The sequence below is a fragment of the Lygodium microphyllum genome, chromosome 18 (assembly GCF_053477565.2).
Source record: "Lygodium microphyllum isolate KBCC chromosome 18, Lygodium_microphyllum_v1.1.10, whole genome shotgun sequence".
Lineage (NCBI taxonomy): Eukaryota > Viridiplantae > Streptophyta > Polypodiopsida > Schizaeales > Lygodiaceae > Lygodium > Lygodium microphyllum.
The window spans coordinates 128281217-128425395 of NC_141152.1; the positions used below are offsets into that span (position 1 = coordinate 128281217).

Consider the following 144179-nt stretch of genomic DNA (forward strand, 5'->3'; position numbering starts at 1 on the left):
CCTCTCTTTCTCTCCCTCTCTCTCCCTCTCCCTCTCTTTCTCTCTCATGTCCTCTCCTAAACAAGCCAAAAAGAAAGTAATTCAAACATTAAACAAGCAAAAGGGAGAGGGAGAGAGAGAATGCACTCTCCCTCCCTCTCCCTCTCCCTCTCCCTCTCCCTCTCTCATTTCCTTCTCCTCCCTCTCCCTCTCCCTCTCTTTCTCTCTTTCTCTCTCATTTTCTCTCCTAAACAAGCAAAAAATAAAGTGATTTAAACATTAAACAAGCAAAAGGGAGAGGGAGAGAGAGAATGCACTCTCCCTCCCTCTCCCTCTCCCTCTCCCTCTCCCTCTCTCATTTCCTCCCCCTCCCCCTCCCTCTCTTTCTCTTTCTCTCCCTCTCCCTCTCTCTCCCTCTCCCTCTCTTTCTCTCTCATTTCCTCTCCTAAACAAGCAAAAGAGAAAGTGATTTAAACCTTAAACAAGCAAAAGAAAGAGAGAGGGAGACTCACCGATGAGATATGGCGAGTGTGGGGCAGCTCCTCTTTGCGATGAAGGCTCCTCCTCTCCTTTGCGAACAACGGCGGGCGGCGGCGGCAAGTCTTCTTCCTCTCCTTCTCTCACGACAGTCGCTCTCTCCCTCGCTCTCACTCACAAAACACACAAGCAGCAAACGCGAAATGAAAACCACGCTCGGTTTCGGCCCGCTTTTTTTCCTTGTGGAGCGACGATATTTGCGACGCAAATAGCGACGCCGCTATCCGCCGTCGCTAATCAGCATCGCTACCAGCTCAAATCCTTGTAGTGTCTTCCAGTTGCTTCCGAATGTCATAAGTAGAATCTAACCTTTCAACGTTAAACAGCAAGGCATTAGAAATCGATAGTTCAATGGTCGAGTGTGCAAGCTCATTCAGCTCATAGCAATCATCCTGCTCTACATTAGCTAGTTTTGTTCCCTTTGCTTTAATCGACTTTGCATGCTTCTTCTGCAACAAGATATTATAGCATTGCTTTTGCCAAATTGCAAAGTTGTGTGCTCCTTCAAGCTTCTTGATATGTATAAGATGATTGCTAGCCATGATTCACAACCAAATAACTATATGACACTAAATGATAGCTAATGCCAAGCAATGAAAGCTCCAAAATCCACTTAGTAGTATGTTAGGAATATCCCCAAGTATGTACATCAAGAACATACATCAATTCATTGCCCAAAATGCCTCAAAAGCATTCAATGACATTAAACATACCAATTTCTTGACAAAAACAAAGTGCAGTCCTGAAATTCCTGATAATATAGGTGGTTGTCCTGCAATTCAAGAGTGCAGTCCAGAAATTCCTGACAATACAAGTGAATGTCCTACAATTTAGGAGTGTAGTCAAGAAATTCCTAATAATATAGGTGGTTGTCCTATAATTCAGGAAACTATCCTAAATGTACAACAGTAGACCTGTAAGTAAAGCTGATCCAAAAAATGAGCTTTAATCACTACTCAAATGCAATACGGAATCAAATCCAACGATATAACATCAACCATAACATGAATCCATGGTATAGAATACCTGAGACCAAGTCTAGAAGCAAGACATAATGCATATACATTCAAAATTTCATTTAGCCAATTATTCCAGCAGCCAAATCTTTGTCAAAACTGAGTGAAATCTCAGTCAAAATCAGCCCAAATGCACTTCAATACATAGGCATATCATTCCTCAGTGTCTTAACATCACTTGAGCATGTATACACATCAACATGTATGTCCAAGAACCAATGCCATTAATGCACAGAGAGCTACCTATAAATTGCAAGCAATGGACTATGTGTTCCAATCACAAGTACGTCTGCAAACTGATCCAAATCCTTGCCAAGATTAGCTCAAAATGGCCTCAAGACAATGCCACATGATTCCCAAAGCATACATCATCAAGATATCCAATAGCCATCAAATGAGCACACATGATTTGTATGCACCAAACACACAAAAATATGTGCTACCTTGTTTATTTCAGATTTGAATACTACGTATTTCAAACTTGAAGATGAATGTACATCAGCCCCAAGTGTAATATTACACTTCAATGTGCAATGCTCAATGCTAAGCATTAGATGCAAAGTCTAGAGCACAACCATGATGCCAAATGAAGAGGACCAATTGCTATAGGTCCTGAGCATGCTGAAACCCAGATCTGCATACCCATGCTAATGGTGCCTTCAACTGTGAAGAGATTAGAATGCTGGTCCAAGTGTTGGAGATGATGGGGAGGGTCTCCAAGTGGCCAATGATGGTTGCCAACAAGCTCGAATGAAGAGGGAACCTTCAAGCTTTAAGAAGAAGCTTCAAACCTTATTGCCTTGCCTGCAGACTCTTCACAGTGAACTCTTCTTCAATGTCAAGCTCTTGCACCTAAAGAAATGCCAAGCTCCTAATTGCCTGAACCAAGCTCTGATACCAGTTTGCTTAATTAGCTAAAATGGAGCTTCTGTCTAGAGATGCAGGTTGAGAGAGAGAGAAGAGATAGAGACACATGATTTGTGGTACTAAAGAGTGTATCTCAATAATGGTTTTAGATAGGTATACGTCCTATGTACAACCTGGCCCTTACGGGCGAACACAGGCACTACCCTTTATCCCAATACTTCATCACTTAAGCTTGGGCTCTAAAAACAATTTTTTGAAATTGTCTTACGATACAATTTCTAATGTTGACCTTATCATATAATGTAGTTATTTGTGAGCATGCCCAAAAGGGCCTATGTTAGTACAATGATATGGTGGCATGGTGGATCTTCATTAGAACTTTTTTCTCTCCATTCACGTGAGTTAAGAGCTTTATAGTTGGAATTCTAGTTAACTTGCCAATTAAGAGCCTAAAAGTTATTCAAGAATTGCCACAAAAAACCTTTTCCCAGATTCAAGCAATTGTTAATCAATTCATTAGTTGCACTAAGATTATTGTGGTTGTAAAAACCCTTGTATATTTTGTGTTTCCCTATTTGCATTTGGCTCATAGTTCATTCCATTTCATACTTTTAGCAAGTATGTGCAAGTTTTTTGTGGTAGGCGCATCATGCATCCTTGTTAATTTTCAAAATGTTTTTTTTTTTGCTAATGGTTTTGCTATTTTATAAAAACCATGTACTATTAACCTCTCACTGTCTTACACACATAACATTTTTTTTCTAAGAGTCTTGAAAATGGCCAAAGCATCCTTTGAGCAAGCACTAAAAATTGCATCAATGGACCATCTCTTCTCCTTTTGCATCATCGCACTATTCATATCCTAACACAACTATTTGAGCACAATTGTCCTAATCAATTTCTATAGCTCAATGTTTTCATCAACCAAAGCTCCTAGTTGCTAGATAAGTTGGTTTTCAAGTGACGCTAGCATTAGATCTAGCTATCTAGCTACATGTATCTGCTTTATGATTCTTCATTAGAGATTCATAAATCTATTCACATGTCATTGATTGCATCCATACGATGTTGTATACATTATATATATATATAACAAATATATTATTTTTACAATATCCCAAGCAATTTTTTTTTGTGTCTTGTTACTTCAAAAATATATTTTTTCACCATTCAAAAAGCTATTGGCCAAAATTCTTTAACCCCACCATTAACTAATGCTAATGCCCAAAAAGTCACTTATTTATCTTAATCTTAAAAATAAGATATAGAGTCCCTCCTCACCCACACTGACATCTATTCACTTCACATGTCTATGGGGAGTCCCAAAAATTTATATTCCCTTTTCTTTTGTACCCTCTAAATCATTTGCATTCAGCTTTGCTCAAGCAGTAAGTTGACTAGTTTGGATTGGTGCATAATGGAGATTATCCTATGTTTCTAGATGTTTTCTTTTACTATACTAGACTTTACTTTGTGGAGTTCTTAAAAAAAAAATCAATGCTTATGCACTAATTGCTATTTTGATGGACACAAAGAACATAGATTTATGCTTTGACAATCTAATATTATGTGCACTCATGCAACTCAAAAAAATATTGCATGTACTTTGTTCCTCTACTACTTAGGTATATGGGTATTTGATAGTTTGTGGATCTGTATTTCCTTCAATGGTTTTTAGATGTCTACTCCTATGTTTGGGTACTATCACACTTCTGTAACTTAGTTACAATTGCAGGAGCAATTTATATCCTTTATGCCAGATGTCATCATGTGTAGGACCCTTGTTTAATCATAGTTGAGCACCTCCTTGGACTCACATATTTGGATGCTTTAGCTCTTGCTTATGTAGAGGTGTAGTATGGGACATACATCCACTACTTTCATATATTGTTCCCTTTGGGTGCATGTGTGATTTGAACATCATATTTTTCATGCATTTCCAACTTTCAAGAGCATCATTAGTTCTTTGATTTTTCATGCTTAGTTAGGGTGCATCAATTGCCCCTTAACATTATCATTAAAATATCAACTTTGAATTTAGGTGAGCATTGATATTAAATTTTCTTACCATTGGTTACTCATCACATTGGGACTGGTATTAATGTGTGTTTTGTATGTCTTTTTAGATAGACTAAAGGTTTTGAAGACCAATGCAACCTTTAGTAAAGGTGGCGACCATTCATTACACATGGTCATTTATGCATTGGTGCTAAGCAATAAAGCCCATCCATGAAATAGAAGGCAATTCTAAATGGCCTCAAAAAAATTCAAACATTTGCTATGTTATATTTATTGTACTTTGCTCGCGCTTGTTTTATGTTGTTGCATTTAGTTTGGACATTTGCCTTTTAATAATTGCACTTCAATTATTTTATCATGTGTACAATTCTTTCACATAAGTTACTTTGTGAATCCTCAAAAGGTGTGTTCCTGTCATTGAAAGGAAATATTTCATATCCATTGAGATAATAGAAGGATGGTTGTTGGCCTCTTGTGATTGCACATCATTGCATGTTTATCCTATGTACACTTCTCTCTCTACATTTCATGATAAAACCCTAGAAAGCCATGCTTTTTATTTTGATGAAAAAGAATCGTTTTTGTGAAAATCGATTTTGAGATATTGAAACAAAGCTAATTGCCCCTTAATTCATGATCTTGAGAGGAAAGTGTCATTTGCTATGATTAAGCATAACATTTGGGGTCTATTGCAAGCAAACTAGCAGATTTGTGTAAAAAAGCGAGTGAGATGAAGCCTTGCAAGTTTTGCGATGATGCCCGGCCAGGCCAGCTCAGCTTTTAGCAATGTACTCATCAAATTCTTGAAGGAACAATAGAGGAGCAACATTAGCGACCCTTTTATGAGAATCTAGCTATCGTACATATCAATTCATTAGGGGGCAAAAGTTCTAAGCATATCAATTCATTATGAGAATCTAGCTATCGTACAATTCATTAGGGGGCAAGAGTTCTAAGCATGTTGTGCCTGTAAAAACCTTTATTTTTTGTGCGCCCGTCTGCACTTGGCTCATAGTTCATTCCATTTATCCAGTTTTGTTGCAGGGAATGATGGCGAGCCTTAAGCTGTTTGCGTGCCAGCAGTCATTTGTCAGCTTTCCATCTCAGGTTCTCCCTAATCGCCTCATCAAGGAGAACCCGAGCCTTCCTTCCCGAGCTGTCTCATCCTCCTTTGAGGCCGTTGCCACTAGCAACACTGCTGCACTGAAGATGGTTCCCATAATGGTAAAGAGAGAGAGAGAGAGAGAGAGAGAGAGAGAGAGAGAGAGAGAATGTGGCGTACGAGACAAGACCAAAGTACATCTGGGTCTAATGTCTCTGAGAGAGAGAGAGAGAGAGAGAGAGAGAGAGAGAGAGAGAGAAATTTCATGTTTTTCGAATGAAAGGGAGAGATAAGCGAATACTACCTAGCTCTGAAGTACTTACTACATTGCCTCGGTCCATACTTAAGATGCACACTCTAGCCTCTATCTGGTTGGTTTCTGTTTGACTCTAGATCTACTTCTCCCACACTAGTGGTATGTAGTACATCGTGGACTTATTATGCCTATAGAAGTCTTTAGGGCAATTTCATCACAGTTTGTCCAACCTTCGTGTTCGTCAACTGTTTTTAGCCATCTCAATGCTGATTTTAAAAGACTCGATCAGCACGGACAACTGTCAAGGGAAGTTCAATTTGTCATTCAAGGAGATGTTACAGTTGTGCATCTACTATCATCTAGCTCTTCATCCTCATCCAAATATCTTAAATGAACTAGTCACATATCTGTGGTAATTGCATTTTAGTTGCATCATCAAATTTGTGTGCCATTTAGGTTACACCTGCATACTCATGCTCAAAGGAGAAGAACGAGAGGAATTAGTATAATGAAACATTAAGTGATGGTGTGGGAGACTGGCGACTGAGATAAAGGTGGATCAATCTCAGTATGCACTCAATGCAATATTTGGCATCCTGTGGGAGCAATGTAAGATGTTGCTTGCCTAGTTGACATGGTTTATAGACATAGACAGCAGCAGAGGGAGCGGAATGTAGCCCTTAGGACCTGTTAATGAAACAGCACCAGCACCCAAGGTAAAGCAATAACCTATCGTGGATCTCTGATGATTCACATCACCAGCCCAATATGAATCACTCCATCTTGTAAGTACCAAGTTCGTAGCACCTGTACCAATAGGATAATAGATCCCAAGATCAGGATTCCCCGTAGGAACTGCAAAATCCTCTGAGCAGCCTGCCAATACACCATCTTGGGTTTACTCATGAACCCAACCAACACACCTATAGCATAACATAAGTGAACATGAGTACTAAGAAGTGAGATCAAGGAGCCAACCAACTGTCTATAACGGGTAGCTTCTACTAAAGGAGAATCGGAATGAGCTATAGCCTTTCAATTCAGATTCATAGGAGTTGTAAGAGACTTAGATCCCTCCATCTCACACATAGTCAAGAGCTCTTGTACATACCGCTGCTAGAAAATAAAGATCCCCTTCGGAGTTTGATATATCTCATGACCTAGAAAGAAGTGAAAAAGTCCCATATCCGTCATATCAAACTTCTCATGAAGTGCTGCCTTCGTCTGCTTGACCATTTGAGTATGGTCACCTGTCACAATCAAGTCGTCCACATAAAGGGCAAACAACACACGACCTCCATCGAAGATGTGTACAGAAACCTTGGGGTTGGCTTTGGAACACGGATATCCCAATTTCTCCTAGAAAAATGAGTCAGTCTTCTCATTCCAAGCACATGGAGTTTGCTTAAGGCCATAGAGAGCCTTTCTCAACCTATACACCTTATCATTAGAAGAACCGAAGCCTGGAGGTTGCTCAACATAGATCTCCTCCTTTAACTCCCCATTCAAGAAGTTGGTCGATTGATCGGCCATCTCCCATGGCTAGCCAAGGCAAGAACGACACGAATAGTAGCCGTGGGTGTTTTGCAAAATCTTTAGCAATAAGGTGGACCTTGTATTTGTCCAATGTGCCCTCACTGTGGTACTTGGGTCTTGAAAACCCATTTGATTCCAATGATCTTCTTATTAGGAGGCTTCGGCACATGATACCAAGTGCCATTCCTCTCAATGGACTCCAGCTCTTGCTCCATCGCTTTCCTCCAATGATCATGGTGTAAAGCCTTCTTCACACAGGTGGGCTCCTAATCTTGCATGACATAGAGTCATCAAACTGTGATTAGTGTAAACAAGCTCGGTGTGGTGTGCTTGCTTCCTTCGAGAACGCCGCGGGCCATCCTGCAACTACTCCTCAGTGACCCCCTCAATCCTTGCATTACGAAGAGTGTCATGAGCCCAACGAGGAGGAGGCCGGATCTCACCTCATCGCTCTTCATCTACTGAAGTTTTGAGAGGGTCCATTGACGACGGGGGAGCAATTGGTGGATCCGGTGATTGAGAACTAAGATTCTCATCAGAAGAAGAATCCTCAAGAGGTACAAGTTCTAGAGGAACAATTGTTGGCTCCTAGCTATCACCGGGATCTCCAAGAATAGGGTGTCCCTCACTCCCCTCTGAGGCTAGAACTTCCATGAACCTAACATCACGACTTGTGTAGACATTCAACTTAACGGGATCATACAATCGGTAGCCTTGAGACTATGAACTATAGCCCACAAACACACGTCTTTTGGAAGCCACTTCAAATTTGTCACGCTGTGTCTTCGAGACGTGAACATAGGCATCAACCCCAAAAACCCTGAAATAAGACACATCGGGCTTAGACCCAAAGTATGCCTCATATGGAGTCATACCAACAACAGCGGAAGTAGGGGAACGATTAAGATTGTGAACTATGGTAGCCACAGCCTCAGCCCATAGACACTGAGGTGTTTGATGATGCCCCATCATGGTACGGGCCATCTCGATCACACTGCGATTCTTCTGCTCCAAGATGCCATTCTTCATAGGGGTGTTTGTATTGGCAAGCTCCTGGTGAATACCACGATCTGCTAAAAAACGAGCAAGCTCATTAGAAACAAATTCTCCATCATGGTACGGGCTATCTCGATCACACTGCAATTCTTTCGCTCCAAGATGCCATTCTCCTGAGGGGTGTTTGTATTGTCAAGCTCCTGGTGAATACCATGATCTACACAAAAACGAGCAAGCTCATTAGAAACAAATTCTCCGGCCTTATTCGATCGTAAGGTCTTTAGTTTTCGGCCCGATTGTTTCTCCTCAAGAAGCAACCAATCCTTAAAGTTGGAGAAAGTCTCCGACTTCAGCTTCAAGAAATAAGCCCATGTCATCCTGTTGTAATCATCCATAATTAGCATGAAATACAAGCTTCCTCTAAGGGACTCCGCACTTATCAGCCCACAAAGATTGGGAGAAACAAGCTCCAAGGGTGTTGAAGACCGCCTCAAAGCCTTACTGGGAACATCATCACGAGTGTACTTTCAACAGGTGTAGGATAGACAAGGCTACTGGCTCACCACAATATTTGGCAAACCTTGAACAAGCTGTCCCTTGGACGCCCCTCGAAGGTAATCATAATTGAGGTGGCCAAAGCAAGCATGCCAAAGCTTAGACTGAGTTTGTGAGGTAAGAAGAAGAGAAGTCAAGGCAGAAGAAGACCGCAACTTGAAGACTCCATTCTCCTCATAACCCGAAGAAAAAGCCTGTCTCGATCCATGAACAAGAATTCGAAAAGAATCCACATTAAATTTGACCAAAAGGCCGAGGGCACAAATCTTGTGCACTGAAAGGAGATGGCACCCAAGACCGGCACATAAGGCATCTTGGATGTATGAGCACCACCTCGTCCATCTGGAATAAGATGCATATCTCCTTGTCCCTGTATAGGAATAAACAAATTGTTACCAATGAGAATTTGGCCATGCAAAGGCAGCAAATGAGCAACACTTGTTGAAGGAGGAGTCATGTGCCGTGAGGCACCACTGTCAACAATCCACTTCGGAGCATATAGGGCCGCCAATGCAGCATTATAAGCTGTTAGGGCCGAATCCTCAACCACCTCCAAGTAGAGGAAAGTAGTTGACGAGGGAGCAGCTATGCTTTCTCCTTCTCCTTCTTCTCCTTGTCGAGGCAATCCTTCTTCCAGTGACTCGTTTTGCCACAGATGTGACAAGTAGACTCCTTTTCTTTGTTCTTCTTAGATTTGTTCTCCTTCTTTTGGTCCTTCCCCTTCTTCTAAGAGGATTGACCAACGAAGGCCTCATATTTAGAAGCATTGGTCCCTTTCAATTGTTTCTCTTGGTCCAAGACCATAGGAACCAACTCTTCCCACGGAAGAGTCTCAAACTGCCTTGAAGCAATCAAGGCAGAATAAGAGCCACTGAAATGGGGCGGTAACTATGAAAGAAGAGATATTCTCGTGTGTTCAGAAGTGATCACCTTCCTTGCATTTTGAACCTGCATCCAAAGTTACCTCAACTTGTTAATATGCTCCCCCATAGAAGATGACTCGTTGACACCCATGGTCCACATCTGCACTTCCAAAGAAACTTGCTTCATGACGGTCATACGATTGTACATTTGATGAAGCTCCAGCCTTATCTCCCAGGCCACCATCAAATGCTCAATATGAGATATAACAACGAGAGTACATGAGAGAAATAAAAACGAATGGATGCGAGCATTGAGTTTATCCCAATGTGCTTGAGCCTTTGCCAACTCGACCTTATTATTGGAAGAGAGTTTGGACTTGTCTCGCGAAGAAGGACGATGAATAGCCTCCGTAACAAGCTCTGCCTAATCATAGGACTCTAGAATGGCAAGCATCTGACGTGCCAGATGCAGTAATTCTCACCATCGAGCTTTTGATTTGATGGAAGAGTTGGTAAGACGGGCACCTTCCGGTCCATGATCTCTTGAAACTCTATCTTGGCCTTAGAAGACATCTTCACCTACAATGCTTGCACAAAACACAAAAAACACCACCCTTTGACTGTGAGAATATAGCTTGCTAGGGCGCTTGTCCGCTCGTCCCACTCCTTCACCTGCCGGAGGCGATGAACATGTAAAATCTGCACTTGAAGGCCCAAAACACAGCCTTCTTCCTTCTCTAATAGCAAAAAACTGTAGTAGCTTCAGCAAATCTCCTCCTTTTGTTGCACGCCCAAGCTCGCCTCAGCCTTGTTCTGATGCGCAACCCTCCTACTTGCACTTGAATGCTGAAAACATAGCCTTGTGTCGCGCTGAAATCTCCTCTTCAGATGGGCCTACCCTAGGTGAGTCCTTCAATCCTTTGATACCATGTCAGAGTGAAGCAATGCAAAAGGTAATGACCAAGACAAAGAGTAAACAGAGAGAGAAAAGAGAGAGAGAAAGAGATAGTGAAACGCAGAATATCTGAAGTGCAGAATGTTGTATAAGGATGTAGAAATATACACGGGTGCAGAGTGAATGTCTACGTATGTCTCCACCTCAAAGATCTTAGTCTCTGTCAGCGCTGAGGGCAATCTCCATGGTATGCGGCCTGAAATCTGTATGTACAACTGTGAAAGACTGTTGAAACCATGGCCAATAAATAGGCCAGTAGGAAGTAATGGAAAAGACCAAGTTGGCTGCATTAAATGCAGCTGATTGATAGCACTGTTGTTGGACTACGCTGGCATGTGTCAGTTGCTCCTGTCCGACTTGCCACGTCATCTGCACTTGCTGCTTTTGCCATGTGTCATCTGCACCGATTGCTCCTGCTGCTCCTACTATTCTTGCCGGCGGTCCAGGGAACGACCAGCTATCCAACTCTAACACTATGGTCAATGTCTCTAGCCCAACCTCGAAGCACCAAGGCTGTATTTTTTTGCACTTCATGGATAGAAAAGACCTAGGTTAGGGGTCCCCCTTAGGAATTGCAATATTCTCAAAGTAACATGCCAATGAATGAGCTTGGGTTCACTCGTGAAGCTTGCAAGCAAATCAACAAGGAATCAACAAATCAATATGAGTATTCAAGAGCCATATCAATGACCCAATCAATGCTTGTAACGGGTAGCGTTTGTTGTCGATGAATCTGCATGGGCCATAGCCTTTTAGTTTGGATCCATAGGAGTGGAAATGTATTGACATGCCTTCATCTCAAAGGTTGTCAAGAGCTCCTATACATAACCTTGTTGAGAGAGAAAAATCCCTCTCTTAGTCTACCATATTTGGTGACCTAAAAAGATTGAGGTGGCTTATAATGATGAAAATATGATAATGAAGGGTTTTAGTTAGAGGAAGGGTGGTAATAAGAATGAAGGATATAAACTTTACCTCAGAGGATGATAATGATGAAAGAATGATGGAGTATTCTTGAAAGGATAAGTCAAAGGCAGTCAAAGTTCAAGTGCTAGAAGTTTTTTTGAAAGATGCATAAAGTTTTGAACTTCATGAAGATTATCTTTTGGACACTCCTATATTTTCAAAAGGATATCATGTTTAAAATTGTATTATTTTGAGCACCGGGCAATTTTTGGCATGCTTCCCAAGGCTGATGCGAAACCCTAATTTGTGCTATGTAGATTAGGGTTTATAGCAGAGAAATTTGAAATCTCTCAGCCTCTGGTAATCTCAATGTTGTAATCTTTGGAGCAGGCTGTAGAAAGGCTGGGAGATGAGAGAGAATGTTGAGGAGAGAGAAAATTCAGACTTTCTTCGCGAAGAACTGAAGAAAACCAGTCATTTGTTGTTGCTGCCTTGTTTCCATAGCCTGTAGATGTTGTCACTTGTTGTGATTGGTCTTCTCCTGCCCCTGGCTACTTTAGAAGGTTCTCCAATGGTTGCAAATCAGACCAATAGTATCTTCTCCCTCTCTCTTGCAAGCTGAATACACTAAAAATGCCTCTCTTCAACCTCTAAAGATGTTTTTCAGTCTTGTATGGGCATTTTTGACAAGTGGCAGCCTTCACAAATGGTTGTTCCAGCATTATCCATAATTAAATATTAATTTTCAGTCTTTAAATACTAAAAATTAATCTAATAATTATTTTAGTGCCCTGTAAAATAATCTGACTAGCCAATAATCAAATTGGCCAGGCAACTTCCATTCCTGAGTGTCTCTACGCCATCTTTGACCATCAGATTGGCGCTATGTAGCATTAAACACCACTTCCCTAGTGTCACCAACTGACACTTATGGCCAAATGAATAACCTAGGCCAACAACTGGTACGAGATACCACCAAGTACCTGTGCAGAATAACTTATAGCAACTTTTGTCTTTGACATCCCGTGATTTCCTCAGGTCTTGGGCTCGTAAATTTACTCTAACCCCAATTACACCTCACATGTGCAACATTTACTTAACTATGTGATTAAAAATTAATCCATATGTTAAGTGAGGTTTCAAAAATACATGTCCTCATGACAAATAGCCTTGTCACACATTTGTGCCATCATTTCTTTAACATTTTCCACATCATGATCTTGCATTGTTCAAATCTCGAAGGGCCTCCATGTCCTTCTATGTATGAGAGACAAGAATGAACGCAGAGAAGGAAGAAATAGGATATTGAATGCTGAATACAAGGCTGGTCTGATCAGCCCCTACACACAACTGGTATATGTTAGTGAGGGCACCAGAATGAGAAAAGAGAATATGGACAGCAGGCTGCAAATTGAGGGAGTGCTGGCGACTGAAGTGGATGTGCGCAGGCCGGTCAAAGCAGCAGCTATAGATAGCCGAAGGTGTCAGAATTGGCTGACCAGCAGTCAGAGAGGGTGAAAATTCTGTCCAACTTGCTGCTGCTGGCTATAAAAACTGGCTGACCTGCTCGAAATATATGCTGCCTAGCTTGCCATGGGTCAGAATTGCAATGCACTCAGCCCCAGAGGTGCTAACACTGCTACAAACTGACTGAAAAAGCCGGGAATAGAAATACAAATGCTTTGAAGTTATCAGAGCTCCTCTATCTTCATGACACAACTAGGAGACAACTAGCATGATTACAAATAGTGCTAATACCCACTCTCCGATCATGGAGTAGTTGAAGGCCTAAAATGTGTATATGATGAAGCATGGAAGGCTAAGACAAAGGCTTCGTGAAGATATCCACTAATGTCCATCGTAGGATATTAGACCACCTCTAACTCGGACTCAATCCGCTCTTAAAACATAGTGGTCGTGAACCTCCATATGCTTTCACAAGCATGAAACACTAGGTTCTTCATGAGAGCAAGAGCACTCTCGTTGTCAACTGGTAGCAAGGTAGGTCATGCCTGAGAGAAACCAATCTCCATAAGCATGTGGTGGAGCCACATTGCCTCTTATGAGGTTGAATACAATGCTCCAGCGTCGATACTTAGCCTTTATCAATGAAAGAGCCACAATAGGGTGCTTCATATTGCTCCAAGTATCACGAGGATATGGAGTTTAACTTATTGCCTTGGCATCATAAAGTTGTATATGTGTTGAGTGCAAGCTAAATTTGTGCATGGTGACAATCAAAGCCCAGGTTGGACATAGGCATAGTGATAATCAAACCTTAGTTTGGGTAGTGGGAGGCATCGGCAAAAGTTGTGAAGGATGGGGGGCATTGGTAGAAGTTGTGGTTTTCGTGGCAAGTCTTGGCTCTAGGCATTAAATCTGCCCTTGATAATGGCTTGGGTGTCATTGGGCTAGAAAAATTAAGCATTTAATTCCAAGGACAAAGGCTAATGAAAGTTTGAATACTTTCAAGTCTATAGGCCTTAGCATTTGAAATTGTGGATAGGCAATGATCAATTTATGGGCATGACCAAGTTGTTTTTGATTTTTCCCAAGTAGTAACATCTGGAAATTCATTTCTAGAGGATAAGTTATGCATGAGCAAGCTTGCCACTTGGCATACAAGAAGAATTCATGTATGATGCCATGCAAGGTTGGGATAGTTGGGAGAAGCCATTTTCAATAGGCTCGGCTGAGGAGAGTGTGTGTGTGAACAGGGCAGTTGCTGTTTGGGACTAGTAGATAGCTTAGCAAAAATTTACAGCAGGTGACTGACATCTCAAACCATCTAGAGGAGGCAACAACAATCTTGTGTTTGTTGGTTGCAGGTGATTACTCCTTGGCCAAAGATGACCTGCTGGGGTGCTCAGTTGGCATTATATAATTGGTGTTTTTGATGTTTGGAGACTTGAAAATGTAGATCTCTCTTTCATCTGAAAGTGTTTGGTTGTGAGGCTTTTGTGCACATTCGTAAAGAAAAACGCAACAAACTTGAGCCAAAGTCATGTAAATGCATTTTCCTAGGATATGGTGACGAGACCATTGGGTTAGGAGATTGTCTAGGGCTATTAGACAACCTGACAGGTTTATTCCTGGTGCAATTAATGTGGCTGATTATGTCATATTGACAGACTGTAATGAACCGTCTTGCTTCAAGGAAGCAATGGACAGACAGGACAGCTTGGAAAAAATGGCACTTGGGACTTGGTGCAGTTGCCTAAAGGGTAGAAAACCCTTCCATGCAAATGGGTTTACAAGATGAAGGTCACTTCTGGTTCCTCACCAAAGTACAAAGCAAGATTGGTTGCAAAAGGGTACAAGCAAGAGCATGGAATTGACTTTGATGAGATTTTCTCTCCTATAGTCAAGATGACTACATTGAGAACCATTTTGGGCTTGGTTGCAGTTGCGGATATGGAGCTCATATAGATGGATGTAAAGACTGCGTTTTTACATAGTGATCTGCATGAAGACATATATATACAGCAGCCTGAAGGGTTTGTTGAACAAGGGAAGGAAAAAATCGTATGTAAACTCAAAAGGAGTTTGTATGGGCTGAAACAAGCACCAAGAGAATGGTATCATAAGTTTGATACATTCATGCAGTCCCAAGGCTTTCATAGAAGTTAAGTGGATCACTGCTTGTACACCAAGAAGGCAACAGATGGCAGCCTGATTATCTTGGTTTTGTATGTTGATGACATGTTGATTGCTGGCAGGGATACTCATGCCTTGGATTCATTGAAGCAAAGTCTTCATGGCAGCTTTGACACGAAGGATCTTGGTGACGCAAATCACATTCTTGGCATGCGAATACTTAGAGATAGTTTAAAGGCTTACTCTATCTTCTCAGTAGGAGTATATCTCCAAAGTTTTGCAACGTTTCAATATGGAAGGGGGGAAAACAATTGGGGTTCCATTGCCTCCATATGTGAAACAGTGTGCAGAGGACAGCCCTACATCTGATGATGAGAAGGCTGAAATGGTCAAGATACCATATGCTTCAGTTGTTGGCAGTTTGATGTATGCTATGGTTGCTACACGTCCTGACATTGCCTTTGCAGTGGGAGTGGTTAGCAGATACATGGCAACCCCTGGCAAGAAGCATTGGGATGCAGTGAAAGGTATTATGAGATACCTCAAAGGCACAAAGAAGTTGTGCATCTGCTTTGCAAAGCAGAAGGCATCTGTTGTTGGCTTTACGGATGCAGACTATGCTAGTCATGCGGACTGCAAGAAGTCCACTTCTGGGTATGTGCGTAAATGTGCTCGGGTGTGAACACACCCTTAGCACTTGTACTTACACATATATATCTATCTAAAAACCTAAAGGTACACACTCCTCACTGTACCTACAAACGTGCTCACTCTCTACTCTGCTCTCCCTCACTCTCTTTGTCTCTCATTGCACGTAACGACAGTTTGTCTTGTTCGCCGTGCCTAACCGGTCCCTACAATTTGCAATGCTATCTTGTCTTTATGTTTTATGTAAGTAATAGAACCATGCATGGGGTAGATTCATGTACAAACAGTAGGAGAAGGGGGTGTTGCAAACGTTGCCAAGAGAATGTGAGGACTGGCTAGACTTGGAGGAGGAGTAATGCATGTATGAGGATCACTGGATTGAGCAACAACGAGACTAGGAGGTGTACAAGAGTTGGCCTATTTTCCTGCCCTAAAGGTGAAATCTCTTTCTGTGGGATGGAATTAAACCTAAAATACTCAAAGAGAAGATAAGTGAAAGAGACATAAGTATCAAAATTCCTGGTAAGTATTTTCACATGTACTCTTTAGGGTATGTCGCTCTTTTATGTCTCCTTCTAACTCCTAGCATCACAAAAGGATTGGGCCTTTGAGATTCAGCCTGTGAGGAAGAAGATCCATTTGTAGGGTGGAAGGTAAAACTTGGATACTTGCGATCCCATGGAGTGATGACGCGACCAATAGCATCAAAGGCTCGTGTGTTTGTCTAGTCCTGGGGTGCCTCTTGCACACTTGTTCTTTTTTGTTTGTTGAATCCATTGTATCTGGTTTATGTATAATGGCCTAGAGCCACCTTGCACTTTGTAATCTCGTTATCTTGTACCTTTTTTTTGGTAATTAATATAAATTACCCATTATGCAAAAAAGATAGAAACATACAAAAATTTATTTGCAAAGTGGGTGTTCATATGGGAAAACCCTTGTCCTATGCAACAGGGTAAAAGGTGCCTTGTGATAAAGTGCATTCACACGAGAATGACTCTTAGGAATACAACTTATCCAAAAAAGCCCTTGGGGTTAAGGTGTGAAGCCCTAAACTTGCCTAAATACTTTGAACTTTTCTCTAGATAGAGCTTTTGGCTTTTCTCTAGATAGAGAATGTGGGTGTCTGTCTACAATGTTCTCTTGTGTGATATAGACCAAATCAATGTCCCTTGCATGGAGTCTTTCCGTGACATAATGACTTAACTGTGTGTGGCCATGAATGCAAACAACAAGAATGTAGCGGATCAATCCCCAAATGGTAATAAGGCCAAAGCCTTGCAAAAGGCTTTGAATTTTTCTCTAGATAGAGATTTTTTGTCTATTATGTTTCTTGTGTAGGCATATAGACCAAATCAATGTCCTTTTGGAGTATTTTTGTGACACGATGACAAACTTTGCGCAAGCATGAAAGGTGAGATTTCTTGCAACTGGCAATGTTATTTAGTCGATGATCAATGAGGATGTCTGCAATACAGGGCAGTGTGTGCTCAGCCAGTGCACTATGGAGTGTGCTCACTGCTGAGTGCTCAGCCTCATCCTCTCCCTCTCTCTTGTGCTGCTGTCCTGAGTCCTCTGCAGCTTACAGGAGTTCTCTCAAAATTCATACAGTCCCTTTGTCGAATTTCACTGTCTTTTATGCTTGTTTTTCAAAGTGTAAGCTTTGTTGAAACTTGAAATGTTTACAATGCCTACTAAGATTCGACTTATCATTCTTATATTTTCCCGGTTTTTAAAGAAAAAATTAGGGCAATGGATGATTCAGCCCAGGGGTTCTGAATGATACTTCAATCATACTTTCATACCCGTACACGAATGGAAGTATGAAATGTATGTTATCAACTATGATACCTCTAAATAAGCCAAAGTCATCATGGCTAACTTTGATTAAGAGTTAGATGTTTATGTGGCATTATTTGATTGGCTGAGATTTAAGTATCAAGAACAAGAATCTCTAGCCTACTGTTTTCTGAATTTATTTCAAAGAACTGTTCTGAATCATTTAGCTGTATGTCAGATTGTTCCACCAACTCTGTCTACCTCACATGTAGAGGTGGTATTTTTTCGTTACGTTCACATCCTCATTCGTTTAGTGCTTTTTACTATATTTTCTTCATTTACTTACACCTGTATGTATCATTCCTTATTTTCATATTCTAATGACTCTGTTCACATGAGATTTACACTTTTTATCTCTCTTAACATTTGGCAGGACAATATCATTCTTTTGGCTCTTGTTCTCCACATTTCCAGTCACTTTTGAGTTGGATAACTTTTGCTTATTCTATCCTTGAAAAGTTATCCATCTTTCTTGGTCTACAAGATCAGTGTTGGTACTAAAGAAAATTATCCAATATGTAATCTGTGCATTAGATAATGGGCAGATTACAAGCTTGCCTGATTATTGATATTTATGGACTGTTCTGTCAAATGGGCAATCTATACTACAGTTGCTGATTCCAATGAATATCTGGCAGGTGAATGATTGTACGGGCAAGATGGGTCGTGCAGTAGCAGAGGCTGCAGTCCAAGCTGGACTTGAGCTTGTGCCATTTTGTCTTACTCGTCCTGGTGCTGGTGGACATGTTTATAACATAAAACATGTTCAGGTCAATGTATATGACACCTCAGAAAAAGAATCTGTTCTCGACAAAGTGTTAGAGCGCTACCCTGATGTTATTATTGCAGACTATACACTCCCTTCAACTGTAAATGGTGAGCATGAAAGCTATCTGTTCTTCTTATTTCTGAATTCCCAACTCAGTTCTTGACAATGTGTTTTTTGTGTCCATGTGTCCACACAAGGCCCTAAACCATCCTATGTACATGGAGCTTTCTTTTTCCTTCTGCATGTTGCCTTGTATCTTCAGCCCATGTCTTTAATTGGAATTGAGTGCTATAGCTGGTTTGCTTGTTGTAATTTGATTTAGGTTTTAAGGTCAAAGAGTGCAGATCTGCCCACTGCAAGCTCAAAGTCTATATGGGTTTACTTGTCTCTGTGTTTGGCTAATCCAAGGGAAAGCTAGAAACATAGTTAATCATAGCTGAGTATTATTTATGTGTATGCAAAGTTGAAGTTGGCATTTTGGAGTAGGTGAAGTGGAGATCAGTTCATAGTGGAAAAATGAAGGCCCCTGATTTGTGCACTTTTACTTCACAAAGTTTGTTATGCAAAACTTTCGCCATTCAACCATCTCAAACTGACTGGTAACCTTCCAAAGTGTGCTTTCCTTCTAGGCTCGTCTTAGCAGTAACTCTATGTGATATGCAGTATTGAGCATGACTCGATACAGGTCTGACCTTTGTTTTATGAGAATTCAGGTGGATAAGTTGGCTTCCAAATCTACTGAAAGTCTGTCACGCTTTATCTACTGTATTGACAATGAACATGGAACTATGAAAAATGCAATTCTCTGAAAGTCTTACCTCCATAGTGCTTTTACACATACTAGCTTCATGCAATAGGGAGAGAGGAAAGAGCTTGCTCTGTATGGGGCCAGTGGAATCTGCACCTGCTCTCACCAAATCTTCCACCCCTTTCTCTGACTGCAAGGGAAGATCCTTGTCTTACAGCTCTCTATGAAAAACGGTGATGCGTCTTCCTATAAGAATCAGCAGACAAATAGGCTAATGCTAATCTATAATGCCTAAAAGTTATTAGAAAAAGCTTGTCAGACTTAGAACTTTTGACACTTATGAAACTGATCTTAGTGACTAGTCTCTTCTGACTAAGTCAAATTAAGCTTCTCTTTGTTTTGATTGTTGGAACTTCGGTGCGGATACACTTGCATGGATTACAGTTGACGGCGGGCAATGTTGGAATTCTTGGGGAGTTGGAAAGCAATCCAGTGGTCACGTTTTAACTTTTGAGTTGTAACGGGAACTCAAAGAACGACAGAGAATGGCTTATGAGTTGTAACGGGAACCCAAAGAATGACAGAGAATGGCTTATGTGCTCAATGGAAGTGTAAAAAAGGCAGTTGGTCCTCCTCCTCCTTTGGGATCTACTTGAGGGTGGCAGGGAGTGCTTCCCCTCTTTGTACATTTGGGATTTGTCCAGTCTTCTATCATCTTGGCATTGACATTGTTCCCATTTATCTGTGCATACTTTTTGCAAAAGGATGCTTTAGTAAGTGAAAACCCTGTTGCTCAGTGAAAATCTGCTGCATGCATGCCCGAATTTGCATTTCCCTGTGCATAGCATTGTGTCTTCTGATTTGGGCACTTGGGTCAAATACCTGATTGGGTGGCCTTCCAAGTGAAGACCCTTGTATATGGAATTTGACCAATTTATTAGCTCTTGCACAGCCCAATAAAGCAAACCTCAAAACTTTATCGGTGCCCAGCTCTGTTTAAAAGGAGCCAGGAGGAGCCACTCTTCATCGCACCATCCCCACCTTAGTTGGTTTTCTTGCTAGTGTCCTTGTTGCCCTCATCTTCTTTAGACTTGCCACGTTGCTTTTCCAACCCAAAGACAGTTATGGTAGCTTGCTTTTGTTAGTTTGGTATGTATTATGGGTTTTAGGCACTATTTTTAGCCTTTAGTTGGGCACCATTTAGAAGCATCTGGATTTTGAGTGGCTCATTTTGTTAGTACAGTTAGTGTGTCATGTTGTTTCCTCTTGGTTGTAATCTCCATCATAGTCTGATGGAGACATGGGACCTGTGACATGTTCTAGGCATGTGCATGAATTTAGGGCAGCAGTTCAGTCTTTTTCAGCCTGTTTCACACTGGTTCTACAGCCTGATTTAGGTGCATTTGCTGGGAGCCACTTATGGCTTATGGGTGAACTGTAATGTAGATGGGTGGCCATATATGTGGCAGCAGGGTGGACAGTGTTCAGACTTTCATGTACGCTATCACATGATATCTTTTTGCAATCTGTTGGCAATGATTTTAGAGAAGATTGTATACAAAGAACCCATAACATAAATGGATCTCCATTGTGTCAAAGAGGTCCAAGAGGGAACCTTAGATGATAACCGAATGACAGCAATCTTCCAGTCTGAAGGCATCCCCATCCTACCAAAGTTCCATACTTGCTGACACATGCAAGTTAATGGGTCCTTAAGTTGCTCAACATGGGCTGAAAACAACTCATTAGGAAGCCCATCCCAACCAAGGCTTTTCCTTCTGGTAAATGGGTCAGCACATTCTCCACTTCATCCTTTGACATATCAACCTCCATAAAATCAACCCATTCTTGCTTAACCTAATTACTAACCAAATCGCAAATGTATCGATGAGCAGAGTGAACAACATCAGAAAGAATCTCTTGTGGACCCAACAAAGATTTATAAAAATCCACGCACATTTGAATGATGGAAGCAACATCAGTCACCATAACACCTTGCTTATCCAACAAACGCACAATATTTTCCCGAGTGTATTTCTAGTGTAAACAAGAAAAAAACTAATGAGATTGATAGTTATTATCATACAAAGCTTCCGCTCGGGTCAACAGTTTGTATTTAGCATATTCCTCCTCTTGAAGAGATTGAACTCTACATTTCAACCATTCAATGTATGTGAGCAATTCATCAATAGTATCCCCTGACTCATACAGAAACAACGAGTGGGCCAACAAAGATTGCGCATACTGCAATTCAGCTCGTAAAGAGAAAGCATGCTGAATACCATACTCTCGGGACAATGCTCGTGCATTATCCCTAAAAATAGCCCATGCTTCCATCCCTCCAAATAGGACCCTCAAGCTAAAAGAAGCAATCAATTGCTGAATACATTCTAAAAACTGATTTTTGCAGCAAAAAAGATTGGTTGAAAAGTAGAGGCAAACGAGCAAGGAGAGCCTTAAAGGCATGAACAGGTATGTGGGTCAAATCCAAAACCAAAGGATAGTGATCTGACAAGACATGTTGTCGCTCCACCCACATATCAATGACTACAGGAAAAAAAGAATCACTCTGACAAATGTGGATCCTATCAAGTCTAGCCCAGGTGTTTGGATGTTGAAGAGAATGATAAGTATATCCAAACTATGAAGGATGCATCCAAGACCACATGTCATGTTTCAAAGACACAGCTGCCAGAGCATCCCAAGCTTTCCACTCAAGAGCATCCATGACCGAGTGCAGTGAAGTCGCCCGATCCGTAGATACATATGTATTAAAATAGCCCATAACAAAGCCGTGACTAGCCATGGCAAGGCAGTGCAAGTCATCCCAAAGCTGACGACGTTTCCGAGCAGTAGAAGGAGCATACATGCCCACCAACCACAAAACCTCTCCCTCATATAGGATTTCTAGCATCAAAAATCTGCCACGAGGGTCCTAAGAAACCAAGGATGGTTGCAAGGAAGATCTAAAGGCCAACATAACTCCAAATTTATGTGGAACCCAACCACTAAAAAAATTTGTATAATCCTTATATACATAAGAAAATCCTGCCAAAGCATGCTATTTGTACTCCACAGCACTCTACAAGAAGAAGAAGACGTAAACTCATGGAGCAAGCCCAATAAAGAGCACGAGCATGGCCACAATAGCTTCTTGACAAGCCCGTGCCACTACGCGAGGATCACCATCCTATCAACTAGCCGCAAGAGCTAACTATTTGGCAATAGCAAGAGCTCCAATCCTGACCCTTCCAAGTTCTCCTTTCTCTACCCACGAGCCTTGGATCCAGTCTTACCCCTAGAGAGGTAGTGGAAAGGATCATTTGTTTGGGAAATACTTTGTCAAACTGATGGGTCGAGGAGTGGAGCATCATAATTACACAATGGAGGTATTCCTGCACTTGGTTTATCCATGTCAATATGGGTTCATTTAGGGTTGGAATGTAATGCATAACATTTTGAATGTTCAATTGAGGATTGATTATACCAAAGCCTTAGGCTAGTAGGTTGTTATGCTTCAGCTTGATCTTGAAAAGGCATTTGATCATGTTAGTTGGTCTTTCTTGCGGCAGCTAGTGTCCACCATGGGATTTGGTCCTCGCATGATTTCTCTTGTTGATACCATTAGTTAGGGTGCTATGGCTCCTATTGCACTTAATGGAGGGATCACAGATAAAATTGCGTTGTCTTGGTCTCTTCGGCAAGTTGCCCTCTCAGCCCTTTGCTATTTGCTTTGGTCACTCACCCGATGCTCGTAGTGTTGGATAAGTTAGCTGATCAAGGTGAGATTGTTGGTTTGTCTCTTTCCAGTGGTGCCCAACTTTTAGGTCAATCTTTGGTTGATGATTCCTTTATGTTTTTTAAGGCTGATCGCTCTAATGTTAATTGGGCAATGGTTGCGTGGAATCTTTTGCTTTAGCATCGGGACTTCATATTAATGCTCAGAAATCTACACTGCTATCTTGTATGGAGAATGATTTGTAGGCTTTGGGTTGGCATGGAGTTGTGATTCCTAAAGGAGATATAACCCGATGCTTGGGTTATCCTATTGGTGTGGATGTAACTCCTTGTGCCTTGCTTGATTGGATGTCGTCCCATATTCATGATCGGTTCATTTTTGGGGAAATCGCAAGATTGGCCTTTTCATGTGGGACCTAAAGTTACTCAATGCATCATAATCAATATGATCTCGTTTTTTCTGCCATTGCTTCCTTGGACTAAGAAGTCTCTTTTGGAATTGGTTCAGCCTATCCGATTCATGTTGTGGAAAAAGAAAGGGAATCATTTGGGCTGGGTGTGGATTTCGTGGTAGCATGTGACTACTCCTAAAAGGATGGGGGGAGCAACTTTATTCGATGTTAATTTGCATATGGCTGCTTTGAGACTAGCACTTTTGCAGGCACTATGTAAAGAGAGTCGTCCCTGGTTAGATATTGCAAAATTTTTCATAGAAAAGATTGGCATCTCTCATGGTAGCATGATTATTCAAGTTTCTTGGTGGCATCTTGGCAGGAGAAGCTATGTTTTGTAGTTTGGCGCCCTCTTGATTTTTGTAAAGAGGAGAATTCGTTGCAAGGGGAAGTGTTGGCTATCTCCAAGTCGTCGGATTGATGTGATAAAGATTTGCAGCAAGACAAGTTTTATCGGATGGCTTGTTTGGGGTTGCAGACAGGTCATGATGGGGTCATTCTTGGGCAGCCCTGTCTTTATTCTTCCCGGTGTATTCGTTTGCACTTTCGGGTGCCTCGAGGATATCATGACATTTGGTCATCCATTCAGGACATGCTTTGAGGTTGTCTCTTTTGCTTGCTTTACAGCCATCGTCTCCTTGGCGAGATTGGATGCTTGTGCTTCTTGATGATTTTGAGAAAAGGTTAGCTAATCAGATATATCATCAAATGGTTGAGGCCACGAGATGGGTCATTGGAAAGGCTAATAAATTATGGCATATTTGGGATAGCAAAAAGAAGTGGTAGGAAAGATTCATCCAACTATGGAAGTCTAAGGTTTCTTATCAGGGCAAAGTGTTCATGTGGAGGTTGCGTATTGGGGGTCTTCCAACTGGGGACGTGTTACGTGCTCATAAGATCTCCGGTGGTCGCTATGTATTTTGCATTGCATGTGATGGGACATTGCTTCATCTCTTTGTCTCTTGCCTTGTTGCTCAATAGATTTGGAGTTTTGTTTCCCGTGTGTGGTCCTCGGCGACTCAACGGATATCAGCTTGTTCGTGGATTATGGGAAGGATGACTTTTATGTCTACTTTGCATTCAGATTATTCTTGCCTCTTCCATTTCCTTAGATGGACAGCTTTGTGATATATTTAACATACTTGGAATGCCTTTATTTTTGACTCAGTCTTGGGCATCCATGGTCATGTGGCCCGTGTTTGTGGTTTAGTGTTATGGAAGATCTCCTCTATGGTTTCAGCTGATCTGGTTCTTCTTGACATTGTTGCTCCTGACTGGATATTTGTGTGTTAAGAGTCTTGGTAGCCTTTCATTTGTGTCTATTTTTCTTAGCTGACCTGATGGTCTGATGTAAATATTTCTACTTAATTCAATTATCTTCACAAAGAGAGAGAGAGAGAGAGAGAGAGAGAGAGAGAGAGAGAGAGAGAGAGAGAGAGTGCGTGTGTGTTGCATTAGCATCTACAAAAGGTCAAATGAGCCTATGAGACAAAAATAGAAACATTTGGAATTTCAAGGAACTATCATCTTTTCCAAGTAGAATAAAGGAACCTTAATCTAAAGAGGAAACATCTAGCTAAAAAATAATAAACAACTAAAAAAACTAAAAACACTAAGGATTGGGTATGGTGTTGAGCTGATATGAGTATTTGTATCATCTTGATATATCTCTCATGGGTCTATCCAACATGGATAAACTTAAGTGTTGAGGTAAGGCTGCTCACTTACAAAATATCTCCAACACACACACACACACACACACACACACACACACACACACACACAGAGTGTGTGTGTTGCATTAGCGTCTACAAAAGGCCAAACGAGCCTATGAGACAAAAATAGAAACATTTGGAATTTCAAGGAATTATTATATTTTCCAAGTAGAATAAAGGAACCTTAATCTAAGAGGAAACATCTAGTTAGGAAATAATAACTAACTAAAAAGACTAAAAAGGATTGGGTATGATGTTGAACTAATACGAGTGTCTGTATCATCCTGACATATCTCTCATGGGTCTATCCAACATGGATAAACTTAAGTGTTGAGGTAAGGCTGCTCACTTACAAAATATGTCCAATTAACAGTATTTAGTATGAGGAAGAAAAGATGTGTATACATGTAGAAGGGTGTACATTAGTGGATACTTCTTTTCGTTTGGAGAGAAAGATTATCCTTTTGTAGGTACTATTGTTGTTTGTGGTTATTCTTATGTGGATACTACTATTATGTTTAGTGATGGAAATGAGGAACGAGGATCTCATAAGCCCCCTTAATCTTGTGGTAATACAATACTTGCACATTCTTTATTTGATCATGATTTGGGGATTTCAACATCAACATTGAATCTCGCACCAATTTCAATCGACAATTTAGGTCTTTTTTGGGCATGTATGATGAGATATGTGCTGGTTGCAAAGCAATTGTGGTATTATGTATCAGGCATTGAGGTTAGGCCAGCAGGCCTAGTGGCTCAAAGAAATGCAAAAGCATCTAGTTCATCCATTATGGTTAGTGGATCATCAAGTCTAGCTTCTCCTTGTACCCCCACAATTGATCAACTAGGATGCTTAGGCACATGCCTTAATTGCATTGTCATGCAAGAAACATATTATCTCACACATACACAATGGCCAAACAAGCACGAGAGAAGCTTGCTTCTTTCTAATTGGTGTGTAATAAGGCATGTGCAGCCTATTTAGGTAAGGAACTTGAGATTGAGCACAGGATTGAGGGTGAACTTGTTGATGCATACATCACTTGCATCAAGGATCTCAAAGAACAACTTGCAAATATCAATGATATTATTCCTGATGCATCAGTTGTGTTTTATGTATTGGTTGGTTTGGCAAAGTCCTATTAAAGCTTTGCTACAACTCTTCATTTTTGGCAAGATATAATGCTGATTTTGATGAGTTGGTCTCTTTGCTCTTACAAGAAGAGTAGTCCTATCAAAGCTTTGCTACCACTCTTCGTTTTTTGGCAATATATAATAGTGGTTTATAGTCTTTTGATGAGTTGGTCTCTTTGCTATTACCAGAAGAGTAGTTTGGGCTAACCACTTGATCATGGCCATGAACAATTAGATGTTTGGAGCCAACCATAAAGGCAAGGAAAAAATATGGCAACTGTCTCTTAGGGAAAGGGCGTGGGGACCCCTTCTTTTGACTCCTGGAACAATAAGAATGAACCAAGAAGAAGAAACAATATAACTACTTTAGACAAAAGGGACTTGTTATTGAGGAATGTAGGAAGCACATGGCTAGTGAAAAGAGGAATCAATTAAGTATGACCATGTTTGAAAATTCAGCCAATGTGAAGGTTGCAACAACACACATGGCTTGCTTGGATGTATGTCCATCTTATGGGTTTATTATGTGATGCACTAATGATCTTTCTTCACATGCACAATATTTATCTATGGTAGAAGCCAAGGTGCATGATACTTTGACAATGATGCCTCTAAGTGTGAAGAAAATTGCTAGGGTTTGCACCAAGGACACGCCGAGTGTACGACCATGACAGAAACACAAAGAGACAGACACAGACACAGACACAGACACAAAGGGCAAAAACTCAAACCCTAAACGCGGAACTTAAAAACTCAAACCCTAAACGTAAAACTCAAAACTCAAATGCAGAAACTCAAACACAAACATAAGAAGGGAGAGAGAGAACACAACTTTGAAGTGAATGAATGCTGTAAATGAATGTAAGAGTGTACAGTGTGCTCAAGGGCAGAGCAATGTTGGAGTGTGACGTCCACCGGAGACGGATCCCAAGTCAGTGACCACCAGTCGAAGTGTTGGAGTGCTGAATATTGAATGGTAGTAGGCTGATCACCCAAACATTGCAGTCTGGAGGTTGGAAATTGGTAAACGCAGCAGTGTAGCACCGATCGGAGGCTGAAAACTGTACACAGTTTGTTGTAAACAACAGGTTGAAATTGTTTCTGATGTGGCTGGTGATTACTGGATGATCAGATCCTTGTAGATGATGATGTTACCAGCAACTGATGTCAGTATGGATGAAGGCGCTAGCAGCAGTTGTAGGAATCGATTAGGCACGAAGATCGAGGCAGATTGTCGTATGCACAGTGAGAGACAGAGAGAGAGAGCGAAAGCAAGTAGTGTAGAGTGTGAGCACCTTTTTTTTTTGGTACAATGACGAGTGTACCATTTTAGGTTTTTAGATAGATATATATATATGCAAGTACAATGTGCTAAGGGTGTGTTCACACTCGTGCACATATAAAAGGCACGATGGCCCTTTATTCCCAACAACCTCCCACCTAAAGGCAATGTGCCTTAAGAGGAGAAAAGAATCAGCTAAGTCTAGGTATGTACAAAGCTGAAATAAATATATCTATCCAGCTCCCATCATCTGTCGACAATGAGCAAACTGCTCTGTTGGAAGACCCTTTGTGAGAAGGTCTGCAGTATTATCATCTGTATGCACTTTGACAAGCTCAATGCTCTTGCTGTCAAGTACATCTCTAACGAAGTGGTACTTCACCTGTGGCTTTGTCTTTGCATGAAAGACAGGATTCTGTGCTAGCATGATAGCACTCTGACTATCACAATGGAGAACAGGTAACTTTGTGATGCCAAGCTCTGCCACTAGACGTGAAAGCCATAAAGCCTCCTTGCATGCCTTAGTGGTAGCCACATACTCTGCCTTTGTAGTAGACAATGCAACACACTTTTGTAGCCTGGAGATCCAAGAGACTACTCCTCCTGTGAAAGTAAACATATACCTAGAAGTGGACTTTCTATAGTCCGCATGACCAGCATAGTCTGCATCTGTAAAGTCAACAACAGATGCCTTCTGCTTTCCAAAGCAGACGCACAACTCCTTTGTACCTTTGAGGTATCTCACAATACCTGTCACTGCATCCCAATGCTTCTTGCCAGGGGTTGCCATGTATCTGCTAACCACTCCCACTGCAAAGGCAATGTTAGGACATGTAGCAACCATAGCATACATCAAACTGCCAACAGCTGAAGCATATGGTATCTTGGCCATTTCAGCCTTCTCATCATCAGATGTAGGGCTGTCCTCTACACATTGTTTCACATATGGAGGCAATGGAACCCCAATTGTTTTCCCCCCTCCATATTGAAACGCTGCAAAACTTTGGAGATATACTCCTGCTGAGATAGATAGAGTAAGCCTTTCGATCTATCTCTGAGTATTCGCATGCCAAGAATGTGATTTGTATCACCAAGATCCTTCGTGTCAAAGCTGCCATGAAGACTTTGCTTCAATGAATCCAAGGCATGAGTATCCCTGCCAGCAATCAGCATGTCATCAACATACAAAACCAAGATAATCAAGCTGCCATCTGTTGCCTTCTTAGTGTACAAGCAGTGATCCACTTGACTTCTATGAAAGCCTTGGGACTGCATGAATGTATCAAACTTATGATACCATTCTCTTGGTGCTTGTTTCAGCCCATACAAACTCCTTTTGAGTTTACATACGACTTTTTCCTTCCTTTGTTCTACAAACCCTTCAGGCTGCTGCATATATATGTCTTCATGCAGATCACCATGTAAAAACACAGTCTTTACATGCATCTGTATGAGCTCCATATCTGCAACTGCAACCAAGCCCAAGATGGTTCTCAATGTAGTCATCTTGACTACAGGAGAGAAAATCTCATCAAAGTCAATTCCATGCTCCTGCTTGTACCCTTTTGCAACCAATCTTGCTTTGTACTTTGGCGAGGAACCAGAAGTGACCTTCATCTTGTAAACCCATTTGCATGGAAGGGTTTTCTGCCCTTTAGGCAACTGCACCAAGTCCCAAGTGCCATTTTTTTCAAGCTGTCCTGTCTGTTTATTGCTTCCTTGAAGCAAGACGGTTCATTAGAGTCTTTCAATATGACATAATCAGCCACATTAATTGCACCAAGAATAAACCTGTCAGGTTGTCTAGTAGCCCTAGACGATCTCCTAACCCAATGGTCATTGTTTGCTGGCTGTTCCTGCAAATTTCCATTTTCAGTATGCTGTCTTGGCATTTCAGCTTACAAATCAGCATTGATAGCTTGCTGTCCTGGCTGTTCCTGCACATGTAATGGCTCATTTTCATGGGCAATAGCTGGCTGATCATTTCCAGCATTTACAGGTTCATTTACAGCAGGTATTTGCTGTTGTACAACGGGCACATTTTGCTGTCCAAAAGGTATTTCTTCCCGGAATACAACCCTACGGACCTCCTCAGTCTTTTCGGGTTGTTTGTGCATGCGATCTTCTCGGAAGATAACGTCATTGTTGCGTACTACTTTTCTTTTCTCGGGATTCCACAATTTATACTCCATTTCACCCTCATCACCATATCCTAGGAAAATGCATTTATAGGACTTTGGCTCAAGTTTGCTGTGTTTTCTTTACGAATGTGCACAAAAGCCTTGCAGCCAAACACTTTCAAATGAGCATATGAAGGTGGCTTGCCCGACCACGCTTCTTGGGGAACTTCCCCCTTCCAAAGACTTGTTTGGTGAGCGATTAATCAAGTGAACGGCTGTTATAACGGCTGTCATAACAGCCTCTGCCCAAAAACCATGGGGTAATGCAGCATGAGACAACATCGTACGAACCTTATCTTGTATGGTCTGTTTTATACGCTCTGCAACTCCATTTTGGGGCGGATTATGAGGAGCAATGAGCTCCCTCTTTATCCCTTTGCTGTCACAAAATGCCTGAAAGGCCTTGGACATATATTCCCCACCATTGTCAGAGCGAAGACACTTAAGTGTCTTATTTGTTTGATTTTCAGCCAATGCCAGGAATTTTTTAAACTTATCAAGCACTTCATCCTTGCTACGAATAGGGTAAACCCATACTTTCTATGTAGCATCATCGACAAAGGTGACAAAATATTTCTTTCCCCCTAAAGATAATCCTGGCATTTGACATACATTCGAATGTACTAACTCTAGAGGAGAAGATTTCAAAGAAAGAGATTTTTTATGTGACGTCTGTGCATGTTCGCCATAAATGCAATGATCTTAATGCTCAAAATTAGCATAACGAAGACCAGGCAAGTAACCTAAACGAGAAAGCACTTTCATTTCTGTTTGACTCATGTGTCCTAACCGGCCATGCCACAAAGAAACGCTTGGCTGCTCGGTCCCGGCAACAACATGGTCACACACACTAGATACATGAAGTGGATACAAAGTATCACTCTTGCAACCTCTGGCAATAACCCTAGATCCCTTACAGATCTTCCATTTTCCATCACCAAAGGTGGTATGAAAACCATCATCATCTAGTTGCCCTGTGCTAATCAAGCTCTTCTTGAGCTGAGGTACATGCCGTACATGTTGAAGTGGAAAGACAGAGCCATGCTGAAACTGTAACTGCACACTGGCAATACCTGCAATCTCACATGCATAGTTGTCTCCAAGATGGACAACACCATGTCGACCCCCTTTATAGGCGGAAAACCACTCACGATGAGGGGTGACATGAAAGGAAGCACCTGAATCAAGATTCCAGGTATGCATGTCATCATCTGTATCTACAAGTAAAGCATGTGCACCAAAATGTGAAGAGACAAAGAGTACGTCACTCCCACTGTCACTGTCATGAGGGACTACATTCACCTCTTCAATTTTTACACTGCTCTTCTTAGGCTGACTGTCCTTCTTCTCTTCCTTGCTATCATCTGTCTTCTTGCCTTTTCCTTTCTCTTTCTTCCATTTGTATGAGTCACGTTTAAAGTGACCCTTCTTGCCATAATGATGTTATTCAACATCTTTGCCACGTGATTTACTGCGTCCCTTGCCACCATATTTGTCCTTTTGCTGTGATCTGCCCCTAGTATGCAAAGCACTAGAAGACTTACTAGATGCATTGTTCTACCGATTCATCTCTTCCATAAGTAGAGCACTCTCTACATCAGCATACAAAAGGATCACATTAGAATTGCACATAGCAGTCCTGAATGTATCCTAACTCTCTGGTAGAGTGCAAAGCAAGAAAGTAGCCTTAAATTCCTCATCAATCATGAACTTCAAGGCAACCAGCTGGCTGAAAATGGAGTTATACTCACTCAAGTGAGTAGACATTACTGTACCTTCTTTCATACGCAAATCCATAAGCTTTTTCAGCCAATACACTTTGCTTGCAGCACTCTTCTGCGTATACTGTTCTTCCAGTCTAGTACATATAGCATATGCAAAATCCAAACCTTCAATGTTGAAGAGCAAGGCATTAGAAATCGATAGCTCTTTGGTTGAGCGTGCAAGCTCATTCAACTCATCCCAATCGTCTTGATCCATGTTCGCAGGCTTTGCCCCTTTGGTTTTGATCGCCTTTGCCTGCTTCTTTTGTAACAGGATATTGTAGCACTGTTTTTGCCACAGTGCAAAATTATGTGCGCCTTCAAGCTTCTTTATGTGCATCAGATTACTGCTGTCATTGCTGCCAGCCATGATTTTCAGCCCAAATGTGACAAAAAAACCAGCAAATGCAGGCCCAAATTTTCACCCAAGTGACCAAGGTACAAACAAGTACCAATCAACAATAAATGACCACGCAGAAGTACAGATTTCAGATCTGTAATTAAATTTTGAGAATCACTAAACCATGTGCTACAGCATTATTCAAGTGATTACAGCTGTTCCAAGGGCATGTGCATCACATTACATGAGAAATCCCAAAATTTCAGCTGCAATTTCTGTTGTACATGTACCCATGGGCATAAAATTTGACACGAACGGTCAAAAGCCCCAAAATTTTGTGCTTAAAGCGTCAAACACGCATCTGCATTTCCTCTGTCATGCATAGGACTGTCCAACAAAATAAAGCAATTTCAGCAAAACCCCCAAATTTTACCAAGTGTTGATGTCCAAATTGCGCGGAATTCAACCTGCATGTACATAAAATGACCAAATGTTGCACAAATTTTGCCCAAACTGCAAAAACCCCAAGTTGCACGGGGTCCAATGTGCATCAATGTTGAGAAATTGGATAAATTTCAGCCCAATTTGCACATGTATATTAAAAGCCCCAAATGTCGGGGACAAAATGCCACAAAGTCCTGCAATTTTTGAGATAGATTTGCTTGTCATGCATCAAATTTCCCAAATCTGGGAAAAGCCCCAAATTTTGTGGGTCAAATGTTAAGAAATTTTACTCAGATGAGCAAAATTTCAACAATTTTGACGAAATCCCCAATTCAAATGTGCACAATGTTTGCAATTTCGAAGCAGATGCCTCAAATTTTCACGAACAGTGCTCAGTCTAGCAAAGCCCCAACTTTCTGGGCCAAAAATTGCACAAATTTGATGTTTTATGCTTGCACGCGCGAACCTCGGTTAGAGGAAGGAGTTTGAAAAAATGATTTTTTTGAAAAAAAAGATTTTGGATGACGGGTCTGTTGACCCGTCAGGCCTGTCTCCTGTCTTCTCGGTTGCGCACTCGCCCCGTTGGTCTCGTCACCGTCGTGTGCTCGCCCCACTGTCGCTTGGTCGTCGTGCAGTGCGCCGACTGCTCCCCTTGTCGCTCGTTATGCGGTAGTTACTCTCCATTGCCTATCCGCTCGCCATCCTGCCATGAGCCTTATTGCACAGTTGGAGCTTGGCCCTCGCCGTCCTGCCGCGAGCCTTATTGCGCAGCTGGAGCCTGGCCCTGTCACACTTTCCTCAGCTTGTCTGCTTTTCGCAGCTCACGACTATGATTCTCCTGCTCGCCTTTGAGCTGTTTCTTGCCAGCTCTGGTCTTCTACCTCAGCCTGACAATCGTCTGCAGCACCTACAGCACCTTATGCTTTGATACCAGTTTGTAGGAATCGATTAGGCATGAAAATTGAGGCAGACTGTTGTATGCACAGTGAGAGAAAGAGAGAGAGAGAGCGAAAGCAAGTAGTGTAGAGTGTGAGTACGTTTTTTTTTTGTACAATGACAAGTGTACCACTTTAGGTTTTTAGATAGATATATATATGCAAGTACAATGTGCTAAGGGTGTGTTCACACCCGTGTACATATAAAAGGCACGATGGCCCTTTATTCCCAACAACAGCAACAAACATGGATGGAGTGGTAGCATTCTCGAGGGTTGACAACCATGTGGGAGGAGGCTGATGGTTGAAATCTGCACGTGGAGTGAGAAATCTGCACAGACAGAGTAAGGCTGAATGGGGGCAGCCTGTCTTTTATTAGATGTGGAAGGATGCCTCAAAAATTAGGGTTTCAATTGAACTCTCTCGAACCGCTCCTCGTTTTAGGGTTTTTACTCTAAAAGAAGATTTTTTAGTGTGTTTTGGGGCTGTTTAAGAGGCTAATTACCAAATAATGTATATTTTAGAGCTCAACACCACATCTCATGTCCAAAACTGAGCCGAAAGGTTAGGCCAACCACTGTGATGTTTATTTACTCCAAGGCGTCCCACCCCAAAGTAGTCAGGGCATCGGAAAAAGGGTGCACGTTGGCTAACCACTAGTCTACCAAGACTATAGGGGCGATGATTATTGTACCAAGGGAATCCAAGTAGTCACCCCAGAGAGAACAGGGCATAGGACAAAGGGTGCATGTCGACTGGCCAGTGGCCTACCAAGCCCTACAAAGGCGGATGGAACTACATGGATTTTTTTTTTTTTTGGAAATAAGTGAGGTAAATTTTATGAGATGCGGCCAATTGAGTAATAGTGACCCAGAAGACGGGAGTAGGGAGGGTATACCCAACACATCACAAAACAGTACAAGCTAACCCATCCATGCAGGGTGTTGATGATGAGGAAAAATAGGTGATGAGGTATCCATGTGATGGAGGATGGTGGTGTGGTAACAACAGCTGGCGGTGGAAACTGCTTAGGATCTACTGAAGGGGTGCTTTGCACAATGAGATGCAAGGTATGCTACATGCTGAAGAATGCTCATGTAGCAGGTGCCACTTGGACAATGTCCCTCATGGGGAGATTGTTCACTTGCCCAAGCACCCTAGTACAAAGATGATGAAATCATGCAATGCAAAGGGTAGGGTACAACAGGGGGGGAAAGCCAATGTCGAAGAAAAATTGTTGAAGCCTGTAGAATACCAAGAAGGGTAGGAACCCCCTCTCAACGTGGATGTAGATCATCTATTTCAATGAGTTTTTTGTCTTTCGATTGTTTCAGTGAATGGATCCATGATTATGCTTAGAGATGTATTATATATGTTTGGCATTAAACAAATGTGCTCTCAATTTCAAGTTTCCACCATCACATGTGTTGGATTCATGGTCAAAGACTGATTGTATTCATGGGGAAAGATCTTGTGGTCATAGGCACATCGTACAATGGTCTCTATCAGATTAACATGTATGAGAGGAGAGCATTGGAGGATGATGCATTAGACGTGGATGGTAAGGTCATGGATGAGTGCAAGTTGTGGCATGCTCATTTTGGTAATCTTAATTATGGTTATTTGCTTTGTGATAGAGGCAAGGATATGGTGCTAGATCTTGCCCCATTGAAGGCATGATGACTTAATGGTGTATGTGAGATTTGTAGTAGTATTTTGGGAAAAATGCATCACGTCTCTTTTTCTAAAAAAGAATCTATGGGTACTAATAAAAAAGTACAGTTTGTGCATAGTGATATGTGTTGTTCCATCACTCCTATGTGCATCAGAGTCATTGAAGGATACTTGTATTTTGTCACTTTCATCAATGACATGATGTGTGATTACTAGTCATATGCATTGAAGCATAAGCTAGAGGTGTTTGCATGCTTCAAAAATTTCGTGGCTATAGGGAAAAATGCGAGTGGATGCAAGTTGGTCACTCTCTACATTGATCGAGGGGTTAATATGTAAGGACTGTTTGTAGTGTCATTGTATTGGCTGTTCACTTTGATTGACAAGTGCATTGGTTGGATGTAAAGGCCACCTTTCTTAATGGTGATCTACATGAGGAGGTTTATGTCACTCAATCTCTTGGCTTTATTCAGAAAGGGTCAGAGGGCAAGGTGTGCTGGTTGCATAAGGCCTTGCATGGTTTGAAATAGGCATTTAGGGCATGGTACGAAAAGATTAATGCCCATTTGAGTGCTCTTGGTTTTAGTAACTCACACATTGAGAGCATGCTCTATGTTTGCAGAAATGGAGATAGCGAGTTGATTCTCATTCTGTATGTGGAGGATATGCTATTGACTAGGCCCCATGAAACATAGATTGCAACTTTGATGGCTGAAATACAACATAATTGAATTTTACAAATCTTGGTCATTTCACTACTATCGTTGCATAGAATCCACTTTAGTTGAGGGGGGCATTGTTTTGTGATAGTCTAAGTACATTGGACAGCTCCTTGAGTGTTTTCAAATGCAAGATTGCAAGCCTGGCTCCACTCTAGTTGAGACAAGCCACAAGTTTACTCTTGAGGATGTAGGAGGTTTGTTTGGACCATAAATGGAGACATTGACACCTTAGATCTGTCCATGACTTGCCTAGACCTGCTCATTGTTAGAGATTTATTCATGCCCTAGATAGGCATTGGCAATTTAGTGTTGTATAGTTAGTACTCTCAGGCATAGTTACACATTTCCTATTTTTAGGCCAAACAGTTCTATGTAGTCTACAAGTTATTTCCTGCATTTCTGGGTAGTTTGGCAGGCCAGACAGGTATTGCAAGATGTGAATGGCAGCCACATTTATTGTGCAGCATTTTATGCATTATTTTATTCAGCGATTGTTTTTTGGGCAATAGTCCTAACTTGATTATTTTGTGTGTAATTTTTGGCCTATTTATTGCTTAGTGTGCTCCAGTCATCATTCACTTGTTTTTCATGTGGTGAGAGAGATCGGCTTGTAGAGATACATATGACAGCCGTGTACACATTTGCCTTCTTCATTTCAGCATTCATCCATGTTCTGCATTCTACTGCCTCTTTTCTCTCTCCCTCTTCTCTCATATTCACTTTCTTTCAATTCGGTCATATGCTTCTGCATTTGTTGCACTTTGATATGGTATCAAAGCAACGCTGAAAATTGATTGATCGTGAGCATGTCAAAAAGTTTGCATTTTCGGCGTTTGAAGGCTGAGGTGAACAGGTGAAGTGTGGGAAAATAGTGAAGTTGCTGTTTTTTTGCAGGTTTTACTGTTCATGAAGGAGAAAAGGCTGCATTTTCAGCCTTTTGGAGCAGATTTTGAGTTTTCATCGCCTGTGGCGGTTGAAATAGGTTTGGGATGAGTGGAGGAAGCCCTAACAAGCACCGTTTGTAAAGTCCGGGGGGGGGGGGGGGGGGGGGATTGCCATTGTTTTTGTGTAGGTTATTCAGGTGATAGTGTCTTCCGAGATCAACATGGAGTTTTAGGTTGTTATGGATTGTAAGGTCCCTGTGTTACCAACTCTTCCTTTTGATCAGAAACTTGATGGGGAGAATTACCGCATCTAGCAGGTAATGATGCTTGCCATCCTAGATTTGATGGAGCTCATGACCGAGCCCATAGACCATCCTATTGCTCGTGATGCCTCCAAGATTTCTATTGATGAGAAAGCCGAGTTGGCTAAGATACATGCACGCCGGGATAAATTGAATGCCCTCATTTGCTCTTTCCTATTTCTCTCTTGCACTCTAGCCATTATAGTTCACATTGAGTATGTGATATTTGCTTGGGAGATATGGCTAAAATTAGACTAGTTGTACAATCCAATGACCGTTATGAAACAAGTGTTTTTGGAGATATAGATGCAGATGTTATACCCATCCAAGTTTGCTTCCATGTGGAAGTATGTCAATAAGCTTTGGCAATTGTAGATGCAGGTCTGAAACACAGGAAAGGTTCCCAACAGAAGGAGAAGAGCAACAAGAAGAAGAAGGATGAGAAGACCAAGCAAGACTAAGCCAAGGAGTCCACTTGTCACATTTTTGGCAAGATAGGTCATTGGAAGAAGGATTGCCTCAACAAAGACAAGGACACTAAGAAGGAGAAAACTATGAAGGACTAAGGAGAGGTGGTTACTCATTCATTGGCTGCCTTTCTCCATTTGGAGGTGATTGAGGATGCTCCTCCGACAATCTATGATGTAGTGATGTTGACCCCTTAGAGAAAACTATGAAGGACTAAGGAGAGGTGGTTACTCATTCATTGGCTGCCTTTCTCCATTTGGAGGTGATTGAGGATGCTCCTCCGACGATCTATGATGTAGTGATGTTGACCCCTTAGTCCCAAGAGTGGATTGTGGATAGTGGCGCTTCCTGCCACACGACTCCTCCTATAGATAGCATTGCTCGTTTGCCTCTAATTCATGGGAAAATTCTAAGTGACAACTCTTCGATCCCTATCAAAAGCAAAGGTGATATATAGTTGTTTCTGGATGTGCTGGGTTTGGGATATCATCTTCTTTTAGTGAGCAAGATTTGTGGTCTTGGTCTCACGATCGAGTTTGATAAGGATTTTTTTTGAGTTCTTGATTGAGATTCTTGATAGTTTCTTTGTGCAAGCCATGAGGAGAATAGTCTACAAGGTGTGGACTTCGTTAGCCTTTACTTCTCTTCTTCTCTCTTCTCAGATTTAGACTGAGCTATAGCATGCTCGATTCATAGTCGCACTTGTATGTCGTATGGTACTGATTGCACCATACGACTTCTCTTGTACAGTACCGTACATATCCCTATAGTCTCATACAAAAAAATCGGCCTTGCTTGGCCAGCGTTTCTGTTGCCTCTCCTCGTGTTCCACTTGTGCGTTCCGCATGCGCATATCTCTTGCATGGCACATTTGGGGGGGTGAAACCAGCCTTCCTTCTTGGAATGGGTGGTGATAACTTGATTTAAGAGTTAATTACAACAATAAATAAATGCATATAAAATGAAACACACACTTTACCATAACATTCTTGGACAGTAGACACCTTGTTGGCCCCAAAATTGGCGCCCCTTGTGGTATTTCTTTAGCTTTCATTCAATTGGAAGGGGAGTACAGCTCAAGATTCTTCAATCTCCTTTTGCTAACCAATTGCTCTTGCTGTCATAAATGACCAGCAAGCCTTTTGGGTCATTTGCTCCTTGATTCACCGAGGATTTCTTCTCCAATTTGACCCTTGGTTGGCCAAATGCTGCCCCAAATCAATTCGGGATGGGCTGGCTCCTGAAATCCCTTGATAATCTTCAATTATCAGCTGCTGATTTCAGTTCCTTGAGCCTTCAATCTTTGGCACGGATCCCAAGGTGGATGCTAAACCCTAATTTCTGCCCTAAATTAGGGTCTACTGCAGAAATTACAGATCAGCCCACCAAAAATGACTGAGATCTCCTCCGAATGGCTAAGAATTGCTGAGAATGGCTGAGCATAGGCTGAAGGAGATGACAGAATGCTGTAGAGAGAGAAAATTCTGAGATTTGTCATGAAGAACTGATTAAAAATCAGCTGCTGCCCTGCTGTACCAGCCCCAAACGGATGTACCAACAACAATAGGAGCATCGGAGATTGTGATCTTCAAGAGAAAGTGCATCAGCAGTAATTGTTAGCTTCCCAATGTCAAGAATATGAAACCTCCATCACCAAAATGGTCTCCAATGGTTGGGAAATGGCCCCAAAAGTTGGTAGCAACAGTCCAACACCTCTTTCCAAGAGCTCCAAAATGAAAAAACGGGATTTCCCTTTTCCTTCAGCCCTATTTAGCCTTTCCCCCACTTGCATGGTAAAGTTTTGCGAAGTGGCAGCTTTATTAGTTCATTTTCAGCAATTTTCAGCTATTTAATTAAATTTCAAAATTAATTAATTTTGAAAATTAATTCAGCCCTTAATCCATGCCCAAAAAATTGACCTTGCCCATCTAAAAATTAATTGGCTAGGCCATTTGCAACCCAAAGTGGTCCCATGTATTAATTGACCCTTGGACAAGCATTAATCCATTAATTAATGCCTAGTCTCTAGTGTCACCATTGACACTTAAATGGCCAATTAATGGTCCTAGGGACAAGCTGACACCAAAATTCACCTAGAATCTAACAAGTGTAACTTGTTACAACTTTTGCCTTTGACACCTATCTTTTTCACAGGGTCCTTCGGCCTTCAACTGTGAAAAAGTAGCTTGCACCTCACATGTGCAACTTTTAATTGCGCATTTGATTAATCATTTGATGAAATGTCAATTAAACATAAGCAAAGCATCAAATTTTCACGTCCTCGTGATAGGGGGGGTGGGAAGCCTTGGGTAGCTTAGCCCACCCCCTTTTTTAGCTACATATTCCTTCCCCAATCCCCCTTGGATTCCATCCAACTAGTAGCCATGTTTGACTCTTGACCTCTCTTTAACTGTTTGACCCTTCTCTCATTTACAAAAGATGCTCCTCTTCTCCATGCTTCACACCAATTCAGCAAGCATTTTCCATTATCATCTCTCTCTCTTGGATCGTGAATTGATTTGTGATTTGTGAAGCTCTATCCTCTCACTCTCTTCTCTTTCTTGCACCCTATGAAGGCTCAAGGCTTAAGGCTCAAGTCTCTCCCATCCCCTCTCTCTCACTCTTGCTCTTTCAACTTAAAGGATTACCCCAACCCTCTCCCTCTCTTTCAAGACTCAAGACTCAAGACTCAAGACTCAAGCATCTCTCTCTCTCTCTCTCTCCTCCCCCCTCCCCCCGCTGGGAGTCTCTCCATCCGTCATCAGCACCATGACTAGTGAGAAGCATGAGGCCTTCAATTTGCACGTTATCCATGTGGAGAGGGACACAAAGAAGTCCAACTCCCACCATTGCATGTGCAAGTATTGCAGGAAGTGCTATACAAGTGGTGCAACCCGGCTTCTTCAACATGTTTCCAAGATGGGGAGGCAAGTTGCTCCATGCAAGGAAATCCCTTAAAACATCACATATGAGATTCTCAGCAAGATGAGAGGAGGATCCAGAAGAGGGGGATGTGGCGTATCGACACCAACTTCTATGCCTACTAATGAGGAAGCATCGAATGTGGGCGTATCTTCAACCAATACGGGAGAGGCCTCTACCATTGGTGGTTGGGGCTCCATGTCCACATTTGGCTCCGACAAAACACAAAGAATGGAGGCTCATGCATCACCAGAGAAACAATCCTCTCTCTCAAGCTCTCGTTCGTGTGTGGATCAGTTGCCTTTCTTAGAGAAAGACAACGACTTGCAGACATTGAAATTGCAAGCACGGTGATTGAGTGTAATCTTGCATTCGATGTTCTAAAGTAAGGGCAATGGAAGAAGATGATAAAAGCCATTGCCAATGTGGGTCCATATGAAGGATGGACTAGTGTCACATACAATGACATGACGAAAAAGATTGATGAAGAGGAGAGGATTGGTAGGGCCCTCAATCCTATTTGGGCCGCATGGATAAGATATGGTTGCTTTATTCTCACTGACAAATGGAGTGATCGTAAGAAATGGGACATCATCAACATACTCGTCTCATATCCACTTAGCACTTACTTTTAGCGGGCCGTAGATATCGACAAGATGGGGCGGAAAAGGACGGGTGCATTTATCTACCACCAGATTCGGCAAACTATCATTGAGGTGTACATTGCCTTTTAAATTTGTTTCACTTTCTTTCATTACAATTTATGCATAACTATCTATCTCCTTATTCTCTCTAATATCTATCTCGATTCTCTCTTTTCCCCCAACCCCCATCTCTCTTCATTCTTGAGTCGTGAAAGTTGAAACAGGCTCAACTCTCTCTTTCTGTCTCTAATCTCCAAGTATTGTTACTTGTAATTTGTGTTTGTAGGTTGGCCCCTCGAATGTGGTGCAAGTTGTTACTGACAATGCATTGAATTATTGGCACATGGGCCGTTTGGTTGAGGTTGAGTTTCCCATGATTGTGTGGTCTTCATGTGCAAGTTATTGTTTGGACTTGCTCATGGAGGACATTGGGAAACTCAAGTGAGTGAAGAGGATGGTCCGAAAAGCTACATTAGTTGTCACCTTCTTCATAGTAAAGGTAAAGGTGTTTGCGATGTGAGCATAGCACACTCAAGTTGAAGAAACCTTCTTTGACTCGGTTTGCTTACATGTGGTTGTTGCTCGAGCGCCTTTATGAGGTGCCATTCACCTTGCGCCAGACAGTGGTGTCTACTGCATGGAATGAGTGGGATGAGCATGAAACAGAGGAGGCCAAAGCCATGCAACGCTTGTGGCTTAATGAGCAGTTTTGGTAGAAAGTCCGTGTTGTTGTCATTGTGGTGACTTCCTTTTGCAGGGTGTTATGTATGAGTGATTGTGAGGGGTCCACCATGGGCCTTCTCGTTCACTTATTTAGAGTAGCATTGGTGGAGGCATATACTTGCTCGGTGATTAGAGACAATGTGTGCACATGTTCTAGAGATAATAGAGAGGAGATGGACATGGATGCATAAGCTCATTCATGGTTTTGTTGCATTGGTATATCTGGTCTACAAGTCGCCGGCGGTTATGGATGATATAGAGCTTGGTACGGACCACCTTGCTTATTTGACTCGTGTGGTCCCTGTGAATGACCACAATGTAGTGCTAGAGGAGCAAGGATGCTATGCGGATTAGAGAGGAGATGTGGCTTTTGCTTCTTCCACTCGTTGGAGGAGAGAGTCATTTTTTGTGGGAGATCAACTTACCACCACTATCACTCTTATGCAACCAATACAACGATCTGTCTAGTTATGAATTAGCAATACTACCCAAGCAAAGAAATATATGAAAGCATCAGACTTATGCTTGAGGAAGTACACCCACATGTATTTGCAATGATCATCCATTATAAAAAAGAAGTACGTCTCTCCGTTCAAGGTAGCGGTTGATGTGGACCCACAAAGATCAAGGTGAATCAATCCAAGAGGTGCCTCTACTCTATGTTTAGATTGCTGAGGAAATGGGGTATGGTACTGCTTTCCATGTTGAGATGCTCTGCACACATCTCAAGCTAGCTTCAAGCAAGGAAGGCCCTTAACCATCTCATGGTAAGACAACTCATAAAGAGAGTTAGAGCCAATATGCTCTAGGTGGAAATGCCAAAGATCCTCATTGTTCGTAGGCTCGCAAGATGTGGCTAATGCCTGGAAGCTATGGAAAACAGAGCCCTCGACTGTCAACTCCGTAAGAAAATGGGTCATGTGCTATAGGCCATCAGGTTGTGTCTCACTGCCAGCAATCACTAAACTAGCTTGAGAATCAAGGACTTGGATTGTGGTCGCACTAAAGAATACTGCTCACCCCAACCGACAAAGCTGCTGAATTGATAACAAGTTTACCCTAAGTTGAGAGACATGGTATACATTGTCCAGTGAAGCGAGATCCAGATCTTTATCAGTGGCAAAACTGACGCAACCTTGAGTCTAGTTCTTGACCGAGGAGTTGTTTCCTACACGACCCGCTCGGTTGTAGGGGCTCGGGTACGGAAGATGTCCTCTATAAGAGTCATGTGATGTGTAGCTCCACTGTTGACAATCCAAACAGGTTTCAATGTGCTCGACTGTGATGAGTGGGCCTCGGCGGTAACATCGTCGGGAGGCAACTCACAGATGTGGACGAGACTCGCATCGGATGTCTCTATGGAGATGTTGTAGGCCTCAACAGACTAGTAAGACAAGCCCTTTGGAGTTGAGAATGTTGTCGCGACTGAGATGGCTGATCGGTGGTAGTGTGAGTTTGACCTTTTCACTGTCCCTTGCGGTCACCTTGGCTTTCCTGATGGGGTTGTCCGACTGAGGGGCGGGGGCCTATGACTTGGGTGTTGGTGCCGTGCCTCTTGCCTTTGATTGACCCTCATTATCAAAATGACGAGCCTTTTGACAACGTTGACAATACCTATTTTTCTTAGGTACATTTTGCCACTCGAGTTTGAGTTGAGACTGGGAGTTTCCGTGTGACTTCCTTGCTTGATTTTCATTTTGATTTGAAGTTTGATTTGGTTTATCCTTCCCTTGCTACCCCTTCTAAGAACGAGCAACAAGAGCCCCCTCTGAGAGATTATCCATATAAAACTGATCAAACAGCCGTCATAATGCAATAGCCGGCATTCAAATTCAAAGAGTGTGGGTAAATTGGGCAGAGAAACCACTTGCTACACAAAATTGAAGTATTTACGTGGGAGCTTGTTAAGAAACAATATGACTTGATCGTTAGAGGACTTAGGAGTCCTTGTAGTGGAGAATTCTGTAAGGAGACACCAATACTTAGGCAACTTGACTTTCAAGTCATCCTAGTCAGAGATTTTGAAGTTCTGAAGCTCATGGTCAAGATTTATTCGATAGGTCCTATCGAGCCGCATAGTGGTCAGTCAAGTGTGCCCATCGCTATGACGCTGAGTCAAAATGCTGAAGCTGAGAATGAAACTCAGGCAATAAGCCTTGCATGAGCTCGACAATAGTGGAGACATTTCTAGTCTTCCATGAGCGGAGGAGCTCGTATGGGACAATTACGGGATTGGGTTGGGGTTCCAACCTTTGCACAAGATCCCATAGGTTCTGTGAGTCAAGGACATGTCTCATTAAGTTTGACCAAGTTGTAAGGTTTGACCTGTTATAATGTGTCTTGTCATTGATTACATGCTTGGCGGAAGATGAGGTAGAATCATGAGGTGCCAGGAATGTGGGGTAAGATGGATCTGGAGGATAAGATGGTGGTGGTGGTGGAGGTGTTTGATAAGGAAGAGGAGGGGGAAGAGGTGGGTAGGCAGAAATAGACTGTGAGTGTCCAATGAGTATCGATTGATGCATTGGCACTGGAATATAAATGTTTCCATAAGGTGCCGGTGGAGGTGGAGACATTGGGACATGTAAGCCCTATCCGAATGTCGGCTGGGACACAACATAATGACCAGAGGGTGTACCAAGTAATGCCATGGAGGCAAACTATGGCACCAACAAATCCACATTCGCGAGAGACTAGGGGGAATACCCAGGCTGCAATGATCTCGAAAGTGTGTGAGGAAAAGGTGGAACACCACCTGATTGAGGAGGAAATGAGGTGCTTACGGTTGTGCGTAAGTTTGAAGAAACCCTCAGTGTGGTGAATGAAAACACATGTGATCCTACATGAGAGGCAGCATGCAATGCACTTAACGGAGGTTGAAAGGATGTGGCAGTAGAATAAGAGGGTGGGATGGAAGGGAGATTAAATGGATTTGTGATAGATGTAGATGTGGGAAATAATGTGGGTTCCTTTTGTCCATTAAATGCATTAAATTGAAATAATGATGATGAAGATGCACCTACTAAACAAAATTGTTTGAAGGCAAAGAAGAGGAAGGAGTACTCACAGTTTCTTGTTTCAAGTGCTTACCTAGTCTTGAGTTCATAAAGAAAAATCTGTCTTCCTCATTACTCATGTTTGGCATGCGTTTTTTATCATGAAAATCATCCATACCAATAGGAGAAGGGGAATCATTATTAATAGAATCTGAAATGATAGACATACTTGGCACCAGAGAGTATAAGTATGTAGGCAATGGAGTGTACTCTATCCTAGTTTCCACTTGTGGATGACTAGTCCTAAGTGGAGATTTTGCCCTTCCTGCATGGTCAGTAGATAGGTGCGCTGAATCTAAAGGGTGAAATTCAGACTTACCTTCTATCTGCTGCTGGGCTCTATGCAAATGAGATCGTATTCAGCTGTACTGATCTCGTAAGGTCGTGGAATTCCATGGTAGTCCAATGTCTGTTTGGCCATGTCGGGAGCTTGTGAAGCAAGTTGAGGCCCACTCCGACTTGTTCCTCGATGGATTTAGCTCGGATGTGAGAAGTGGTGCGGAAGTAGTGTTTAAAGTTATTTGCCCTTTTGTTGTTCTTGCTTCTTGTGTAGAGCTTTCAGTTCAAGGCCTAAGTTTCTCTTAGAGAACTTGGATCTGATACCATGTGAAGAAATATTCTAAGATAGAAACATAAATAACGCCATACGACAAAGCCTAGATTGATAGAAGAACACTGTTAGGGTTAGAGTAACTCAGAGATAATGAACACAAAGAATGAATGAAGTGATATGACTATTGAATATACAATGCTCATGCAGCAAACACACCATGTAGTGAATGAATACTGTACCTCGAACTCCTGTATCTTAAGGATTAGGGGAGGGATAATGAGCGAGAGAGTGTGTCGTACTCTAAACAGATCTTGAATTGCAGCAAGGCAGCCTCCGGATTTCAAATACGAGCAAATGCAGCCAAGGAATGCTGAATCTAATGCAGACGGCAGTGCATGAGAGAGAAAGACTAAAAACGTAGGTGAGGAGAGTAAAAGACTAAAAACGCAGGTGAGGAGAGAGATACAACAAACACAGACTGCAGGAGAGAGATACTAAAACGCAGAAAAAATCAGCAACAGCAGTGAGTATACCCAAAATCAGCTCTGAGCAGTGTGTGGTAGCCTGGAAACATGCGCCAGACTACTGTAGACAGCAATGGCCAGCTTGGACTGTGATGTGCTCTGCGTATGGGGTGTGGGCAGCAAGTTGAAATGCCTGAAATTTGGAAAACGAGATTAAGGCTGAATGGAGAATAGCATACCTATTTATAGAAAGTTTGGGCCCTCCCAAGTGGGTCTGTGCTTATGGGATACAAACACTCTCTAGAAATGCATTTCTTTTTAAATAAATGAGGTTTCTTCCTTAATTAAGCATGTTTTAGGGTTGTTTAAGTGAAGCTAATGTATTTTTAGCTCAACATTGCACCTTATAAAATCACAAGGTACTATTTATTAGCGTATTTTATCGTACCATATTGTACCGTATTGCACATTTCATACCTGATAACTATGGCTCGGTTTGGCCATCTCAACTAGAAGTACTTTTGGAAGGCCGCTCGTTGTGAGCTTGTGTGTGGATTGCCAAAGATTGGGGTGAGCCATCTGCCATGTGTACCGTGTATTCGTGGCAAGCAGCATCGAGATGCGATTCTAGCAAGACTTTGGATAGGGCTAAGCAGCCCTTGGAACTTGTTTTTACGGACTGATGCAAGCAGCATCGAGATGCGATTCTAGCAAGACTTTGGATAGGGCTAAGCAGCCCTTGGAACTTGTTTTTACGGACTGATGTGGATAGAGTTCCTTAAGGGGAGTTTATACCTTAGGCGAATTAGTGATGATTTTAGTAGGATGACATGGGCTGCTGGGCGTATTTCTTGGAGCTGAAGTGTGAAGCATTCACATACTTTATGGATTGGTTAATCTTTAAAAAGAAACAGGTTCGGCATGAAACTCAAGACGCGTTTTGACAAAGGAGGGGATTTTGTCTCCAATGAGCTAGCCGAGTTTTGTGCAAATCGTGGCATTCACGAGGAGTTTTTCAATACGAATACACCTTAGGAGAATGGCATATTGGAGTGGAAGAATCGCAATGTGATCAAGATGGTGCAGACTATGATGGATCATGGGTAGATACCTTAGTGTCTCTAGGCCGAAGCAATGGCCACTGCTGTTCACATCCTTAATCGATCCCCTACATTGGTCGTGGATAGGAAGCCCACCTTTGTGAGGAAGGCTTTGTAGTCACAACATTGAAAGAAGGATAGGGTGTAGGAGTTGGATTCGATTGAGTAGAATGGACTTGGGATCTTGTGCCCCGGCCCTGCTCATAGGAAGGTGATTGGAGTCAAAAGGCTCTTTAAAACCAAGTACCATAGTGATGGCATTTTGGATAAGCACAAGGCACAGCTTGTTGCAAAAGGATTTTCACAACAGCAAGGAGTGGATTGTCCTTTCTTTTTTGTGCCAATTTATCATGTGCATTACTTGGCTTTTGCTTATATGTCACTTTCATTTGCTCATTGCAACATTTTTTCTCTCTAGTGTCATCCTCTCTCCTCTCTCTCATCGTAGATCTTCTCTCTCCTTTGTCCGATGTCACTTTCATACGGTTCTTAGATTGACTCTTGTGCAAGAGCCAAGCTTGTCGTCATCATCTTCATCTTTGTCTATAGTCAATTTCATTAGTGTTCAAGTTTTACCTTCTTTTGCATTCATTCTTTGTGTGTTCAATCTTTCTCTCATATGCATTGTTGCTTTCACATGGACGCCTACATGAGAAAGGAGGAAGAGCGTTGGTGGGATGACCGTGCACAACTGGGAGGGAGGCTTGTCTCTTGAAGGAAAGTGCACCTCCTCTTGTAAGGATAGAGAAGAGAGGATCCAAGGTCAATTGTCATTGAAGCCCAGTAGAATGAGATGTCTTGGCTAGTTTCTAATGAGGTGGGGATGAATTATAGGGTGGAATTATGCGAAGAAATACATGCTCTACAGGAGTATCTGATGGAGCAATAAAACACTCCTTACATCCATGGCCACACACCCCACCTCAAGCGTCATGTCCATGATAGATCATAGGACCCTTTATGCGACTTAGAATATTCAATATGGATAATCAACATGTGAACACCTTCCATGGAATCTTCAATAGTGAAGATAGACTTGGTTGATCCAAACTACTTGGAACTCACACATGGGTAAAATGGTATTTGGACATGATATTGATTCACAAAATGGGTGTCCACATATGAAATTGGACACTAACTCTCAAAATTTGCCACCGAAGGGGGTGGCCTTCTATTGTAGAGGAACCATTACTAGATAAAGGGGAGGTTTACAATGGGTCGTAACAAATGCACCCTAGTGATGATGATCCCTTGGATGATTAGGAGTAAATTATCAATGCTACATGAGATAGTTGGAACCGAAATAGAAGGCACCACCTATTGTTGTTGAGGCCCTTTTCAAGATAGTGACTTCTATACATACGTTTTGAGCCTCTCAAGATAGAGATACTCTAGACTTACTCTAGACTCATGACTCATCCATATGACTAGCATTGTAGAATAATGCCAAGTGCTGGTATAATTAGATGAGTACATGGTTGCAATTACATGGGATATGTCGGGTGTAAAGCCCCTTCGGGTGTAAACTCTTGCGTGTTTAAACTTACGGGTGTGAACACGCCCTGTACTTGTACTCTAACATATAAATACATTTTTATTCTTTGTGTACCGGGCAACACACTGGTACACTCTAACACGATTCTCTAAGCTCTCTGCTCTATCTCTACTCACTCCGAGCTCGCATTCTGGTCATCACTCAAGTGCAACAAACTGGTATCAGAGCTGACGGTGCAAGGCCATAGCCACTGCAAACAGTGCTCTCTCTTCATCATTGGGATCAATAGTCAACAGCTGAGGTAACGCCTGCTGCAGGCATAACAATCTGGCGGGCTGTTGAAGAGCAGGTGACACGGCTGTAGGTCAATCGAGGTCTGCACGACAAGACAAGCACGTGGGGCTGGGCTGACAACCAGTGCGGGCGAGAGCAGATCGACGTGAGGCAGGCAGTCGATGTGGACGAGCGTAACAGGCGCCAAGCGTAACTGGCCAAGCGATGGGACTGCTGCGTGACGGGCGATGGGTGGCTGGACAAGTGACAGGCCATCACGCGGGGTGACTGCACGGATGACGGGCAGGTCAACGGCCCAATACCTTTTTTTTAAAATCAGAAATTTTCAGTCTGTTTTATTTCCTCTCATGCGGGTGTTCATGCGAGCAAGCATAGAGCACAAATTTGTGCCAATTTGCTCCATAAAATTTGGGGCTTTTCCCAGATTTGGTGCCCGACACATATTTAAGTGATTCCTGATCTACAAATTGCAGACATTGAGTGCACAGGCCGAAATTTTGGGAATTTTCAGATGCAAGTGAAATTTTTGCTTGATTGAGCCAATTTCTTGGAAATTTGTGCACTCCTGGACCCCGAAATTTGGGGCTTTTGCAGCATTTGTGAAATTTCTGCAACATTTGCCCGCACTTGATGCTCAGGATGATGTACTGATGCAATCGGTTCAGATTTGTTAGTAAAACTTTGGGGGTTTTGCTGAAATTTTAGAATTTAGGCAAAAATGATGTCTGAAATGTACATTGGAAACACTGTTGATGCAATCTTGGTGCTGTAAGCAGTGAGATTCATTCCCACTTATGAAACATTGAAGAAATCGCAGAGCATATTGCAGAGAATCTTGGTTTCTTTTGTGTATTAGAAGTACTTGGTTACATATGTATGCAGTACATATGTTGGGCAGGTTCCATTGAGCTGATGTATTACTGAACAGCCATTTTGCAGCAGTCTTAGTGAGCATTTGCAGATCTGGGATTATTGCAGATGTACTTTTGGTGATACCGCTGAAGTGGGAGTCACCTAGCAATGATGTATGCTTTGAGTACGTGCTGAAATTTCAGTTATACAGCTGAAAGTCATCAGTCCTACTGCTGTACATGTACTTGGACTAAACCTTGCACTCATTTTCTGAAAATCTGGGCTGAAATTAGTTGAACATTCAGCTCATTGTTTGCTGTCATAAATTGTAGTATCGATTTTTGGTGCATTGCTGAAAAATGGCTGCAAATCTACTAGCAACAGTGACACTAAATCCCTCTTTGAAATCAAGAAGTTTGATGGCACTAGCTTTGATTTGTGGAAGCACAGGATGCAGGGCATTTTGTCTCTCAAGGATTGTGAAGATACTCTCTGGAAAACTAAGCCTGCAACTATGACAGATGTGGATTGGGCTAGACTCAACAAGAAGGCCATTGCATACATTAAGATGACTGTGTTTAATGATGTACTAATAGACATTAAGCGTCTAGATACGGGTTATGCTATATGGAAAAAGTTAGAGGACACTTATGAAAATACAACTCTAGTAAATCAAGTGCATCTTATGCACGAGCTTGTGAACATGGAGTTGGATGAGTGTAAGCCAACAACTGAGCATTTGAGTACTTTCACAGGGATTTTGAGTCAGTTTTAGGACTCTAGTTTGCCGGCCTTCGATGATAAATTAAAGGCTATTTTCTTGTTGATGACTTTGCGTGATAGCTAGGAGCCTTTGATTGTTTCACTTAGCAACAATGTTGCTTTAACCTTTGATAGTGTTAGGGGCTCTATTCTCAATGAGGAGATTAGAAGAAAATCCAATGGTGAAAGTAGTGGCTTAGCCTATCACTTTAGAGGTAGGTTAGAAAAGAGGGGTAATGCAATAAATAAAGGCAAAAGTAGGAGTAAAAGCAAGGGCAAACAACAGGATGTTACTTACTATCAGTGTGGGCGTAAAAGGCATAAAAAGCCCAATTGCTGGTACTTCAAGAAAGAGGAAGAAAGAAAGAAACAACAGGATAAGAAAAAGAAGGATGACAGCTCTTCCTCAAAAGTAGCAAAGGCAAATGTTGCGTCAAGTGTGGTAATTGAAGAGCTTCTTGACATTGAAGAGATACTTGTTGTAGCCTCATGTAATGATGCAGATATTATGGCAGTAGCAAGTGATATGCACGTCACGAAAAAGGAGGTAGTTGATGCCTTACTTTTAGCTAATGATGGGTTGTCATAATTATGGATAGTGGACAATGGTGCCGCTTTTCATGTTACTCCCTCTACTGTCAGTTGGGCAGCTTGATGCAAGAGGGTATTTTACTACCTTTGGTGGTGGATCTTGGAAGGTCCTTAAAGGTTGTATGCTGATTGTTAAAGGCAGCAAAAGGGGGACTTTGTATTATTTGCATTGTAAAGCATTACCTGGCAAGTTCTTGGCTGTGGTCGAAGTCCACTCTCAGATGGAACTTTGGCACAAAAGACTTGACTATATGAGCCAAAAAGGCCTTCAGGTTCTCTCCTCTTTAGGGAGATTTGATGTAAAAGGCTCTGGTCTCAAATTTTGTAATGATTGCATATATGGAAAACATGTGAAGTCTCCTTATTACTCTGGTGTTGTTAAGAAGTCCAATGCTCTTGATTTAGTACACTCTGATGTGTGCACTATGCTTGTTAATTCATATGGGGATGCATGGTACTTTGTTACTTTTATTGATGATTTCAGTAGAAAGTCATGGATGTATGTGTTAAAGAGCAAAAAGGAAGTATTGGATGCTTTTAAAGGGTTTTATGCTTTTGTTACTACACAGAAAGGGCTTAAGTTGAAAGCTATAAGAATGGATAATGGGGGTGGATAATAGGGGTGAGTATGTCTCTAATGAGTTCAAAAAGTTTTGTGAGATGCATGGTATTAAGAGGGAGTTAACAACCCCTTATAATCTTGCATCAAATGGTGTGACTGAAAGACTTAATCGTACACTTTGTGAGAGAATTAGATGCATGCTGTCCACAGCTAATCTCCCACAACAGTTTTGGGGAGCGGCTCTTAAAACTGCAATTCATGTATGCAATCACTTTCCCAATCGTGCATTGGAAAATGACATTCTTGAAGAGGTTTGGTCTGGTAAATCTGTTTCATATGACCATTTGCCTGTCTTTGGTTGTGATGCCTTTGTGCATGTACTTGTAGATCAAAGGACCAAACTAGACATGAAATCCATCAAGGGTATCTTCATGGGATATGGAGATGAGGGAGAGATGGGTTATAGAGTTTAGCTTTCCTAGGGTAGGAAGATAGTACGCAGCCGAGACGTAGTATTTAATGAGGCAAAGTTGTTGAAAAATGCTACCTTTTGATGCTGAAAATGAGCAACAACCTATTGTGCTACAACCAATGTTGATAATGGATAGCAAATAGATGCACAGGATGGAATAGGACAGCAAGAACAACATGCTGAAAATAGCTAACTGCAGCAATGAAATGCTGAAAATCAGCCACCAGGTGATGGTGTGCACATACTTGAGGATGTAGGCCCAGTGCCTGACAATACAGATCATTGGGTAAGAAGGTCTACACGTGTCAGAAGGCAGCCACAGAGGTTTCAGCCATCTTTAGACTGCATTTTGTTGACTGATGAGGGTGAGCCCCTAACATTTAGAGAGGCACAGTCATGTGAAAACAAGAGAAAGTGGGAGCTTGCTATGCAAGAAGAGATGAAGTCTCTGTAGGCAAATAACACATGGGAGCTTGTATCTTTGCCCAAGGATAGGAAAGCTATCCCTAATAAATGGGTTTACAAGGTGAAATGTATTGATGGGAAGCTCAAGTACAAGACACGGTTCGTTGCTAAGGGCTATACACAGAAGGAAGGCATAGATTTCCAGGAGGTCTTTTCACCAGTGGTGAAGATGACTATGCTTCGTGTTTTGTTTGCTCTCATTGCATTCTTGGATTTAGAGTTGGATCAGATGGATGTGAAGATTGCTTTTCTTCATGGTGACGTGGATGAAGAGCTGTACATGAAACAGCCCGAAGGTTTTGAAATTCCAAGCAAAGAGCATTTGGTTTGTAAGTTGAAACGCAGCTTATATGGGCTGAAACAAGCCCCTAGACAGCGGTACAAAAAGTTTGATACCTTCATGCTCAGCCATGGTTTTAAACGTAGTCATGCAAATCACTGCTTATACACTAAAAAGGCTGATGATGGACAGCCTTATTGTGCTAGTCTTATATGTGGATGACATACTGATTGCAGGAAAGCATAAGAGTACTTTGAATGCTCTTAAAAAGCAGTTGGGTTCAGCCTTCTCAATGAAAGATTTGGGGGCAGCTGAACACATTTTGGGCATGCGCATTAAAAGAGATGGAGGGCAGCACTTGTTGTTTCTCTCACAGGACAAGTACATTAGCAAAGTACTTGACATGTTTCATATGGCTGATGGTTTTAAACGTAGTCATGCAAATCACTGCTTATACACTAAAAAGGCTGATGATGGAAGCCTTATTGTGCTAGTCTTATATGTGGATGACATACTGATTGCAGGAAAGCATAAGAGTACTTTGAATGCTCTTAAAAAGCAGTTGGGTTCAGCCTTCTCAATGAAAGATTTGGGGGCAGCTAAACACATTTTGGGCATGCGCATTAAAAGAGATAGAGGGCAGCACTTGTTGTTTCTCTCACAGGACAAGTACATTAGCAAAGTACTTGACATGTTTCATATGGCTGATGGTAAGCCTCTTGGTGTGCCTTTATCACCATATACAAAGCTTAGCAAAGCTGATTGCCCAAAAGATGATGCAATTGCTAGTGCGATGAAAGGCATACCTTATGCATCAGCTTGTGGTTCTTTGATGCATGCCATGGTTGCGACTCATCTAGACATTGCCTATGCAGTGGGAGTTGTTAGTAGATTCATGTCTAACCCTGGTAAACCACATTGGGAAGCAGTGAAATGTATCTTTAGATACTTCAAAGGTATACAAGATAAATGTATATGCTATGGAAAGGGCACACTAGAGCTTCAGGGGTTTTGTGATTCGGACATGGCAGGAGAACTTGACACTAGAAAGTCTACTAGTGGGTATGTATTTACTTTGGCTGGTGGAGCTATTTCTTGGTGTTCAAGTTTGTAGAAAATTGTAGCACTGAGTACTATAAAGGCTGAATATATTTCAGCCATAGAAGCGTCTAAGGAAGCTATTTGGCTTGGCCGTTTGGTCAAGGATTTTGGTCTTTCTTCTCGTGCTCAAGTGCTTGGTTGTGATAGCCAGAGTGCAGTATGTCTGGCTAAAAATGCCATGTTTCATGCTCGTACCAAACACATAGATGTTCGGTATCATTTCATTCAACATGTCTTGGATGATGGCCTTGTCACACTGACTAAGGTCAAAACCCAAGACAACCCTACAGATGTTCTCACTAAAAGTCTTGCAAAGGCTCACAGCATGAGCATTGCATTCGACTAGTGGGAGTTGGATAGTTTACTGGCACCACTTTGGGCCTTTAAGTGGGAGGTTGTGGGGTGTAAAGCCCCTTCGGGTGCAAACTCCCACGTGTATAAACTTACGGGTGTGAACACATCCTTTACTTGTATCCTAACATATAAATACATTTTTATTCTGTGTACTGGGCAACACACTAGTATACTCTTAACACGATTCTCTAAGCTCTTTGCTCTATCTCTACTCACTTCGAGCTCACATTCTGGTTAGCACTCAAGTGCAATAGGCTACACATATAGCTCACATTTTGGTTAGCACTCAAGTGCAACAGGCTACACATATATCATCTCTTAGCTCCATTATAGAGCATCAACTCCTCTTACTTTGAGCTCCTCTTGAGGAGCTCAATAAAGTGATTAGGTTGAATATCATTTAGTTACACATGGAAGGACATGGGTCTCTACTAAGCCATGAGAGACAAATATGTCATTCTCCCAAGATCATCTTCTCCAATTGGCTATTAATGGTTTTTGGTATTCGTTTGCCTTGGATTAGAATGCACTAAATGAGGCCGATAACTGGGAGAGAGGAGTTATTGCCATGTCCTTTGAGATAATTGACTTCCTTGTGTTTTGGATCCACATCTACAATTGTGAAAACTTATTGACATGCTTTTGCATGAAAGTAGATTTGGACGGGTGCAACGCGCGCATCTATACCTCTAGAGACACCCACTTTATCATAGTCATCTGATTGTACAACTGTCTCTTGAGCAGGGGCCAAATGCTCTATGTGGGCTATCATAGCTGGGGCGCATGATAGAAATAGGAACAATCGGATGCAGACATTCATTTTGTCCCCATGTGCGTGTACCTTCGCCAACTCAGCTTTCTCATTAGAAGAAAGCTTGGATAAATCATGGGTTGTAGGGTGGTCTATGGCCTTGATTAGCGAGGTTTGGGATTGATGGAGATTTGACATAAGTTTTGCTGTCAAGTCACGAGAGAATGGAGTCTACGAGATGCGGAATTTATTGGCCTTACCTCTCTTCTTCTTTCTTCCTAGACATAGATTGAGCTATGGTATGCTTAGTTTGGCTCCCTCAAGTATAAGTACCTTAGGAAGGCAGCTCGTGGTCAACTTATTTGTGGATTGTTGGAGATTGGGGTGAGCCATTCCCCATGTGTATCTTGTATTCGTAGCAAGTGGCATAGAGATGTGATTCCCAACAAGGCTTTGTGAAGGGCAAAGGATCCCTTCGAGCTTGTTTTGACAAACTTATGTGGATTGATGAGGATCGAATCTCTTAAGGGGAGTTTGTACTTAATGCTGATTGTTGATAACTTTAGTAGGATGACATGGACGTACTTCTTGGATCTTAAAGCATTCTCACAGGATTGGTTGATCTTCGAGGAGAACAGGTTTGGCAGGGAACTCAAGACTTTGCCATTTGTCTAAGGAGGAGAGTTTGTCTCCAATCAACTTGCCAGGTTTTGTGTAGATCGTGGCATTCACTAGGAGTTTGCCAACATTAATATACCTTAGGAGAATGCCATATTGGAGTGGAGGAATCAGAGCATAATTGAGATGGGGTGGATTATCACACTTTAAGGATTGGTTGGTCTTTGAGGAGAACAGGTTTGGTAGGAAACTTAAGATTGTGGCATTTGTCTAAGGAGGAGAGTTTGTCTCCAACCAACTTGCTAGGTTTTGTGTAGATTGAGGCATTCACCATGAGTTTGCCAACACGAATACACCTTAGGCGAATGCCATATTGGAGTGGAGGAATCGGAGCATAATTGAGATGGCATAGACTATGAGGGAGCATTGGCAAACACCTTTGTGTCTATGAGCTAAGGGAGTGGCCATGGCTATCCACATCCTTAATCAATGACCTACATCAGTCGTGGTTGGTATGCCACCTTTTGAGGCTTACTTTACCTAAAATGAGATGTGTCTTATTTTAAGGTGTTTGGGTGTGTGATCTATGTTCACATCCCGAAGAAATAGAGAGATAAGTTCGAGCCAGCTTCCAAAAGAAAGGTGTTGGTGTGATATGGCTCGCAATCACATGGGTACAAACTTTATGGTTCTGTTTCACAAGAGGTTTATATGAGTCAAGAGGTTGGGTTTGTGGAGTTTTTAGCTATAGAGAGGGGGGCTCAACATCCTATACTTCGAGATTTGGGTGATAGCTGGGTACTTGAGCCAGTGCCTTTGGAGCCTATGCCTCTCGAGGCTCCACCATGAGAGGAGGAGGAGATTGCTTCATCATTGGAGTCACCTATTGAGTTGGCACTGGGGGATGTTTTAGAGCCTTCATCAAAGGTAGAGCGATGAGGGGAGTACCGGCCTCCTCCTGGTTAGGCACATAATATACTCTGTGATGTAGGGATTGAGGGAGTTTTTGAGGAATGGCAGGTGTAAGATGGCTTGCAGCGATCTTGGAGGACTAGACACATTCCACCAAGCTTGTTTGTACTAACTACTATTTGATGACTATTGCCATACAATATAGGGATCCCACTTCCGTAAAGGATGCTTTGTAGTCATAGCATTGGCGGAAGGCTATGGAGTAAGAGTTGGAGGCTATTGAACCGAATGGCACTTGGAACCTTGTGCGGCGGCTCGTTCATAAGAAGGTGATTGAAGTCAAGTGGGTCTTCAAGGATAAATACCATAGTCATGGCACTTTGTATAAGCACAAGGCATGGCTTATCACTAAAGGGTTCCTGCAGCAACCACGAGTGGATTTTCATGATATCTTTGTATCTATAGCTTTGATGGCTAGCATTATGGCTGTTCTTGCCTTGGTCAGTCCCATCATAGGCGATGATTGGTTTATCAGCTAGATGTGAAGTGTGCCTTTCTTAATGCCAATACCAATGTTACGAAGCGGAACACGTAGCAAATCTAGCAAATCAAATCTCAATCATAAACAACTTTATGACACACATAATAAAACTTAGTGGAAAAATCTAACAAATCAAACATCTCAACTATTAAATACAAACAACATTATAATACATAAGAGGATTTGAATAACTCAATAGATTGAGAAATACAAGAGAAAAACACACGATTGTGGGCCCAACCTCCCCCATGGCAAAAGCCATAGTTTGCCATCATAGTTTTACATGCATATTTGCATTCATATCTTACATATAATTACAAAGAAAGTACAAATATTAATTGAAATACAGAGTTTTAAGAGTCAAGAGATATCCTGTAACATGATGCAGTTGTTGCAGAAAATTCTATGCTCTGAATCTTGATGTTTTGACATCACCATCGCGTCCGGAAACGACTCTTGAAGCTCTAAATTCCAATTCCGCATGAGGGATAAACGAAAAGACTCAAATTTCACTATGTTTTCCTGTTTTTGCATGCGATCTTGTTGCTTTTATAAAGAAAGCTAGAAAAGCCTTCTAAAACTTAACCACATTAGGAAAATAGCAAGGTATTCCATAAAGAAAGCTTATTTCAGTAAAAGCATATCTTAAATCTCATATTCTAAAATAATCTATATTAAAAATAAATAAATTAATAGTACTAAGGGCAATGAACTAATTATTACTAAAGAAGTTTAAACTTATAACTTACAAATAGTGTAATAATTTTAATAATAAAATACCATATAAACAATAATATTATATATTATACTTAAGATAACTAATTATAATTATGAAATTTACGCTTGGACTTACGCTAACGCCCAGTGCTACTCAAAGCGACTGCTACCTGCTTTACACATCAACTGAAGCATTCACAATTGTTTATAAATAAAATAAACAAACAATAGTGAATATCGAGTAGTCTTCAGCTACAAATAATTAAAACAGGTTGGGACACTGTCCTAACTTTAATTTATTTCGAGTGCGTACTCTAAGTTCGTAAAAGCTTAATTAATTAATATTAATTTTGCAGAATCACCCACGTGCACATTAATTAATAAAACGCTCGAGAAGGACATGTATTCTCGTCAACTTCTCGCACAAGGAATCGACCTTATGTACGAGTCCCGGTCAACAAATAAATTTTACAGAATCCATCGTAAAATCTCACTGAATCCACTATGACTATGCCTCTTGGAATCATACCTCTGGTTCTTCTTCTCCTTCTTCTTCTCCTTCTCCTTCTCCTTCTCTTGCTCCTTTCTCTTCTCCTTCTTGTTCTTGTTGTTTTTTTTCTTCTCCTTCTTCTTCTCCTTCTCCTTCTTTTTCTTCTCCTGCTATTGCCTTCTTCTTCTTCTTCTTCTTCTTCTTCTTCTTCTTCTGTTGCTTCTCCTTCTTCTGCTTTTGTTTTTTTTTTTTTTTTTTCCCCCCCTCCTCCAGCTCCAGCTCCCTCTTCTTCTTCTTTAATCCATTACCTAGGTTCTAAAGTCTAATCATCATATCATGGCGTCGGACCCGTATTGGAGGTACGTCACTCCAATCAAGGGATACAAGGGCTCTAGCGGATCAAAGAAGTGGCGGTGTAACTATTGTGGATTGGAGAAATCAGGGAGTGTAACGCGTGTGAAAGACCACTTGGGATGCGTTCCCAACAAAGATATCAGGCCTTGTGCAAATGTGTCAGCAGAAGTAACGTAAGTCTCCATCTTTGGCGTCGAAAGCGTGTGGGTATTGAGCTAGAAGAGAATGAATCCTCTCATCTAATACCACATCGGACTAATGAAGCACAAGTGGAACAAAGAGAGGCTAGTGGGCCTAGTGGCGCTAGCCAAATTGAAGGTGCTAGTGCCCCATTAAAAAAAAGTGCATCCATATCCGTATCGGGTTGAAGTGCAAAAAGAACTGCGTTGCCATATTCTAGTGGTGGTGGACAACAGGACTGCTTGCATGGTGCAAGTGTCCATGTAGGACTTTAGAGGCAGGCAATTGTGGAGGCAACTAGGGAACTCATGCTTATTTATTCGGTGTGCTATCCCTTTTAATGTGGCCACTATATATCTATGAAAGAAGACAATTAGGGCAGAAAGCCAGATGGGGTGTGAGTGGGAAGGCCCATCCACAGATGCATTATGCATACGAGAGCTTCGAAAGGAGAAAGTATCCATAGAGGCTCAATTGGAGCCCTTGAAGGAGACATGGGTGAAATATGGATGCACAATATTATGCGATGGATGGTCAGATATGCGCTGAAGGAATATTTACAATGTTTTGGTGTCTTCATGTAAAGACACCATGTTCATTAAGGCCATCGATACCTTTGCCTCAGGTCTTACCATCACAGGAGCTTTCATTTGGAAGCACATGCAGCATGTCATTATGGACGTAGGAGTCCAAAATGTGATGTAAGCGGTGATAGATAATGGAAGCAATTGTGTGTTTATGGGACGTATGCTTGAGGAGGAGTTTCCTGGCATAGTATGGACTCCATGTGCATCCCATTGTCTTGACTTGCTTATTGAAGATGTTGGGTAAATATCTTGGATGGATGACATTTTCAAGACGGTAAGAAGCATTGTAAGTTTTGTAAAAAAGAGGCAATCCATCACAAGCATGTTTCGAGCCAATAGCACACTTGAGATATTGAAGCCCTCCACCACTAGATTTGCTTATATGTTTATTGTATTGAAGAGGTTGATACATGTTCGTCCAAATTTGATACGGACCATTGGATACCAAGAATGACTCACTTGTATTGAGAGAGAATCTCCAAAGGCTCTTGCTTTTAGATGCAATATTTTAAATGAGAGTTGGTGGGTTGAGGCTGAGGCATTGGTGAAAAGTCTCACTCCTATTTACACTGTATTGCGCATCACTAATATAGAAGGGAGTACTTTGGGGCTTCTATATGAATATATGAATAAAATTGGCGAGGCCTTGGTTCGCAAGAGCTTTTTGTCCTAAGACAAGTAAGTTTTTGTTTAACTTTACATATGTAATTATTTGATATTAACGATTCCTTCATGATTGATCATTATTTCAACTTTTAAGTTTTTAACTTATTTTATCTATAGGATCGGTGAGATTCGTGCAATGTGGAATGCACGATGGGATTGGTTCCATAAACCAATCAATGTTGTCGCATATATCTTGCATCCCCTTTGGCATAGCGAGGAGCAATACATTAGTGAGGAGTTAGAGGAGGGCTTCATGGAGTACGAGGCGCCTCATAGGGGATGATATAGATATGATGAGAAGAGTGGAGGATGATTTGCTAGCATTCTACAATTATTCTCTTCATTTTTCCGATCCATAGCTAGGTTTTGAGAGACACAACTTTAGCTTGTCTCTTGGTGGGAGAAATACGACAATTGTGCTCCTACTTTGGCATGTGACTGGTGACTTTTATATTTTGAATCTTGATTATCTAATGCATTATGCAATCTAGATAACGAGTTCTATAATCTATTACCCACTCAAATGTTGATTTTGCGGCTTGCATATTAGCAATTGTCAATTACTCAACCTCAATCTCTTAAATTTGAATAGAAACGCATTGCTATTCATGTCCTCTTGCAAGATTGTAGTTCAGGGCCTATTAAGAGGAATTTGAGCACATAGGTCCTCTTCCAAACCAAAAAGAGAAACAAGTTCACAATTGCTCAGCTGGAGCGTTTAGTGTTTTGCCATTGCAATCTCTAGCTTCTTGAGAGGACTGCTCTGTTCCCTGAGCCTTCACAGGTAAATTGGTAATGATTAGTATTGTGTATAATTAACTTTTTAACCTTAGAGTCCTTGACACTTGACATTGCTAATTTGCTTGGAAGTTGGATTGTAAATTGTGATATGTATTAACATTGAACATATTGAACCTCCTCTCATATGATATATCTTTGTGTCGTTCACCTTTACAGGTGAATGTTGACAAGATTGATATAGAGAAGGTGCGCGACATTCTGCAGATACCACAGGAGGAGCGGGATATCTACTCTATGCTCTATGAGGAGCTATCGACACCAGTGTATGAGACTCGTGCACAGAGGAGGGTTAGAGTGAGGTCCACATGTGGTCGTGCATCACAGGCAAAGTCAAAGCCAGAGTTTGAGGATGAGGCTGAGGCTGCTTCATTAACTTCTCGATCAGGGTCCTCGGAGTGGAACGAGGAGATGGTGCATAGATCCTCAGAGTCCGGATGAGTCATGAGTCATGAGTCATGACTCGTGATATACAGGAGTCAGTTTAGCAGTTCAGAGTCAAGACTAGAGTTGCTAGTTGTTCATTGATGTTGATACTTATAGCCTCACTGGACTTTGGAGTTTTGACAGATTATTCACATGACATAGTTACATGTATCATTGTATCTTGATCCCACTTATTATGCATCTTGATTTTTGTTTCATTGTTCTTGATGTCAGTCTTCAGTGCTCTTTAGATCATGGATTATTCATTAGTCATAAATTCTAATTCATTTTGTTGTCTTAAGTTTTGAAAATTGAGTCTTAATTGTGTTAAGCTGTCTTAAGTTTCAACCATTGAGTCCTCAGTCTTGACTCCTTGAACTTCACTCGTGAGTCGTGAGTTGAAATGTGTAATGAATCATGAATTAAATCATATGACATAAGACTCAAAGTTTTGTATGAAATTTGGATACATGTTATTGTAGACATTGATATATTTACATACCTACATAATACTGTATTTTTTTTAGTGTACAATCCGAACGCCGTTTCCCCGTTTCCAAAATTTGGTCGAAACTCCGAAACTCCAGTTTTTCCCATTTCCGTTTCCCTTGTTTTCGAAACTCCCCCATACTATGTTTGGTAGACTCCGAGGGGGATTCTCATCTCTTAGCAGTGGTATGTGCAAGAGATTTTGACCACCTTTGAGATGGAGGGGGGTTGATCTATTTCTACTTCCATGGATTGGAATGGGAAGGCTATGGCCCATGTAGATTCATTGGCTGCACATCCTATCCGCTACAGGTAGTTGATTGGGTTATTGATATGGTTCCTAAATAGTTGAATTGATTTGTGCTTTGTTACTTGTTTGCCTGCAAGGTTCATGAGTGAACCTAAGCTGGTTCATTCATAGGCTTTTATGAGGATTTTGTGGTTCTAGAGGGGGACCCCCAACCTAGCTATTTCTTCTCTAGCAGGTATAGGAGATGCAGCCTTTGTACTATAGGGCTAGACGGCTTCAGATTGGGGCTGGAGATGTTGACCACAGGGGGGCAATGACGGGTTATTGCTTTACTTTAGATATAGATGCTATCTCTTGGAGTAGTAAGTGTTGAGCTAAAATATGCATTACTTGCTGATTAGTCTCTTAAATAGCCCCAAAACACACTAAAATGCTCTTTTAGAGTAAAACCCTAAAACGGAGAGCAATCCGAGAATGTTTAGTGGAAATCCTAAAACGGGGAGTGGTTCGAGAAAGTTTAGTGGAAACCCTAATTTTTGGGGCGCCCTTCCACATCTATAAATAGATAGGCTATCCCCATTTAGCCATCATCCTTGTTTGCAGGTTACACCAGCCCACACACCCTCTACTACTGTTGGCGCCCAGTTTCCAGCCTGCAGCCCGTCTCCATATGCTGTCTAGCCATCATCGACTGCAGCCACATCATCTTCCACCTGTCCATTGCTGTAGGCGAAAGCTCTCAGCTGCTGGCGATTGCTCGAAACTATCCCAGACTGCTGTTCAGGCTGCTGTCCATAATCTTCAAGGTCAGCCAGCCTGCGTTTTCAGCATTGCAGGCCGTGACATTCTCAGACACTGTTTCAACGTGCTGTCTACAGCAAATTGTGCACAGTTTCCAGCCCCCGATCGGTGGTACACTGCTTCGTTTACTAGTTTCCAGCCTCCACACTACTGCGTTTTGGTGACCAGCCTGCTGCCATTCACTATTCAGCACTACTACATTCCGACTGGTGGTCACAGACTTGGGATCCATCTTCGGTGGACGTCACACTTTGACATTGCTCTACCCTTGAGCACACTGTACACTCTTACATTCATTTACAACATTCATTCACTTCAGAGTTGTGTTCTCTCTCTCCCTTCTTCTGTTTATGTTTGAGTTTTTGTGTTTGAGTTTTGAGTTTTGCGTTTAGGGTTTGAGTTTTGAGTTTTGCACTCTGTGTTTGTGTCTGTGTCTTTGTGTTTCTGTCGTGGTCGTACACTCTATGTGTCCTCAGTGCAAAACCTAGCACTCTTCTTAACAGTAAAAAGCATCCCAGAGTTGCCCTATCATCTATAGAGGTGGAGTAGAGAGCGGCGTCTTCTGCCACTTCTGAGATAGTGTGGCTTTGGAGGTTGTAAGAAGAGTTGCTTGTCCTCTGACAGGTTCTACTACAGTTCATTGCGACAATGAGAGTTGCATTGCCTTGGCATGAAATCCTGTGTTCCATGCTAGGTCGAAGCACATTGAGATATAGTACCATTTCATTTGGGAGAAAATCTTGGATGAGACTATTGATGTGGTGTATTGCAAGGTGGAGGCTAACTTGGCAAGCTTGTTTACAAAGGCTTTTCCTCAGGTCATTCTTTGACAACGCTTCAGATCCTTGAGCCTTATGCTGTGTCCAAGACTTGAAGGTGGGGGGGGGGGGTGTGTTAGAGATTTGGTAATCCCTTGGGCGGGCACAAGCAGAGTATAGTCAGTTTAGTGCAGATTTATGCATTTCGGGGTTAGTCAGACAGATTTATGCAGTTGCTTGCTGATCCCAACATTTTTGGGCAGTGCGGGTAGTGTGGCATATGGCAGGCAACATTTTTGCTGCAGTATTTTATGGTTATTTTATTCTTTATACTGCAATCGGCTAGTTTGCTGTAGCTGGCCTACATTTTACTGGCCAGCTTGCATTATTTTGTTCATTTTTCCAGCCCATTTAGTGGCTGGCTGCCCAAAGTCACATCTTTAAGTATAGATCTTATAAAGCTTATGCTAAAAGGCTCTCAACTTTTTGACTGATGTGTTTAAGATCAATCCAGTATGGATGATGTAAACATCTTTATTTACTTGTGAATATACCTATCGCATTACCAAAAAAAGAAGATGGGAATATGGCTGACCAGCAAACTGGCCAACCTGTATTTACTGCAGTTTGGATTGACAAAAGACAGCCACTTGGCCAAAACAGGGCCATCCAGTAGTGCCCACCCACGATCTATGTGTTTGTTTGCCATGTGACTAAATTAGGCTTCCCAATGCTGCTGGTCATGAATGCTATGCACATGGGCTGAGGAAATGTCATTTACTGAAATGACCTCCACCTCTAGTGTCTTGGCGGGGGAAATTGATAGACAAAGATTGTGCCAAAGCTCCTTATGTCCTCGTTTGGCTTAGACTAAGGACCGTAGGCAGGTGATGACCATACAAGACACATGTTTGCTAACACCACCTTTGGAGATGAAACATATTTAAGGGTGGTAGGAAGAATGTAACTACTAATGAGGTTTGTTGGTGATGAACGCTTGAGAGAGAGAGAGAGAGAGAGAGAGAGAGAGAGAGAGAGAGATGTGAAGTGCTTGGTGGTTCTCTGCTCTTTCATTGTCTTTGCATCCTTCTCATGATGGTGACTCGAGGCTTGTGGTAGTGCACACATTTGGATCGAGAGCTTGCAGAACAAGGTGGTTGAACAAGGATCATGCTTGCAAGAGACTACAATGACGAGTGAGCTCGAGGTTTGTGAGGATAGCCGATAGTAGTATGACCCCTTCTTGAGATGAAAGCATAATACAATAGGTCACCACATGCCAATGGGAGTGGAGAGGCCTCGAATGGATCACTCCAATGATGTCTAGTGGGGAATGGGTGAACCAAGCCTCTTAACCCAATTGAGGATGATAGTGAGCTGCTATTGCCCAAAAGAATATAAGAGACTAGGGGCCCATCCCACAATCAGCAATGGTGGCTTGATGACAAAGGAAAGAGGCGGCTGCATGAAAGAAAGACCTGATGTAGATTGTAATTGAAAGACCTGAAGTAGATTGTAATCTCTGAAGAAGCTCTTCACAATCATAGGAATCCCCCTCTAGCACAACAAAAGGTAGGGAATCCATAGCTGCATCTTCAAGATCATCCCTCTTTGAAAGGGATAGGGGTTACCAATGAAACGTTTGGAACATGGAGGATTCCCAATATGGAGCATTGAGTTGGACGGTTGGAAAACAAAGACAAAGTGCAGCACCACAAGTAGGCACCAATGAAATGTCATGTATAGTGGCTCTATCCTCATGTCTATGGAGATTCTTGAGCCAATCTCCTTGATGAGTTATGTGATTGACAGCACCGCTATTGATGAGCCAAGGCCTCTCTTAAGATGAGATAATGGAGAGTCTTCCATTTGATGAATGTGAAGGAAGATTGAGTTTATCATAATGGTAGAAGTAGAGGTAGATGTAGATGGAGGCTCCGTCACTCCTTCCTTTGCACCAAGGCAAAGGTGGGGATACTTCTTTTGACATTTCTCCTCGGGATGTGAGGTCTTCCCACAATGTGGACACTCACAATATCCTTTATGCTCCCTCTCTCTGTCTGAATGAGAGGAAAAGGTGACTTTGATTTCTTTGTCTTTTTCTTTCTTTTCTTTTTCTTACAGAGTCCTTTACCGATGAAGATGCAGCAAAAGCACAAACTATGTGTACTAGCTCCATGAGAATTTGTCTCTTTGTGATATGTATCTTGCTCAAGCACTAGAGGGACTAACTCTTTCCATGTGATGGAATCCCGTGTATGAGAGGTGAGAAGACTTGTATAGAAGACATCATACTTCACTGATGGGAGATGTGATAGAAGTATCACAGCTAGGTCCACTGAAGCCACAATCTTCCCTAGCCATGCAAGCTCATCTTGAATCTCCTCTATTTGGGTAGATGTTAATACAACATTCTTTGTGTGTATGTGTGTGCATGCGCAAGTGCATGTGTGTTGGTTTTAGATTTTCCCTTGAAACATGAAGTAAGAGGTGTTTACAAAGAAAGTGTCAGCTTTTTATGACCTAGCACCTTTGGTTTGTTAACAGGCATCCTTGAAATTGTGTGTTATGATTATGTTTTAGTGAGGTTTCAGGGAAGTGAGCATAATGGAGGTGACTGGGTGGTGTTATATTGTAGGCCTGTAAGGGAGTAAAGACTCCTCTAAACGCATGTAGGAGGATTCAAACATACAGAAGTATAGTATAATCTGATGATCTATACGGTCTATCACATATGTTTGAAATAGCCTCTTTGTGTATCCTGTGATTTCCAGATAATGCGGAGTTCTACTGCAGACGTGCTTTGCCTTTTGTAATGGGAACTACAGGAGGGGACAGAACCAGACTACTGGAATGTGTGCATGATTCTGGGGTTTATGCTGTGATTGCACCACAGATGGGAAAGCAGGCATGTATGCTTGACCTTTTAATGTCCTACTTGTTCAGTAAAATGCATAATTATGCAAACAATTGATATTCTCTCAGGCAGTGGATGTGGTGTCTTGACTAGTATGTGGAGAATTCATTTGTGTGTGTTTGTTGGGTTACCTCTATCAATTGGTGATACCTTTTCTATTTCACTGTCTTAACTGTTGTTTGCTACACATCAACAGGTTGTGGCATTCCAAGCGACAATGGAGATTATGGCAGAACAATTCCCAGGGGCCTTCTCGGGTTATGAACTTGAGGTTCAGGAACTTGATCAATGTGACAAGCATCTTGTGCTGGATCTGGAATCAAATTTGCTTGATTTGTTGCCCCAATCTAGCGGCATGATTCTGTTCAATGGTTCAATCAAAGCTCTTTTATATTTGTGCTTTTGTTTTTGAAGGTGCATGCATGCTGTGTTGTGTGAAGGTCTTGTGTGCGCTCCAGCCTGACCTTAAAATGATTGTTTTGCTTTGAAAAGGCTTTTGGTGCAGTGAACTCTGTCATAGTCAAATTGTGAATGCTGGCGATTGTCAAGATATCTTCTATATGCTAGTGGACTTACATACAGCCATTCTCTGGGTTTGAGTAACTCCATGGAAAATTCCAAACTGCTTAGCTGATTCACCTTTTAGCATTTCAGCTTGGTTAAGATTTGGGCCATCAGAAATTTACAATGTTATCCATTTTTCATGCCAAGTCAGCTAAAATTAAGAAATTTGGTCTGTTTTCCATTGGGGAGGGACATCTGATGTTCTCAAACTGCCATTCATGCTACATATAGCACTTGCACTTTCCATGAGGATTCCTATCACATTGCTTCATTTCCTTGCCTGTGACATATGTCTTGTGCAATTGAAGAATTCCTGTCGCATTCACTCCATCTCATCACTGTGTTGCTTTATGAGCAGCTCTCAGTTACCTTGAGGATTCCTATTGCATTTGCTCTTTTCTTGAGGCTTGCATTGTTGTTTTGCAAGCAGTTCTTAGATCATAAATCTTTCATTCGTATGGCAATTATTGAGGACATTGTTCATGTAAGCTGGTGGGCAGTGGAGATTGGATGGAGGAGCTTCAGTCATGACATTATAAGCATAAGAATGTATAGCATGAGAGTATGCTGAAACATAAATTTGGAGATATATTTCGGAACAGACAATGAGGAGTCTTTTTTCCTAGGACAAGAGAATTTCATCACATGGCACTTTACTGAAGATTATCACCAAGGCAACAACATGAAGTACAATTTCATACTTGTTTGGGGGTTGGCTGAAGTAGGACCAGCATAAGAAGAGGTGTCTGAATGCATGGATTGGAGGCACTGGACAAGTGTACCTGTGGCTATGATCTACAGCCTGCTGCAGCACTGTGATATTACCAACCACAATCCACAACTGAATAAGTAGCTTCTTAATGCTGACATGTGCAACCCACACATTTGGTATCCCTGTAGTAGTCACCACTTTTGCTAAGGATGTGAGTAGCATAGTGCCAAAGAGGTGTTTGAAGCTGTCCACCAAGTGGCTATACTTCACTGCAAGGCCTGAAACGAGGAGAGTGCGCTGGAGGAATGTATGGCCCAAACGGAAGCTGGAAACTTTAAAGCCACTGGATTGTGGGACCATATAGATGACACCTTGTGCATAGACAAAATGAGAGCTGTTGACTAGCTCTTGTGCTACCTGTAGTGGTGAGATGAACATGAAAATACCCTGCACTATCAGCATGGCGCTGGTGTCAGGTGATCAGGGTAGGGTAAGCCAGTTATGGGGGTATACCAGTGAAGGACAATGTGTGATGACATGGCTGAAGACTGCTGTCTCCTCATAAATTATAATATTCTCTGGCCCTGTCTGTGTGGAGCTGCTCCTTGGATAGGACAATGTGCAAGGTGTGAGACTTGGGTGCATCCAAATGTTCTGCCTGCAGCAGACCAGTGGTTTTAGGGGCCTGTAGGAGCTGTGAGCCAACCAAAACTGGGGGGAATGCTGCTAAGGCTGGCAAGGATATGTGTGTGTGTGAGAGAGAGAGAGAGAGAGAGAGAGAGAGAGAGAGAGAGAGAGGCGGATCGTGGTCGTGGGCGTCTGTCCTTCGTCGGGTGAGCTCGTCCGTCGCCTTTCCGTCACGTGGCCCTGCGCCTCTGCCGTCTCGCCCCTGCGCGTCGCCCTATTTCGTCCCGCCTTCCGTCCCGCCCTGTCGGCTGCCTGTCATGCCACCACGTCTGCAGCCGCCCCGTCGCCCTGTCGTCGCCTGTAACCGCCCCCATGTCGTCCCCCGCAGGCTCGTCGCCTGCCTCTGGCGGCCCCTGCGCCTCCAGCCCTTCTGTCGCCCACTTGACCTGCGGGCTCTGCGCCTGGTTCACGCCCGTCCGCCTTGTGCGTCAGGGCTTCTGCCCACGCCTGATTTCTGCCCACGCCTGATGTCCGCCCTTGCCTGTCGGTCGCCCCCCTCGCCTGTCGGACGCTGCCCTTGCCAGTCAGCCACCGTGGTGGTCGCCCCAGACTTTTAACGCCTGCAACCTGTTCGTGTGACGTCCTGAGGGTCGTCCTCCGCCGTGTGTGAAACCAGCTTACAGGGGTGTAGATTTCTAACTCGGCCGACAGTGATCTGCACTGTGCGTCAGTCCTCCTTCGAGATCAGCTCGTCATACAAGATGGCTGGTTTGGATCTGGATTTCATAGACCAAACGGTGGCAGCACTTGGCCCGGATTCTGATGCTGAGGAACCGGAGGATATGGTTCCGTGCACCGAAGAGATGCCCCCGGGTCCTGACATCCAGCCTGCGGGTAAACGTACCAAGCATACCTCGGAAGAGATAGGTGTTCTTCAGGATCGTTCCTATGCGCAGGTTGCTTCGGATTCTGTGGACTCTCAGGATGTGGACTGGGAGCATTTGCTGGAATTTGCCAACACTCTGCTTGGCAAATATGTTCAGCATAATCAGGAAGCCTTTTCTGACTCTGCACCTGACGATGTTCTGGAAGCTACCGTTGACCCAAAAACTGTCCTACGCTCCTTTTCGGTGTTTTATGATCGCGCTGTGATACTCTTCTTCACTGGTCGAATCCCGCTGCTTTCCCATATTCGCCAATGGCTGCAGAGTCTGCTACAAGGGGAATGTGTTGAAGAGTTTTTGTTGGGTCCCGGGGTTTTTTTTGAGGTCCTCTTGAAAACTGAGACGCACCGTGCTGCTCTCCTGTCTAAACTGCCTTTGTTTTTTGATCGTCGGTTGGTTCATGTGGTTCCATGGCGCCCGATGGCCGATTTTCAGCGCCTGCTGCAACGTGAATGCCCTGTGTGGGTAGAAGTGGAAAATTGTCTGGCTGTTTATTGGCCGCTATTGAAGGATGCTATGGCCGCTGTGGGCACGGTTTTGGTCCCTCCCAGTCTCAGGGCTGTGAATCGTAACCGCTTGTGCATGTTATGGGACACTGCAAGGAAAATGCCTGCTTGGTTACGCCTCAATTGCTCTGGCATGCATCCGTTACACTTTCGTTTGAAATGGGGCAATTTTGCAGGCCATTGCTTTTCCTGTGGACAGTTGGGGCATTTTATGGCCGAATGCCCAGAGCAGCAACACATTTCAGATGCGGGCCATGTTGCGCCCCCCATGGAAGATATGGTGTGTGATGCTCCGTCGCTGGATACTATCCACCCGCCCCAAGTTCTGACCAAAGGTAAACAACAGGTTTCGGGTCTGGATTCCCGTGCCACTGATTGGGTTGAAGTACGTGCAAAAAAAGGCAATAGGATTGTTGCTGGCATGGAAAGTACTGTGCCTACTACCTCACAAGATTCCATGCGTACATATATGCGCAGGAAGGAAATGTTGTCTTCTGAGCGCTCTGCTCCTCCTATGGTTTCCTCAGCCCCCCGTCCTCAGCCCGCAAGGAAAATGTATTCGAATCGTCTAAAGGGTCCACCTGCAAAGTTGGCTTTTGATACCAGAGGCAACGTCATTACCCCGTGGGACTGTCGTTATCCACGTTCCAACCCCAAGCCAGCAGATATGCCGTCTACTTCCAAATCTGGTCCTCAGAACGCTTTTGCGGTGTTGGCGGATTTCTTGGATGAGGGAATCCTGGACATTCTCGCCGACAAAGTCAAATCGAGGCAAGCTGTGCCTCGTACCTGATTTTGTTTTGCATACACATGAAAATAGCCACGTGGAATGTGCGAGGAATTTGTTCTCGACACAAGCAACATGCCATGTGGACTGCATTGTATGAGAATCAGTGGGATGTCCTGTGCGCTGTTGAGCACAAGAGTCACGGTGACGCCGGAAAAGTTGTGGATTGCCATGGCTTTCGTTTGTTCTATGCAGGAACACAGGCCATGCATTATTCGGGTGTGCTCATGATTGTACATGCCAAATATCAGCCTGTTCTTATTAAAAATGATGTTCATGGCCGCTTTTTGGTGGTTGAAATTTTATTCGAAGGGGAAATCTTATGGTTACTTGGCCTCTATGCTCCGAATGATTCGTTATCTTGCCGGGAGCTTTGGCAGACTTTGCAGACTTCCTTGTCACTTGGCAGACGGGGCTTCTTCATGGGGGATTTCAATATGTGTGTTGATTCTTCCCAGTCCACATCGGAGTACTCGGTAATGGATGCGCCGGAAAGTCGTATGTGGCATGAGTTGGCTCTTGCTGTTCTTAAGCAAGATCTTTGGTCCTGGCTACAGCCGTCTTCTACAGGGTTTACTTTCCATTCGGCTCAGTATGCAACAACATGGTCGCGGTTGGACCATATATATATCATGCAGAAGGATGATTTTCTTCCTGAGATGCTCGAAATAAAAGTGTTGCAGCAATATGCCTTGTCGGACCATTTCCCTCTGCAGTTCTAGTTGCTTGCACAACCCATTGCACCTTTCAAGCAATTTCTGGAGAGACTCCCTTTGCGATTCAACTCGTCCTACTTGAAGCATGCAATTTTTCAGGGCTATATGCAGCAATTGCTTGACAGATTCTTCTTGGACTTTTCCTCTCAGGGCACTGCGTCATTTGAAAGATTGCTCTCTAATGTGCAGCGGGTTGCTCGGCAGTATGGGATCTATCATGCCTCTCTTTGTCAGCGCCGTCGACAGGCAGCGGAGGACCTGCTGGTTTTGGTTCGCTCTCTGCTGGTGGACACTCCGGATGATGCATTTCTGCTTGCACTGGCCATGCGGGTGGCCGATCTTATTAAAGAATTCCAGTTAAAATCGTATCAGCAGGCCAAATTGCAACATCTGACAGAGACTTTGCAAGATAGTGCATGTCAGACCCATAAGTTCTTTCGAGCTCTCCACGCCTCTCCTGCTCGAGAGAATATGACCAGACTCGAGGATGCAGAAGGCCACCTTATCCTGGATCCACAGACTATTGTGTATATGTGCAGGAATTCTTTCCGTGACCTTCTCGGTTCCGCTTCTCCACCTTCAGCCCAAATTACTCAGGCCCATTTGGTTTTTTATGACCTGGTCCGCAATCAGCTTCCGCAGGACATGCAAGCTACTATGGAGTTAGATATTGGTGAGGCAGAGGTTATGGATGTCTTGTTACACTTGCCCAAGGATAAAAGCCCGGGTTGGGATGGTCTCACCAATGAGTTTTTTGAAGCTTTCGCTACCCAACTGGCGAAACCATTGCAGGCTTTGTTTCAGCAGGTGTGGGAAACTGGGATCATGCCTTCCTCATGGAAACAAGGACTTATTAAAGTGCTTCCAAAAGTTCCTTTGCCATCTAAGTTGACACAGTGGCGCCCAATTTCTTTGATGGGTTCAATGTACAAAATCTTTTCCAAAGTAATGGCGAATCGGCTCCATAAGCATCTCCCTGCCCTTGTGCACCCTCTCCAGTATGGTTTCATTAAGGGCCGAAATATTCTGCACAATGTTTTGAATGCTCAATTGGCAATTGATTATGCCAGGCATTCTAATCAAGAGGTAGTACTGATTCAACTGGACCTGGAAAAGGCTTTTGACTATCTGGACTGGTCTTTCGTTTGCTGAACTTATGTCTGCTATGGGCTTTGGTGCTCGGATGTCTCGTCTAATCTACACCATTAGTGTTGCGGCGTCTTCGCGAGTCATGCTGAACGGAGGTGTTACTGAGCCATTTGTCCTTGCCCGTTCTGTCAGACAGGGGTGCCCTTTGAGCCCTCTATTCTTTGCCCTTGTGACACATCCAGTCCTTTCCATGTTATCTCATATGGCCGCCTCTTCTCAGTTGGCCGGACTGTCGCTTCCTACAGGACAACACTTCATTAGCCAATCCCTGGCGGATGATACCTTTATGATTTTGCGTGCAGACAAGGATAACCTTCGAAAAGCATTGGATGTTTGGGGTCTCTTTGGTCAGGCGTCAGGCCTTCGTATAAATGCGCTCAAATCAGCCATTCTAAGCTGCATGGAGTCGGATTTGCAGTCCTTGGACTGGCAAGGTCTGGTTGTTCCTCGTGGCTCCATTGTCAGGCATCTTGGATACCCTTTGGGTGTTGATGTTTCCCCAAAGCAGCTTCTGCAGTGGATTTCTCAGAAAATGGTGGCTAAGTTTATGTATTGGAAGTCTCAGGCCTGGCCCTTCCATGTTCGTCTCAAAGTAGCCCAGATAATTATGTTGCCAATGCTCACATATTTCTTGCCATTGTTGCCCTGGACTACTACGACTCTGAATGCTCTTACTGAGTCTATTCGCTTCATGCTATGGAAGAAGGACTCATTGCATGTAGGTATTTCCTGGATCTTGTGGTCGCATGCGTGCATCCCCAAATGCATAGGTGGCGGAGCTATTTTAGATGCCCAAACTCACATGCAGGCACTCCGTTGGTCTCTTTTCCGCGCCATGTGCTCGGATCATCATCCGTGGGTCGCTATAGCCCGTTATTTCCTTGAGGGCCATGGGCTTTTGCATGGCAATACTTGGTGGCATGTTCTTAATGCTGATTCGTGGTTCTCCAGTTCTTCTTCATCGCTGCTTACTCATTTGGTATATTCCTGGAAACACGTCCTTCAAAAGGCTCAGTGGCATCCAATGGAGGATCGCTTAGCTACTAACTCTTTTCAATTGGAATTACTGGCAGTCTCGCGTTTACTTTCGTGGGAAGGTAAACATGAGCTTAGACCACAATTCAACCGGATGGCACGTTTGGGCTTGTCTTCGGTTGCGGATGCCACCCTTGCCAGTCGCAATGTGCTTATATCGTTTCGTACAACTAGGAGGCTTTTCAGGATCCCTCGTGGATATAGGCCTTTATGGGAACAGCTTTTGACGGTGCTCCAGAGCAGACAACCCTTTCCTGCCCTTGCTTCGGATCATCCCTGGCAGGATTGGGACCTACAAGGCCGGCTGAATTTGAGCAAAGCTTCTGCTAACCAAGTGTATCATCTTCTGATTAAAGATCATCAATGGCTAGTTACTAAAGCGAATGCTTTATGGGGATTGCGTAAATCCCGGTCATGGTGGAGGGCAACTGTGATGGAGGGTTGGTTGAACAAGACACCCTTTAAATATAAAGTCTTTCTTTGGAGAGTGATGATTGGTGGTCTTCCGCTTGCTTTGGCTCTTTTCAAGCGACGAATCTCCAATGGCACCTGTTTCTTTTGCACCACTACTATGGAATCCGCCCGTCACCGATTTATTTCTTGCCCCGTCGCTAAGAAAGTCTGGTTATTTTTGTCGGCTGTTTGGCGAGGGGTGGTTGGTATCACCCTGCGCCCCTTTGATTGGGTTTTTGGCCAGTCCAAATACCCTACTCCCGCACAGCCACATATGAAGCTCATGTATCACTTTCTTCGATATTGGGGCTGTTGGCATAACTGGACCATTCGGAATGCTTTTCTGTTTGACTCCGCCTATAATGTTCAGCGGCATATTGTGAGGCTTAAGGGCCTCTTGTATTGGCAGTTAGCTCTTCTCCATCGTTCTGATTTGCTCTCTACGGAGGACTTCCGTCCCTGGCATATGGCAATTTCCTCCGCGTCCTTGCCATGACATTGTAACTTGTAGTACTTAGAACCTCTTCACATGATGGCTTAGATTGTCGTCATGTATCTTGTAAGCAAGTAATCTTGTATTTTTTTCGTAATTAATACAATTACCTTTTACGAAAAGAAAAGAGAGAGAGAGAGAGAGAGAGAGAGAGAGAGAGAGAGAGAGAGAGAGAGAGAGAGAGAGAGAGAGAGAATATTTGGTGTACTCGGAATGCCTTTATTTTTGATTCAGCCTTGGGCATCCATGGTCATGTGGCCCATGTTCGTGGTTTAGTGTTATGGTAGATCTCCTCTGTCAAAAGATGACATACCAGTGAGACAGTATGGTTTGTGGGGAGGAACACGGAGTGAACTTGGCAAACATGGAGAAGAGAAGAGAAGAGAGAAGAAACTCTAATGAATGGAATGATGAAGAGCTGAATCATGGAGAGAATGTGATACAAGGGAACAAGGGTGCCGTAACACAAGGAAGATGATGAAGATAGTTACGAACTACGAACCACGAACCACAATGTTCTCCTGAAGGGGTGTGAGGGCAACAGAGAGGTTGGAGAGAAGAGGTGACAGATTGAATGAATCAACCGTAAGGAATGAATGAGAGAGTGGCCTATATATAGGCACAGTCATTCTAGGGTGGTGCCCCTTTTTGGGGCTGCAAACCCTAAACGCAAAATGCAGAAATGCAAAAACGCAAACTGTGGGTGAAGGGTTTCTTAACACCCCCTCTCAGGCCCAAAAGGGGGAACAAGAGAAGAGTGAGGTGGAGATGCAATGCCACATGCTGAAGAATGCTCATGCAGCAGGTGGCACTTGGATAGTGTCCCTCCTTGGGAAATTGTTCACTTACCCAAGCACTCTAGTACAAAGATGATGAAATCATGCAATGCATAGAAGGAATAACAGATTTTGGGTGGTGTTGAGAACCATAAGGATACGCCCGTACTCAACCTCGGGAGGTGGCTCCATGCCGACCAAGGGGCGGAGAAGATCCACCCTGTAATCTGAGAATACCACTTGAAAGGAGACCTTTGAAAATAATCAGGAGACAGGATGAGTTGTAGAACCCGAAACTCAACTTCGGGAGAGAAGCCACTTGCTATGTGACTCCATGCTCGAAGGAATAGAAAGGCGTAGCCACCAAGTTGCTACTAAATCTCCAAGGCCCCAATCTAGGTAGATCCTCAAGATCATGGGTATCAATAGGTGAGATGACCGTTGGAAGAAAGCCACCCCATCCAAGGGTAGAAGAAGAAGATAAAAGGCCTCTACTAGGGTGTGCAAAGGATTGAGTGGTGGGTGGGGATTCCCTTTGAAACTGGAGGAATAGGAGCCCCCTCTGAAGTTGTAGTATATGGAGATGCCCCTCGGAGGACAAAGAAAGATCATCCCCCTCTGAATCCCCCTTTGAGGTAGATAGGGAATCCAAAAACTCATGGATCACGGACTCCGAAATGTCTGAGGATGAAGGAAGTGCCGTAGGTTGCGCTGAAGAAGGTATTTGGGGTGGTGAAGAACTCCCAGAGGTGGCCTCTTGAACCTGAGTAGGCACGGGTAAGGGTGGGGCTTAGACTGAGCAATGAATGGGCAACAGTCGCTGCTTCTCAATGGAACGAATTGGGAAGCTGAAGAAGAGGAAGAAGCTGAGCAGCCATTGTCTCTCGAAGGAGTGGACTGACGAGGAGACAATATCAAACAATCATTGTCTCTCGATGGAGCGGATTGCAAAACGGCGGGTTGTGGTAGCTACCATTGGACCGAAAATAGGTAGGAGAAGACTGCTACTAGCATTGCGATGATCTAGAAGAGGTCATAGCACCAATCGATCCTCCATGTGCTCAAAAGAAGTTAGTGCGTATCGGATGCGTCTTATTGCCTTCAGCATAGTACTCTGATAGCCGATGCAGAACGATCTCTGTGGCCTAGAAAGGAGAGGTGGCAAAGGTAGTGCTGGGTGGGAGACACATATACTCTGTGGGGGTGGGGAGCAAAGGTCGAAGTCAGCAAGCATCAGTGGTGTGTTTGGTGATGCCACAATAGGAGTACCTAGTAGATTGGTTATCTGTTGGTAAAGAAGCCATGGGTATCTGTGTGCCTTGCTGAAGAAGGAAGAGGTTAGCCACGGACCATGGACTGTAATGTTCGCCTCAAGGGGTGGGAGGGTAGTGGAAGGAATAGAAGTGAACTGCGAGTGAGAGGAGGATGCTACTAGCAGTAAGAGGTTGCAACTAGTAGAAAAACGCAGGATACAGCAGTATGGTGGAGCTATTAGGTTGAAGAGAATAGCCGCCAACATATTGGCTAAGCCGTTGGGTTGCAAAGAATAGCCGCCAACAATCTAGCTGAGCTGCCAGGTTGCAGAGAACAGCTGCTAGCAATAGGGAGGAGCCGCCAGCACAGCAGAGAATAGCCACCAGCACAGTAGGGAGGAGCCACTAGAAGTCTGACTGAGCCACCAGCAATAGGAAATAGCCGCCAGCAATTCGGTTGAGCCGCGAGGTTGTAAAGAACAGCAGCCATCAACAGCAAGGAGGAGCCACCAACAACAGGGAGGAGCCGCCAGCAGTTTGGCTGAGCCACCAGTAGCAGAGAATAGCTGCCAGGAGCTGGGTGGAGTAGGCAGAGGTTAGCTAGCTGCAAACACAAGTTGGGCTGAGCTTTGGGCTGGTTTGGCTGAGCTACAAGTTGCAAACGCTGCTTAGAACAACTACCAAAAAAGTGTTGATGCAGTGGAAGGAGAGAAGTGGATGCCGAACCTGTCACCGGTCTTTGCTGTCACTAGAGTGGAGGATCTTTGTTGTTGTTTAGCTCTGATACCATGTCAAAAGATGACGTACCGGCGAGACAGTAGGGTTTGCGGAGAGGAACACGGAGTGAACTCGGCAAACATGGAGAAGAGAAGAGAAGAGAGAAGAAACTCTGATGAATGGAATGATGAAGATCTGAATCATGGAGTGAATGTGATACAAGGGAACAAGGGTGCCGTAGCACAAGGAAGATGATGAAGATAGCCACGAACCACAAACCACAATGTCCTACTGAAGGGGTGTGAGAGTAGTGGAGAGGCTGGAGAGAAGAGGTGACGGACTGAACGAGTCAGCCGTAAGGAATGAATGAGAGAGTGGCCTATAAATAGGCAGAGTTAGTCTAGGGTGGCGCCCCTTTTTGGGGCTGCAAACCCTAAACGCAAAACGCAAAAATGCAAACTGCTGTAGAAGGTTTTCTCAACATCCTCTATGGTTTCAGCTGATTTGGTTCTTCTTGACATTGCTGCTCCCTGGCTGGATATTGTTTGCTCCACACCAGCTGTAGCCTTTAATTTGTCTTTGTTTTTCCTTAGCTGACCTAATGGTCTGATGTAAATATTGCTACTTAATTCAATTGTCTTCACGAAAAAAAAAAGAGAATATTACCATATCTCTCTTCATGTCAACATTTTATTGGTGAGGCATTGGCTGATGATACCGTGATGGTTCTGAAAGTGGATGCTACTAGTTTTTGCAAAGCTTTGGGTGTTTGGGATTTGTTTGGACTTGCATTGGGTCTCTGTATTAATGCTGCCAAATCATTCCTCATTGCTTCCACGGGCTCAAATTTGCCAGATTTAGGATGACATGGTGTGTTTGTACCACAGGGAGATATTGTGAGGAATCTTGGTTATCCCTTGGGTGTCGATGTGCAAACTAAACACATGCTGAAAGGGATCTCAGACATGTTAGAATCCAAATTTGTTTATTGGAAATCTCAGGTTTGGCCCTTTCATCATGCCTTCAAGTGGCATAGACCATTATGCTTCCCATGACCACTTACTTTTTTCCATTGCTGCCCTGAAGTAATGTGGCTCTGAGGCATATTACTTCACACCTCCCCTTTATGCTATGGAAGAAAGACTTAGTGCATGCTGGTATATCATGGATATCTTGGAATCATGTTTGTACACCGAAGTCCATGGGGGGTGTAGGTATTTTGGATGTACATAATACCCATATGACAGCCCTTTGCTGGTTGCTTTTGGAGTCGATGTCTGCTGGTCACATAGCTACATGGATTGGACAGAACAGGGGCTAGGAACGCCGGAATGCCATTCCATAATGGAGGGGAATGGGGAATGTGTTCCAACATGGAGGAATGTCGTAACCTCTCCATGCAACAATGTTCCTTGAGTTGGAACATTCCAACTAGGCGTAGCGTTGACGACGAGCGCGGGGGGGGGGGGGGGGGGGGGCAGCGCGATAGCGGGAGGCAGCGCAGTTCACGGGGCATGGGGGCGAGGGCAGCGGCACATTGGTCGGGAGCCAGACTTAGAATTGACAAGTGGAAGAATTTACTGTTGAGATAGATAGAGTAAGCCTTTTGATGTATCTCTGAGTGTTCGCATGCCAAGAATGTGATTTACATCACCAAGATCCTTCATGTCAAAGTTGCCATGAAGACTTTGCTTCAGCAAATCCAAGGCATGAGTATCTCTGCCAGCAATCAGTATGTCATCAACATACAGAACCAAGATAATTAGGCTGTCATCTGCTGCCTTCTTAGTGAATAAGCAGTGATCCACTTGACTTCTATGGAAACCTTGAGATTGCATAAATGTATCAAATTTATGATACCATTCTCTTGGTACTTGTTTCAGCCCATACATACTCCTTTTGAGTTTACATACCATCTTCTCTTTCCCTTATTCCACAAATCCTTCAGGCTGTTACATATATATGTCTTTATGCAGATCACCATGTAAGAATGCACTCTTTACATCCATCTGTATGAGCTCTATATCTTCAGGTGCAACCAAGCCCAAAATGGTTCTCAAAGTAGTCATTTTGACTACAGGAGAGAAGATCTCATCAAAGTCAATTCCATGCTCTTGCTTGTATTCCTTTGCAACCAATCTTGCTTTGTACTTTGGTGAGGAACCAGAAGTGACCTTCATTTTGTAAACCCATTTGCATGGAAGTGTTTTCTGCCCTTTAGGCAATTGCGCCAAGTCCCAAGTGCCATTTTTTTCAAGAGATTCCATTTTTGACAATCTGGCTTTATACCATTTCTTGTTGTCCTGTCTGTCCATTGCTTTCTTGAAGCAAGACGGTTCACACCATTCTGTCAACATGACATAATCAGCCACATAATTTGCATGAGGAATGAATCTATTAGGTTGTTTAGTAGCCTTAGACGATCTCCTAACCCAATGATCATTGTTTGCTGGTTGTGGAGCATTTTCAGCTTGCTGTCCTGGCATTTCAACTTGCAAATCAGCATTAACAGCTTGCTGTCCTGGCTGTTCCTGCACATTTAATGGCTCATTATCATAGGCAATAGCTGGGTGATCATTTTCAGCATTAGTTTCTGCATTTATAGGTTCATTTATAGTAGGTATTTGCTGCTGTACAGTGGGCACATTTTGCTGTCCAAAAGGTATTTCTTCCTCGGAATACAACCCTACCGACCTCCTTAGTCTTTTCAGGCTATTTATGCATGCGATCTTCGCGAAAGATAACATCATTGCTGCGTAGTACTTTCCTTTTCTCGGGATTCCATTGTCTATATCTCATTTCATCCTCGTCACCGTATCCTAGGAAAATGCATTTACAGGACCTTGGCTCAAGTTTGCTGCGGTTTTCTTTACGAATGTGCACAAAAGTCTTGCAGCCAAATACTTTCAGGTGAGCATATGAAGGTGGCTTGCCCGACCACGCTTCTTGGGGAACTCCCCTCTCCAAAGACCTGTTTGGTGACCGATTAATCAAGTGTGCGGTTGTCATAATAGCCTCTGCCCAAAAACCATGGGGTAATGCAGTATGAGATAGCATCGTACGGACCTTATCCTGTATGGTTCAATTCATACGCTCTGCAACTCCATTTTGGGTTGGATTATGAGGGGCAATGAGCTCCCTCTTTATCCCGTTGGTGTCACAAAATGCTTGAAAGGCCTTGGACACATATTCCCCACCATTACTAGAGTGAAGACACTTGAGTGTCTTATCAGTTTGATTTTCAACCAATACTAAGAATTTTTTGAACTTGTCAAGCACTTATCTTTGCTACGAATAGGATAAACTCATACCTTTCGTGTAGCATCATCGACAAAAGTGACAAAATATTTATTTTTCCCTAAAGATAATCCTAGCATCGGACATACATCTGAATGTACTAACTCTAGAGGAGAAGATTTCAAAGAAAGAGACTTTTTATGAGATGTCTATGCATGTTTACCATAGATACAATGATCACAATGCTCAAAATCAGCATAACGAGACAAGGCAAATAACCCAAATGAGAAAGCACTTTCATTCCTGTTTGACTCATGTGTCCCAACCGGCCATGCCACAAAGAAATGCTTGGCTGCTCGGTCACGGCAACAACATGATCACTCACACTACTCACACTAGATACATGGAGAGGATACAAAGTATCACTTTTATAACCTCTGGCAATCGCTCTAGATCCCTTACAGATCTTCCATTTTCCACCATCACCAAGGGTGGTATGAAAACCATCATCATCTAGCTGCCCTATGCAAGCTCTTCTTGAGTTGAGGTACATGCCATACATGCTGAAGTGTAAAGACAAAGCCGTGCTAAAACTGTAATTGTTCACTGCTAATACTTGCAATGTCACATACATAGTTGTCCCCAAGATGGACAACACCATGTCAACCGCCTGTACAGGCAAAGAACAACTCTCGATGAGGGGTGACATGAAAGGAAGTACCTGAATCGAGAATCTAGGTATGCATGTCTTTATCTGTATCTGCAAGTAAAGCATGTGCACCAAAGTGTTAAGAGACTAAAAGTACGTCATTCCCACTATCCTCACTGTCACTCACTGTCATGAGTGACTACATTCGCCTCTTCAATTTTGACATTGCTCTTCTTGGGTTGACCCTCTTTCTTCTATTTCTTGCTATCATTTGTCTTCTTGTCCTTTCCTTTCTCTTTCTTCCATTTGTAGCAATCACGTTTAAAGTGACCCTTCTTACCACAATGGTGGCATTCAACATCTTTGCTACGTGATTTACTGCGTCCCTTGCTATCAGATTTGCCTTTGTGTGCTGTGATTTGCCCCTAGCATGCAAAGCACTAGAAGACTTACTGGATGCATTGTTCTACCGATTCATTTCTTCCATGACTAGAGTACTTTCTACATCAGTATACAAAAGAATTGCATTGGAATTGCTCATAGCAGTCTTGAATGTATCTTAGCTCTCTGGAAGAGTGCAAAGCAAGAATGTAGTCTTAAATTCTTCATCAATCAAAAACTTCAAGGCAACCAGCTGGCTGAAAATAGAGTTAAACTCACTCTAAGTGAGTAGACATTGCTGTACCTTCTTTCATACGCAAATCCATAAGCTTTTTCAGCCAATACACTTTGCTTGTAGCAGTCTTCTATGCATATAGTTCTTCCAGTTGAGTCCATATAGCATATGCAGAATCCAAACCTTCAATGTTAAACAACAAGGCCTCAGAAAGCGATAGCTCTTTGGTTGAGCGTGCAAGCTCATTTAACTCATCCCAATCTTCCTGTTCCATGTCCGCGGGCTTTGCCCCTTTGGTTTTAATCGGCTTTGTTTGCTTCTTTTGCAACAGGATATTGTAGCACTGTTTTTGCCAAACTGCAAAGTTATGTGCTCCTTCAAGCTTCTTTATGTGCATGAGATTACTGTTGTCACTGCTGCCAGCCATGTTTTTCAGCCCAAATGTGACAAAAAAATTAGCAAATGCAGGCCCAAACTTCACCCAAGTGACCAAGGTACAAACAAGTACCAACAAGCAATAAATGACCACGTAGAAGCAGAGATTTCAGATCTGTAAATAAATTTTCAGAAGCACCAAACCATGTGCTACAGCATTCCACAATTGATTACAGCTGTTCCAAGGGCATATACATCACATTACATGAGAAATCCCAAATTTTAGCTGCAATTTCTGTTGTACATGTACCCACGGGCATAAAATTTGACATGCATGGTCAAAAGCCCCAAAATTTTGTGCTCAAAGCATCAACCACACATCTGCATTTTCTCTGTCATGCATAGAACATGCCAATTTTGCCAAAATAGAGCGGTTTCAGCAAAACCCCCAAATTTTCCAAGCGTTGGATGTCCAAATTACATGGAATTGAACCTACATGTACATAAAAGGACCAAATGGTGCTCAAATTTTGCCCAAACTGCAAAAGCCCCAAATTGCATGGGGTCCAATGTGCATCAATGTTGAGAATTTGGGTAAATTTTAGCCCAATTTGTGCATGTACGTGAAAAAACCCAAATGTCGGAGGCTAAATGTTACAAATTGCTGCAATTTCTAAGACAGATATCACTGTTGCATCTTGCTCGCATCAAATTTGGACAAATCCCCAAAATTTCCAAGTCCTTCGTGCACTAATTTCAGTGAAATTGAAAGAAATTCACTAAAATGTGAAAAAGCCCCGAAATTCCCGAGCAAATGTGCATCGACTTTGCAATTTCTGAGTCAGATTGTCCAATTCTACATTAAGATCCCCAAATTTGGGAAAAGCCCCAAATATCTGGGCTTGGATTGCACGAAAATTTGAAGGTGTGCCTCCACGTGTGAACGCTCGGTAGGAAACTTTAAGAAAAAAGAAAATTGAAGGAAAAAAAAAGGTTGAACGATGGGTCAACGGACCCGCCGTGCAGGTCACCGATTTGTACCTGCTGTCCCATCGCGTGTGCAGGGCGTCAGCGCGTGTGCAGCTCATCAGCTGTTGAGCTCGACACCCTATCCCCGTTGCTCGCCCAGTGCCCTGCTGGTCTCGTCGCACACTCTCCTCGTTGGAGCTTGGTCCTATCGCATACTCTTCATGTTGGGGGCCAGGCGCACACTCTCCACGTTGGAGCCTTTTGCAGCTCACGACCTGTCGCCTGTGACAAAATGCGACCTGATTCAGGCTACAACTTTCGTGAGTCGCCTGCCCGATTGGCAACACATCAGCTGCATGACGACCTATTGCTACACAACTGCTTGTCAGGTTAGAAAATGACCTCACGACTTGCTCGCCTGTTGTGCTCAAACTCCGAGAGGTATGAACGCCTCAACTGCAGCTCTGATACCAATTTGTAGTGACCGGGAGGCACGAAGATCGAGACAGTAGGTGTTCGTTACGCGCGGAGAGAGAGAGAGAGTGAGAGAGAGCAGAGCAGAGAGTGTGCACGATTTCAAGTACAATGATGAGAGTACCACTTTAGGTTTTTAGATAGATATATATGTGTAAGTACAAATGCTAAGGGTGTGTTCACATCCGAGCACATTTAAAGGCACGATGGCCTTTATTCCCAACAGCGTATGTTTTTGAACTGAAAGTGGAAACTATTGCAAGACATTGTTCAAAATGTGGCTAGTTGGGCCACTTTGTCTTTGAATGTGATCATGCTTCAGATGTCTTACAACGTGGTTTGGAACTTGAGGTGGATATGTGGGAGAGTGAACCTCAAACTGTGTTGCAACAATCTCTTTCTCCCCTTGCGCATCTTGTTTTGCTCAGATTTGCTAATACAGATTCCCTTGGGGTTGGGCTTGTTGATGAGCCACATCCTGCCAATCAGGGTAGGTGTCCAACGATACTCCTTGGGTTTCTGTGGTTAAACGCCATGCTCACTAGGAAGCTTGTTCGATTCCTATGCATTCGGCCCTTGATAATATCACACAAACCTTTCAATGCAGAGGTAAAGGATTCTACTTAAAGCCTTAAAGTGTGACTGCTATTGCAATAGTTGGTAATGGTTCCTCAAATTCTTCTTTGAGGTTTGATGCCCCTGGTAGGTTGTTGCATTCTCAGGATGTATTCAGTGCTGAGCAACATCAATTCCTGCCCTGTGCATCGGTTGTTGGATTGCAAAGGGTGGATCTTGTGGATGTGATTCATATCGAAATGTAGAGATTTCAAGAGGCTAAATTGACGGACACAGAAGGAAAAGTGGTGATTCAGTGGATCTTTTCCTCTTTGTTCATTATGAAACTCGCCTTATGGAATGTCAAAGGGGTTTCATCAATGAGCAAGCAGTATAGGTTGTGGAGGACTGTTTTTACCAGTAATTGGAATGTTTTTGTGCAGTGGAGCATAAGTAGCACTTGTTGGCTGGTTCCGAATCATGTTTATAAGGACTTTACGGTATTCTTTGGTGGCTAGATTCCTCATAAATCTAGAGTTATGTTGGCTGTTCGGTCTTCGCTCCAGCCTTCTCTGGTTTGTCAGGATGTTCGGGGTAGATTGTTGGTGCTGTAGATTATGTATGAGGGGGAGGTCGTGTGGTTGGTGCCAGATGGGTGTGTATGCATGTAACACAGCCTAACATTGTCATCAGCTTTGGGATGACTTGCAGTCCCTTTCCATGGCTCGTCGAGGGCTTGGTATGGGTGATTTTAATGTTTGCATTTCTATGGAACAGGTGACTTTACCTCACTCTGATGGATGGAGTTGAGTGTCAAGCATGGGATGCTATGGCCACCTTGGCTTTGAAACAGGACATGTGATCGTGCCTACATCCTTATGTTGTGGTTTTACATACCGATGTCTTCAACATTCAGAAACCTGGGCCCAACTAGACAGAATGTACATTTGGCAGAGCGATTCCTTCCTTCTAGCAGAGATTGACATTTGGGTGGAGAGGCATCACATCCTTTCAGATCAGTAACCCTTGATTTTGGAAATGACTCATCGGCTTGTGCATGCCTTCAAGGCTCTTCTTGCACTCTTGCCTTAGTGTTTCAATCAATCCTTTTTATTGAACGATCAGTTTTTTGGGTACATGCAGCAGTTGCAGGGGACATGTCGATAAGAAGGGGTGACCAGCAGGCCAGGTGCCTGAGACATTTCTGGTGCTGAAGGCTCAGGGAAGGAAGTGGCATGGGCTGAGAGGTGGTGGAGGTGGAGGGTGATAGTGAGGCTGAGGGGAAAGACCACCAGCTGGCTGCATCCAAGCCAATTTGGTGCAAATGTAGATTTACAAGGCAATTATTGGGAGCCTAGGCCTCCTTGGTTGATGTTTGTTCCACCACTAGTTACCCAATTGTACTCTTAGATAGTAATCCATACCTGCAGTTTCATTCTTTGATTCTTGTTGTGGAGTGATTTTTGTTAAATTACTTGAAGGAACCCTCTCCCTAAGAAAACAGCGAAAAGAAAACTGTTCTGGTTTCTCTTGGTCATAGTCAATTTCTTGTGTTTCACTTTGCAAGTGTGTGCTGCCATTGTAGTGCATTTTCAATATTAAAAAGATTTTAATGGGTTGCAAAATGCAAATCTGCATGTTCTGATTTCAAGTTGTTTGAAGATTTACTTTCGCCAAATATGTTGCTTTTGGTTGAAATTCCTGATAATGTACCTGTTCTGCCAATTGTGTTAATGTACTGATATTACCTGGGCAGAATAGGAATATGTTTTCTCGATATATTGCAATCCTATATATCTGTCATCCTTGTCAATTTTCTGCAACAGCAATAATGTTGGTACATTGTGCCAAGTGTTTAGTTTGTTTCAAAGAGTCCTATTGGATAGATGTTTCGACCATTTGGGAAGTGTTTGGGTATTATATGATGGTGGGGTTGCTTAGTGTATAACTTTATACGCTTTTGTGAAATTTCTCTTCGATCTAATAATTTGTGAGTATATATAATGATTTTGAAAGTTCTGCCTTGGAATGGCATGCAGTCAAATGTTACACTTTTCATTTTGATGATATGTAACTGGCCTCAGGTACGGAGACTCACATCTTGTTATATGTCACACTTTGGCAGGTTACAGAATCTCATCAATCCACAAAAGCAGACACATCTGGTACTGCAAGGGCTGTAGTTGGAAGTTTCAGAAAACTAGGAATTAATTTTACAGATGATAAGGTGCACATACTAATTCATCTCTGTGTAATGACTTATTGTTCACCATTTACTGAAATTCACAGTGAATTGTAGATTACTGTTTTTCGAGTTCTGAAACTGTTGTTTATCTGTTTTATGTGTGGCTGACAGATAAGGATGATCAGAAACCCTGAAGAGCAAATAAGCCTTGTTGGAGTTCCAAAGGAGGATTTGGAAGGCCATGCTTATCACACATACAAATTACGATCACCTGATGGCATGTAGGTTGATCTACAGTTTACAATGAATCAAATTTATGGCTAAAACTCTCATTGATTGTCTCCTACAAATAACCAATTATTATCCTTATACATTTGGGGACATTATTCATCTTTAGATTTGGAAGACCATGCTTATTACACATACAAATTATAATCACTGGATGGGATGTATCTTCATCAACAATTTACACAGAATCAATTTATTGCTAAAACTCCCATTGATTGTCTCTACAAACATAATCGGTAACCAATCATTATTATTACACATCTTTAGGATGCAGCATCTAGAGATTACATTGGAGGTGGGGACATTATTCATCATCCAAAGTAGAGTGGCTTGATCACAACATGGAAGCATAGATTAGGGCCCCTCTTTACTTTCAAGGATTTAAGAGGAGGAGATGCACTTATTGTTGGTATGGTGCATTGGCAAACATAAGGGTGAGAAGAAGATACAAGATAGTTTTGTCCTAGGAATGCATGAGAGAGAAAAACTAGAGAAGGCAAGAAGGAAAGTAACAAGGAAAATTGTATTAGTTGCTGTGAACATAAAATATAAGTTACAAGAACTATACATACAGCAAAGAGACTGAAGAGGCCGTAGCATGCTAAGAAGCCAAATCATTCTGGAAAATAAGACCCACATACTATATGGTGCAAAATTGCCAGTATAGGGTACCTGTCAAGTAGTCAATATAACAAGGAAAGAAAGAAAGCTATAAAGAAAGCAAGTTTTATCACTGTGTTTTTTGTGTCTCAGTCGGCCTATGTATCAAGAATGTTGAAACTAACATTGATCACTCGAAGAAGCAAAATGGAAAGTAAGGAAACCAGAAGTTTCCTTAAAGTTGGACCGTCCTCAAGAAGGAATTACAACATGTAAAGTGCCTCAATAGAGAGCCAAGACAACCACCTAGTAAACTGCCAAAGAGAATATAACTACCGAACTAGCTCACCTAACGAGGTTCCTGTTTTGCACTGCATTCAAGGATGTCGTTATGCTACTTGTTGCCTCTAGTTGGGACTTGGATGGTTTCCAACTCTCACCTTCAGACTAGTTTCAGCAGTAAGATACAGATCAGTAGTCTTATTCCTTGACTACTTGAAATCATCAGTCTACAAGCATCAAAGCACTTACCATAAACAATTAATGGCTATGTGCCACTAGGTCCTATTCTGAGTGTGACTTATTTCCTCCAGCCAAGACTGAATTGGACTTACAACTTGGTCATTATTATATTGATGCCTTGATTCAATCATCACAAAGTAAGTGAGATTTTTGGTTACTGGAAGATCTTAAAAAAGCCTTTTCATCATCATGATCAGTAGTATTTGTCTCTTCAATGACTTAAGTATCTTCAACTACATTGGTTTGTTTCTTCTTTTTGAAACAATAGAAGCTACATGTCCTGACTTGTATAAAATTTTGGGGACTTGACATTAGTATTTGGGTCATGGGATCGATCATTTTGCTAGTATGTATGACACACTGCTTTTAGTCTTTTAAGATTTCTAATGTCTATGTAGATTGCAGTTCTATTACTTGCTTAATGCTCATTATTTGTAATTCAATATTTTATGTTCTTAAATCTTATAATGATTATCTAGGACGTAAGTTGTAACATGCTCAAACTTCATGAATCATGTACCATGAAGGCTTAAAGCTTTGTTTGAAAATTGAGAAATGTTGTTGTGGGCATTGATATTTTTAAGGACCTATGTATAGATTCTGGGCTAAAATCTGAAACTCTTCCCCATTTCTAAAACTGACCAAAACTTCAAACCTCTGTTCTTTGCCGTTTTTGTTTCCCCTATTTCGTAAGTTCCCTCGTACTATGGCATTGGAGCCAAATGTACCTATGAGGAATAGTGGCAGGTTCAAGTCTTGTAGCAAGTCCCTTCATATCACTATATGCTTTCACCATCGCACGGTGGAAGGAGAAATAAGCACCCCCTGTGTCACTAAGATGTTGACATAGATGGGGGGAAAAGGAGTAGCACCCAAAGAAGAAGTGTGAGATACATGTCCAGCTGAAAACCTATGAAATAAATAGATGCAACCATGATAAGTAGTGCCAATCGATCCAAGTCTTCGCTCTGAGCTAGGGAGTAGATCTTGTAGAAGCAAATATCGACTTGCAAAAGGAAGCAAACACAACGACATAAGATCATAAAACATGCAGACCTCAACTTCAATAGAAAGTGCGAGTGGGTGCGATGTACGAATGTGAAAAGACTCCCATTACCAAAAGGTAGGTTCACTAAGAATGTAAGAAAGTAAAAGGAGAAATGTGTAGTGGAAAAGAGAAGACAAACTAGAGCGTGCCGTACAAGCATAGGTGGAGAGTGGAAAGGGATCAGGGTTAGCATCACAAAGTGCTGAACTAGAGGAAGGCTCCACAATTTGGTAGGCCGAAAGGTCTCTAGAGAAAGTGAGCTCAAGTGCTTTTGGCTACGAACTCCTAGGAGAAGGGGACTTGTCAAGTTTATCCTCAAGAGAGACAACACATGTTTGAGAATAATTGAAGTCCACAACGATAGGATGGGTAGACATTTCTAACTACTCAAGTGAAGAGGAAGCAGAAAAACCAAGTGCCATGTGAGGAGTGGGTCTACCCTACTATTTTGGCTGTAAAGAGGATGTGCTCGAGATGCAAGTGTTGAGTAAGCTGCCCCTTGCCTTTGAACGACACTCCTTGTCAAAGTGACCAGCCTTTTAACAGTGTTGACAATATTGATTTTTCTTTGGTACATTTTGCTACCTAGGTTTGAGTTTTGATTGGGAAGTTCCTTGTGACTCATGAGCTTGGGTTTGATTTGGATTTTGATTGGAAGTTTGAGTTTGCTTGCCCTTCCCTTGTTGCCCCTTCTAAGAAGATGCGACAAAGGCTCCCTTAGTGAAGGATGTCCCATAAAATTGATTGAACTGTTGAGCGTAACCTAAGAGTTGGCACTCAAATTCATAGAACTTGGGCATCTAAGGCTATGAGATCAATTGCTACACAAAATGAAAATATTTTCTTGGTAGCTTATTAAGGAACAATGTTACTTGATTGTCAAGGGACCTAGGGGCTCCAGTGGTTGAGAACTCAATGAGGAAATGCCGATGCTCAGCCAACTTGACTTTCAAGTCATCCTGATTAGTGATTGTGAAGTTTTGTAGCTCATGGTATAAGTTAATGGACATCACTAGATGAGTCTGATGTGTATGGAATGAAATTCCCATCACTAAAAAGATTGCCATGCTGATTATACTTGGACTTTCAAATAAGAGTATGCTTTGAAACATGAGCAATGGGAGTAGAAGAGCTTCTAGAACCACATTTGACACAGGTTTTGATTGCTACCTATGTACTGCTACTAATTGCAATGCCTCGAGGAGTGGCCTGCCTTCCCCTACGAGTACGTGACACTCAACAGTCTATCTTTTCTAGCTCCATGTAGAGCTCTTTGAAGATGGCATCTTGCTCTTCGTCTCTCTCTATTCACATGTTTAAGTGTGGTCCTTGTTAACTTGAACTCATCTACATTCACTTGAAAAATTGAAGGTAAGATATATAAATAATAAGATGACTTAAGAATTTACATTCATGAATTCTAATTTTAGAATAAGTATGGAGTCAAGTTCAAAATTACTTATCATGCCATCAGCATCTCATAGATGTCCTTAAGCACACACAAGTTAGAACCACAATAGATAAGTTGTTATAACTGCCTGGTGCTAAGTTTGTTTCAGATCTTGGTGTGACTTCAACTCATTAAAATTGAAAATTTATAAGAAAAGTAGAACCTTTACTAGAAAAATAATTATAAGATTTAAATTTTAATTGCTAGAGTCAATACTGTTAAAGCCACCTTTTGAACATTTGGTAGAGCTGATATCCAAATGACTCCTACCAAAATAGTGGCTTCACCAAAGAGGCCATTTTTAACACATGGTGCTTCCTTTGGTCTCCATAATTGATTGGCTCTTGGAGGAATGGACCATGGATATCCTCATGCAAAGCCTTCAGGAGATAAGCATCCCTATTCGAGGCTAGCTCTTGGTTCATGAAGAGAGAGAGGCTCTTGTAAGCGGGATACAAGAGAGCTACTAGGCCATGGTTAGACCTCTTCATTCATTTCCACCTCTTTTCAACAAGGTAGAGGATGTCATGCCTTCGTGTGATATCATCCAAAATATCAACTATGCCACTATTTATAAAGAAAACCAATAGGTACTAAATTAGAGAGATTCATTTTGCATTAAAAAACAATTGAATGTCCATTTTAAAAATAAATCTAAGTTGAAATTATTACTGTGGAATCCCAACATCAAGAATGGTAGAAGCTCTAATCTCCTCCACGGTCTCTATCATGAAATGAGTGAGGAGGCCTATAGTGGTGCCCTCCATATCTGTCCTGTGAATGTCCTATCCTCTAACAATTTGAAGCATTGTCGATGACAACTTGGATAACATTGCTTGGTCCCATCTACATACACATAGAAATTTAGAATATAGTATAGCTTAGAGGTGGATAATGATAATTGGGCATGGAAGTGAATATCAATATAGAGAGAGGTAGAGATATTTAAGAATCAAGATTCAAGAAGCATAAAAGTTTATAGTTTAAAACATAAATGATAAGACATAAAGCATAAAAAATAATATTTAAGAAGCATAAAATATGAAAGATAATTCATAAAACACAAAATATTCAAGAATGTAGACTCACCTCTATAATGGCTTGCTGGATGTGCCAGTCGTTCTATTCCTCTTTGCGTTTGCATCCACGGCACGCAAGAAGTAGGTGCCAAGAGGCAAGCGACAAATATATTAATAATATCTCTCAATTGTTGATCCTTTCTCTCTCTTCTCAACTAGTTTCTTTGTGCGCATGTCATTGTAGGTAACACCATGCCACCCCTCTCATGGACCCACGGCGGCAATAGCCTTCACCATTCTTCTCCACCTATCCACTCTTAGAATGTGGAAAGTGAGATGACACTCGATGATTTCTTTAGGCAATCTCGATTTTTGCATTCCTTTGTGGCTCTTGAAGGAACGAGAGTGGGCTTGAAACACAACCCATTGTCTCAACAAGTGTGGTTTGTCTCTTAAGCTTGTTGGGCCCATGAGTGGCGGAGGCGGCAGAAGTAGAAGGGGAAACCAAGGGATCTATGAATCCCTCCATAGTAGTGGTAGGTTTAGCTGAAGGGGTGGCCATGGATGTGTATATGTCGGAGGAGACTATCTTCTCTTGAGGTTGTGCCAAACTAGAGGATACCTTGTTCGATGCCTTCAAAACAGAGCAATATTTCTTTATGATCTCATCGGCCATCGCTTGAGGGATCTTCTGGCATGGACCACATTCTCCATCTCTCTTGGACAAGTGGATGAGAAGCCGTGTCACACTACTCGTTTGGACCTTGTCGCAATACTTACAAGTCCCATGATAGGCATTGGTGGGATTCATGGCTTTCTCAAGGTGTGAGCTGTGAAGAGAAAAGGCTTCATGAAGTGCTTTAAGCATGGTGAAGAGATGGAGGTGGTAAGAGAGGTCAAGGTGTAGATAGAGGAGGTGGTAAGAGAGGTGGAAGAGAGTGTGGTAAGAGAAGCTAGTATTGAGTAACTTGGAAGTGGTAATGGAGAAAGAGGAGGAAGGGGGAGATGGAACTTGGAAGTTGGAAGGAAGAGGAGGAGATGGGAATATAGGATGAGCAAGTTGGAAGAGAATGTAGTCACTTGGAAATTAGAAGGAAGAGAAAGTGGTGGGAAGATACAAAGAGGAAGAGAAATGAGGATTGAGTAGAGAAGGCAATAGGCTTGAAAGTTGAGGGTAAAGATTGAAGTGGGAGAGAGTTATTTATTAAGGTCCAAAACAATTTGAAAATCGGAAAAAAAAAGGCAGGAAAAAGGGTTAAAAAAATGGGCAGAAATAGTGAGATTTGACCTTGGACAACGGTCACTTGTGTAGGTACGGTCTAGACCCAATGGATTAGATGGGATGGTTCCCTCCACAGACGGAATGGAACTAGTGTTGGAAGTAAAGGCACCTTTGCCTAGCCACCCGTGTATTACTACACTGACAGTATCCATGCTTGCACATTGCAGGCGGGGAGCGCCCATCACTATCACTTCATTCTTTATTTTTTCAGTGAAATTTGAATAAAGGGAAGGCCGGTCACACATTGGAACTGTTGGAGTTCCTACATTGTGTGAGTCTCACACTACCTCTTGCTCCTTCTACCATAGCTCTTGCTCTTGCTCGTGCTTCCACTTCAGGGTTCATCTCCTTTCAATTGGTATCAGAGCCTTCTTCTTCGTGAGCTTGAGCTTGGTCTGGCACACTCTCAACTTCCATTCAAATACCTACAGTAGTCATCTCTTTGTTGGCAGTCATAGTCACTCCGTTCGAGCTTCCTATTGGTTGCATTCTTCTTGATCACTCTTTGAGCCTTCTTGAGCAAGTTGGAGTAGCATCCCATAGCCCTCACCTTGCTAGTGCAGCATCGGGTTGTGTGAAACAGGCCCTTTTTTTAGTAGCAGCTCACGTTTTTCATCTCCTATAGCATATATTTTTCATTGGGAAGCTATACAAGCACTTATACACTTGGTTTTGATGCTTGGCATTGATCCTTCCACTCTTGGCATTTGATTTGAGTGCTAAGCTTCAATTTTGGACTGTTATAATAGTTCACAGACTGTCATAAAACAGGGTAGCACTTATCTTTGATGTCTACACTTATTGCCATTGGTTGGATGATGCTCGGTTATGCTCGGTTGATGCTTCTATATTTGAGGATGCTATGTCATTGCTTGGAGTTGATTTTGGACCGATTTAACCACTTCATTTACTCTATTTTGGCTGAGGTTTGCTGGCTGGAAATATGGGGAAGCACTCTATTTGTTGCTTCTATGGTCAGCTTTGTTGGTCTTATAATGCCCGATTATGCTAGGGTGATGTCTACATGTATGGGAATGCTATGCCCGTGTTATGAATTGAATTTGGAGCTGATTTTTGTATTGAAATAGCTTGGTTTGATAGTGTATTCACTGCTGTATACAGTAAGGCTGAACCTCTTTTAATAGGGGTTTTATATGCCTATTGCCTTTGGCCATGATGCGGGTGTTCTATATGCACTACTGATGTGTACCATTGATGCTAGTACATAGGTATCTCATATGCCCATGATTTGAGGTGGCTTTGAGCTTGATTTAAGGACTAATTTACTCAATTTGTACTGTTGTAATAACCAGGACTGAACCCTATTTGGTCAGTGTATGCTCCACCTATTGGTCACGGGTGTCTTTAGGGTGACTCATCTGACTACATGGATGTATATGAAGGTTGGCACATGTCTTGTATTGCTCCAGAATGCCTTTTGAGTTTCGATCCAGCTCCGTCTTGGTATACATTTGATTGACATTGGTCTACAATGGCATGCTTTGTGATAGTCATTATGCCTATACTCTATGCTTGACCCTTTGGTACATGCTTTGACGCATATCTCAGAAATGCATGCTCCTTACACTGTCTGTGTTTGATTGCCACTTGGAGCTTCGATTAGGTGTTCATTTGCATACTTTGGAGCTCTTGGATGTTTATTTGGGTTGTCAAAGATTTAACATTGACTGTTACATGATGTGTTGGATGTTATAGGTGATGCTTGACCGATCCCTTGCTTTGGATGCTCCATTGATATACAGTCTTGGACCATGATGGCTTTTGTATTCACATGCTATCTTTGAGCTTAGTTGCTTGATTGACAACAATCTTTTTGCTAGTGGGAGCTTCATGCTATCTTTGAATATTGTAGAGCTTCTTGAGTAGATGAGACTTGGATCTCTTACATGTCTATGCTCTTGATAGATACTTGTTTGCATTGGATGCTTTTAGGTTGATTTGATCCATCTTCTCTTTGAGCATACACCGACCTTTGTTAGGTCCGATCAATTAGGCATACCTCTAGCTTGGCTTGCTCTCTGAGTTCTTTATGCCGGGGATTGTATTCTCCTATTGACATCGATTGCTCTGACACATTTCGGTGTTTGGCTAATTGTTCTTGGCTGCTACATTGTTTCTTACATGCTCGCTTCATGCAGAATCTGACCTGATAGTCATACTTGACTTTGGATCACTCTGAGCTTATTGTTTACTCTCTTTTTGTCACTGCTGTGATTTATTACAGCAAGCTGTTTTGTGTGGACTGTGATGTATTTACTGAACTTAATTGTGTTATTTTGATGTAGTTTTAGTACTATTTGGTGGACGATTGGTCATTTTAGCATTTTCTCTTATTTTTGGCTTGTTTTGGTAGTGGTTTTGGCCTATTTACTGCTAATTCTAGCAGGCTGTTTTCTTATAGTCTGCCTTTGTTTGATTCATTATCGTTGGTCATCTCAAAGATACGACTTTGTTTAACATTGCCAAGTTGGATGACATTAACTATGGCTACTAGAAGTCTCAAATATGGCAGGTTTTGGTGCAGAAATTGTAGATTAAGCCACTAAGAAACAAAGATATTAAACCCTAGAACATGGATGATGATGAGTGGGCTGATTTAGATGCACTATGCGAGTCCACTATCATTTTATCACTCTCTAAAGAAGTCCATAATAATGTTGTTGAAGATGAAGATCGGAGTGCATGGAATCTATGGGAAAAGATTCAGGAACCTTGAGCAAAGCAAAGCTCTGCTTTGCAGATGCATTGGCTTAAATAGTTTTTGGATCTTTGCATGAAGGAGAGGATCCTATTGTCTACTCACTTTAGCCAGTTTCATTCTATCATGAATAATCTGCTTTAACAGGGTATTGAGTTTTAGGATAATCTATATCCTTTGTTTCTATTTGATACTTCATCTAAGTCTTGGGATGTATTTCACACTGCGATCTGTACCAACAAACTTGATGGGCTGAAATGGAAAGATATAGAGAGCGCTCTTTTGACTGAAGAAATTAACAGGAAAAACAATGATGCTTCCGGTATTTTAGATGCTTTATTGGCTACAGGTGGCAGAAGTGGCAAGAAAGATAATGATCGTCATGGAAAGGACTCTTAGAAGTCCGGGTCTAAGTCACGTGGATGTAGCAAGTCCGGTGGATGTAAGTTCGATCTTACATGCCATTATTGTGGGAAAGCAGAATACATACGGCCACAATGCCATAAGATGCACGATGACAAGCGCAAAAAAAAGGGGAAAGAAAAAGTGTAGGAGAAATCCAATGATCGTAGCATTATACCTGCAAAGTCTAGCATAAAGATTGAGGAGATAAATGTTATGCAGCTTGAGGAGTCCGATGGTGACGACATCTTAGTAGCCTCTTCATGTGATGTCTCCTAGCTGACTGAGGCTCAACCTATGCATGCATAGTGTTGGCTCTTGGATTCGGGTGCATCTTTTCATGTGACCCTCTATTGTGAGTGGTTTCATATCTATGCTAGCGTGTCTAGTACTGTGCGCTTAGGTGATGATCGGTCTCTTACTATTGTTGGGATTGTTGATGTCACTCTACAATTTTTCTCTGGTAGTACTTTTGTTTTGTATAATGTATGTCATGTACCTGCCCTGACTAAAAGCCTTATGTCTATTGGGTAGCTTGATGATGGAGGTTATCGTTTATGCTTTGGTGATTTTGCATGGAAGATAACTTGTGGAAGGCTTGTTTTTGCAAGAGGTGCTAAGTCTGGCAGCCTCTACCCCTTGGTTGTATCTGGTATTATTGACCATGTTTTGTCAGTGGATTCTATCCCACATGTTTCTCTCTGGCATGCTCGTCTTGGATATATATCACTTAAGGAAATGAAGTGCTTAATGCTCTGTAGTATCTTTCATCTTTTGACTACTCACATTTTGAGTCATGTGATCATTGTTTGTATGGTAGGGAGACTAGGAATTTGCATAAAAAGTTGGTATTCCATATATGGGTGAGCCTTTGGCTTTTGTGCATTCAGATGTATGTGGACCTATGCTCTCTCAGTGATTAGGGGATGCAAAGTACTTTGTCACATTTATTGATAATTATTAACGTAAGGTTTGGGCTTATTTCATAAAGCAGAAATTTGATATCTTGGCGGTCTTTCAGTATTGTCTTGGTTTAGTAGAGAACCAGTTTGGGCATAGGTTGAAATGCCTAAGGAAAGATAACGGGGGTGAGTACGTCTCACGTGGCTTTGAGTAGTTTTTTGACAAGCGGGGTATTAAGTGTCAGTTGACCACCCCTTACACCCCTCCCCTGAATGGTATAGCTAAGCATATGAATAGGACTATTTAAGAGAGGGTCAGCAGTATGCTTAGCCAAGCAAGCTTACCACAACATTTTTGGGCTGAGGCAATCTCTACTATTGTGCATCTCATTAACACGTCACCTTGCAGTGGTATTGACTTCTAGGTTGCAAAGGAGGTATGGATAGGAAAGCCTTCCTCATATGCTCATTTGCTTGTCTTTAGATGTGAGGCCTTCTGCCATGTGCCCAATAGAACAGTAAGCTATTAATGTGAATAGCCATCAAATCTTGATCATGGGGTCCGTAGGGAGACCAGAATGTAAAGATAGCCAAATAGGTTTGCTCTTGGTGTTAATTATGTGGCTGATTATATCATATTGATAAATTGTCGTGAGCCCTCATGCTTTAAGGAAGCGATGGAGAGAAAAAATAGCAAGAAATAGCATAAGGCTATGCTGTTAGAGATCGAATTTGTCATGAAAAATGGCACTTGAGATTTGATGCATTTGCCTAAAGGGCAAAAATTGCTATTGTGCAAATGGGTTTACAAAATGAAAGTCACTTCTGTTCCTTTGCCAAGGTACAACAATTAGAAATATGGAATTGATTTTGATGAAATTTTCTCTTGTAGTCAAAATGAATACTTTGGGAATCATTTTCGGCTTGGTTGCATCTGAAGATATGGAACTCATACATATGGATATTAAAACAGCTTTGTCACATGATTTGCATAAGAACATCTATATGTAGTAGCCTGAGGGTTTTTTTGGAAAGGGGAAAGAGCACATGGTATGTAAACTCAACAAGAGTTTGTATGGGCTGAAACATGCATCACAAGAATGTATCATACATTTGCTACATTTATGCAATCTCAGGGATTCCATCGATCTCAAGTTGATCACTGCTTATACACCAAGAAGGCAGTAGATGGTAGCCTTATTCTCTTGGTTTTGTATGTGGATGGCATGCTGATTGCAAGGAGGGATGTTCATGCTTTGGACTCCTTGAAACAAAGCCTACATAGTAGCTTTGATATGAAAGATCTTGGTGAGGCCAATCATATTCTTGGCATGCATATACTCAGGGACAGATCGCAGGGTCTTCTCTATCTGTCATAGCAGGAGTATGTTACTAAGGTTTTGCAACATTCAATATGGAGAGACCAGAAGCCATTGGTGTACCGTTGCCTCCATATGTGAAACTTAGTGCAGATGATAATCCTACATTTGATGACGGAAAGGCTGAGATGGCCAAGATTCCTTATGCTTTAGTTGTTGGTAGCTTGATGTATACTATGGTTGTTACACATCTTGACATTGCATTTGCGGTGGGAGTGGTTAGTAGGTACATGGCATATCCTCGCAAAAAGCATTGGGAAGCAGTGAAGGGTATCGTAACATACCTTAAAGGCACAAAAGACTTGTGCATCTGCTTTGGGAAGAAGTCATCTATTGTTGACTTCATTGATGCAGACTATGTTGGTCATCCTGATTGTAGAAAGTCTACTTTAGGATATGTGTTCCGTTCATAGAGGGAGCAATCTTTTGGATATCCAAGCTGCAAAAGTGTATTGCATTGTCTACTACAGAGGCAAAGTATGTGGCTATCACCACGGAGACATGCAAGGAGGCTCTATGTCTTTCACGTCTAGTTAGAGAGCTTGGCATTACAGTGGTTCCTATGCTCCACTGTGATAGTGAGAGTGCTTTCATGCTAGCACGGAATTTTGTATTTTATGCAAAAACAAAGCACATACAGGTGAAGTATCATTTTATTAGGGATGTACTTGACAGCAAGAGCATTGAGCTTGTCAAGGTACATACCGATGATAACCCTGCAGACCTTCTCACGAAGGGTCTTCTAGTAGAGCGGTTTGTGCATTGCCGCTAGAGGATGGGGTTGGATAGTATGTGTATTTCAGCTTTGTACATATATAGACTTAGTTCATCAAGTGCATAGAAAGTGAAAACGGAGTTCCTAATGGGCTCAAGACTCGCCCTGCACTTGGTCCCATCGGCCGCAGAGGGAGTGGATGATGGAGGTCCAAAGCTCTGCCAAAGTCACATATATTGAAAGGCACTCTCCTCCAAAAACCACCTGAGGGCGTGCCTTCCAAATGTGCCATCTTGTAAGACTGCCTATGATCTCCCATACCTCTGAGTGCTGTGCTGTGGGCTCCAATACTTGGCGGATGGGTAAAGCCTCATTGCACAAGAATGAGCCTTGATGAGAAAAATCGTGTTCTGCATTCCGGCCTCATACAAGAGGTGACGGCCCTGGTTGATTGCCTACCAGCAAAAAGCCCCCCACGAGATACATCCAATGCTGGGTGCCACACGGTGGAAAATACAGTAGGTTCCTCTCCACACAAGCTGTGCCGCCTTGCAAGACCACATGTAGTGCTTTGGAGTTTCCAAATGCTGCTTTGTGGGAAGCACTTACAACCTCCATCCTATTGTATTTGGGCCAATGAACTCCCAACAGCCTGACCCCCATGTGCCAAAATACGATACTCTCCTCGGCCTCCATCCGCCCCACAGGCGACGCCAGAAGGTTCGACGGAAGTCATCCATGATACTATACTCTGCCCAGTATCTGCTACGTGAAGGTGCCCAATCCATGCCTTCTTGCATCAGTACATGTCTAACAATCTTGGCTGTGTACTCCAAGAACCCAGAGGCTTCTTGGCGACCGTAGTGGTCAGCCATAGCCACTCTCCAGGATCCCACTCCAACATATCAAGTGGCATGCTTTTCCATATCCAAAGATGCTACTCCCAAAACTCCTTCTGGGGCACATAAGGGTCTAGTCGCCAGGTCTTCCCTTGGAGTCCGACCACACGAATCCTCCTCCAGGAAAGGACATCAATCTCCTCATCCTGTTGTCCTATGTTAAGAGCGAGACCCTCCATCCTGCACGGTAAAGAAAGTCTCACAGTGGGCGCCACCGATTCTACCTGCCACTTGTAAGGGGATACCTACTAGTGAGAATCTAGTAGCCCACACCTCCCTAGGCTTCACCAGCTTTCGGATTGGGGGATCTAGCCACTCTTGAGGGCTTGTTGAGTCAATCTCCCTTCTTAGCTAAGCTCCTCGCTGACATCCTGATGCCCGCTGAGTCAATCTCCCTGCGTGTGGAGTGGGATCCCCTGGTGCCTCTTGGAGAAATCTTTGTGTGACTGCTAGGTCTCGCCGGAGTGCTCTCTCCTTCTCCCAACTTTGTTGCCTTGCCTATAGGGCTGCGTCCTAGCAGATCCTACTCGACTCGGCTAAGGCCTTTGCAACCTCCTTTGCAATCCGGTCCCCCTTGGCTCACTTCCTAGTCGAGAGTTGCTCAATCTTCCTCCTCACCTCCTCCCTCTTGTAGATCGAGTTTGGGATTTGACAAGATCGCATACCATGGGCTTTAGCGGAAGCATCATTAGGAGTGAGGAGAACTGGGCAGTGATCATACAAAGTGGTACCAGCCAACTACCCTATCTGGCCTCTGCGAGAGCACCCCCACTCGCCCACATAAAACTTGTCCAGCCGCTCCAGAAGAGCTCCACCAAGCCGCCTGTATCCCCAGAAGTCCAGTGATCTCTCCCTCTTGTGGAAAGTTGGGTCCCGCCAAGCATCACGTGCTCCTACTGCGAGGAGAAAGACCTCCATGCCTTGTGCTCCTCCCTTGCCATACCCTGGTAATCTTTGCGCTTGTCCTGTTGGTTCTCTAAGGCCTCTAGGTTGTTGAAGTCTCCTCCAACAATCCAAGAGTCCACCTCTGGGAGTCCTATTGCAATCTCCACCTAGAACCTGTTGCGCGCCCTAGCCTCAGTAGAGACATAAACATTGGGGACTCCAAGGCACGAGTCCCCTATATCCAATCTAGAAGTAAGATGTTGATCCGTCCAGAAAGAGCAGGTTGCATCTCTTGCCGAACAATCAATTTCCTAGAACCACATGCCCCCTTGTAGTGGAGGCTGTTCACGTTCCAAGATGCCAGGTATATACTTATGGGGAAACCTGTGATTGGTGGAACAAGCATTTGTTCAGTGTGGAAGTTGCTAACGAAGAGGAAGAGCTATGGGGCATGCAAGTGTGCTTAGTTGCAGGCTTGGAGGGCGAACTCCATTCCCCCATGGTGGCTCTTTGGTGGACCATGGGGGTGATAGATGCTCCAAGCGGTACCACCAGGGTGTCTATTAGCCAGGCTGGGAGGCGTGACTTTGTACACAAGTAGAAGTTCGCAGCTTGTGTGAGGGGCTACTCGATCACATCCATTGGTGAACTCCCCTGTGGAGGGGCTCAAAAAATAATGCTCAGATGTGAGACCTCGGCTCCAGCCCACGAGTTAATGTCCATCATGTACCCTGGCCACTGTTGGGAAAAGAGTGCTAATCCTCCTTCTCCCATCCACTAGGAGATGTGGTCTACAACCTGACCCCTCATCTCCTCCTCTATCTGTGTCATCGTCTAGTCTCTTGAATGAGAGGTTTGAAAGAAGAAAGCATAGTTTGATCCATTTGGTGGTGCAAGTAAATGGACCTTGCTGCTCCTTGACTTGCGGACCACGAAGATCCCCACCTTGAGAGGTAATGGGATCTCTCCATGCTTTGCAACTCTCAAAAAAGACCGTGGACCAGTGCGGAAAGACTCATGGGGGAGCCATTGTGCCTATTGAGGGAAGGTGTGACGGGAGGTTGGACCAGATGAGTTGGTGGGGCTATGTGGGGAGGAGGGGGGGGGGGGGACTGGGCTGTTGGTGAGGAGAGGACATGGATGTGTGAGGCTCATCACCCCCTGTAAAAAGGGGGGGAATGGAGGGGGGAGGGGAAAATATGTTATGGGTGAGGTTCGGGGGGTTGATCGGCGAGGGAGAAGGTGGGAAAGAGAATGAGTAAGGGGTGGTGGGTTGGTCGGAGGCGGGTGTGAGTGGCCCTGGAAAGGAAAGACTATGGGATCTCGGGTGGAGGGGGACTGAGACACCTCAGTGGGTGGTCGGGGTGGAGGCTTGTGATCGTGCTGGGTGGGACAAGTGGGGGGTTTTGCGAGGTGTTCTCACGAGGGACTGTCACCTGCGCTCCTGCTCTCTGCTACTGTGGCTTTGTCTGAGGGGCTAGCTGAGGCCTTCCTTGCCGTCTTCCTCTTTGTTGTAACTAGACCCGTGTGGAACCGTCAGCATCCACCTATGGTTCTGCCGATTGAGACGCCTTGGCTCCGTAACGCATGCAGTCTGCTGCTTGATGCCGAAAGTCATGGCATCACAGGCATTGGCCAAGCTGCCCTGTCACAATAACCTGCTCGTTGAAAGAGTGTTTGCCTGCCTCAATGTCACGCGATTGACAGGAGGCTCTAGAGAAGACGATCAAGAACAGAGAAAAAGTCACTGATTCTCATGAGCACGAGCGATCCTTTCACCTCCCAGCCTTGCCTAGTTTATTGCTGGCCAGACCCATCATGATCCGATTGCCAGCCGTCAAACCTTGGTGAGTCCTACTATTCTTGGACTCTCTTTGGTTCTAGGCTCCCCTAAACCCCGTTCGGGCGCCCAAGACCCCGGACGGTCATCCTCGTGCATGTTTCCCTTGATTTACCTTAATGTCACATTTAATGTCACATTTAATGTCACATTTCCTTTCCCTTAAGAATCGGTTTCGTCCTCGAAAACGATACTTGGAAGGCCTAACTGTAAATTGGGAAACCTTTTCTTTAAAGTACTTACTCGATCCCATGTTGAGCTTTCTTCTGAACAATCTTTCCACTTAACCAAACATTCTTGATAAATAGTATTCCTTGTTCGTCTATTACGAACATTTAATATTCTTTCTGGTTCATGTGGATTAGATTGGTCATTTAATAGCTCCTCAATGTCATCATTTAAGATTAGATTATCCAAATCACCCAGCTTCTTTCTTAATTTACTTACATGAAAAACTGGATGTATTTTACTACCAGCAGGTAGTTGGAGCTTGTAAGCCAATTCTCCCACCTTTTTAAGTATTATGAAAGGACCACAATACCTTGGTGAAAGCTTTGGACATTGTTCCTTTTTCATAGTTTTAGTTTGTTCAGGCACTTTAAGATAGACCAATTCTCCTTCTTCAAAGGAGATGTCTCTTCGGTGAGGATCTGCATATGCTCTAGCTCGATTTTGAGCCTTTTTAATATTTTCTTGAGCAAATTTTAACATACTATTCATATCCTCCAAAAAGTCTTTAGCTGCATGAACCTTTTCCTTATGCAGTCCTACTGCAAAAGAAGCTCTGGGTTGAAACCCATACATTAACATAAATGGACTATATCCAGTGGAAGAGTGCTTGGCACTATTATATGCAAACTCTGCTATCGGTAAATACTCTTCCCAATTAGTTTGCCTTTTACTTACATATGCCCTAAGCATATCTTCAAGGATTTGGTTAACCCTTTCATTTTGCCCATCAGTTTGCGGATGATCCGCCGTACTCATGCTAAGTTTAGTATCCAACTTCCTAAATACCGCACGCCAAAATTGACTATCAAATTTCCTATCCCGATCAGAAACTATATTTGCCGGAAGGCCATACAATCGGTATATGTTCTCTATGAACAATCTAGCCAATTCTGGTGTTTTAACATCAGTTGAAGTTGGAATGAACCTAGCCATTTTGGTTAACCTATCCATAATCACCCACACAGAGTCGTGCCCCCTCTGTGTTCTAGGTAAAGCAACAATAAAATCCATGGAGATACTCTCCCATTTTCTTGAAGGAATCTCTAGTGGATGGAGAAGTCCTCCCATTTTCAATCTTTCAGCTTTATTAACCTGGCATTTATTACATTTGACCACATAGTCAAGGATGTCCTTATTTATTCCAAGCCAATAGAACTGCCTTTTAATAAGACTATAAGTCTTATTAACTCCTGGATGTCCCGCGCTAGGGGTATCATGACACTCAAAGAGTATTTGGCGCCTTATTTTTGTATCTTTCGGGACACATACCCTACCCTTGTAGAGTAAATAACCATTATCAATGGTAAAATTCTTCCACTTGAATCCGGTTTGAGCAACCCCTAATGTTCCATTTCCTTGTTGAATATCCTTAGATATTCCTTCTTCAGTAGAAGCACTTTCATTTGGATCCCCATTTTTTATTGCTTCCCATATGTTGGAATATGACAGATCAACCTGGGATTTCCCTTTTAAGGATTCAAGCAAGTTGAAAGTGAACTGAGTAAAACTCAATTCATTAATGATGGGCATTCTGCTGAGTGCATCAGCTACTATATTATACTTTCCTTTTCTATATCTTATCTCATAGTCGAACTCTTGGAGGAGTTCGGCCCATCTGGCTTTACGCCCGTGTAAATCCGGTTGATCATTAAGCCACTTAATGCTTTCATGATCCGATAAAATCAAAAGTTTGGCACCGTACAGATAGTGCCTCCATTTCTTCATTGCATGTACTATTGCATACAGCTCCCTCTCATAAACAAAATAATTCTGTTTTGCACGGTCTAATTTCTTGCTTTCAAAAGCAACTGGTCGATCTTCTTGTAATAAGACCGCGCCTATTGCCTTGTCACTGGCATCAGCTTCAACCACAAATGGTTTATTGGGATCCACTATTAATAGTACTGGAGCTGTAGCAATAGCTACCTTAAGTTTTTGAAAACTTTCATATTGGTCTGTTCCCCAATCAAAACTCTTTCCTTTCCCTTTAAGTTGGTTTGTCATTGGAACATCTATTTTGGCATAATCTCGAATGAATCTACGATAAAATCCAGATAAACCTAGGAAAATCTGCAGCTCTTCCAGGTTCCTTGGAGATGGCCATTCAATAATTGCCCTTACTTTTTCTAGATCCATGTTGATTCCCTCTTTCGAGATAATATACCCCAAATATTTGACCTCTTGTGCAAAGAATTCACATTTAGTTTTCTTCGCATAAAGGAAATGTGTTCTTAACAGTTGGAATACTAATTGTAAGTGTTCCAAATGTTCTTCTCTTGATTTACTAAAGATCAAGATATCATCCAAGAAGGCTACTACAAAATGTCCTAGATAGGGCCGTAACACATTATTCGTCAGTTTCATAAAGGTAGTTGGTGCATTGGTGAGGCCAAAAGGCATCACCAAAAAACCATAATGCCCGTATCTAGTACGAAATGCTGTCTTGGGAACATCTTGTGCCTTAATTCTTACTTGATGATAGCCTTATCTTAAATCTATCTTTGTGAAGAATTTTGCCCCTTGCAATTGATTAAAAAGATCTTCCATTCTGGGCATAGGAAATTTATTCTTCACTGTTATTTTATTAAGTGCTCTATAGTCAACACAAAGTCGCGTAGAACCATATTTTTTCTTTACTAATAAAATTGGTGAAGCCCAAGGTGAATTACTGGGTTGTATAAACCCTTTATCAAGGTAATCCTTAATTTGTCTTTCAACTTCTTGATGTTGTGTTTCACTTAACCTATACGGTGATTTAGAAATACGGTGGTATCCCATATTTTATTATCTTGACCTTGCATTATACGAACAACATATTGATGCCCACTCTTTTGTTGGGGAAGTTTCAATTTTTTGACAAGTGCATAATTTATAAAATTATGTGTAGCATAGTCATCAATCATGACTCTAACCCTCTTTCCAGTTGTCAATCCATGTACTCTAACTAAATCATGTGGCCCAAAAGTAGGCTGCCACATAGAAGTTGACATACAACACTTGTGTTGTACATCCATGTGCAAGACCTCTAAAGATTTATACCTTTCATGCCCCTTTAATTCTAAGGTCTGCACTACATGGATTTGTTTTTCTTTTCCCTTGCGCTTGTCCTTATCCTTTCCTTTGTCTTCCCCCTTTTTCTTTTGAGGACAATTCCAAGCAGCATGGTTAGGGGATAGACAATTGAAACACAACTTTTCTTTTTTGGCCTTATCAAAGTCATCAGGACTTAACTTTGGCCTCACATATTGTTTCTTTTCAAAAGGTTGTTTTTTACCCTTTAAAAATGGCATTTTTCTTTTAAATTTGCCCACAAATTTTGAGGTTTCCAATTCCTTAGACTTGGGCTCCGTATCAGTGAGACTAGTGAGTGTACCTGGACGCATACTATCTTCATTAATTAATGCAAATTTAATTGCCTCTTCCAGCGTCTTAGGTGAACTCCTTTTTACTTTCTTTTTACAGGCTTTATCTAGTCCCCTAATGAATCCTCTTGTTTTTTGAAATTCATCTATTCCTTCCAATTTGAGGATTATCTCACGATATTCCTCCAGATATGTCAGCAGGGGTCTTCCCTTTTGTCTGACATAATCCCAATCTTCCCAATTTCTTTCCATTTCATTTTTAGGAAGGAATTCTTTCAAAAAGACGGATTCAAATTGAGTCCAAGTTTCAGGTATTTTATTTGCCTCCTTTAAAGTTCGCCACCATTTATATGCTTTGGGCCCCAAAGTTAAACTAGCCTCCAGTGCTTGGAGATGTGGTGGAGTATTTTTAAGTTTATGTAAATCTTCCCATTTTTGGAGGAAATTAAAGATTGTATCTTTATTTCTATCTTTTTCCTCCCCGTGAAACTGAGGGGGTTTCATATCCTTTAGAACTGGATTATCCCTCAACTTGTGGTGGGGTTTCTTAGGATCTCGCATAGTCACATCTAAATCTTTCGATGAAGATGGGACATCCGAGGTTTCTATCTTATTTTTATCTCTTTTTAACAATAAAGTTAATTGTGATTTTATTTCAGTGAGTGTTTGAGTTAAAAATTCCATTTGAACCCCCTGAGCCTGTACACGAGCAGTAAGATCATCAAATTGTTCTCGTGTAGCAAAAAATTCTTCCCACTGTTCTTCTTGCATTTTTTGGTTCATGGGGATCTACCATAGGGTGGTCCCCAGAACTAGAACCTTCCATAACTCCCTCTTTCCCTTTTTCTGCCATTAATACACTTGAATTGGAGAGCAAAGATAAGAAATTTGCATACAAAGTAAAGTACTTCCCTGGTTTTAATAATAGGGCAGCTGCTGCTGGATTTATTAGTAAGCCCGAAGAGTGAGGAACAAATTTTGCCTTCCCGGACTAAAGCAGTGAAGCAATCATGTTGCAAATGAAGTTTCCGGACTTCAATAGTATATCATTTGACGTTTTTCCATCCGTCCTATGACGTTTTTCCGTCCGTCCCACAGCAGTCGCCTCACGCACAGCAGTCGTCTCACGTTTCTGGCGCACAGCAGTTCTGGCGCCTTTCCTCACGGCCATCTCAGTCGACCATCGTCTGATGCTCCGCCTTACGCCTTTCCTCTGCCCGCTACATGTCACACTTACGTGACGTGGCACGTCTTACGCCTTTCACTTTCCCTTACGGCCTGTCACGCTTCCACGGCGTATCCCTTTTCGGCCAGTACTAACATATGACGGGTGACGTATCCGTCATTTCGCCTAGCCTCAGATGCAGTACTAACATATGACGGGTGACGTATCCGTCATTTCACCTGGCCTCGCTTGAAAGGAACTTCACGAATGGCTCTGATACTAATGTCACACGATTGACAGGAGGCTCTGGAGAAGACGATCAAGAATAGAGAAAAAGTCATTCGATTCTTACTATTCTTGGACTCTCTTTGGTTCTAGGCTCCCCTAAACCCCGTTCGGGCGCCCAAGACCCTGGACGGTCATCCTCGTGCATGTTTCCCTTGATTTACCTTAATGTCACATTTAATGTCACATTAATGTCACATTAATGTCACACTCAATCTCAAGAAACTTGGGTATGTTCTTTGTATCTTTTATAGCCACGCGTACCTTCGGGACTCCTGTAGCTATCACTGCATCCGTAAAGTATGGAGGAAGAGCTATGCCGAAAAGCGGTCCAAAGTCCTCCACTAACTGATGATACTCTACCGCCAGTCCGGGGAAAAGAAGGGTGACTGGGTGTCTAGGAAACGTGTTGTGGAGCGAAAAAAAAACTCCTCCACTGTGAAGCCACTATACGAGGGAACTATGTAAATGACTCCCTTCGTGGAGGCATAAGGTGAGCTATCCAGTAGATCGGGGGCTGCATCCACGAAGGTAAGTCAAACCATGAAGATCTTCGAGGTAGGAAAGAGCTTTGAGGTACCACGCGATAGCTGTAGATAGGTGGCGAAGGCTGGAATCAAGTGCCAGATGGTGGCAAATGGAGAGGGGAAGCTCTGACCGCGATGTGCTAGGGTGTGGGTAGCAGAGATATGACTCCTGAAACCTGCAAAAACAAGATTGATGAAGAGTGGTGGGTTGCATGTCTATTGATAGAAAGTTTGGGGTACTCAAGTTAGGGTTTTGCATGTGGGACACAATATCTCCCTAGGATCATGTTTCTTTTTAAAATAAGATAGTTTCTTAATTAATGTGCATGTTTTGGGATTGTTTAAGTGATGCTAATGCATTTTTAGCTCAATGGAATAGCTCTAGAAAAACTAGTGTGCCTAATGTGTGATAAATCCGCTCTATTAAGGGCTAACCTCGAAGGGGATTGAGGGCTCGTTCATCATATTTGGTATTGGAGTGGTCCACTCTAGAGAATTGTGTAATCTTTCAAGGTGTTGGGTGTTGGTCAAGGAAAGTGAAACCTGTTTCAAAGAAACCCAATAACTCAGAATGTTAAATTGAGGCCTTTGATAGTGACAAGAGGCATGTCGTGGAAGATACTTCAAGCTTGAGTATAACCAAAGAACCTACTAGAGTAAGAAAGATTGATTGGTTGAAAGGAGATGATGCCTCTCATGAGAAGGCTCTATAGGAGCTTGAAAGACGGATTGCTACCATCAAAGAAAACCAATTGTGAATGCTGAAATAGATGATTGGGTCGTGAAGGACTCTTGATCAAGGTGATTTTGATGCTCTTGATGTGGAGAGTGACATGAAAAGAGGAATTGCGAAAGTTTATGGTGTTGGTATTGCCGAAACTTGTAGAATACTATGAAAGAGTAGGGATCCCCTCTCAACCGTGGATGTAAATGTCGAAGGAGAAAGAGGAGCTTGATATTGGTTTTCGTGTGGTGCCAAGAACCATGATGATAAAGAAGATGAGGATGAAGCACCCCAACTAGAAGAGCAAGGTAGAAGTCACCACCTTGATAGCATCAAGAGAGATGTTGCACGATTCTCATCAGGAAGGGAATCTCCCATGTTGGTAGAAGAGAAAATCTCCTAGGAAGATGAAACCGTGAAAGGAACAGTATGCAGCCAGAGGAAGGGCTGATGCGAACTTGAATGTTAGTCCTATACTAAAATACAAAAAGCCAATAAGAGAGATCAGAATCTTCAAAATAGAGGTTAGTAGTGAGATGCTCCAAAGCAAAACAAAAGAGAAAATAAGAGGTAAATGAAAAAAGAATGTAATGAGTGTGTAGGAGTGAATGCATCGGAAGACTCAAGAAGAAAATACCAAGGATGTGGCCACTATTGCGTATGTCCATCAGCAGGTTGTTTCCAATTAAACACTTGACAAGATGGAGTAGTCCTAGATGGAGGTGTAGAGGATGATCTAGGGATGGATCAGAGTGACATGGAATGGCCATTTTTTAGCTTCTCGTCCAAATTCCAACCTATCCTCCAACTGTCCCAATCCCATCCCCTTGTTAGAGCCCCCTTTGGTGGTGACAGGGAATGGCCATTTTCTAGCTTCCCGTCCCAATTCCAACATATCCTCCAACTGTCCCAATCGTGTCCCCTACAGGCTATTGGGGCTATCCATGTGCCATGTGTCCAATGATGATTAAGTTAGAGAGAGAAAATGTGGTAGCAAGAGGAGGCATAGCCTCACTGGACTGTCCAATAAGAGTGGAGGTAGTTGCAGTAGATTGGTGAGGTTTCTTAGGAGAAAGACCTTAGGCCATGCTACTACACTCCTCATCCACATGGCCCGATCTTTGATAGTGTGTGTAAAACCTTATTTTATTAGAGAGTTTTTGCCAATTTTTTTTTTTCTTTGTTTCAGTCGGATGAAGGGGTGTCATCCTTGTTTTAGCTTGCCTTTGTATCTTGTGAGTTCTTGCCACTTTTGGTTTTCCCTTGCTAAGACAAGGCAACAAAACCCCCTTTAAATAAGAGTATGTGGAGGGGTTCTTGTGTACGTGATCGTGTAGCTCTGCTTAACGCAAGAACAGACACTCAAACTCATAGAATTTCCATAGTTCAGGTAACAAGATGATGTGTTGGATGAAGTTGAAGTATTTTCTAGGTAGCTTTTTCAAAGAGAATGTAACTTGATTTGTCATCTAACTTTGGAGAGCCAGTATTGGTGAACTTGGTGAGTAACCATCTATATTCAACCAACTTGTCTTCATATCATCCTCTTCCTTAATGGAAGCTCAAAGTCGAGATTAATATGCCGAGTGCCATCTTTTGCTACATAGCGACAATGAGATAAACTTCAATGCTCAAATGCAAGGGGAAAATGCTATAACTAAGAGTAAAACTTGGGAAATAACTCTTGCAGAAGCTCAATATTGGTTGTGGCATTGCAATCTCTCCATTGATAGATGTGATGAGGGTGAGCCGAATGGCATAGGTTCTAGAACAACGAGGGTGAGCTTGTCAAGGGTCTGGCAAAGGGTCTAGACCAACAACTAGGTCCTAAAGAACTTGAGATTCAAGCACTTGTTGACCAAGTAGTGAAATTCAGCCTGTTAAAATGAGTCTTCTTTGGGAAGGCATTCTTCGCAGTAGCAAGATGAGTGGTTGTGTTGTAAGAAGAATAATGTGGGTAGGGTGGGGGAGTGGAGTATATGTGAAATTAATAAAGTGCACAATGGATCCAAAAGTGGGAATGGACACGACTAGGCGTGGGTATGGTGACCGGATAAGTAGCCCATGGAGGAGAGATATAGGGACACGTTGTCGTCGTGTTGGGGGTTGAAGGTCTTCCACCGGGGTTTAGAGCAGAAGAGGAGTGTGGGATTCAAGGTTAGGAGAAGGAGAAAAGATCGGGGTTTGATAAGATTTGGGTTTTTGAGATGACTTAGTTGAAGAAGATCTCAAGCTTTTTCTTTTATTTAGCTTACATGAAAGGAATGAAAGACTTTGTCTTGACTACATCAAATGCATATGGGGATAATAAGCCAATACATTTAGGGATAATCTCAGATTTAATCCAAATGCATATTCCAAATGCAAGCACAAACGGTTTCTATTTCATGAACATGAATGGATAACAACTCCAAGATACAAGTATTTTGATGGTAGACTCAATTACATCCAAGACATAGATCAAAAACTCATGAATTGCATTGATAAAGCATAAAATTTACTTCAGCCCTGTTTTAAAACAGTAATTTCCAGCCCATAATCAAGCTCCAAAAGTGCCCATAAACCCAAGAATAAGCTTCTCTAATCATTCACAAATGAAGCCCTGATGTTAAGAGGTCAATTCCTTCTCTTACAACCATATAGATCACTTATCTACTCATCAAAATGGACAAGAACAGTGGGCTGCCCTGTTTATGACTGGTTTTTCCAGTCCAAAACAGCCCATACACCTTCAAAATCCTCCCCTTTGCTTGCCCCCAAAGTCACTCAAGTACTTGGGTACAAGACGGGCTTCATTGGACCATGAATATGGTAAAAGAATGAAAGAAGACGTACATAAGAGCAGGCTGAATACTTTTTCTCAGGTTTCCACCTTTTATGGACTGTCATACCACTCATTTTCGTCATACCAAATGGACGGGCAAGAAGAGCTCTCACCTTTCTTGTTTGTATCTCCTTCTTCAGCTTCAGTTTGCCTTGAGTTTGCATGCTTTGGAGCATGCACCATAGCCCACAGCTCATCCTCCATCTGCCACAGGTATGCAGGCCCATTTTTTGCGCCGAAAAATGCGGGTTGCATCCTCTTTAGCTTCCACTCTTCATTTTGACCATTTAGGTCACTTATAAGTCATATAAGACCATTATTTCAGGTCCCACACAAACCTAGTGGACTTTTGGCACTTCTCTTGATTTCCAAACAAATTTTCCTCTTGAACCAATGTGATTTAGCCTGCAAACTGTCAATTACCTCTAGTTGATCAAGTTGTGGGTTCCCATAGACTTAATTTTCGTCAATATACATGGTACAACTGAAAATTGTATGACAGTTACAAAAGAACTCATGAAACTAAGTGATATTTAAGTCGGTTGTTGGGTAACAATGACTGAATTATGTATAAAAGTTCCTCATGTGAATCCTAATAAAGTTCTTCTGCAAACATAAGAATTCTATGATTTATATTATGATTTATATTATGAAAAGGTTATCATGACTATTCTTGCAATGTTTGGAAAAGGATACCTTTGTTTTTGTGGATTGATCAAATAAGTCTTAAATGCTTTTGCATTAAACGGATTGTTGGGATGTGATTTGGATGATTATCCCAATTGCTTGTGTTTGATGGTAAATGCATGGCAGGGGTCAATGATGACAAGTTGCCACAGGAAAATATAGGAATATTTTCTTGGAAGATGATATTAGGTTGATTGCTTGGATTGTGCTTGATTCTTAATTGGATTAATTAAGGACGGATATTTTGCGCAGGTGGATCATCTCCAAGGTCATGCCGCGTTTCAACCCGAGAGGGCACTGCTCGATTCACGGGCCGAAGGTCGAGTGGTAAAAAGGCCAACCACGGAAAGTGTATCTCACTCCTAGATCGCTTGGGGTCAGTGGAGCTTTGGACATCCCTTGCCTAGTCCAAAACGGAGTTGTAGACTGCCGTGAGCCCAACGTCTAGGGCGTTGGAAGATCCTATTCTAGATAATGGATGGAAATTAGGGTGCCATGTGATTTGGACCGGATACTTCTGTTGGACAGAAGGGATACATAATTTCTCTTGTATGGGCAGGAGACAAAGATTAACTTGAAGATAAGTTAAGGAACTTGGTTGAACTTGTTTGTCAAAGGATTGCTTGCTCTGTATTCATGTTTGTGGTGTAAATTACGTAAACGAACCTTGTTCCCCAAAAGGCTTAATTAAGGAAGCTAATTTTAAACGTCGCACATAAATGTGATAGGGCCTAATGAGATAACTAAAGAAAGCCTATTGAGGGAAGCGGGTGGGCTGAACCTCCGACGGGTCTGTCCTACGACAGGGTGGTCCTAGAGAACTGGGAGGCTTCTCATAAGGTTTTACCGTCATTCGATCTTTAGGCAGTGCTAGGTTAGAATCCGATTCATACTGTTTTAGGGGACCGGAATAAGACTATGCCTTACGGGTAGGGAGGTTGAGGAGTGCATCCCTCTTGTTTCCCATTCTCTTTGAGCCAAGTGCGGCATGGATCTCCTTCGGCTTGGGTATTTTTGCGTAAAGTAGGATGTCCAAAACCCGACTCTAGAATGTTGTCAGGAGACCTTGATTACTAGGAACCCGGATTTCAGGTCGATCTTAGTAGGTTCCGGCCCTGAACGTTCTGTTGCGAGGTAGACTCGGGAAACCCTAGGCGTGACAAACCTCGGAACATTCCATGAGAGTGCCGGATGGCGACTCTTAGATTTGTTTCTTGATGGACCGCTAAAATGTGCTTGAACAGCCCATGGGCGCTGATAGGCGTGCACATTACAGGGGATCAAAAGAGGGTGTGATGGGAGGGATGTATGCAACCCTTTCTTAGCGGCTCGAACTGTTTATAAACAGCCCTCTTCCACTTCAATCACCACCCTCAACTTTCAAGCCTTCTCCACTGAAGCCTCAAGCCTCCACCACTTGCTCCAGAGTCAAGCTCACTAGTGATCTCCACCTCTTCCTCTTCCTTCTTCTTCTTCTTCCTCTTTCTTCTTCTTTCTCTTTCTCTCTACTAAGCTACCACCTTCTCTTCCTCTTCCTCTTCCTCTTGCTTCCAACTTCCAAGTTCCATCCTACTCTTGCTTCTCCTCTTCTTCTCTTTAATCTTAAGAGTCACAACTTACAAGTTACTCCATACCACTTTCTCTTACCACATCCTCTTCCACCTCTATTACCACCTCCTCTCTACACCTTGACCTCTCTCACCACATCCATCTCCAACTCCTCTTCACTATGCCTAAAACCCTTCATGAAGCCTTTTCTCTTTATACCTCACACCTTGAGAAAGCTACGAATCACACAAATGCTTATTGTTGAACTTGCAAGTGTTGCGGCAAGGTCCAAACAAGTAGTGTGACATGGTTTCTCATCCACTTGTCCAAGATAGGTGGAGAATATGGTCCATACCCAAAGATCCCTCAAGCAATGGCCAACGATATCATGAAGAAATATTCCCCCATTTTAAAGGCATTGGGCAATGTATTCTCTAGTATGGTGCAAGCTCAAGAGGAGATAGTCTCCCTTGACATATGAAGGTGGGCTACTCCTTGAGGCATTATAATTGGCAACAACAAAGGTAGGAGTTAGAAGCTATGTGAGATGTGTTTGGAAGCTCCTATGCTCTGATTGCTCGTATTTCAAAGGATCCTCATGCTTGAGAGCCAGAGTATAATGAGCATGGCAATCTCCTTAGTGATGGGGATTTTGTTCCACACACGTTAGACTCATCTCATGATAACCATAAGTCTCATTTGAGTGATAGGTTTGAGGACTCATCTAAGTAGTAGCCTTGGCAGCCTCTATCAAAAGATGACGTACCAGCGAGACAACAGGGTTTGCGGGGAGGAACACGGAGTGAACTTGGCAAACATGCAGAAGAGAAGAGAAGAGAAGAGAGAAGAAACTCTCATGAATGGAATGATGAAGTTCTGAATCGTGGAGTGAATGTGATACAAGGGAACAAGGGTGCTGTAGCACAAGGAAGATGATGAAGACAGCCACGAACCATGAACCGCAATGTCCTCCTGAAGGGGTGTGAGGGTAGTGGAGAGGCTGGAGAGGAGAGGTGATGGACTGAATGAATCAGCCGTAGTTAATGAATGAGAGAGTGGCCTATAAATAGGCACAATCAGTCTAGGATGGTGCCCCTTTTTGGGGCTGCAAACCCTAAATGCAAAACGCAAAAACGCAAAAACGCAAAGTGCGGGTGAAGGGTTTCTCAACACCTTCTCTCAAGCCCAAAAGGGGGAACAAGAGAAGAGTGAGGTGGAGATACAATGCTACATGCTGACGAATGCTCATGCAGCAGGTGCCACTTGGACAATGTTCCTCGTGGGAAAATTGTTCACTTGCCCAAGCACCCTAGTACAAAGATGATGAAAACATGCAATGCATAGGAGGAATGTCGGACTTTGTGTGGTGCTGAGAACCATAAGGATATGCCTGTACTCGATCTCAGGAGGTGGCTCCATGTTGACCAAGTGACCAAGGCAATAAGAGAAGAGGAGGAAGAAGATGTAGAGGATCCCTAAGATCCAAGATTTCCACCGGAAAGGGAACCTACAGTAAAGAACAATAGACAAAGTGAACTGGAGAACTCGAAACCGAACCTCAGGAGAGAAGACACTAGCTCCATGCATCCATGCTGGAAGAAATATGAAGGCGTCATCACTAAGTCGCGGTTGAACCTCCAAGGTCTCGATCTAGGTGATACCTGAAGATCCTGGTTGGGTATTAGTAGAAGAGATGACTGGTCAAAGACAACCACCCCAAGAAAGTAGAGAATGGGTGAAGAAATTCATGTGGAGTAGGTTCCCCCTCTCGGGTGGGAGGTGGAGGGGCCCCCGCTGAAGTCGAAGAAGAAGTAGATGCCCCCGCTGAGGGCAAAGAAATGACATCCCCCTCTGAAGTAGATAGGGAATCCAAAAACTCATGAATCACGGACTCCAAAATGTTTGACGACAAAGGAAGTGCTGCCGGTCGTGCCGAAGAAGGTATCTGGGGTCCTGAAGAGGAAGCCAGAAAGCACCTAGAAGTGGCCTCTCGAACCTGAGTGGAAGAGGGTGGGGAAGAAGGAGGCTGAGGATGAGCCAAGGGTGGGGAAGGGTGGGGCTTAGAATGAGCAAGAGGTGGGCAACGGTTGCTGTCTTTTTAGTGGAGCAGACTGGGTAGCCAAAGAAGAGGAAGGAGTCGAGCAGCCACTATCTCTCGAAGGAGCGGACTGACAAGGAGACGGTATCAAACAATCACTGTCTCTCGGTGGAGCGGATTGTAGATCCGTAGGTCGTGGAAGCCATTGTACTTGAAAATAAGTGGGAGAAGACTGCCGTTGGCATTGGGACGATCTCTAGGAGGTTGTAGTGCCAATCGATCCTCCATGTGCTCGAAAGGACTTAGTGCGTATCAGATGCGTCTTATTGCCTTAAGCATAATACTCTGATAGCCGATGTAGAATAATCTTTGTGTTCAGAAAGGAGAGGTGGCACAAGGAGTGCCTGGTGGAAGACGTATATACTCCGGAGGGGTGGGGAGCAAAGATCGAAGTCGGCAAGCATCGGTGGTGTGTCCGGTGATGCCATAGTAGGAGCACCCAGTAGTCTGGTTATCTATTGGTAAAGAAGCCATGGATACCAGTGTGCCTTGCTAAAGAACAAAGAGGTCAGCCACCATGAACCATGAACCGCAATGTCTGCCTCAAGGGGTGTGAGGACAGTGTGAAGCATGAACCGCAATGTCTGCCTTAAGGGGTGGGAAGGCAATGGAAGGGATGAAAGTGAGTTGCTAGTGGGAGGAGGATACGACCAACAGTAGAAGGTTGCAACCAGTAGAAAAATGCAGGTGAGGAGAGAAAGTCTAAAAACGTAGGTAGCAGGAGAGAAAGACTAAAAACGCAGGTAGGACAGCCTGCAGGAGAGAGAAAGACTAAAAACGTAGGCATGACAGCTTGGAGGAGAGAGAAAGACTAAAAACGTAGGCAGCAGGACTGTGATGATGTGGCAGGCTGTATGACAGCAGGTCTGCATAGGAACAGCTGTTGCGTGACTGAAATTAGCTCCAAACTGCGTGAAGAGGGCTGGAAATCAAGCGCCAACTGATGGAGACAACTTCAGCTGAGATGTCCTCCGTGAACGGGGTGTGGGCAGCAAGCTGAAACACCTGAAATCTGCAAAAACGAGATGTTGATATAGCGGAAGAAGAGGAGAAGTGGATGCCGAACCTACCATCGGTCTTTGCCTTCACTGGAGTAGAGGATCTTCGTTGCTAGGTGAGCAAATCCAGCTCTGATATCATGTCAAAAGATGACGTACCAGCGAGACAATAGGGTTTGTGGGGAGGAACAGGGAGTGAACTCGGCAAACATGGAGAAGAGAAGAGAAGAGAGAAGAAACTCTCATGAGTGGAATGATGAAGTTCTGAATCATGGAGTGAATGTAATACAAGGGAACAAGGGTGCCGTAGCACAAGGAAGATGATAAAGACAGCCATGAACCATGAACCGCAATGTTCTCCTGAAGGGGTGAGGGTAGTGGAGAGGCTGGAGAGAAGAGGTGACGGATTGAATGAATCAGCTGTAGTGAATGAATGATAGTGGCCTATAAATAGGCATAGTCAGTCTAGGATGGCGCCCCTTTTTGGGGTTGCAAACCCTAAACGCAAAGTGCAGAAACGCAAACTACAGGTGAAGGGTTTCTCAACAACCTCCGCTATGTAGATGCTTTTTAAGTCTTGGCATTTGTATCTTCTGCTTTTTTGTACTTGATTCTTATGTATGATCTTGTCACTTGTGACCTACCCAAGACTCCTCTTTGACCTATTAAACATGCCTTCAATCTTATAAATAAAATTGGAGTATACATTTTGTCTCAACCACTTGTTATGTTCATGAAGTATTGTTGAAACATGAAACTTGACTCTCATATGCATTTGTGATTTTTAAAGGTTAAAACTAAGACTCATGTTAAAACACCTCGACATTTTTTTGTATATGTTTGGTATCGTACTAAGTCCTTGGACTAGATGGATTGGGCAGATTGTACCTAACTACCCTGAACGTGATACTGGTCTTGGCTGAAATGAAGAAGATGGTTCGCCCATTGTCCCAAATGTCGAATGTCTTGCATGATCGAAGAGGTGATCAATCTCATCAATTGGTCCAATGGTAGCAAAGTTGGTAGGAGGGGTATAATCTTGACTATACGTGATGCACAAGCACTCTTCAATCTCCTCTGTCATCTTACTAAAATATGAAACAAGAGAAGAAAAATAAGGTGAAGGTGAAGATGGGGTGTTGTCTTTCTCGTTGAGTCCATAATGCCTCCTTAGGGCCTTCAATGATGGAGAAGCCTGATAAGACATCTCGGGATCTTGAGAAAAAGTTTTCTGATACGTTACGAATGAATTATGTGCCATTAGTATACCTCGTATAAAACCAAGCCTCCACAATATCCATAGGATATTCTTTACAAGAGCATCGGCTCTTGTACCATGTGAAGATGTCATTTGAAGATGTGCTAGGGTTTGCATTGAGGAAACATAGAAAACTTGACCACAATTGAGACATAAAGACCGAGACAATGACATGGAAAACTCAAACCCCAAATGCAAAATTCAAAACTCTAAGTGCAAAATCATAAACACAAACAAAGAATTAATGCTGTAAATGAATGAGAGAATGTGAAAAATGCTCAAGGGCAAAGTTTTCCAACAACTGGTGGTTCTCATGGGAGTGAGCTAAGGGAGGTGTCGATGTGTATTGTCCATCAGAGATGGATCTTGAGTGCAGCAACCACCAGTCAAAGCAGAGGCTGATGAAGAAAAGTGTTGGAAACACAAAAACAACCTACTGAAGATGATGGTAGCTGATTAGTGGCAACAATGGGAGGCAAGGTGATAGCATAGACCACATAGTAGCAGTCATTGAGGGTTGGATATCTAGTGGAAGAGGGTTGATGGCCAAAACTTGTAGAATGGTGGGTAGCCTATATATATAGATGTGGAACGTTCCTCCCAAACTAAGGTTTTGTATGTGGGACACAGAAACTCTTTAGAATTGCTCCCCATTTTACGAATCTTTTGGTAATTTACGGTTTTGGAGCTGTTTTAAAGAGCTAATTGGTATGTAATGGATTTTTAGCTCACCAGACTCCATGTGGAAATTCCAATATTGTGACTCTTGAAGCCTCCATGAATCATGCTAGTAGGCCTAATCCACAACAAATCAACTCTATGGGGGTTGACCCTCCAAGGGGATCAGGGGTTGGCTTGTCACAACATCTATACGGAGGTATTGGTGTACCCAATGTAGAAATTACATGCCACAGTCCATAGAATTTGAGCAAGGAGTAGAGAAGATACAGCAAATATGAGAACAAAAACTACTTCAATTTCAAATGAATTGATACAAAGATGGCTTTGTCCACCTGTCTGTTTCTATCGTGAAGCTTAGATGGCAATCCAAACAAATGATAGGCAAAGAGCTTTAGGGTAGCTAGAAGAACTTTGACTGAGTGAAAGATAGATTGATGATGGCTTTGGAGGGGTCTTCCTTTTATAGCATGGGAAGACAGACCGATCATATTATGAACCTTCATAGTCGGCCAAGGAATATTCTAGGAAATATTCCCTTTACCATCAGGCCTCTGGGCATCGCCCAAATCCACATGAGAGGGGACCAACACCCTACAACTCAATACATTGTGCCTTGAGTTGTTACCAGCATAACTACTCTATCTAATCCAAAGGTAAGATTCACAAAGGTCACTTTTTGGCCATTTGGTTACATAAACCTCATTGACATACAAGTCAGGACCCAACCGTGCTCACACATGGCTTCTCCTCATAATGAGGGCCTTACAACTTACAGCACCATGGATCATTGGTGGCACCTATAAGGGTGGGGGTTGAGCATATCTAACATCCAAATGAGGCATCCTATAACTAATTTGCATGCTCTATGGTGTACCCTCGCATGTGTGGTGTCAAGTGGGTGCAGTCTAGAGGCATAGTCTCATGGAATGGCTGTTTTTGGATCCTCTATCCCCATTCCCAATTCCTGTTTCATGCCTATTGCATGTGACTATATAGTCATGTGGAACGGCAATTCATGGCCCTCTCCGTTCTTGTTCCTCATTCCCATTTCTTGTTCCATGTGACTATGTCTGGAAGCATACTTTATGTGTTGTTTGGTCTATTCTATGTCCCTTTCTGTTGTGCCTATTTTGTGCTACTTTTCAGGTTTTTACTCGAAGTCCTATGAAGGTTCATAACTCCATCTAGGAGCATGTGGTGTACCCAAAGAAAGCCACATTATACGGTCCGTCAAGGAATGGATCTTTCAAAAGTTGCAAACCCACTCTTGGGGGTGTAGCTGAAGAAGGCCCAATCGTATCATCTGCCAAGGAATGGATCTCTCCAAACCTGGTCTTTTGGATCCTACTGTAATCATGGGCACAGCAGCAGGAGGCGTGACCAACAGCTGCATCAGTCTCATGTGTGCTGATGATGATGTTGTGGCTCTTGGCTGTCCTGGAGCAAGCATGGCAGCAGCAGCAAAAACCATCATGATGGGTTTGAGGCCGGGAAGGATACTATCTACGTAAGACGATGATGATGGATGTGGCACAAAAGATCAATAATGGGGATGCATGTGGTTCTCGTCTTGGCCGCCCTAGGCAGGTATTGACCTCTCTCAGTTCATTTTTTGTATGTCTTTTAGCCCCTCAGCTTGTTGGGTTCTTCCATGATATGTTGAGAGGGGGGTGTTGAGAGTCCGTGTCAAGCTCCATATTGTGAATAGTTTGCACCACATCTTGGGTGTCTACTTTTTTTACTATGGGTCACATTCAGGTCAACCCACTTTGATCTAGGATGTCATCTGATTTTTCCCTCACCATCAAAATAACCAACTTTTTCTCCAATCCCTGTTTATAGACAACCTCAATTGCATATACTTCCATTCATTCTTCAGTATTTTGCAGCTGGAGCTCACGGCCTGGACATTTGCTTGTTCCCGCCATTCTCTTGTGTTTATTCTCATTTCCCTGTTCACCCTTCTTGGTACCTGTTTCCATCAGGTCTTGTGCCCAACATCAGCTCCCTTGTTTTGTGGCATTAAAAGTGCTTCTTGATGCAACCTTCAGGTGTTGATTAGTTGAAACCATGGTTATGTAGTATGGAACTTGCTCGTGTTAGTTTCAATATAAACATGAGTGAATACTTTAAATCCATTTAACTACCTTCGTGGAAATACATGACATTTGTAAGTTTTGAAACTTATAATAATAGGTGGTTTTCATGTTTTTGTTCAGGGTAGAGTTCCAGTTCCAGCATAATGTTCGTGGAAGATCAATCTACGCACAGGGAACTGTCGATGCAGTGCTTTTCTTAGCAAAGCAGGTATGCTTCAGCTATGTAACTTATATGGCATAATCATAATCTTGCAGTTAAGGATGTTGTCTCTGCTGAAGTGTAACAGCCTTTATTATACTATGTTGGCAGATAAAGCAGAGGGCCAATCAGAAGTTGTACAACATGGTGGATGTTTTAAGAGGGGGAAACATGCGCTGAGATAATTTAATACCAACCACCTCCCACTAAAGTTTCCAAGGAGATGAATTTTTTTTGTCAAGATACGTGAATGAGTCAGGTCAATGGAATCCCAATGGGAGTATTGGTGAGGTTTTTAGGCAACCCTCAAAACCTCATAAAGAAGTTATTAGGTCTTGAGTTTTGAAGACTTACAAAGTGGAAACAAATCAGGAAAAGAGAATTTGATGACAATATCAGCCGTGGATTGTCAATGTGGCATCTCATAGAAGGTTTAAGAGATGGTCTGACAATGCAAATGACAGCTGATGACGGGCCTTTCATCTTTTGACCTGCTATGAAAAGGGGAATGGTATGGGGAAAATGCCATCAGGTTCTATCCTGTTTACCATGCTTAACCCTTCAGATGTCAAGCCATCCCCATCATCCCTGTGGGTACTAGCATAGTACAACATTTGGCATAAAGTATGTAAGACATGACCTTACTTTGTATTCAAGTATATATAGTCTTAGTAGTTCATGTGCTCTAGATATTTCAGGGTTTGTACAGACACTTTCAACTGGATTTTGCAGGTTTTTTCGAGAGATGATAAATTATTGGGCCTAAAGTTTGATACGGGAAAAATCAATGCTTCTTTTTCTCCCTTTTCTTTTTTCTTTGGGAGGTTTGAGTCTTGACAAGTATTTGGATTAGAAGTGCCCTTGGTATGATAACCAAACCATATGAGAGCATTGCAAAATAATTAGGCATTTATGTCCTTGATAGAGTTGATATGAATGTGAGAGAGAGGGGGGAGAGTTGCTCGGTTGTTTATTGGCCAAACCGCAAGTCTGAAGGTAGCATACTGCAATCGATTGTGTGCGCTATGGAATACCGCCAGAAAGATATCCAACTCGTCACACCTCCATTGCAATAGTATGTGGTCCCCCTAGTTTCGGCCTAGGTGGGTACTTTTGTTGGCCATTGTTTCTCTTGTGGTCACTTGGGTCACTTCATGGACAAAAGTCCAAACGGAAAGAATACCTTGGTGGATTAGCCCATGGGCAGAGACCCAAATACTCTTTCACCTTCTAAAGAGCAGTAAACTATATAGCTTAGTTAGTCCAAAGCCAAGCAATCAACTCCTTCCTCAGATTTGGAAACTTAGGGTTGGAATGCTCGTCACAGTAAGAGAAGCAAAGGAGACTAAAGTGTCCCCAATACCTACTGACCCTTTTTCCTTGCATAACCCCTTCCGCACTTATTGGCCTTGCCAAGACATCCTTTGATGCACCCATTGCTAGAGTTTCTACTACCTCCAAACAATTGCAATCACAACACTTCATCCAATTGTTGTGTGCTAGTGACCTAGAGATAGAGGATTTGTAGCACTCCAAAGAGCGAGAGCAACCATCGTGTGGCTTTGATCCATGACCCTTTGGCTTAGCTAGCCTTTGATGCTTCTGGTAGAGTTATCATTCCATGGGATTGCAAGTATCCAAGTTCCACCTCCCACATTGCAAATGTGCCTTCATTCTCATGGGTGGAACATCAGAGGCCCAACTCCTTTGCGGTGTTGCGGGACCTCCTTGAGGATGGTTTGTTGGAGACATTGGTAGCCAATGCATAGGGTGACGTGACAAAGTCCGAACAAAACTCTCGATCCTTTGTGTTGGTGTTACAAGACATGTCATGGACGGGACTATGCAACCAAAAAGAAGTAGAGAAAAACCAAGGAAGCCCAAGTCAAAAAGTGAATGAAGAAGCTCATTCTGCCTAGGCGTGAAAAGTGGAGAAGGCAAGCTCAGAAAAAACGTGGGAAACCATTGAATATTCTAGCAAGGCTCTCTCAAGGATAGTATGTCTTGACAAGGATGAAGGAGGTCCTGTCAAGGATGAAGGAGGTTCTCTCAAGGATCAAGAATGGTCTCTTAAGGATGAAGAAGAACCTCTGAGGGCTGTCGCAAGGAAAGTGCAAGATGCAATATAATTCATTCTATAAGAGCGTTAAGCTCACTGCTGTGCAAGTTGTAAAGTCTAAACGCCGTGGGTGAAGGGATAATGCAATTAGAAAGGAATAGGGAAAGAGGGCCTTGGCAAGATGGCCAGTCATGTAAAAAAGGAGACGGGTCCCCAAGGGATTTAGGGTTTTGTTTATAAACTTGAAAAGTGAATGAGGAGCTCATTCTTTGGTATGTGGCAAAAGTGGTATTTTCTCTTCTTTTCTTCTTGCTTGCTTATGTGTGCTTGAGAGAGGGAGTGTGAGGGAGTGAGTAAAGGATCTTGGAGAAGAAGCTCTCCATCATCTCTTCTTTTTCTCCTCTTGTCTTGTCTTGCAAACGGCTATGTAGAATGGAGCTTGAAGGAGAAGGCTAGTCATTTGGGCATCAAGGTAAGCTCACAACACCTTGTAGGATCGAAGGTGCATTGGTTAGGTGAGAGAGCGATTTTTACTTGCTTGAAATACTTGAAGCAACAAGCGGTCTGTGGGTCTTGGCGATGGAGTGTGAGCTTCCACTACATTTTGGTTCCGTTGTCGGGACAACGGATTCAAGCTTGAGCACTTGCGTGCCTCAAATTGAGTATCGAAGTAGGATTGCATCCTCGAATCAATGCTTGATATGGGTAGGAGATTTGGGCTTTTTTTCAAAATAAGTATTTGGGTTTTTTATGAGTAGACAAGTAGGAGGAATCATTTCAGTACTTGGGTTTTGATTTTTGTTGCATTTAGAGTAGGATAGGATCAAGAAATTGAAGCAAAAAGGTTTAGGGCTTTTTATGTAAAATAGGCCAAGACAAGGCAAAAATAGAGGAAAAATGGGCTTGCAATCCATTGACAGGGCATAAGCACTAACGGGGTAGCACTTGGGCATTAGAAGAAAGGTTTAAGACCTAAGAAAGGGGGTGGAATGCTCATTTTTAGCTTCTGCAGGAGAGAGAGAGAGAGAGAGAGAGAGAGAGAGAGAGAGAGAGAGAGAGAGAGAGAGAGAGAGAGAGAGAGAGAGAGAGAGTGACTTCGAGCTTTCGGCGAATTGATTGGCTTTCCAAGGAGTTTTTTGCTTCGATTAGGTATGTAGAAATCTTCCTGCGCATCTATCCTTGGATTTTGGAGCTCCTTGCATATGGGTTTGGTCAAAATGATTGCCATAAATCGGGTTTTCATTGCCATTGTTTACATGCCAACGGAATCAAACACCATCCATAGGGGTCGTACATCTGATCCCTAGAATTGAGAAATTCGAATTAACTTGACTTGTTTGATCAGACATCTGTCCGTCGATCTTGAGAATCGAGCCATCCCGAAAATCGAATAGTTAAAATCATAAGGGAAAATGACAAATCTAGTGCATCCTTGGCAAGGGGGAATGCCTCTCGCATTTCGAGGAAGGCTTTGAAAGCCTTATAAGTACAATTGACCTTAGAAATCACAATCGAACATCTAGACATGACTGCTGATAGTCACGCCAGCTTTTAGTCCCCATTAGAGTCGTGAAACTGACTCCCAAACCCCCATTTGACCTTGAGCAAGCTGAACAACATAATACAGACCCTAGAGACCAGAGAGAGCGGCCAGTGGCTGAGTGTAAAATCCTATTCAACCAAGAGCTTAGACCGGAGTACAGGGGCTACATTCATTATCTTGTGTCAGCACCCACATTCGTCTCGACACTTAGTGTACTTGGAAAAATGGAACGCTTGATTTTGCAGTGTACAAAAAAGAGTACCACACACATTGAGTGAACGTGAATTGAGGGTCGACTGTCAATAAAAAGGAATGTACTCATATCTAATTAACAGAAGGAACCCACCAATAGGAGACAACCCTCAAACCTAGACAAGGGATTAAGCAACTCCAATTGGTAGGACCCAGTGGTAGACATTGTAATATTCTCGCGCCTCTAATAAATTTTTGGCTAAAATATAAATGTTAGTAAAGTTAATTAGTAAGTTAGTAAGTTATGAGTTAGTTAGTTATAAGGTTAGAATTTAACTTATATAGCTTACTAACCATTATAACTAACAGTTAGAACTAATGTTTTTTTAAAAAGAAAAAGATTTTTTAAAAATGTCAGATTGAACTGACATCGTTAAAAAGAGGGTGGTCTCCTAACCCAATAGACCGCGGGCCTTATCACTATCATTGTCATCGTCATTATCGTCATCATCGTCATTATCGCCATCATCTTTATCATCATCATTAGCATCATCATCATTAACAACCCCACGATCACGTTTTAAGAAAAAAAAGAAATAAAGAGAAGCTCCTACTCTAAGTGAAGAAGTTGTTTTGGCATAAAGAGGAGAAAAATAAGGGAAGAGAGAGGTAGCATGCACTCCCTTTTGCCTATATAAAGACATGTCCTCTACTCAAATGAGGAGGTAGAAGGATTCTCCCAGAGGCTGAGAGAGAGAGAGAGAGAGAGAGAGAGAGAGAGAGAGAGAGAGAGAGAGAGAGGGCATTACCGAGAGAGAGAGAGAGAGAGAGAGAGAGAGAGAGAGAGAGAGGGAGAGAGTTAACTCAAACCCCCCTCTCTTGATAATCAACTAGGCAATCTTCTCTCATGCTCTTCCATTCGGACTTCATTCCTCCTCCTTTATCTCTCAAACCCACTCGCAAACAATGGCTTCAAAGGAAAGAGATACAAAGACTATGAGATCCACTGCAACCAGTCAAAGAACAGGCATTGCTAGAAATACGGGAGTGCTCGAGGTTGTTGGAGTTGCGACTACCAATGGAACATTGGGTGTGGCAAATGCGAGTGCGAGCAAGGACAGTTTTCATGTCGTTGTGTCAAACCAGGTTATTCTCGACTCAAAAATAGGCTTTTATTTTTATGTTGCCACATAAAATAATAAGATTTTTGTCAAAATTTTACATAAAATGCTAGTTTTTGCATTAAATTGTACAAAAACTAGTTAAATTGCATCGGCAACATCCATTTATAAATTAAGTACATAAAACATTGGCTTTTATATTTATACTTACATGAAATGACTGCTTTCATCCGGAGAGCGTATTAGTACATTCATAAACTATTAACTGCTATCTATGATTTGTAGTTAGATTAGTTGATATTATAATCCATAGAATCATAATGGAAATAGTTGTAGGAGGATATTGCACGAAATGAGTAAATGACTATATGCGCACTCGAGATTAGTTAAATAAAACAACTCAATATATCAATTGTCAAACACGAAAAGATTAGTATTGATTAAGGATTGTGAAATTCTATTCAAAAGATATGTTAATCGTCTCGTCGTATTTTTTTTTAACTAGGAAATTCGCTATTTCTTAGGACAAATCAATATTAAGAAGATATTTGATGGAATCTAAAAATGTGAAGAACAACTTAGATTTCTTAGGACAAATCAATATTAAGAAGATATTGGATGGAATCTAAAAATGCGAAGAACAACTTAGACCCTCCAAGTTTATTGTATTGCTTGCAAAACTCTCGAAAATTAAAATAGAAGAATATTGCATAAATAGTGTGTGCAATGGTATCACTCATGTTGGGTAAGCTAGCCCTAAACGAAAAATTCATGTCTTGTATAAAAAAGTTGAAAGAAATGTGCTCAACACTTCTTTATAGGGAGGAGAATCCTCATTAGATTGTAAGGTTACCTTAGATTAAGGTCTACCTTGGATATATGAAGCTATGAGCTGCACGATGGTGTGATTGTCATTGCATCATTATATGTTTGAAAGGATTGTTTGTATTTGCTAGATTCTAGATCTCTGATTTAAAACATTGATAAACATGATAAAAGGAAAGATCTCACTAAGCTACCCTCAAGCTAGCTGCGAGACTCTACTCCAAGGGGATCATGGTTATCGCTTCAAGAGGCTTAGATCGGCTTCGTAGCAGAAAGGTTTGTCTGTAGAGATTGTCTTGAGTAGTAGGAAATGTGGATGCCATGGGGGGATTGGGGCCGTAAATTTCACATTACTCCTAGAATCTAACGAGTCCCTTCCTTACCCACGATGGGATTCTAGAACCCTAATATTAGTTATGAGGGTAGAATCTTGGTGGGCAAAACACCCTCGTGGAATTTTGTATATATTCTACACGATCGGAAATATAGAAATTGTAGTAAATTTTTAATACAATAAAGAAATTTGTTTTACTCAAGGGTTGTTTGAATTGTATGCATGCCTGTGAGATAAATTAGGTGAAGGAACCTATAATTTAACAGACTAATTAAGGAAGCTGATTATATATGTTTCAATAAATGTATTGTAGGTAATTTAAAAACTAAAGATGATATCGTCATAAAAAGGAAAGCGGGTAGGCGTGAACCCCAACAGGTTTGTCCAACGGTAGGGTGGTCCCGGTTAGCTGGGAGCTTTTCTTAATTAGTGATAGAAATAGGAAAACAATAAATTGACCAAGTAGTCATTAGGTAGAACCAACTTGCATTGTTTTAGGGGGCCGGAATGGGATTTTTCCTTATGGGCAAGAGAGTTGACGTACCGCACTCCCCCTCGTCTCCCATTCTCTTTGAACCAAGTGCAATGGGAAGTGCGCTTCAATTCGAGTATTCCTATAGGAAGTGAGAACTTGAAATTACTAATGCTAGTTGGTTGTTAGGAGACCCAATTGATTTGAGAAACCTGAAATTCAAGTCGATCTTAGTGGGTTCGATCGAACTCTTCCGTTGTGATATAGACTCAGTAGGGTTTAAGTGACAAACCTCGTGATACTCCAAGGGAGCGTCGAGTGGTATCATTTGGAAAACCTACTGATGGACTACTAAAAGTACGCCTTGGAATGTGCTTGGCAGACATCTCACAAACACAATGCAGAAGTCTAGACACATCAAGGGAGCAACACCATTGGGAGCACGACGATGCCCAATTTGATCTGGGCCATAGAGATTATTCCACATCGACTATCAAAGTACTATGCTCAAGGCCATAAGACGCATCCGATGCGCACTAAGTCCTTTCGAGCACATGGAGGATCGATTGGTGCTACGACCTCCTGGAGATCGTTGCAATGATAGCGGTAGTCTTCTCCCACTTATTTTCAAGCACAGTGGCTTCCACGGCCTGTGGTTCTGCAGTCCACTCCATCGAGAGACAGTGATTGTTTGATACCGTCTCCTTGTCAATCTGCTCCTTCAAGTGACAGTGGTTGCTCGACTCCTTTCTCTTCTTCGACTACCTAGTCTGCTCCACTGAGAGATAGCGATTGTTGCCCACCTCTTGCTCATTCTCAACCTGGGAGATTTTTCGATTGAAATCCAGTGAATGGTGAACCAATATGACGCACAAACCAGGCTGGATTACCATGGAAAGTCGTTAGAGGACATCGTAAGTGAACCTTGAGGAGGAAAGAAAACTGGTACAAAAGGCCTTGTAGAGCATAGCAGGATACAACCAACAGTTGCTCATTAGGAGACTGCAATGATAGGATATCGAAATGCAAGAAGGCTAGCACATGCTAGCCCTAGCAAATAAAAATTGAACATGACCGAACACAGAGAGGGAGAGAGTGCTAGAGGGAGACTTAATGCTGAGAGAGCTTCTCATGAAGTGACTAATAGACAACATGTCGACAGAGCAAAGCGTAGCAGTATTAGCAACATCGTTGCTTGCAGGATTAAGAGCTACCTAGGGATCCAAGAGCCAGTCGAGGATCCCCGTGGTTGTGAAACAACTAGACAAGTACCATCTAAGAGCAATGACCCGTATAACTTTATAGAGCAGTTCGAGCACGTCTGCGAGGCTAACGACCTCACAGATCTTGCTCAGCGCTCACAAGCTTTTGGAATTTGCCCATGAGACAAAGGGAAGAAGTGGTATACTAGTTTAGACAATGCTAAACGTAATGACTTAAATACCCTCAAGAGTCTCTTCATCAAGAGATTCTCTGAGGTAGGATACTTTTGACAATCTCATTGTTAGATTGATGAATGTCAGTTAGAAGGACAAGGAGGATACCAGAGATTACGTTACCCATGTGCAAAGACTCTTCAAGAGAATCCCAACCACAAAGAGACCTAGTGAACAAGCGGTCTCCAATGTGTTTATAAGTGGAATTCGAAGTGAAGATATTTACAAAGCCTTGGTGAGCTACTCAAACCTGCAAAGGGATGTGCTAGCTAGGCTCTTTGAAGAAGCCATACGAGTGGATGATGTGCTCAAAGAGAGGAGATCAAGATCCACAACCTAAGATATCATTGCTTCTAGAACCTCAGAAAGAGCTCCGACCACTAGTGAAGGATCTAGCCAAAGCATACAAGACAAAGGAAAGAATGTTGATCAAAGCTAGGAGTTGGCAGATAAGAAGCTAGAGTTGGCTAAGCTACAGGAGATGATGAGAATACCTACTCGGTCACATGTCCAATGTGTGTATTGTGATGGAAACCACCTTCTAGCTGAGTGTCAGAACCCAAGGCCGACCTTGCACCAACTGTGATAGGTTCAGCCACGACTCCATACACTGCAATGACTACCGTGAAGACTCATATTCGCAGCCTTACAACCAACCTTACCTAAGAAATAGGCCTCCGAATTTCTTTGAGGGAGAAGCCCCATTGGCCCTTCCAACACCTAATGCTACAAAGCCAACCATCCCTAGGATAGAGATCAACCCCCCACAGGCATACCTAGGCCCCCTAGACCCTACATAACCCATCCACCAAGCGAGGCTCAAGTTCACTACGTGGAGGAACCGAACGATGAGGAGCCTTATGTGAACCCCTACGTCTCATACGATGAAGAGGGCAATCCAGTCATCATGGACTATCGACCAATGCTGGTGATGGCATTAGGAAGAGAGAGAGAGAGGCAAAGGCTTGGGAGAGCAGACCCAAGAGCCGATTTCTTGTTGGACTTGTGGTCACCCAAGACACATCTCTTCGCGTTTCCTCAAGAGGGAGCAAGCTAATTGAGATAAGGCAGATTTGAGATATGCACTGAGTGCGGAATCACTTACCTTTTTGTCGATTTCCTTAGGCAGAAACCATCCACTAGTTCAGTTATTGTGCCATCAGTCCCACTCGGAAGGCCATGCCCATCGGGTTGCATGTCATGACCCGCGTATAGACGAAGCACGCCGACATATCATTGCCATGGCCTAGAGCAACCTGGATGCAGCCTCAATTGGAAAGAAAAGTTGTAGGCAAAAAAAGAAGAGAAGCGAGGCAAAGGTCACGTTGAAAACGGAGTGCGCAATGACAGTGCCTGTCAAAAAGAAAGTCACGAATGTTGAGGTCGAAACATTCGCTCCAAAGACCGTTGAAAAAGAGAGTGCTATGGTAGGGGAGTGTCCCAACCCAAAGTGCCAACTCGAAGCCATATAAAAGGTTAAGAAGTGGGTGAGAGAAGTAGAGGAACACCTAAAGGATGTTGATCCCAACTTGGAGGACGAGATCAATGATCTCTCTAGCGTGAGCACACTAGAGTCTCCCACATGACTGAGAGGCGCGTCCACACCTCAAATTGCGCCATCTAGACAGAGCTTGAATGCCACAAGCAAGCAAACCAATCGAGGCCATGGGCCATGAAGCACTGAATTAGGAGACAAGCCAGCGGCTAGCAATCTTCTAACAATACTAGTGACCACCCCTTGACTCTAGGCCTAGGAGATTTGCTTAGGCAGCATACGATACTATGGTAGGAGCTAAGGCAATGGGTGGAAGAGTTGATGGAGCAAAGACACCACTAACTTAAAGGACCATGACGTAATAACGCAAATATTGAGCCTGACACTACACTTAGTGCCCATGTCTTTGCATATTAATGCTTTCTGGGAAGGCACTGAAATGCACACAGTCTTGCCTGTCCTAGCTCTAGGTAATACCACAAGGAAACATATTGTAGACATGGGGGCAGGTGTCAGTGTACTTAGACATAGAGTACTCCAGGCATGGGGTAACCCGCCTCTCGAGAATGCCACGTTCTATGTTACTCTAGCTAACGGAATAAAAGTGAAGCCATTCGGAGTGTTGCGAAATTGGCCATTGAAGATCGCAAGAGTCTGGTTCTCTGTGGACTTTATAGTCATGAAAGGAGTGGACTACGACATCCTACTAGGCGACCTTGGTGGCTACGCAACACACGTGTCATAGAAGGCACATGTAGTGGTCTGATCTTCCTAGGGGAACAAAAGTAGTAAGAGTGGAGATGGATACATGGAAGACTACACCAACCATCTCAACTATGCTCAAGGGCGACACTCAGATCAGGAAATCTTACATACCATTGACAAAGTATATCCCTTGTCTCGAGGATGAGTGAGATTGGATGCATGTGCTAGCCACTATTGATTTGGCATTCTCAGATAATGAGGAATACGAGTAGGCCACTAAGGTAGTCACCAAGCCCAAAGACACGCCCACAACACCAATCTACATGATGGTTAGGAGCTCACATGAGCGACCTACCTTTGTCACATTTCACGTCCTAAATAAAAAATGGGACCTCCACGAGATCTTAGAGTCCCTAATGAACAAATTAGCTAGTAATCCAATTGAAAATCTTAAGCCGCTCAAGGATCTCTTGGATGAACTAGAGTGGTGATGGACCAAGGTGCAAGACCTAAACTTGACGTACAATTGGGCCTTAGCCAACCACCACACAGACGATGTGAACTGCACTCAGAAGATGACAAGTAGTTGGATGAGGATGACTCCAATGATGAGTACGAAGACTTTTGTTCCTCCAATGAGGAGAGTGAAGAGGAGATCAATATGATCAACACGATAGAGTAGGACACGGAGGGGTACAAGATTAAACAGATAAGGAAAGACTCCAAACCGCTGAAAAGGAGCATCTTCAGACTCGAGAAAGGAGTCACGTAAATGGGTTGTGATTGCACCTAGTTGGAGTAGATAGGAGCAATTGATTATGATGAGATAGGTCTTGCCAAGTCGCCCTAGTACTCAGGACGGAATCACCATTGGAGCTATGCCCTTCAAGAGAGACTCCCTCTTCTAGCGAAGACGAAGAGTTTGATTTTGAGATGGAAGTAAGCTCTGATAATGATCCTGAGATACCCCGACCACCTAAGACCAAGCCCACCAAGGGAGACCTACCTGTTTACCTAAGGTGTCAAAGGTTGAAGGAGGAAAAGGGGAAATAGCCTAAGGATCTACAAGCTAAAGAGCAGAGTAAGCCACAAGACTTGTCGAGACAATTCACGAGATTTAAGAAAGGCAAGAGGGTAGTGGTCTTGCTCGGAGCCAAAAGACGAGCACAAGCGAGCGAGCCTATAGAAGAACCTACCAAAATCAAAGAGGTCAATCTAGTTGAGGAAGAGGAGACAACCCGACCTGTTTTTATGGTCAACAACTTGATCAAGGAAGAGGAGGCAACTCTTGTTGCTCTCTTACAAGAATACATAGATGTGTTCGCTTGGTCCCTTAATGAGTTGAAGGGGGTAGATCTAAGTGTAGTGACTCATAACATCTTGATGACATCCAATGCAATGCCAGTTAAGGAGTAATCGTATCCAATGAATCCCAAACATGCTCATGTTGTCAAGGAAGAATCGATAAGCTAGTGAGAGCACGATTCATTTATGAAATTGAGCACATGGACTGGGTGTCACCCATATTGATCGTGATGAAGAACAATGGAAAAATCAAAGTATGCATCAACTACAAGAAAGTCAACGCTGCCACAGAGAGACAATGATCCACTGCCATATACTGAGCATGTGCTCGAGAGGGTGATTGGTAAAAAGGGTCTATAGTTTCATGGATAGCTTCTCCGGATACAACCAAGTGCAAGTACATCTGGATGATAGGCATAAGATCCCTTTTGCTACTAAGTGGGGTGTCTTCACCTACGTAGTCATGCCCTTAGGTTGACAAACACACTAGCTACATTTCAAAGGCTCATGTGTACCATTTTGAAAGATATTCTCATGCAAGGGTTAGAGGTATTTGTCGATGATCTATATGTCCACTCCACTTGGAAGGCACACCTAAGTAAGCTTCTAGCAAGCACACCTAAGCAAGCTTCTAGCAGTCTTTGAAACATGTAGATTGTACCGTCTCTTGTTGAACCCATTGAAATGTGAGTTATGGGTAAAGCATGGATACATCCTAGGGCACATGGTGTCAAAAAATGGCATTGCCTCCACCACCAACTGACTACAAGGGAGTTCAGTAATTCCTTCGCTATACAGGATACTATCAATGATTTTTATTAAACTATGCATTAATTGCTAGGCCTCTATACAAATTACTGGTGGTATTTGAGTGGATCGAGGAATGCCAACGCGCATAGGAAGATTTGAAGAAGGCTCTAACCATAGCACCGATCTTATGAGCCCTAGATTGGACCATAACCTTCCACGTTCACATTGATGTCTCAAAGTCTACCATAGGGGTTGCGTTGTGCCAGAGCCGAGTGAGCACAATTTAGACTATCCAGTGAGCTTCTCTATAGCAGACAACTCACGGATACCGAGATGAACTAATCCACCACAGAGAGGAAGGATTTAGCCATGGTGTTTGTTGTAAAGAAATTTCGGCATTACCTTTTGGCCACGCCTTTTGTCTTCTTTGTTGACCATCAAGCCTTGCTTTATCTTGTTAACAAACTCTGCACTACGAGACGCATTGCTCGATGGTTATTGTTGCTTTTCGAGTTTGACTTCTCAGTGGTTGTATGCAAAGGGAAGCAGCACTACATGGCAGAGCATATGTCTCGTATACCCACAGGAGAAGCCGCTGGACAGGGTATCACGGACAATTCGCCTAATGCGCATCTGTTTAACCTATCCAACGAAAAGGACTTGTTGAGAGTGGGATTTGGCAACTCATTCTCAAAATACAACCCTATGATAACAGGAAAACTCTACAAGTTGGGGTATGATGGCTTGCTGCATAGATGCATGTGGAAACATGAGATGCATGACATGCTTGCAGAAGCACACTGCGGGATTGTAGGAGGGTGCTTAAGTGGAGACACGATGGCCCGCAAGGTGCTGCAGTCTCAACTATGGTGGCCTGTAAGGACAAAATGGAGCTAAGCCCGACAACCATTCGAGAAATGGGGAATTGGCCTCATTGGGCTAATCAGTCCTGTGGCACAATATTCGCAGGCCAAGTACATCATCATTGCTACGAATTATCTTGCAAAGTGGACAGAAGTACAAGCAACTAGGAAAAATGATGCACGAACCACTACTAAGTTCCTTTGGGAGCAAGTGATCTCACGCTTCGACTGCCTCATTGAACTAGTTAGTGATCAAGGCACGCACTTCATTAATGAAGTGATTGCTCACCTCCTATCGACCTTTCTAATTATCCATTGAAAATCTTCACCTTGCTACTCTTAAGAAAATGGCAAAGTTGAGTCTACTAATAAGATCTTAGTGAAATTCCTCACCCTACAACAAACTGATGGTAGGCTTATGAGCCTATCAAATAGCTTATAAAACAACGATAAGACAGATTCCCTTCAAGTTAACTTACGGGACTGAAGCCATTCTACTTGTAGAGTTTCTTGTCTTGAGTTTGAGAATAGCCACCCAAGAGAGATGGGATGGAAGGGAGGCATGGATTGATTGCCTACTGATCGAGCTAGAACGCTTGTCAAAGTGACTTCTAGCCACCCATGCACTGATTTGTGCAAAGAAACGTCGCAAGAGTTGGTTTGACAAGCACGTCAAGCAATGAGAATTTGAACAAGGTGACTTAGTGTTGTTGTACTCAATAAAAGGCCACAAATAGAATATGAAGTTCAGGGGATTGGGACATTTTAGTCCGCACTATCAGCCGATTCAATGGGAGCCGTATAAAGAAGTACTACCCTCCCACCCATCCATTGCATGATCCTCTCATGCTAGAGCCCCCTGTGAAAGTCCAAAAAATCACCACATTAACGGAAATTGAGGAAGAAGATGAGGAGGTAGTGGCACTTGTGTATCTGCGCATAACAGTCACTGCCTAACAAACACATACCTTCAACCCATTGATTGATGAGGGAGCTGATTTCAATATCTTAACTCATGATCATTGGACTCAAATTGGCCGCCCACAACTACAACTCACCAATGCCAAATTCATCCCATTTGGGGGTCAATCGTATGCCCTTCTAGGAAGGTGCAAAGTAGCAGCCTCTATCGAGTTTGACAGCATATCCGTAATCTTTTGCATGTTGCCAAACATAAAAGACGTTGGTTAGAAATCACTGCTAGGATGCTCATTTAAAAAGCAAGTACTATGTAATGTTGACTATGAATCACAACGTATTCACCTTGCTATCACAATGTACGAATACTCACGGCTTTCAACAAGGGCAACGCGGCTTCATCAAAGCCCGTGAGGCCACCAATAGAGAAACCCACTACCAAGTCTTAAGGATGGGATTTAGGACTTGTCACAACCCACTACATCACACCGGCAGCACATTGCTGAGATCAAAGCTATGGCCCTCTAAACCACAGTTCGAGTGGGTGCCTAAATGTCAAGGACTGCCACCTAAGAGTATGCAATCATGACCCCACAAGTCTAGGAATGCACACTCGAGACCGAGAAGGCAAAGAAGAAACTATAGGCACTGACGAAGGTCAAGCCGCGATGGGTCCCCAAGACCTTATTACAAGTGCAATGCTATTATGAGGGCAATGCCTGTATATGGGTGCTTGAAGCTAAGCTAACAAACATCACTATTTGAATGCCACCCTTAAACTCAACACTACATGGCCACACGACAGATCAAGCACTAAGGCCGCAAAAAGCTCATGTTGGGAAGCCCATACAGCCCAACACCGTTGACCCAAAACCTCAACAATTCTATTGACCAAAACCACACCTTAATGACTCTAGTCCAACTCAACCCGACATAGTTTGTACTATCCACGTCACCTCATAGACATTTGGTAGCACAAAGTTAAAATCCCAAACCCAGCCTAGCGCATGAGAGGCTAAACCGCACACTCTGAACAAGCCGAAAATGTAGACGTCAACCGCTGAGTTGTCGAGCCTAGTCCAAACCTGAGTCCCCAGCAAGCCTTAAACCTTCTTATGAACGATGTTTGATTCTTACTTGGGTTGTAGACTTAGCTGAAAATACAAGGGATGACTTAGTTGATATCCTTCAGCGTTTGGATGCCACGTTTACCACACTTGCTATAAGCTATGACCGATTAGACCTAGGTCTCTTAGACGAGCCTCTAGCAACGAAGGTACACACGCTGCCTTTCTCATGGGAAAAATCAAATTTTGTGTTCATCAAGGAACCCAAGGCAGATGAGAAACTCATAGACAACGAGATTTCCCATGAACAAGCACATAAGCAATGCCTCATTACACCTTACGCCAAGGGCACAGTCCTACCACTAACCAAGAAATGGCGAAGCTGAAATAGTTGGCAGTTAAGGACTCCTCTTACTTGTGCCAATGGTATGCTCTCAAACTCCAATGGGAGAAAGAAGGCTACCAAATCATGACCCATGCTGAGCAGAGATGTGCAATCAAGATCTTGAAATATGAACCAACGTACGTAGCCCCAACCTCCTATAGGGTGTTGACCATCGTCATCTGACCGGCCCCTCAAAGAGCACATCACGACTCACCCCTACTTGGATCACATGCTGATCGAGGAGGAACTACATCTTGCTAGCCAAATGGACTTTGGTGATTTTTTCATGGATGTTCACTTACCTTACCCACGTAAGCATCTGACATGTCAACATGGACCTTTATGCTCAAATGGAGTACAACCCGAACTTCTAGGCTCAACACATGTGAAGATGAAACACGTAGGCATACGCGGAACGGTCTCCACCCTTCAACCTCTAATCCTAGGAAGGAGTCTTCTCATCTCAAAGGGGGGAGGGTGAGGGTGTGAATGATAAAAGGTGTAAACATAAAACCTCAATCGTTCAAAATGCATAAAAATCAAATCATGATTGAGTAAAAGTGTTAGAAATCTTTGTGAAATGCATGAATTGTTTTAATAAAAATTCTCTTTCTATATTTAAGCATTTCAACCTCCATAAGCATTTCTTCCATCTCCTATGTACCTTTTCGCAAAAATCATATGAAGAATACTAATGGTGGGCTATGGCTTCATGACAAGCACCTTCAATGGCATGATAGGAGTAAATGAGCAAGTTACTGTTCTTGGAGGAAGAGTAGGCAAAGTACGGTCTCTCAGTGGAGATGAGGGCCTTCAACCAATTTAGGTTTAGGCATATCTTGAACCTGGAGAATGTGGCCATGAAGGAATTGGTTGTAAATCAGATTGTGAAGCAATGCAATCTGTTGAAGTACCTGGACAAAGTTAGCTAAGCTGTGGACTATGAGAAATGCATAGAATTCCTCTGAACTTTCCACGGGAATTGCGGCACTGTGATGGTGATAAAGAAAATGCAACCCACCAGGTAGAGATTGTTGAGAAATCAAATGATGTATGCTTAGAAGAGGCTTTGTATAAGAGAGATGACAAAAGTTGTATGCTCCAAAAGCTCTAGGAAGAGATATCTATAATCCCATAAGCACAAAGAAGAAAGTGGTACTATCCAAAAATTTATATAACCATGTACTTGACACTCATTCATAATGAAAATGGTACTTTCAGTTTGAGTCACTCAAGATTGTGTTTATGAGTCCAAGTTAATCTATCTTGGAACCTAATTCACTTGACTTACAATCTCTTCTCTTTATCATATATTGTGTGTTTTATTTGCGTCCACCATAGCTTATCTAGTTCTAGGTCCATGATTTTCAACATGGTATCAGAGCTATGGCTGAGCTAGGTAGCTAATGGTGTGATTTCTTCCTGAATGGATCATAGGTCTTGTTACTTCTCAAGTTCCTCTTCGCTCTCTTTCTCTCTCTATACACTTAAGCTTCATGGATCCATCATATATACATTAGACCAGTAATGCAGAGATCCTATCTTTTCAGATAATGCTTTAAAGAAAGCATGCACTACAAAATTTCAAAAAGACACCCATATAACTGGTTGAACCAGGGAAGGGGAGGGCATATCATTAACAACTCAGTTTACGAGCCAAAAGTTCCAATATTCTTTTTAAAACAAAGCAAGATTCTACAACCTAAGAGCTCAATGTGAAGGAACCACCGCCATATCCTGTGTAGCAGTCAAAGACAGTTGGTGAAGATCCAAACTGGTGAAAACACCCGAAGTAGTGCAGGTATTGCATTCGACTATATCCTTCTGTTGCAAATCTATAGTGTCAAATGCCCTACATACAACAAATGGCGCAGATGATTGAACAGAGAAAGGGGGAGGGATTTGGATCAATTGTATGGTGATCCCCCGGTGATCGCCAACAAGAAGAGGAAGAAGTAGAGAGTAGAGCTGAATTTTCTTTCATGGTGCCCTCCTCTTAAGAATAAGAAGAGATCCTCCTTCAGAGGCAAAGCAGGTAAAGGGACAGCATTGACAGAGCTGTCAATGCTTGGTGTGTTGCAGGGCATGAAACATGAAGGACAAGGCTATGATGGCATTGTAGAATTGGAGAGAAAGGACGATGTGAGTAGTGCCACTCAAGCTTTACTGTTAACACATGGTATTGTAGCTGCAAACCAATGTGAGGGGGCAACAAAACTCGGTCAAGGATTGCCCACTTGCAGCATTCAGCATCGCAAAGACTCCATCATTGTAAGAGATCTGTAAGACTAGAATGACGAAAAGGAACCTGCAGAAGATCTGACACAGGTCAACACAACAAAAATTAGATTCGACATTCTAGTACGTTTCATGGTAGTAGGTCGACATCAAATTCATTTCCCAATCCAAGCTTTCAAATGGGAAAAAAAAAAACCTAAGGGTTGAATCTTACTACCTTTGAAGGCTCATTCACACTTGAGCCTTTGCTCAAACTTGGTCCCTTATCACCCCTATTCACACCTTGCCGTAATACAAGGCCACTGCATATTTAAAGTGCTTCTCAAATTAAAGATAACTCACACATACATTATATGTTTCAACATTTATTATCTAGACTTTTGACATTAGCATTGTGTGATTTATCGATAACTCTAAAGCATTTTGTAAGTCGGGATTAGATAGTGCATGAGTATACTTGTGGTAAGACTTCCCATATCCCAAAATCCAAATGATTTGCTTATATCATGCCATGTCAAGCCATGTACTCCAAATCTGAGAGATATCCAAAGAGAAATATGTTGATCTTGTATGCCAAAAACATTGCAACATCCATGCTGAGCCAAAGGCCAATCCTATGTATGGCAAAGAAAGCTTGTCAAGAGAAAGCCATGTGCCTATAAAGCACAAATATCGTGTCAAGAAGACTGGAGCAAAAAGCATGTACCACGCATCAACAAAAGGGATAAAGAGCACAACTAAAGACAAAGAAATCTTACACCATGAAGACCAAAATGCCAGAAGATCAAACATTGGAGCAAAAGACCAAGAAGAAGATCAAAGAATGCCAAAGAAGCATGAAGGAAATGAAGAAGATAAAATACTCCGCTACTACAACAAACAAAATGTCTTGAAAAATTTCCCATCATGGATCATGTGGATGTATCCCATAGTGGATCTTGTATTCCCTTAGTGGATCTGCTTCTTCCCACAGTGGATGTAACAAACCCTACCAAAAATGTAAAGTTTCAAGCCTTAACTTGACTAGGCTGCTAGAGAGCTAGTCTCTCAGGCCATGTCATCATGTAGGGGGGGCAAAAGCCAGCAAGGGTAGAGACTCATCATTTGAGGGGGGGTGTTGAGAAATCAAATGATGTATGCCTATGAGAGGCTTTGTATAAGAGAGATGACAAAATTTGTATACTCTCGAAGCTCTAGGAAGAGATATCTAGAATCCTATAAGCATAGAGAAGAAAGTGGTACTATCCAAAAATCTATATAACCATGTACTTGACACTCATTCATAATGAAAATGGTACTTTCAGTTTGAGTCACTCAAGATTGTGTTTATGATTCCAAGCTAATCTATCTTGGAACCTAATTCACTTGAGTTACAATCTCTTCTCTTTATCATGTATTGTGTGTTTGATTTGCATCCACCATAGCTCATCTAGTTCTAGGTCCATGATTCTCAACACAAATCGAGTTGAGCCCCAAGTTGGTGCAAAGAGCATTGGGCCTTGCAAACAAGGTCGAGAGATGGCCTAAAAGAGACCTATATGATATGCTAGGGATGGAGAAGATCCTGGTCCACACCAAAGATGGCATCAGTTCGCAAACATCTTGGACCCAGAAGCCATGTTGCAGGCAAAGATTGTATACGTACTATTCTCTAGTCATAGATACAATAAACTGATGAGCTGAATTAATGTACCTATGCTGGAGAGCATTCCAGCCAAAGCCTTGCATGAGGTGAACCTGAACGGCTTCGGATAGAAGACGATAGAAATATCGGCAAAAGCATTGGCCACCAATGGAAGACCCATAGGTGGAGAATCCGCGCTCTCCAAAGCTAGGAAGTCATTGTCATCAAAGGCCTCCACCATTGGGTTTGGAGGGGTCTTGACAACTATCATCAGAGAAGCCTTGGGGGAAATGCAAGAAGATGAGGAAGTCAACGAGATGCTAGACATGTCCCCTTCACACCAAGAGCAAGAGCAATCTAGAAAGAGGACGGTGAGTGACAAAGAAGGAGAGCAGCAAGCACAATCTAGCCGAGGAGGGGCCAAGAAGTCAAAGAAAAAGACTCCACAAAAGAGGGCCAAAGAAGAGGGCAGAAAGAAAGGAAAAGCCAATCCACAAGGGCCCAAAGTGAGTCCAAAGTGCCAAAGAAAGAGAAGAGAAAAGGATGAGACGAAAATAATAAAATAGGAATCTAGGAAAGCTGAAGAGAGGAGGAAAGTAGAGCGAGAGGCCAAGGAGTTAAGGAAGAAGGAAGAAGAAGACATAGCCCTTGCCATCCACTTCTCAGTGGAGTAGCCTTCAAGAGAAGAAGAGCTGGTAGCCATGAGCCCCCACGAAGAGAAACGCCTCGACACAAGCTCCCAAGAACCCAAGAATATGCCACCCCAATGGCCAAGGACAAGGGCAAGGGTCTAATTGATCCCATTCCACCTACCCTAGTGCTTGCCACCCTAGTCTTTGTGCCCACCCAAGGCTCTTCTACCACAGTGGATGCCAGCAACCTTCGAGCTTGGGTGTAGGTTTTGGTTAGCAAAGAAATAGTTCAGGGTGAAAGTGGAAGAACCCCTGTGACCAGAGCAAAAAGACCAATAGCTACATGGATGCGGAGTCCAGATAGGACCCCAAAAGGCTTATCAAAGCAGCCACAATGACCACTCCTACAGCGTTGCTGACACCCATACATTATGTTGACTATGTCAACAAACTTCTGTCACAATTGGAGAGGGTAAAATAAGAAAAGAAATTAGCCATCACTAAACTTGAAGCTGAAAAGGAGACCATGGTAGCCTCTCAACTAGAAAGGACCTGCTAAGTGGACATGTACCAAAGATAAATAAATGAGCTAAAGGAGGAGCTCAAGGCCAAGGGAGGAGAGGAAGAAAGATGGCAAGAAAAGCTCGTGACAAAAACACAAAATCTCATGAGCCTACAACACCATTATGACGAGCTACTAGCGTTGTATAAAGACCTGCAAATGGAAAATGAAAAGATCCAGAAAGTCATGGAGCAGCTAACAACACAGTAGAAGAAGACGGCACCAAAAGCACACAGAAGACCAAAAAAAGAGGATATCCTCGAAGATTGAAGAGCAAAGATTCTTGGAAAGAGAAATCGAGGAATAGGAGAGAAGGCTTAGAGAATTAGCCCAAATGCATAGTGAGATATAATTGGGGGAAATGAAGAAAAGGGCAGATGAATGGGTGGACAATAGCGAAGGAAGGGTGAGGGACTTGGCGTACCAACTAGCCCTTGCCAAAGGAAACAACATGATGGCAGAAAGTAGGGCAAAGGCTGCACAAATCAGTTTGAAAGCCCAACAACGTGCCTTCCTGAACACTCTCTTAGACACCACACAATCTAAAGAGGAGGAGGCCATTGAATCATTGAGGAAAAAATAGGAAACCGCTCGTAGGACCCTAAGATGACTAGGACTACATAACCAAGCATAAGCAACAAGCACTAAGGAAGTAGTGCCACAGGAGCACAAAAGACAAGAACTACAGAGGCCAATTGAAGAGACACAATGGAGCTTGGAAATGGAATAACAAGGGGAGGAGCTAGTCCCACAACCTCCTTCTCCGCAAACAAAGGAGCAACCACATGTAGACACTCCTATTGCGCCAGGAAGATCGAGCTCAAAAAAGAGAGAAAGCAAATGCTCAAGCTCACTCGAAGAAGGCTAAACGTGCAACCGCCAATGATGCCAGCAACACCCATCCCATCGAGAGAAGACTGCTTCCTAGTAAAATATAATGCTGAACTCATATTTTGGGAGCAGAGGGAGAATAAATGCGAGCCCTTCGACTTTGATTTCAGATCCCCCACTGCATTGAGCAAGGTATTATCAACCAAGGTGGTGGAAGAGGTGATCGACATTAGAAGAAGGTTGGGAGATAGGTGGACCTCTGAGAGAGAGTAATCCTACCCAATGGGGAATGGGGGACTCTAGAATACTGGGAAAACAAGGTTTATAAAGTGCCAAGAATAGTAAAGGGCTATGAGTGCCAACCAAAGTAGAGGAGGTGCATCTAGGAAGGTAACGTTGACGCCTTGATATCATTTTGCAACACCCTATCCTTTGAAAGAAATAACCCCACTTTCATGCGATATCCAAGAAGGGTAGGAGTGGATTACAATCCCAACGACCACGGCCGATACGACTTCCCTAGAATATACAATGTTAACACCACAAATCCTAAAGAAGCCTCACTTTCATGCTACAAGATCTATACGACTCCATAGCCCACTTCCTCAACGAATTCACTTCATGCCTAGCCTTGCTAACTACATGTAATTACCTTAGACTACTTAGGGTACTATTAAAGCAAGAGCCTACATAACAAGAGTACCATGTATCACCACTCTTTTTTTATCCAAATGGCATAGATGGTTGCGCGATGACTAGATAAATGATACCGACTATACTTCTCCTCTCTTTTTGCTTAGCCCTCTTAGAAGATATGAATGATAGCCACTTCACTCAATCACTGTAATCATCCATTTCTTTCCACCACTCCTCTCCAGGCATGAATGAACATCAAAGGATACATACAAAGATGGAGATTCCTTAACAAATCTCTTAAGCCCCCAACCTCTCTCTCTCTCTCTCATATCTCTAATGATGAGGACTAGATCTTTGTCTATTCATATTCATGAAAAAGGAGAATTTTTTTAAAAAAATAAGGAAAGAAAATACAAAAAAAAAGAACAGGAAAAGTAGAAGAGAACACTAGAAGGAAATCACAAGGGAAAGCAACTCCATCATCTCACTACATGCATACGATAGTCACTGCACCTAGGGGTTCTCCAATTAGGAATGCCCGATAGCTTTGGTAAGTCAGCTCTGTTCCTAACCCCCTAGCCCATTTTGATTTCCCACATCGAGCTTAGGGCACATCAAGGGTAGGACATGTCAAGATTGTGGGAGAGAAGGAAGGAGTCTCGCTTGAAGCTTTCTTGCTTGCACAATGGGGGAAGACACACAAGGGTGGAGGCTGAAAACAGTTTTCCTCTTCTTAGTTGTGTAAGCCAAAAGAACTCAAGTACAAAGAAATAGAAGAACCCTATATATGGGTCTCAAACCAAACTCAGCTAACTAAGGTGGCATACTAACTGAGCCACGAACTAAAGTAGATAAGGATAGCTATCATGTAGCTATTATTCATGGGCGGTGTACCAACCGCGTCTGCAACTGACAAGTCGGTGACATAAATACATAACGGTCACCCTGGCGTATCACGAGTGGAGCTCGATATCTCAACACTCCCCCTCGAGCTCAATCCCAATTCCTGCACACCAAGCAGGTCTCTGAACTTGCGCAGCTTCTCTGCGCCCAATGCCTTCGTGAATATGTTAGCTACCTGATCCTCTGTGCTGACATAAACTAGATCAATAAGACCTAGTAAAACCCTCTCTCGCACATAGTGATAATGCACCTCAATGTGCTTTGTTCTAGCATGATAGACTGGGTTATTTGCCAAGTGTATACTACTCATGTTGTCACAATAAATGACAACTGGTCCATCTGTAGACTGATGCATATTATAAAGTAGCTTATGCAACCAAGCTACCTCATATGCAGCCATTGCTGCACCCCTGTACTCAGCCTCTGTGCTCAACAAGGCAACTGTAGGCTGTTTCTTGCTGCTCCAAGTGACTGCAGCACTCCCAAAAGAGAACACATATCCACTGGTAGATCGTCTATCAGAAATACTACCAGCCCAATCAGCATCAGTGTACCCATGCAACTGTATCTGAACCCCAGTCTCATAAAATAGTCCATACTGCAATGTGGACTTCACATACCTGAGTATGCGTCTAGCCGCATCCAAATGTGGTTTCCTTGGAGCCTGCATAAACTGACTTACCAAT

The 144179-nt window shown here is 42.7% G+C and overlaps 1 protein-coding gene across 1 annotated transcript; it reads left to right on the forward strand.

Annotated features, from left to right (window-relative positions):
- Positions 1 to 5294: 5294 nt before the first annotated feature.
- On the forward strand, positions 5295 to 121274 carry LOC148021368 (putative 4-hydroxy-tetrahydrodipicolinate reductase 1, chloroplastic). The gene is made up of 8 exons (XM_087699226.1): positions 5295 to 5642; positions 18310 to 18547; positions 66027 to 66160; positions 66366 to 66440; positions 85902 to 86003; positions 86133 to 86242; positions 120519 to 120606; positions 120709 to 121274. Exons 1-8 carry the CDS (start codon positions 5466 to 5468, stop codon positions 120775 to 120777), a joined length of 993 nt encoding a protein of 330 aa, XP_087555352.1. The 5' UTR covers positions 5295 to 5465; the 3' UTR covers positions 120778 to 121274.
- Positions 121275 to 144179: the final 22905 nt, after the last annotated feature.

Excerpts from the sequence above, each read along its gene's own strand:
- LOC148021368 (XM_087699226.1), top strand. The coding sequence starts at position 5,466 with ATGATGGCGAGCCTTAAGCTGTTTGCGTGCCAGCAGTCATTTGTCAGC. Across the intron at positions 5,643-18,309 it reads TGAAGATGGTTCCCATAATG|GTGAATGATTGTACGGGCAA; the intron begins GTAAAGAGAGAG and ends AATATCTGGCAG. Across the intron at positions 18,548-66,026 it reads ACTCCCTTCAACTGTAAATG|ATAATGCGGAGTTCTACTGC; the intron begins GTGAGCATGAAA and ends TGTGATTTCCAG.